General features: G+C 35.2%; 1 protein-coding gene across 1 annotated transcript; it reads right to left on the bottom strand.

The window, feature by feature from the left end:
* Window positions 1-37784: 37784 nt before the first annotated feature.
* LOC117090843 (liprin-alpha-2-like) lies at window positions 37785-127767 on the bottom strand. Its single transcript, XM_033223478.1, has 3 exons — window positions 127366-127767; window positions 122867-123117; window positions 37785-37847 (listed from the first exon to the last, which is right to left on the bottom strand). The coding sequence occupies exons 2-3, from the start codon at window positions 123113-123115 to the stop codon at window positions 37785-37787; spliced, it is 312 nt and encodes a 103-aa protein (XP_033079369.1). The 5' UTR covers window positions 123116-123117; window positions 127366-127767.
* Between the last annotated feature and the right edge of the window lie 16412 nt (window positions 127768-144179).

The raw sequence follows: 144179 nt of genomic DNA, 5'->3' as shown, positions 1-144179 counted from the left end.
CGGGGTTATTCAGTGGTCTCAATGCAATCACAAAGATTCTTATAAGAGAGAGGCAGGAGTTCAAGGGTGAGAGAGTGATTTGAAGATGCTTATCCTGCTGGTTTGTGGCAGAAGGGGCCATAAACCAAGGAATGCAGGAAGACTCTTGCACTTGGAAAAGGCAAATAAATAGATTCTTCCTTAGAGTCTCCAGTGGAATGCAGCCTGGCTAACACTATGATTTTAGCACAGTAAGACCAATTTCAAGTTTCTGACCTGCAGATAAGTAAGATAATAAAGTTATATAGTTTTAAACTATAAAATTATAGTAATTTGCTGTAGTTGCAAGAGGAAACACATACAACTGCCCATGCAGATGCTTCTTTGATCACCAGCTTATTTATTTTATTTTATTTTATTTATTTATATTTTTGAGACGGAGTCTCGCTCTGCCGCCCAGGCTGGAGTGCAGAGGCCGGATCTCAGCTCACTGCAAGCTCCGCCTCCCGGGTTTACGCCATTCTCCTGCCTCAGCCTCCCGAGTAGCTGGGACTACAGGCGCCCGCCACGTCGCCCGGCTAGTTTTTTGTATTTTTTAGTAGAGACGGGGTTTCACCGTGTTAGCCAGGATGGTCTCGATCTCCTGACCTCGTGATCCGCCCGTCTCGGCCTCCCAAAGTGCTGGGATTACAGGCTTGAGCCACCGCGCCCGGCCTGATCACCAGCTTTCAATTCCAGTCCTTATTGGGTGCATCAGACTTGCCAGGCCCAAAAGATGCAGCTACTCCCTAACTACAAGAAAGTATGGAAAAGCCAGTATTTTTGTAGCTTCTATAGAACATAGAGGTTACACTTCCCCTAAGAAGTATATGATGAAGAATTCCCTGAGGATACAGAAGGTATTGAGAAGCCCCTCAAAAGGACAAATATCTCCTCTTATCACACTTTCTTCTTATTACTCTTTGAACTCTGCTATAATCAGCTTTTGGAAGCCTGATAGTCTAGTTCTGATGACTCTGATAAACTATTTCCATTCATTCCCAGATGAATACTTTCAGCAGCTCAAAGCAGGATCAGAAATCTTCAGAAACTAAGACTTTTGATTTAACTCTCAGAGATAAAGGTTAATTTCTATGGTAGCTCAAACTAGATCTATTTCAAACATAATATAAAAAGAAAAATAAATCTTTTCTATATAACTTCATAATGCTTTATTTAAAAAGAACTGTGCTTCCAGGCCCTGTAATATTTTTACGTAGAGATTATGGAAATGCTATCTTTTTTTTTCTTTTTTTATTTTATTTTATTTTTTTTTTCCCCAGACAGATTCTAGCTCTGTTGCCCAGGCTGGAGTGCAGTGGAGCAATCTCTGCTCACTACACACAACCTCTGCCTCCCAGGCTCGCCATCCTCCTCCCCTCAGTCTCCCAAGTAGCTGGGACTACAGGTGCTTGCTACCATGCCCGGCTCATTTTTGTATTTTTTGTAGAGATGGAGTTTAGGCGTGTTGCCCAGGCTGGTCTCAAACTCCTGGACTCAAGTGATTCACCTGCCTATTTCCCAAAGTGCTGGGATTACAGGCGTGAGCCACAGTGCTTGGCTGGAAAGGCTATCAAATTTTTTAACCTGATTTCTATTATTAGATATTGATTTTAATGCTACTAGCAATGTTATACTAACAGCACATTTACAGTTATTACAGTGAATATAATATCTGGATTATGGAATTGAATTTGTCAGTGCTGTCTGATGAAAAAAAAAAAAAAAAAAGTACTGCTCGAGAGTCAGGACCTAAATTCTGGAACATTGAATGAATGACTGGCCTTGTGAAAATTATTTTTTTCTGAGTCTAGTTATTTTTGTTAATCCTCTGCCTTACCTAACCCCAAGATCTGGTGATATACTAAAAGGAAGGAAAAACAATTTAAAAGGTTATATAAAATTATAAATTCTTATATAAAAATACCGAGAGCAAAGGAAAGTTCAAAGTATAAGTTTTTCATCCCATTAAAACATTTCTTCTGTTGATACATGTGAATCTAACTCAAGAATTCTAGAACTTTAAAATTGGAAGATACCATTTCAACCAAGTTGCAACATAATTTCCACAATGTCTATTATTCAGTGTTCATGCTTCTGTAAGCGAGTTCATCATTTGCAAATATATCCAATAGCAAGACTGGTTCTGACCTATTGGACTTACCATCGCCAAACACCTTGCCTGAAGTATAAAGTGATAGTAATCATCATAGTTTCCTCATGGGTTAGTAATGTGTGATGTAGTGGCATGACATAATGCTTTTAGTGACTTGGCATTGCATCTGGCACACAATAACTATTTAGTACATCTTAGCTATTAATGTCAATAATGTTAAGGACAAATTAAATATGTATTAAGTGTATAGAATTTGTGTCAGTTCTTGGGGAAATATACTATGTTCACTTATTCCATGCATTTTACTTTTATAAATCATTAACATATACAAATGGCAGGTATTTTAAAATAGATTTCTTATCAAAATACAATTCTAGAAAATATTCGTTAACAGAAAATGAAGAAGTGAGAACTTGGTTTGTGTTTTATAATTTTAAGTATTTTGTAGACCATGAAATACTCTCAATATAAAAGGAAGGTAAAGCAATCAACCGCCTCATAAACTACAGTTGTCTATTTTTTTTTATTATAGTAATCACAGACATCACCCCAAATCATTCTATAAATATTTGGCAATGCTAGTTTTGTTACTCCATCAGATGAAATTATTCAATTTGCCTTAAAAATCATCCTTACATAATTTAAAAAATATATAATGAATCCCACTATAGATGTATATGTATAAATATATATATGTTGTAGATATTGATAGACACAAAATATAATTTATCTAGAAATTTTCAAGTGTTCATTGCATTAAAATTCTTAAAACGCAAAAGTAGTTTGCAAAGAGATCAATACAAGTCAATACACAAATGTAATAGTTTGAATGAAGGATAAACTCTATATTGAGCTGAAATTCTTTGCTGCTTCATTCTTGTCCTCTTTGCCTTTCAAATTCCCTTGCTTTATAATTACCTTTCTTTAACTCCTGGTAGGAATTACACAGTATGTTTAAATTCTCACCTCTGTCAGGAATAAGAAAGGAAATATGCAAGCTACAAATGCAGTCGCCTTTTTAGTATCTGAGCCAAAAAAGCAAACCAGGATGTGGATAAGGGGTTCCGTTTTAACTGGCAAAGGCAATCTGTGTCCTGAGGGGATTTACATGTCCATGGGTACTCTGAGCTGCTGTACTCTTCTGTTCCCTGCCGTGTGGACCCTGGCATTCTGATAGGACTCTAGTATAGTTCTCGGTATACTGATTTTCAGTGGCATTGGAGCCCAAACTGCAATCTCAGCTTAGTTGCTGCCTGACTGGGAAAAGTAATGATTACTGTCTATTGAATCACTCTGCATTATATCCAGTTGGATTATCACATTTAATATTCACGCCCACTCTTTTGATGTGGTAAAAACTTGATCAGAATCATGTCTAGTAAATGATGAATGTGGCATTTGTGCTCAGGCTTCTGTCTGACTTCAAAATCTGTGACTATGGCTATTTTTATTACAATGTCCTTCCACCTTAATGGAGCTATAGGAAAAGGAAACATTTTACAATCTCGTACTCTTTGAATACATTTGAGATTTCTCTTTCTTATCCAAAAGATATAAGAGTAGCCTGCAGAAAGGCTTAGGGATGATTCAACAGAAAGAGTATTGAAATATTTAATAAACCACACGCTGGAGTCATGTGCTAGGTACGGGGTTGGGTCCTGGAGATTGGGGGATAAATTTTTTGTTGTCCCCACCATTTGGTTGCTGACAATATTCTTGAGAGGCCGACATGCAGACAATATGATACAACATATTCTGAAGTTCACCTGGGGACCCAGGCAAGAGAACTACACTATAATCATGGCTAGGTTAGGCAGGACAGCAAAAAAATACCCAAAGAGTCAACTTCTAAATTGGTTCTTCAAAATTAAAGAGGAGCTTGCCAGGCAGAGAAACATAAGTTAGATATAGGAATATAACATTTCAGGCAGGTGAAATTTTATGAGTAAAGGAAATAAACTAAGGATCATATTTATATAGTGAAAATTGTATAATTATATCTAAGTAGATAATGAGATTAAATGGAGAATATTTGACAAGATAGGAGAATATAAAGTTAGCCATAATTCCTTATTAGGATGGCATTTAAGGTAATTTTGTTTTTGTTTTGTGTTTGGGGCAGCCGGTAGAAGAAAGTGGGTAATAGAGAGGTTGCTTTTATTTATATTAACAGCTCAAGAAAATATATGCCCAAACTGAGAATACCAGGTACTTAAAACTCTGCCAGACAATGCTTTGGCAATGCTTGGAGGTGAACAGCTATTCAAAGGCACTCTCTTGTGTTAAAGTGGTGTTAACTTTGTAATGGCTTAAAATACAAGTTAAAATGTTACATTAATTTTTTCCAGTAATGCATTTTTTGTCTGCCTCACCCAATATAGATCCAAATAAAAGTACTTCTTGCATTTCCAGAAATGTCTGTACCACTGCAAGAGCAGTTTTGTTCTTATGGGCTGCTCTGTATAATTGGTTAGTTTGAAGGTTGGCATCTTTTTGTAGCATGCAATATGAATTTTGGAGCTAAGGGTTTAAAAATGTGGATAAGGCAAGAAGTCCCCTCCATTCTTTCTCGAAATGTTCCTGCTTCAAGTCACTAATCCTATTTTTTTAATAAAATGAGAATGATTTCTGTAAGTTTATTTTGTGGAATGAAAAAAATGTTTAAGCTTTTTCATTTTGTATTCTTTAAAGCACAGACCTGTTTCTGGCCTTTGGTTGAACTGATGAAGCATCCCAATCCAGTTGTAACTTTGCTATTCTGCAGAGTTGGAAAATCTGCCAATATCTTCCTGCAAGTGAGCTGTTTTCATGTCTTAAACATTAATTCTGTGTGGTTAAAATCAGTTCATCACATCAGAGGCTTCCGTATTGACCTCCTGTGAAAAGTGGAATACTTTATCTTGAAGGAACAATGCTGCATATTATAATACAAGTTTCAGAGGCATTACTTGAATTATCATAATTAGTTTTGAGAACCACATTAGGCACTGTGATCATTTGTGCTTCAACCATTAAACGTAATTCTGAAAATTTCAGAGGTGAAGAGAAGTCTATAACATTTACCCATATTTTACCCTTGCTTGTTTTTCCTTCTTTTCTGGTGTTCCAAATTTCCTTCTTTTGTTATTACCCAATAGTATGGGTAATGTGTCCTTTAAAATTTGCCCTACATATTGCTTCTATCAAATAACATTACATAATAGCTCTAACTTCCAAAATATCTTCATTGTCATTAATAGGTACTAGGAGACATTATTTTAAAATATCTTGCTTGCATTCTCAGAATGTGATACAACATTAGGATTTTATTGCTGCATGATTGGCTCAGATTTTCTGATGTAAGACAGTGGGAGCAACTATGAAAATGTTTGCATTTTATTCTAATAAATTTCCAATGGAAAATCTTTTGAAACGCCCCCTTTCCTTCTAGAATCTCTACCGCTCATCTGCCAAAAGTAAATAAAGATGGGCACACTTTAGAGTAAGAATCTCCTGAACCTTGGTAACTTTCTTTATAAGTCTCTTTGCATTTTAGGCAGTATATTTATTAAATTTGTTGTTTTGATTTCAAAAATAAATAAGAACTGTCACTCATCCATACACACATTATTCTATTAAAGGAATATATATATACATACTCACGGTTTCACTTACTATAATTATATTAAAAAGTGACAGAAAATAATAATTTTATTAGGTTTGTGGATTCTTTGGGTCAATAATTTTGATAGATCATAGTGGTGATGGCTTACCCTTGTACAAGGATGTCTGTAGCCTCAACCAGGAAATCATGAAATGACTTCACACCTGAGGTCTATAGCCTCCACCAGAAAGATATGAAATGACCTCAGACCTGGCAGCTGAAATCACCTGGAGGTGTCTTTATTCAGATGTGTGGTGGGTGGTGCTGGTTTTCATCTGGGACTCCAGCCCTGTTGTTAGCTGGAATAGCACTACACCTGACTTGTCCATGCAGCCTCTTTGTATGTGTTAGTTTGAGCTCCCTCACAGAAAAAAAAAAAAAACAAAAAACCACCACCAACAACAACAAAAAAAACAAGTGGAAGCTAGATTGCCTATAACCTAGCCTTGGAAGTCTCCTAGCATCATTTCCGCCATATCACAAACTCTCAGATCAAGTTGGAAGGAGTATCAAAGTCACATTTTAAGAAGAACATGTGGAATAAGAGATACTGCTATAGCCATTTTGGGAAAATGCAATCTCTTCTCTCTCTCTCTCTCTCTCTCTCACACACACACACACACACACACACACATACACGTGAAACATTTGAATTTTAGAAACAAAGATGTCTTGTATTAGTATTTATTTATGCAAAACATTTTACCATTAATCTTTACACCTACTGAGATTTCTGTTTTTTAATCTTTTGTTCTGTTTCTGCCAAAATTAACACTCACTGTTAAATGTGAAAGAATCTGCAAATATGTTACAAAATAATCTTTTCCTCGATCTGCTATAATAGCTTTTGATCCTATCTCATACCTCTGTTCTATCCTTCTAGACATTAATCTCTATTGTCACCAGTTAATAGTCCTTAAACATAAATCTGATTGTACCAATTATAACTCTCTGATATTTTTTTAAAAAAAAGTAAAGGAAAAGAGACAGCTCACAAGAGTATTTTCCAAATCCTTAGAATGAGATTTTGTTTTGTTTTGTTTTTTGTTTTGAGACAGGAGTCTTGTTCTGTAGCTCTGGCTGGAGTGCAGTGGCGCAAGCTTGGCTCACTGCAACCTCTGCCTCTCAGGTTCAAGTGATTCTTTTTTTTTTTTTTTTTTTTTTTTTTTTTTTTTTTTTTTTTTTTGAGACAGAGTCTTGCTCTGCCACCCAGGCTGGAGTGCAGTGGCCGGATCTCAGCTCACTACAAGCTCCGCCTCCCGGGTTTACGCCATTCTCCTGCCTCAGCCTCCCGAGTAGCTGGGACTACAGGCGCCCGCCTCCTCGCCCGGCTAGTTTTTTGTATTTTTAAGTAGAGATGGGGTTTCACCGTATTAGCCAGGATGGTCTCGATCTCCTGACCTCGTGATCCGCCCGTCTCGGCCTCCCAAAGTGCTGGGATTACAGGCTTGAGCCACCGCGCCCGGCCTCAAGTGATTCTTATGCCTCAGCCTCCTGAGTAGTTGGGATTACAGGCATGCACCACCACACCCAGCTAATTTTTGTATGTTTAGTAGAGATGGGGTTTCACTACGTTGGCCAGGCTGGTCTCAAAATCCTGACCTCAGGTGATCGGACTGCCTTGGCCTCCCAAAGTGCTGGGTAGAATGAAATTTATTAAGACACTTCAAAGTTGTCAAACTACTTTTGTTCCATTTTTCTTAAAATGGAACTCTCTCCCTCTAAACCTTCACTGTTGTATAACTTACTTCCTAAGGACACATCTTAGAATTTAATTACTCTATATCATTTTTTTTTTTTGAAATAAAGTTTTGCTCTTGTTGCCCTGTGCCATGGTTGCCATCTTGGCTCCTCCCAAAGTGCTGAGATTACAGGTATGAGCCACCGCGCCCAGCCAACAATTTCCTTTTTCTAGATTGGTCTTCCTTTTCCTAAACTGTATTTCCCTTTATCTACCTGTCAAATATTTGGATTCTTCCATACCTAGCTCAAGGTATGGCCATCTCTATCCCTAGCTCCCCTCACATGGAATCACTTTATACAAATAATCTTTCAGAACTTACAGCATTGTAGCATTTGCTTACCTCCGTGATTCCTCTGTTACACTGTGAACCTTACACGGATAAGAATCAAGTACTAGATAATAATATTTGTTCATCCATTTACATTGAGTATTTATATGCCATTAAAGATGTTTATTAACGGCAACTGAGATGCACTCGGTTCCAGTCACCTCAAAGCTTGTAGGATAATGCAGAAAAGAGACAAAAGTAGGCGTATTTCTTCTTTGTCCTGCACATGTATCATGTGCTATACACCATGGTTTACTCTTCCACAAAAAGACACAGTTTCAAATTATCTAGTTTTATTGAAAACAAAGAAAAAGGACATAAATATCTTTAAAAGGTATACATATAGATTTTAAACAAGATATAATGATAAAATGTTTACTCCCTTTCCACGAGCTATATACTATCTTTTGCTCAGTCACAAAAGAAGAAAACTTGCATTCTTTTTTCCCATTACCAAACTATTTTTCCTAGTTCTTGCTTTAAATGTCCTCTGTTTTGAAATTTATATCATCGTTATTTATTCCTCATTATTCTTCCTTCTTCTTGTCATCTCATCCTTTTCCCTCTCCTCCCTAGTCACTTATTGTCAATTACTATTGACTTTAACTCTAGGATAACTTCCTTATTTCAGCATCAATTCATATCATCACTCTTATGACTTGAAAATCTACTCAAGATCATCTGACTGGATGGTAGAAAAATTTACTAAAATACAGAATGTAGGAGAAAAATAAGAGTAGTAATGAATTTGTACTTCAAGGACTTACATGGCATCCAAGTAAATTGGATCTAGAGCTCAGAAAAAATGTAGCAAATAAATAATATAAATATTTATAGATAAAGAGATAAGTTTATCTTCCTAGTAATTGATAATTTTTATAGCTACAAATAGAGCCATAAGTTAGATGATTTTTATGAAGAGAGAAAAGTAGAGAGTTGAAGATGAATCTTAAAGCAATGTTTGATCAATATAAGATGACTGCAAGATGATCACTTTATAAATTTGGGATACGTACATAAGGATTTCTTAGGGTTCTATACCTAGTATGGTAAAATTGAGACTGTAATTTCAGATTTTTTTTTGTTTTGTCATAAATTTTCTTTCCCACTTTAATATACTTCAGAAATGTCTTTCTATATTTCTTCTCTAATGTCCTGTCACTTTTCTCTTCCTTCCTTTGAAGGAAGTACTTGTTATTAAGGGAATTGTCCAAAGTCTTTAGTATGTCAATTATGAAAGCTAACAATCTTGTTTATCACTTAGTATCTCTCTCATGGAGAAACAAAATAAAACTAGAAAAGCAATAACAACTACCAGATGAGTAGTGTAGGAGTATGCTTAACTAGTATCAATTTCCCCCTACTTTTTTTTCGTTTAAAACATGTTGCTCTGGATCAAATTTCCAAATACCATCTGCAAGAAAAACAACATTTAGCACATCTCTGACAAAAGAAAATAGAAACTACAATAGAACATTCACTCCCAAGCCTAGAAATATCCCCAACATATCAAAATGCCACCCACAGCCTAGAAAAATAAAACACAACCACCCACATTCCTTCCCACCTCAGCATGACTCAAACACACACATTCTTTTTAACCATAATTACAATTACAAAGAATATCTACTCTGTAAAAAAATATATATATAGTATTCCTAAAGTCAGCAATAAAATATAATGTATTATGCAGTTACAACAGGTGAAATGTATTTAGGATTTAAATAAAGAAAGCTGAGATGTATGTGTTTTATATAAAAGTTATAAATGTTTTCTTAATTGATAACCACTATCATCTTTCACATAATATATGCTAAATCCATGTCTTCTGAATGGGATGAAAATAACGATATATTTCCCTGTAGAATTCACACTGATATCACAATATTAAATTATATAAGTGAGGGCAAAGTTGTTGATAATCTAGACAACCTCTGCCCTATGGTGAGTCATACAGGAAAGAATCTCCATTGAAGAAGCAAAACACATCACCTTAATAAAATGAATGTAAGATTGCTTTTGAAGGCAGCAGATGATGCCAAAATGTCTCATATAAATTGAAATTATTATTATTTATACCTGCTAGTGCTAAGTGTATACTCACCTATGAGGAAGGAGTGTTAGTTTTTGAAACATTTGAAGTTTGGGAAAACTTAGATATATTTAATGACCCTCTAATATGAATACGATTATACATAAACATGTGTATATGTATCTAAATTTAATGTCTGTGTAATATTTGAAAGACTGTCATAAAATTTTGGAGTGATTTATATTATGAATCCTGCATCTTATTGATATTCAATTAAAATACTCCCTGAAGAGTTCTTTACCTATACGATACATTGGACTGAGATAATCAAATACAGAAAGCAGGGGATACAAAAGAAGTCTGTAGAGGAATAAGATTCTAACAGTTGGTAATGATATGAGTGGCTATAAATAGGATGAGCCAAAACACAGAATGACAAACAACAACAAAATATCATCTTATCCTACATATCTAATCACACTTGCCAATTAATCATAATTTAATCTTCAAAATTCCTCAATATTTAGTTTTGGCTGCTTGCTCTTTTCCTTGCACAGACTTTTGCTCCATAGTTTATTTATTCTCAACTTTTCAACTATCTTCTTGATATGGGGACCTTTATCTATGACTTCTATCTAAAACTCCCGTTTAAATTTTCTAGTATCCCATCATCCATTTCCATTCACAGTACGATTAAACTTTGTCCAAAACAGAATTAATTTCAAGTGAGTTTTTCCTTCTGAGATGTGCTTTCGTTATAACCAGGATACTATTTATAACACTATCAAGAAAATATAAATCCTAAAAATAATAAACTCATGCCATTTTGAGCCCCTGCCACATTAAGTACATAGTTATTCATTTTGCTTGCCTTATTTCATAATGTTCCTAATCATCCAAGGAGCTGGCAATGATCATTTACAGTTTTTTTGCAATTGAGGAAACACATGAGACTTTAAAAAAATTAAGTTGCTTGCATAAGGCCAGTTGTTAGGGAAGGGAATCGGTGATAAAATGAAATTGATTCTTTATTGATACATTATTGTACATATGTATAGGATACATGTGGTATTTTTATACATATACATAATGTGCAATGCTCAAATCAGGGTAATTAAGGATATTCATAATCTCAAACACTTTTCATTTCTTTGTGTTGGGAACATTTGAAATCTTCTCTTCCAGCTATTTTGAAATATATAACAGGTGTTAAATATAGTCTGGAATGAGTTTTAATCAAGGTCAACTTCACTGCAAATATTTAACCACATAAACTTTATTATTTCTCATTAACTAACTCACTTAGTTAAAATAACTAGACTTTTCTCCCTTTGTCACTTATTTCATAGATTCCAAATCCCATTGATTATTATCTCACAGTATGTAGCATTTCCACTTCCATGGCCACAATTCAGATTACAGCAGATTACAAAAGTGAGCACAGTTCTTTACTGATCTGCCCATTGCCAAGGTATGCACACCTTGAATCTGACCTGGCTGGTGATTGACTGTGGCCCAAAGAATGCCCCAGAAGTGAGTCTGTATAAGTACTGAATCTAAGCCTGTACAGATTTTCATGCCACTGTTCTCAGTCTTGAGTCACCGACCACTGCTACCTACTGAAGACACCTGGTCCAGCCTGTTGGAGGATGAAGGACCACACAATATGATGAGTCGTCTCAGCAGAACCATTTTAGAACAGTCAGGTTCCTTGACCTGACAACTGACCGAAGTCATATAAACAAGCCCAGCCAAGCTTACCTGAGCCTTGCCCACATCAGCAGGACTGCCCTGTAGAGCCAACCTCAAATTGCCACCCCACAGAATCATAGATGAAATGAACATTTACTATTTTAAAACACTAAGTATCTAAGGAGAACTAAGTGTCAGGGTGTCTTGTTATGCATCAAAATGTAGCTTATTCATTCAGGAAAACTCTGCTCTAGTCAAACTGAACTTCTTACTATTCTCCCACTTTTATACTTGCATACTATATTTCTTTTTTTTTTTTTTTTTTTTTTTTTTTTTGAGACGGAGTCTCGCTCTGTCGTCCAGGCTGGAGTGCAGTGGCCGGATCTCAGCTCACTGCAAGCTCCGCCTCCCGGGTTTACGCCATTCTCCTGCCTCAGCCTCCCGAGTAGCTGGGACTACAGGCGCCCGCCACCTCGCCCGGCTAGTTTTTTGTATTTTTTTTTTAGTAGAGACGGGGTTTCACCGTGTTAGCCAGGATGGTCTCGATCTCCTGACCTCGTGATCCGCCCGCCTCGGCCTCCGAAAGTGCTGGGATTACAGGCTTGAGCCACCGCGCCCGGCCTTCATACTATATTTCACAGTTTCATATTATCTTCTTGTATTGATGTCTTACTGATTAAATTCATTGAAATATGTTATCCTATCATATGACACAATTCTAATCATCCCAGGCTTGCAGTATCAAATAATGGAGATTATTTCAATGATTTATATCATTGATATATAGATAGATAGATAGATAGATAGATGATAGATAAATGTATTTATATTTCAGCTATATATGATTTCAATTATATATATTTTATCTCAAAGATCCTGTTATAACAAGACTTATACACACATATACACACAAAAGTTTACATAACTAAAAGTTAAAGAGGTAAAACAAAAAAAGTAGGAAATATAGCAGATTAGCTCCAGTGATAGAACAACTTCTATGCAGAGTTATGTAAGATTTTATGACGTTATTTTATCTATCTGGCCTCAGATTTTACATCTATCAGAAAACTTATCACCTTCGCATTTTTCTATTTGTTACAAAAAATTTTTCTGGGAATGTTAATAATAATGTTAATAAAAACTGAAAATATATGTAGTTCTTTCCATGTGCCAAATAGTGTACCAAAGAATGCTGTATGATGTCCTTAGTACAGTGTTATAATAAGGGGCAATGGATATAAAACAATCATTACCCCTTATTATAACAGTATAATAATATATGTAATATATATACACACACATAATAGATATTATATATCTATTATATACATATACTTCATATATGTATATATACGTAATACATACATATATCATATATTACATGTGTTGTAAGAATGAAATGAACATATTTATGTTATATATACACAAATGTAGAAAAGTGTATATATAATAGTATATGTAACATACACATAAATTATATATATTTTATGTGCATATATAATATATATTTTATATTGTCTGTATATCTGACATTATTACATGTTATATATACACATATATTTTACATATATGGGTTATGTGTGTATATATTACATAAATACATTCATTTTATTCTTACAACATACATATCCAAATTATTTAAAATATCATTATAAAAATAAAATACACTATCATTCAACACTCAATTTAGTTGGTTAAAAGTCAAAGGGATTATAATTTGAAATTAATTCAGAATAACTATCAAATATCATGTCTCTGAAGCATAGGTTTTCAATAGACATCGAGAAACTGAAAAATAAACACGAAAGACCCATCAATCACTAAAATACTTTTGCAGACACCTTCCCTAAAGCTTCTATTAATTATCCTGTATAATGATTTCTAGTAATTACACAAAGTCCAATAAGTCTACAGTTTCTAGTTCTTTAGACTCTGGAATATTTTCGTTAGATGCAACAAATTATGAAAGAAACTAAGTCGAAGTAGAATGTTTATTTGAATTACATTTGGTAATAAGAATAGAGAGATAAATGTTGTTATAACCAAACAATCCTGGTGGGCAGGATTATTTGAGTTACAGCTCTTAGGAAAAAATAGGGATATACAGGTTGGATGATGTGACAGTGAGATGGTTTCTTATCAGACTGAGTAACTGAATTTGGAGTCACCTGAAGGTAGATTACCAAAATCAGGTGGGAAAAGTCTGGCTCAACAAAATCCCATGTTTAAAACAATGTGTAATTTCATTATAAAATATTTTATTATTGTGTGATTTCGACGTAGAAGAGTGATATGACTTGATGTCTGCAAGTAGTAAGGTAATTTGGCATTCTAAAGCATAGAGTGATTTTGAAAGAGATAAAATCAATGTTCCTTTTCTGTTTGGGGAAGGGCTGCTTTCCAGGTCTGAGCTTCCCATTAAAAGAGGAATAGCAACAAACTTTTCCCCAGATTTTGAAAGCAAACTGAGATGAATTGATGTCAAATGGGAAACATTTAAAAGAACCATCACCTTGACCAGCAAAAATGTCATGGTTTTTTTTAATTAAATTCCATGAAATATTATGTGCATCAAACATATGCTGTTAAAAATACAGATAATATACCACAGAAAGGTTCTATAAAAAATAATCATTTTTAAGGATACAGTTGTGTGTTATATTATACCTTTTACATTGTAAAATTTACTTTTGCTAAATAATATGTTCCTCAGTATAGGTAAATGATGCATTACTATATTCTATTGTCTGAAAATCAATCAAGACTCACTCAGGCAAACAGAAGTGATGTTTACATGAATATATATATCTCATCGCTGGTTATATGTAAGTTGGTGAACACACTAAATACATCCCCTTAAGTTTGGGTTCCTTGTTTTTAAAATAAAGCTTTTCTGGAATAGGTCATATTAATAGTACCTGATCAGTCTGTTATTTTAAGCTAAATTTTAGTTCTAAGATAATTAATATTTATATAAAAGTACTCATTAGCAAGTACAATTTTGCAGAAGACTTTTATTGAGTCATAACATGAAAAACTGGCAAAATTTTCAAATTCTATTTTCTACCTTTTTAGTTTTTTTCTTCAGAAGTAGTATGGTGCTTTCTAAGCTAATTTAAAATAAATAAACTATAAGTAATTTAAAACATTATTATTCTGTTAATATTTGTTTTCCATTCTATGTAACATGGTTAAGCATGTGTTCCCACAAGGTGGTGCTCTTTATTTAAAAATTACAACAGGAAGCAGTTTTGTTCTATATAAGCATAGTGCTCAATCATGATACAGATTCAGCATGATTTTAAGTGGCTAAATGAGCAGTGAAAATACATTTATTACCGAAAACTTATTTTCATTTGACTTTTTTAAATGCTAAAAGTATAAAAATTTTGGTAGCAATTTCAGTTATTAAGAATTTAGAGGTTTTAAAAGTTCAGGGTTAAAACAGAATAGGAAGATACAGAGTAGCCATAAACAAAACCACAGAGAGAAGAACAGTAAAAATAAAATTTTGGCTGGAACAGAAATTCTTCTCTGGAAATAAAGGAAAGCTAGAATATAACACAGAAATACTATATTTAAACCTTCTAATATTAAGCTAAGTCAGAGGAGTCATATACTAAGTATACTTTACTAACCTGAATTCAAGTATTGGGAAGGAAAAGTAAATAAAGAAAGAGGGATAAAGGGAAAGAGGGAAGGAAGGAAGGAAGGAAGGAAGGAAGAAGGAAGGAAGGAAGGAAGGAAGGAAGGAAGGAAGGAAGGAAGGAAGGAGGGGAGAAAGAGAAGGAATTTTTAAAAAGAAATTGAATAGTGATATTAATTTTACTCATCATATTTTTCAAATATTGTATTTCCTGACTGTCTGTTCCCCCAATTCCTTCAAGACTCTTACAGTTTTATATCTCACCCTGCTGAGGCCCACCTTAATGTTCAAAATTTTACACGATTTGCTTACACCATCCCTCGGCATAAACCAAGTTATTTCTCTAGTAACCAACTAAAGGAAAAATAATACACACCAATACTGAAAAAAAAATTAGATGAGAGTTTTATTTCCACTTAGGATATAAGAAGTGTGAAGAGAATATTGACTCTAGGCTAAAAATGAGAAAGAGCTAGGTAATCTTGAAAAATATTATTTTTTTCTTAAACATTCTGAAAGCGGAGTACTTAAGACATCCCTCTGAGATGAACAAAATTTCAAAGGTTGACAAGCTCCTCTGAGGAAAGACAAGACACACAAACTGTTTAATTATCAGCAGAACACAGAGCCAAGTGAAAGCAGTCATAAATGTGGGTAGGAGGGAGGCAACTAACATTTAAAAAATTCTTAAGACCTAGCGTGGGCTATCATGAGAAGTCAGAATTCCTAAGGGCACCATTCCAAGGGGAGCCTGCACCTGCTTGGACACCAACTCTTTTACAAGATGGGCTCAGCTGCTCCTGGAGATAGGCAGGAAAAGAGAACAAGATCTGCTGCTAGGGGAAGGGCAAGATCCTGTCTAGCATCCAACATTTAGTCCCGCTTTGATAACCAAAGCCATCTGCCTGTAGGAGAGAGACAGGAAATCCTTCCATAAGACTCAGGCAAAGATTGGCTGCACTGGCAAAGAGACAAGGGACACTCTCACCCCTTCCTCCTAGGCTAAGGTCAGCTGCCATTAAGACAGGTATAGAAGTCTTACTCCTCCAACCAGCTCTTTACAGTAGGAAAACCCATCTGCTACTGAGGGAGGAGTAAGATACCAACTTAATCCCAGAATTCTACAATGATATGGTGTATTGCTATAGGGGAAAGGCAAGAAATCGGCCTGCAGAAACACCCAACCATTCAAGGCAGAGGTCAGCTGTCTTGGATGAGGGCTAGAAAACTTGATTGCACCCTAGACCCTCTACAGAACAGGAAGGGAAACGAAGAAAGATCCAGTGCTGAGGTTTGGTGCAGAGAGCCAGCATAAGACTGGGGATGGAGGAGAACTATGAAGTCCCAATCTCCCCTTTCCCTTGCTCCTACCATAAGACTTGCAATAAGTAGCAAGCCACAATAGACTATTACTATGGAAGGCACAGGAATGCAAAGAGAAAGCTCCAACTCCCCTTTGCAACACAGGCATGCAAAGTCTTCTGAAAGCTAAAAATGGAAAAGGAACATTTTGACAAACCCTCTGACATTCCAATACTCATACAAATTACAATATAGGCAGAGTCCATAAATGGAAGAATTTTAAGCCTGTGTTGCACTGAATGTGTCCATAGTGACACTAAAGCCCAAATCAAGCTCAACTGCTTTCTGCTAACTCAACCTCCAAGTTACTGGCCTGTGAGATAAAGGGGAGTGGATATTTAGGAATACAAATATTTACCTCAGTATCTTCTGTGTTTTTTGACCAATGCAATATTTGGTCTGGAAGGAAGGAGAGAAGGAATGAAAGAAGGAAGGGAGGGTGATGAAGTTTGGGGAAGGGAAGCTGGGAGAAAAGGAGGAAGGAAAAAAGTCCTAGTGTAAAGCAACAAAATAGCCCATAGAACCAGAAACAGAAAATCAAGATGATGACACTTTCAGGCAGAGATTTGAAATTAACAATTATGAATAATTTGAAGGAACTGGGGGGGGGGAAAAAAAGGCGGGGGGTAGAGTGTGTATAAACAAATGGGGAATTTCAACACAAATTTGGAAACTATAAATAGAATAATCAAATACAAATACTAGAAATTAAAAATTAATTGTCAGAGATTTAAACATTCCCTTAATTGGGCTTAGTAGCAGACTAGACATAGTACAGGAAAGAATCAGTGAACTTGAAAATAGGTTAAAAGAAGTTATCCACACTGAAACATATTGAGAAAATGGAAAAACAGAAAACAGAACATCAAAAAGCTGTAAGACAGTATCAAATGGTCTTATATGCAAATATATTTTCCAAAAATAATGAGAAAAAAAGATCATATATTCAAAAAGTTCAGAGAATTCTAAGAATAAGAGGAAAAGCATAACCAGGAAAATCATAGTAAAACCATTAATAACCAAATATGCCTGGACACGGTGGCTCACGCCTGTAATCCCAGCACTTCGGGAGGTCGAGGCGGGCAGATAACAAGGTCAGGAGATCGAGATCATCCTGGCTAACACGGTGAAACCCCGTCTCTACTAAAAATACAAAAAATTAGCTAAGCGTGGTAGCGAGCACCCGTAGTCCCAGCCACTCAGGAGGCTGAGGCAGGAACCCAGAAGGCGGAGCTTGCAGTGAGCCGAGATCGCACCACTACACTCCAGCCTGGGCGACAGAGCCAGACTCTGTCTCAAATATATATATATATATATATATATATAATATATATATATATACACACACATATATATACATATATATACATACATATACATGCATACATATACATATGTATATATATGTATGTATATATATGTATATATATGTGTATGTATATATATGTATATATATGTATGTATGTATATATATGTATGTATATATATATTCTTGAAGACGTCATCAAGAGAAAAAGAGGAACAATGATTACAAATTAAAGGATGCTTATTGTCAGAAGCATTGAAAGCTAGAAGACAAGGGAGCAACACTTAACCAAAAGAAAAAAAAAACAAAAAAAAACCTCTATCTAGAATTCTATAAATATAGAAAATACTTTTATCCAGAATTACACAAAAAGTATAATATCTCATGACCCATCATGTTTTAGTAAAGGAGTAAGGTTAGTTCAACAACTGAAATCATTTTATATAATTCACTGGAAAAGAAAAATCACATTATTTTCTCAATCAATACAAAGCCAGAAAGATAAATTAATACAATTAAAATCAATTCATGCACACACACAAAACAACCTTTTAGCAAATTAGGAATAGAAAAGAACTTGCTCTGTTTAAAGGCGGAAAATTATTGAAATGAAACACAACAAAGTATAAAATTTCACAGCTGACATGCATCTATGTAAAAAAAGCTATTAGAACTAATAAGTGTATACAGTAAGATTGCATGATACAAGGTTAATATAAAAAATCAATAGTAAGTCTACATACTATTAATAAAAATTGGAAATTAAAATATTAAAACAATTTTGAGAGAATTTTAAAAGACCTAAAGAAATGAGAGGATATTCCATATTCACGGATCAGGAAATTAAATATGGGTAAGATATCAATTCTCCCAAAATTGATTTATATATCCAATGTAATCTCAGAGACTCTCATGCAGGGTTTTTTCTTTTTTGTTCATGTAGAAATTGACAAGTGAATTCTAAAATTTACTCAGAACGTGAATGTCTTTATTAAGTATAACAATAAGGAAAAATAAGAACAAAATTGCATCTCTTTCAAGGATTAGTATAAAATTTCAGTAATCATGACTCTTTAGTATTGGCACAAAGATAGACTTACAGATCAATGGAAAAGATGAGAGTCCAAAACAGACCAAAACATATATGGTCACTTGATTTTGGCAGAAGTACTATGGTAATTTAAGGAAGAAATGATAGTTTTTTTAAAGAAATAGAACTAGAACAATTGGATAGCCATATGAGAAAAAATAAATATTTACATGACATACACAAAAATTAATCATTCACAGATCATAGGTGTAACTGTCAGAGCTAAATTCATAGATTCTAAAAGAAAAAGCAGGAAAAAATCTTTGTCACCTTTATTTAGAGAGAAATTTCTATATAGGCCTCAAAAACAAAGAAAAAAATAAATTGGACTTAATCAAAATTAAAACTGCTCTTTGAAAGGCATTATTAGAATAAATAAAAAGGCATGGAATAGGTTCAGATAAAATATTTGTAAAACACATATCTGTTAATGGATTTGTCCACTCACTATACAAAAAAACTCTGTAACCTCCATAACAAGAAGATTAAAACATAACTTTAATGGGCATATAGATAGCCAAAAAATGCATGACCACATGTTCAATGTCATTACCTAACAAGAAATGGAAAGTACAAACTAAATAAGATATGACATATCCACTGAAATGAATAAAATCAGGGGGGACAATACCAAGTGCTGATGAGGTTGTGGATCAATTTAGAATTCTCACACATTATTGTTGATGACGCCAAATGACATTCCACATTGGCAAACGGTATGCCATTTTCTTACAAAGTTAAATATACACTCATCGGAAAACATAGAACTACTTGTAGGTATCTGCTCAAGAGGTTTTAATATGTATTTGAATATTCAGAGCAGATTCGTTCATACTATCTGAAAATTAGAAATGGCCTTAATATCTATCAAAAGGCAACTGGATAAACAAACTGTGGTATATGTATATAATAGAAAACTATTCAACAATAAAAAGGAACTATTTTATACTCCTGATACATGCAAAACCATAGAAAAATCTTAAAAGCATTATGCTAAGTGAAATAAGTCATACTGTGTGATTCCTTTGATGTAAAATTCCAGAACTGTCAAAACCATCATGACAAAAAGTAGATCAATGGTTGCTATGGTGCTAGTGTCAGTATAGTCTGACTCAAAAGGGGCCCAGGGAAATCTTTAGGGCCATGGGAATGTTCCATATATTGATTGTTGTGGTGATTAAATTACTGTATACATTTTTCAAAACTAATCAAACTGTATTTTTTAAAATATGGATTGTATTCTTTCTCTATTGTACCTGAGTAAAAAAAAATTAAATATGTGGATAACTTGTACTATCAGTTTTTAGCATGCCTTCTTTCTAAAGGATTTTAAAAAATAATTTGACTATTTTTCATTTTTTTTCTTAAGGCTTTCAAATAAAATCCCTAATGCATAAGAGCAAATCTATCATGTATAGATTTATATCCTATAAGAAATAAGAGAGAGAGACTATTCTTGAGCAGGGGAATGAAATTAAATGTATAATTTAGGGAGGTAAAACTAGACTAGGTATTCAGAAATGATTGCTGAGGTTACAGGGTAGACAGGGGTTTAAGTTTAGAAACCTATGCAATATTTCTCAAATAAACAATTTTTTTCCTCTTTAATTCCAAGTGGAAGATTAAGAATCAAAAGAAACATTTGGTCTGAAGCCAGAGATTTTAGATTTAGCTACCTGCAGGGGAGGCTATGATTGTTCTTGACCACTGTAAAAATGTAGGTAGGAAGAGAGAGAAGCATACGGCCAAACACTGAATTTTAAGGCATGCTCACTGAATACAGTGGGAGAAAGGAGTCTCCAGGCAGAAACAGAACAGTTTTAAATGTTACAGAGAGGGCAAGAGAAGTGAAGAACGAAATTAGGCCACTGGATTCAATTATTACAGATACAGATATAATTTTCAAGCATTCTGTTTTAGATAGAGGTTAAAAATATTTTCACATAAAATGGAAGGAATCATAGTTGAGAGACTGTAGTAGGAGATATAATATACTACTTTGAGGAATCTGGTTATATAGTAAATCTGTAGACCCCAACTGGGAGGATAATACAGTTTCATAAAAGGATCTGCAGCATAGGGGACATTCCAAAGCAGAGAGAAGGGAGTTAATGGAAAGGAAGAGACTGCTGGAGGGAAAAGGAGTATCTGAAGGTTTAAGTTCCCCAAGGAGCTGGGAGAGAAATGAGAGCAGTGACATGGGTAAAAACCAAGAGAGATGGAAAAACTGTTTTAATCTATTAAGATATAAAACAGAGATTTATTCTCACTGCAGGCAGAAACATTAACAAAACATTTTTTTTTTTTCAAAAAAAAATTGAGTAAATAGTTGAAGGTCAATGTAGCTGTATTATATTACACTTAAATGACCAAAACTTAAACATGCTGTTTTCTTTTTGTCTTTTCTTTTCTTATTACACTCTCTTTCCCTCTACTTAACTCTCTCCCTCAAGGTCAGCTTCTGATGTAATGATTCAATACTGTGTTATTTCAGTGGTGTTATGACTGAAAGCTACAAGAGGCTTAAAGTCTTAATTATACTTACCAAAGGATTATCACAAATCCTCACGTAACAGTGAAATGAAAGTTTATTTTTACAGATGAGAAGACTGATGCTCTGTGAGAATAAGTGGATTGTCTAAAATCAAAGAGCTAATAAGTGATACAATTGGAATTAAACTCTTAGGTCATTTCTTAGGACTTCATTCCTATCTTACATAACCACAATATTCAAGAAATATTATCTGTTTTGTTCTTTCCCTTGGTATTATTGCCCTTTGAAGATGGCATCCCTTTGTGATTAATTCCAAAGAGGAGTTTCCACAGTTGACAGTTTTGACCAGTCAAAAGAAAACCAGTGATCTTAATTCCATTTCTGCCAATAACAAAATACGACCATAGGCAAGTTATTTGCTCTTTCTGAACCTTGATTTCTTTATTTGTAAAGTAAGGTATACAGTGACACAGTCTGTAAGGTCTTTTCTAGTTCTACACTTCTATGAGTCTAAAAGTGGGATGATGGTGAAAGACCAGCTCTACCTTGAGGATGAGCCAAATTTGAAATTGGCTATTTGTTTATAACCTTCTTTACTCTTCACTTGGATTTTACATATAAATCCTATTTTTAAAAAGTCATACTAGATAAAATGGCTACAAAATTTAAAACAGAATACCATTGAGGCTTTCAGCTTATGAAGCTATATAAAGCAGTGTGACCTAGAATTGTGGCCTTACAAAATTATCATTGGCAATTTGCTTCAGAATTACATTTCTATCTCATCTTACATAGTAAACAAACAAACAAACAAAAAACATAAAGACTAAAGACACAGAAATGTCAGAGTTACTCAAAATGTATTACTGAGGAAAATTATCCCTAAAATATTAGGTAAAAAGTCCTGAATGCAGTCATTTGACTAATGAATCCTCATTTACTTAAAAATAAATCAGTTATATCAATTACCATGGAGCAACAGAATGTGGTTCCCCACTTCCCCATCTTTCCTTCTATAATATAAGATTCATACATTTTCCTCCTGACAGCTACTTATTTAGTGTCCTTTGTTGCACATTTTTCCTCTAATTTGCTTCAATGTTAGTTTGGTCTTAGATTTCTCTCCTCCCCTCTTTCTACTCGCTCTCTGTAGATGGTTTCACTATTCCCGTATCGTTACATATTATTTACATACTATTATCCCTGAAATTTACATCTCAATTCATATGAAGAATTCACACACACCAAACTAAAGAACATTCCCCTTTTCTTCCCACTCCCAACCTCACCCAAATCTTATGTTCCCTGTTTTGGTAAATGTTATGAGCATCTATCCAGTAGTTCCCCAGACTTAGGAGCCATCTTTAATTTTCCTCAATATACAAATCCAATCCATCAGCAAGTCCTCAATTCTAACTTCACAATATATCTCAACCCAATTCACTTCCCTACTGCTATGACCCTAAACCAAACTCCCACCATTTCTTACCTGAACTCCTGTATTAGACTAGCCGTTTACAGGATTCTTTTTGCTTCAGTCCGTATTCTATTTCACTTAATTTTTTAAGAGCAACCAGAATAATATTTTTCAAACATAAATCTTGCCATGTAATTCCCTCACATAAAACTCTCATATCACTTTCCACAGTACTTGGAATAAAATCCAGACTCCTACAGGATCTAGCATGATTAGCTGTTACCTCTCCCTCCAATCCCATTTTATACCATTTTGCCTTTAGCTCACTACATTTCTGTCACAGTTAGATCCTTTGTTCCTTGTCTTAGTATCCTAGTGGTGCTGTAACAAATTACCACAAATTCCAGTACTGGATCCCAGAAGTCCAAAACCAAGTTGTCAGTAGGTTTGTTTCCTACTAAAAGCTCCAAAAGAGCATCTCTTCCATGTTTCTCTCCCAGGTTCTGGTGGTTGTTAGCAATCCTTGGCATTCCATAGATTGTAGAGGTGTCATTCCAATTTTGTCTCCATTTCAGATGGTGTTCTCCCGCACCAGTCATTAGATTTAGGGCCCAACCTAAATCCAGGATGATTTCAAGATCTTTAACTAATTGCATCTATAAAAACCATATTACCAAATAAGGTCACATTCTGAGGTTCTAGGTGGATATACATTTTGAGGGGACAATATTTAACTCACTGCACTTCTTCTATTTCATCTCCCTGATCTTCAGATGGTTCATCTTCTGAAAATCACTTCCTCAGAGAAGTCTTCCTTGATTTCCTCCCTTTCTTAATAATAGCTCCCTGTTGTTTCCTTCACAATGTCAGCCAAACGTGTATCATTTCAGTGGCATAGTTTGTATATACGTATATGTGAATACATACTAAATATAGATATAGATATGAGCAAACATATAAATATAGTAATATGTGTGTATAAGTGTATATACCTTGTGTTATCATCTAAGAATATGGGAACATTTCTTAATTTAACTGTCATGGCATATACTCAAAAAAAGCTAGTAAGAAACAACTGGAGTATTCAAGGAATGGAAAAAAATAAAAATCATCTGTAGAATAAACAGTACTAGCGAATAAGAAAAAAATTTTTAAAAACCTGTGAATTTAAAAATAAAATATGAGAAAATAATGTAAATGTAAAGGAAAGATACAGAGTGATAACACCTTGTATTATATAAGATGTTGAAAAAAATCTATTTTATACTGATTTTTTTCCCTTAGGCTGAGAGATAGTAGTCCCAATATTAACAAATGTAAAAAAAAAAACATAATTATAAGTAAAAACTTTGAGACACTTAATCAATATTTTAAAAGCCTACTAACAGAAAATCCTAACTAATTACCATCAATAATGTATGGATCTCGGTGATTTGTTTATAGAATTAAATTTCTGCACAGAAGAACAAAACAAAAAGAATTGCTTCTTAAGTCTTCCTCCTAGCGTGTTTTTCTGGCTATACAATGAGTATATAGACTTAGCATTTATGGAATAAACCCAACTATCTCCTGAGGTCATCTTCTGTGCATTGCTTAATTTAATTAACTAATTATAAAATAAACATGAGCTCAGAAGGAGACCCTAAGCTCCCGATCAGAAAGCAGCCACACCAGTACCTTAATTGCAGTCCACTAGACACTAAGCAGAGGATTCATCTAAGATGTTCCCAGACTTCTGACTCCCAGAAACTTAGATTGTTATTTTAAGTCATTAAGGTGTGACAATTTGTTACACAGCAATAGAAAACTAATACACCTAATAAAACAACTTGGGAAGCTCTTCTTCTTTTTAATTGTCTGTTAGAACTTTTAATAGGTGGTATAGTTCCTTCCTTAAATGATTGTAGAATTCACTGGTGAAGACATCTGATCCTGGAGTTTTCTTTGTGAGAGAAGATTTTTAATTGAGGATTTTCTTTCTTTTATGTGAAGTATCACCTGAAGTTTTTATTTCTTGAATTAACTTGGTTGAAGTGTGTTTTTCTAAGAATTTGTCCATTTCATCTATAATATTAGATTCATCAGTATAAATTCTGTTCAAAATATCATCTTGTTTTTGATTGTCTGTAGGACCTATAGGGATATACTCTTACTGAGTTCTGCTATTGTTCATCTGCACCTTCTCACTTGTTTATTTGACCAATCCGCCAGAGTTGTCAATGTTAATTCCCTCCCCTCCGGCCCCCTGCAAATCAACTTTTGGCTTTGTGTATCTTCTATATCAAATATTCCGATATATTTTATTTCTGCTACTAACACCATTATTTTATTTTCTATATACTTTAGGTTTTATTTGCTCTTTTTTCCCCCTAGGTTCTTAAGTTAAATGCTTATAAAATTGATTTTTAGCCTTTATTTTTTCTAATATATATTTTTAAAGCTATAAATTTCTAAGTTGGGCTTTAACTGCCTTCCACATGTGTCAATATGTAGTATCTCAAAATGAATCCAAAATTTTTTTCTTACTTTTACTTGAATTATTTTTTGGCGAACGGGTTAATTAGAAGTGTCTGTCTTGTTTTCCAAAAACTTTAGCACTTTTTTATTTTTTAAATTTTCATTTGTAGTATTAACTTCTAGCTGAACTCTGCTGTTAAAAGAAAATGTATTCTGTATGATTTCAATTCTTTGACAATTATTGTGTTTTTCTGTATATGGCCTTCATTTGGTCAATCTGGGGAAATAAAGTAAGTGCTCTATATGTACACCGAAGCCAAGCTTATTTATCACATTGCTCAGATTATTATCTTTACAGACTTTATCTTCTAGTCCAATCAGAGCTGGGGAGAAGTAAGATAAAACGTTCTACCATGATTAAGATGTTTCTGTTCTCCTTTTGATTCTGCTGATTTTTGTATTTATATTTTAAATGTATGTTGTTAGATGCACAAACATTAAAAATTTTTCTACCTACCTAGTACACCAACTTCAGTATTGAAAGTGCTCTTTTCATATTTATTATTTTTTAAAAGACCATGTTTATTGACAGTAATGTAGCTATGCAGGCTTATTTTAGTTAGTTTTTTATGACATACTTTTTCTATCATTTTAGTTTCAACCTTTATTTAATTCTCATATTTGTTCTCTCTTATCTGTTATTGTCTGTAGGATCTAGCTGTCTGTAGAGTCATATATCAGAATTTTTTTTTTTTGTAAATACATAGATTCAAAAACATTCTTGAATTTTATCTTGAATGACCATTTTTCTACTTATATTTAATGCAATTTCTCACATGCTTTTGTTTAAAAGTTAGAATGATGATGTTGGTTGTAATCAGCTTTTATTTAAATTCTTGAACTGTTAGAGAATGGTGATTTAAATTAGGTGAAATCCGGTATTTCTGGATAGGTGTTTGAGGAATATTTATCCAGACTTCACCACTGCATAATATGGCCATGTAACAAAGCTGCATTTGTAACCCCTAAACCTATAACTCAAGAAAATAAATAAAAATAATTTTTGCAGGAGGAGTTGACAATAGAAGAAAAATAGTCATTCATGTAGATTAGTCATTGTAATCTGTGATAAAGGAAAGAAAAATTTTTTAAACTAGGATTTTCTATAAAAGTTCTTACCATGCTTCAATCAAAATATAAAGTTTTTATGAGTAAAATATGAGTATCTAGAGAATTTGTTATATAAATGATTTAGTTACTTTCAGAGAACCTTGGTGAACTCTTTTGGTAAAATATTAAATATTTAATATATATACTTTTAACTCTTCTTCTCTTCCTATAATACTTATAAATCTTCTAAACGTATTTCAATAGCTTCAAATATCTCTTTGAAAAATAATTTAATAGCCTATCATAAAATCTTTAGGGCATATTCCTGTTATGTGGTATTCTTGAATCAACATAGATTTTAACTGTAAGTAATAATTCTGCAGAATCTCAACTTTAATTTATTATGAATATACAATCAGATCTGTTTTTAAAGAGTCTGTAGTGGTTATAATTAATGTTAAGTAAAAAAATGCATAATTCTCACGTTTTGCTGATTAATGTTTCCCTGACTGTAAACATTTGAAAAGACTGTCTAGTTACAGAAGAAAAGCTAGAACAAGTTTATTTTCGTTCCAGATGAGTGGTCCTTAACACAGAGACACAGCTTCCCTGGGAAGGTTAATGCTGCCGCCAATCTTCTGGAGACCCAGGGAGGGGAAAGGGAAGAATCTCAAGCCAAAGATGTTTGCAATTTCCTACAAAGCCAAAGTTTAATGAATACTAGTGACAGAACAGGGTTGGATCCTTGGAAAACTAGCTCATTTCTTATCTTGCCAAGAGAGATAGCATGCAGTACCAACTTATTGGGGTCCCTGGAAAAGCAACAGAAGTTACCCTGGACCTATACATGTCCTGTTGCCTTGGGCTATCCTGGAGATTGGCCTTCAGACTCACATTCTTAGAGAGCCATCTTCATTCTTTCTGGAATGACTAGGCAAGCATCAAACCTAATCTAATTGAGATTGAACAGGCTATTAGACTACATAGTCACAGGGAGGATGTTTGGGGTTCCATAGAAAAAGTAAATAATTTTGAAAAAGGTTTCAAAGAATCAATTTTAATTTTATATTCTAAATAAATTTGACAACTAAATGCAAACTGATGTACCTTAAAGAAGTTGTAGTAGCAGCTTTTGTAGTTGCAAAGGTCTGTAGAATTGAAATACTTTTGGACTAAGAAAAGAAAGATCCTTGATTTACTTCCATTCATAATGAAGATCTTAATTTAATGCAAATTAGTTCTTTAAGACCTGGTTTAACATTTACCTCTCAAAACAAGTCTTCTAAAAATATAAAAATACCCCACAAACCCAAATTACCATGATTATTTCCATGTAATGCAAAATTAATCATTTATTTATGTACTCATTTTTACACTTGCTAATCATGTGTTAAAAAGAAATGATTGCTGGCCATGTGTGGTGGCTCACACCTGTAATCCCAGGGAGTGGGAGGCTGAGGCGGGTGGGTAACCTGAGGTCAGGAGTTCGAGACCAGTCTGACCAACATGGAGAAACCCCATCTCTACTAAAAATACAAAATTAGCTGGACATGGTGGCATATGCCTGTAGTCCCAGCTACTTGGGAGGCTGAGGCAGGAGAGTCTCTTGAACCCAGGAGGCGGAGGTTGTGGTGAGCCTAGATCACACCATTGCACTCCAGCCTGCGCAACAAGAGCGAAACTCCATCTCAAAAAAAAAGAAAAGAAAGAAAAGAAAAAAGAAATGATTGCTAACCAGTAAAGGGTCAGTATTTTTTATTTTCATAAAGTGCTAAGAATAGTACTAAGTATACAACAGGCATTACTAATATGCTTTCTCTATAAGCCTTTATCTTTACTTCATACTTTTCACATTTTAATGAGTAATTATATGTATAAAACTGTATTCATCCATCTGTTTTTTTTTCAGAAAAACATCTATCTTTGATTTAAAAAGTAAAAATAGTTTCACTTTATTGTGTTAAATGAGAACAGTCTAATTAGAAACCAGTCTCTTGTTCAGTTAAGAACTTAAGAGATCAAGAAATCTGTTCTATTTTCTGTAGAAGAATATACATATATATGTGTGTGTATACGTGCCTACATATACATATATGATATATAAAAATAAGTTACATATGTTTTATATATGTTTAAGGGTTGTATATAAATGCCTTCCAATTTATATACAAATAAACAAATATATGTCTAATAAACATAAATAGAAAAGGAAGGGAGAAAAAAAGAACAAAATACAAATATTTGCAATTTCTGCGGTTAAAATGATATTTCCATTTTGGACAAAACAATGGTATTTTGGGGAGCAAAAATACTTGAAGTAAAATAATTTATATTGCACTTGAATTTAACCAGGAAATTGAATATACATTAATATTTATTTTGTATATTTTGCCCTATTTCATTAACATTGATTTTACTTCACAAGTCTTTTTTAAATACCTTTTTCTGTATAGATTAATTATAAATTAACAGTACATCAAAAGGAAGACTTTATTTCTAACCAAGAGTTGTTTCATTACCCAGAGGTTCTCAAACAATTTGACAGATACAGCAAAAAAATTATTTCTAAAATGTTTTCTATCACATTAGTCATCAGAATGATAAAACAATATGTTAAGATATTTCCACAATGCTTCCCACATTTTTAACACATAACACTCAATGTTATCATAAACTTAACTTTCAGGTCTTTCAGGTATTAGTCTGAAAGTTTCTATTTATTTGCTCATTTCTATATTTAACGTAATTAAAATTTTTGATTACAGAAAACTACATTTGCATGTGCCCTCTAAGTAGTTTGATTGTGTTGAAATATAGATGCTTAAGTAGTTCTAAATCATAGCAGTTACAGTGGTAAACATTTAGAGAGGACTTGCATTTGCCAGGCAGGTTTGGAGCACTCTACATTGCTGGCTCATTAAATAGAACCACCATGTAAAAGATCCTGTTTTCATCATAATCACACGGCTTAAGAAATAAAGACACAAAGAAGAAAGCTAGTTTGCTCAAGGTTACAAACAGCTATCAAAAGGTGGAGTCAAAAATCAAATTGAGGCTGACTTTCCTGAGTCCACACTCTACGCCACTACCTCTTACGCTGTTTTGCATGGATTACAAAATAATGAAATCAAAGGTTTATATAAAATATGGTTTGCACACAATAGTGTATACTTTCTATAATTTTATTGACTTTTAATAAATTGTAGTCTGAGCTGACTCTATGTGTACACTGACACTAATTATTTTGGAAATTTTCCTAGCAGTTATCCTTTATCATCTTTGGGGGACATGAAAAATGTTAACTGTTCTACTTCACCACGCCTCTCCAGCATGTTTATCCTAGTGTTCTGTGTTTTTTCTCTTTTATCTACTTTCTACTATATATTCCCCTCAGACTTTTTACTGTGCCTTTGAAACTCCTATTTTACAGAAAACAATCTTTCCTATTTTATCACTTTATTGAAGGAGCCTGTCATCACTTTACCGTAACGAAAATAGATTTAAATGGCTTCATAGGTTGCACCAATAGGATGCTTTTCCGAATTCCTCAGCTCACTTAACTTCAGAAAGTAGTGCTAGCACCTTTCTTGAAAACCATTAGAATTTCCAACCCTTACTTCTCCATTCTAAAGTAGAACCATCTCTACTTTGGTGCTTACACCATCTGACTATTCCTCTTGTTACTCTTCCCCATGATTAATAACTGAAAATGGCATGGTCTTTTTAACATGTAAATGAGGTTAGCTAATGAAATGACTTCAATTCAAACAAGCAACTACAAACAAGCAACAAATCTCAAATAAGCAACACCTTCATTTTTCATCAATCTTATCATTAAACATGCTTTGTCATATATTCCCTCTACGTGTCTGGACTTCAGCTTGAGCAGATTCATAACTTTCCAGTCACTTAGAGTTGCAAGAATAATTCTCAACGTGGATATCCAGACCATTTTCGAGTTCAGAATGCCCAGTACAGCCCACCACCAAAATTTAAGTTACGTGTTTAACACAGAGCTTTTCTGATCACTCCACCTTGAACTATTGGAAAAGTGGAAGATGATCCACTTTTTCACCTGTGTTCTGTCTGATTCGTAGGTCTTTCTTCTAGATTGAGGCAGGGATATGAAAGTGGGTTACAGAAAAAAAGGCAAAGTTTTATAAGACTGGTGACTTCTATGTTCCAGGTGCCAAAATACTGGACTTCTAAATTGGGAATCATTAGAGGATTCTTTGGAGGTCCTCCCATGGGGATAGCCCATGCTACACAGATCATTGACATAGGCAATTGCTATTTGCTTTCTGACTAACCATTTGCCTCCCACCACCTCCTCACACTTCAGTTTATATTCTTGGCAGAATAGCTGACATCCTATTAATTCTTAATACTGGATCCCATTACCCTAGTAGGCAGTCATCATATAAAGGGTTCTATTATCCTTCTACTTCATCAGTCTGGCCCATGGGAAGCTCATGTACCTCTGACACACCAAATTCTTGTTGTAAAGACCACTCTTACTGCTATTCTTTCTCACTGGCCTAATTTAGATTAGCTTAACCAGAATTCTATCTCCCAAATTTACTGGAGAAGTAGCAAACATCAGATTCAGTGGCCATACATGTCTGCACACTCCAAGGAATGCACATTCATTTATTTCTTCCCTTACCTTACATCTAACCCATGGAAGTACTTGATGATATACTGCTGAAAAAATATCAAAATACAAAAATACCACTGCCTCTTTCTATGAGTCATTGCCTTGGGTCCACCCTCATTTGGCTCAGGAGAAGCACACACTTCTCTCCACAGAGTAAAAACCCTGCAGTACTCCCTACCAGCTGACAGCTCTCTGCTAATGAGTCATCTGGTCTTCTCTAAGAGAGGATAATGGTGGTGATTCATAGTGGCAGGACTGATGCTGCCATTATTACAAGTCTGTGGTGAGTATGTCTAACACATTTCCGAAGAATGCGGGGATACTTATCATCAATGGCACTATGTTTTGGGACTTTAAGGAAAACTTTGATTCAACAATGGAAATCTCATTTCACATTTTTTAACTCCTACATTTTTTGAAGTTTTCAATTATTGGTTCACACTATTACAGTCTGAGACCTGTTATCATCATAATTCTTGTTTAATTTATGTTTATTAAATATTTATTGAAGGCATACTATGCGCCAGCATTGGTGGTCCAGCAGTAAACCAGACAGACAATTCTGTTCTCACAGGGTTTCTATTCCAATGATGTGAAACAATGTAACTAAGGCATATGGCATTCTAAATATGTCCCTTTGATTTTCTTTACTATTATTTCTTCCAGTGGCCAAAACTTAAAGGTTTCTTTGGGTCCTATTTCTTTCCCTACCATAAAATTCTATTAATACTGGTTTTGTACATTTTTTTCATTTGCTATTGTCATTCTTACTACCACTACTATAGTCTGAAGTTCATCTTTGTAATTTTATTCTGGAATTATTATAATAACCTCAATCTCTTTTCCCATGCGGTATGCTGCTAGAGTTACCTTTGTGAGCACACAAATATGTCCATGTAAATCGTGTGCTCATGAACATTTGTTCTAATTCATTCATTCAACCAATAGTTATTGAGGAACTCATATGCCTAGTATTATAAATCTTTATTCTATAATAGTGAAAGAAAGAGACAAAGCCTGTAACTATGTAAAGTTTATATTCTAGTAGAAAAATATAAACAATAATCCTATAGGGTCAGGAAAAATAATATTGGGTGTTCATGGAAAACTCTGTTAAAGTGACAATGAAACAAAGACCTAAAGAAAGTGAGGCAGTAAAGCCATGAGGATATCTGAGGTGAGAGCATGGCACAAAGAAGGAAAAATGGCAAGTGTAATGTCCCTTACCAGTAATAAACTTGCCTGGGTAAAGGGACAGCAAAATGGCTAGTGCAGCCTAAGTGGATGAGCTATGGAGAAAAAGGTAGAAGGTGAGTTCCTAGAATTATCGTAAGGGAAGGAAGTAATTAGGAGTCTCGGAAACCACTCCATGGGCTTTAGGAATTTTATTGTGATGGGAAGTTAACACAGCTTTAAGGCTAAATGTAACATGCCTTTCTTTGCTTTAGTCTTTTCTCTAATTCACTCTCCAACAGGTAACAATAAAATATTTCTAAAGGGAAGATATCATTGACTCTTCTGTTTAAAGACTTTACTGCTTCCCTTTGGTCTTTAGGATAAAGTACAAATTCCTTGCATGTAATTTATCATATTCTTGCCCAGGCTTAATTTTCTAGCTTTCTGTCTCACCTTTATCTGCCATGCCCAGGTTATTTTATTCTTTACTACATGATGTTATTTTCTCATTTTTTACCTATGCAGATGCTGTTTCCTCTGCTTAATATACCATTGTCCCCCCAACACTTGGCAAACTTCAACTCATCCTATAATTGGCAAGAAAGAAATGATTTTCTTCTATTTGCCTTGCTTGTTTCTCTAGTCCCTTTCTATTCCCATCAAAGGGATTATGTGATACTCTTACTTGCCTTCATCTCATCCTGTGCTTACATGGTATTATAATTGGTTTTTGCCAAACTATCCATTCAAGTGTAATGTAAAATTCTGAAATCACTGTGTATTGTTTATCAGTGTCTCCAAAACCTAACCAAATGCTATAGTATAGCCTAGCACATGGTGTATACTCAAATATACATTGAATTTGAAATAAACAAACAGGAAAATGAAAGGAAGTAATATAACAATATAAGGTTCAAGTTGAAAGAATTTAAATTAGGACACAATTCAGATTAATATTATTTTATTATCTTATCTGAAGTAAATGAGTAGAACATTGTCACTTTTGAATAATCAAATTAAAATCAGTTTTGTAGATGTCTAAATTCTAAGACCATTTACAATTTAAAATATGTATAACTTGGTCTAAACAGCACCCTCAGAAAATTGAAATTGTTTTAAATTCTGTGGTGTGTTTATCTAAACTGCTAAGGACCATCAGGAAGACAATTAAAATGAGAACAGAAAGTACAATTCTGTTTCCTCAGTGGGGGAAAAAATAACCTAATAGAGCTTAAGAATGTTCAGGACAGTGTGTATATTAAACCCAAGTATATGAATTAGATGGGTAATCACTTATTCACCACACTCTAGAAATAAAGAGAACCATTAGCATTTAGGAAAAAAAAACTTAGAATATTTAAAAGTATTAAGTTCTGTAGGGAACAAAATGTATAGATCTTATTATTCCAAAGTAATAAATAGAAGGAAAACAAGGAAGAAACTGAATACCTTCAGTGGTATTCTTGCTATAATTACTACATGAGGCAATGAAGTACATTTAATTTAAATCCTGATAATAACATTTTGTAAAATGAAACATCTTCACATTTGACAAATGTATGTTACAATGAAACATGCTCTGGAATGTCTCATGTAGTCTCTTTATTAGATTTTTGTCAATATCAACCCTTAAAAGACATCAGAAATAATAAGAAAGTAAATAGCTACTTAACAATCAAAATAGTTTCCTAAACCAAATTTCAAAGAGAAACACCTCTCATTGTGTATATACAGACTCTGCTTGAGTCTGTTACTACTAAACTTAACTCGTATGGCCAAGCTGATCCACTAAATCCTATCTGTTGACTTACACCTAGTCCACAGTCTACAAAGAATTCTGACACCAGGGCAGGGGTTGTCTTAAAAATTACACCTCTCTCCTACTGGCTCATGGGTTCAACACAGGAAGAGATCCTTCACACTGCTGGTTACACACTGACCTGCACATCCACAGGCTCCAGATAGCAGGTTCATGCTTTACAGATATATAACAGAGTTTATGCATTGCACCCCAGTACTTCAGTATCCAAAGTCCTCTTGGCCATCTGTAGCAGAGATGGATATATTTACCCTGGCCTTACCAGGGGTTGGCTGACAATGTGGGGCACTTTGAGTCTCTACAATTCCCAGGTTTTTTAAATTTTAATATTGCTTATATTTAAAACACAAAGTGGTATATTTACAAAGTACTATTTAATTTAATAACGAATTTTACACTTTCAATTTTGATTATCTACTTTCTTTTCCTTTGTACTTCTATGTAAATGAATTATATGCCTTTACACTAGAGGTTAATCTGCGATCCAGTTTTTATGAATGGGAAACATATGCCATAATATAGAATATCTTTTGATGTAATTTTCAAAGACAGTTTTAAGTTAATATTTAACAGACACTATTTTTTCTCCAATGATAAAAGCATTTATTATCTAAGATAATTACGTGATTTGGAAAAATCTGCAAGTTGTGTTTGCTGCTACAATTCATTTCCAGTTTCTGAATTAAAATCCTTCTCAGAAACAGGCCAGTGTAAAATTTTGAATCACCCTTGAAAATCATGAATGAGTAGTTTTCTTTTTCTTTATTAACATTAAAACTGAGACTACCTGAATTTTCAATAAAATCTATTTAACACTTATTGTTAAAAATATTAATGCAAAATTCTCCTGGAGTTCTTAAATTTATTCTTACCAGATATGCAAATTTACTTATAATGACATTTGCAAATTTAACACAACCTTCTATATATGCCTTACCATTTGAAATAACAAACTCCACTCTGTTTTCTACCACTTCGGAAATAACATTTGTGTGGACCCACAGCAAAATTTGCAATTTTAAATATACCATTAACATTTCAAGATACCTCTGAGATTTCTATTACACTGGCAAAGAAATTACTCAACAGCTATGCATCCTTATGAGAGATCATTCACTCAGTACTTGATGTATTCTGTTCAATAAATGAAAAAATAAAAGACTTTGAATTTCTTACCAATGAAAACATCACCATAGAATGGTTTCTACAAAAAGCATAGCTTTTGAAGTAGACAATAGTATTTTGATGATCTACTAAAATGACATTTTTTAAAGAAAGGAAAAAATATACTTTGGGAGGCCGAGGCAGGCAGATCACTTGAAGTCAGGAGTTTGAGACCAGCCTGACCAACATGGTGAAACCCTGTATCTACTAGAAATACAAAAATTAGTCAGACATGGTGACGCAGCTACTCGCTAGGCTGAGGCAGGAGAATCCTTTGAAGCCAAAAGGCAGAGGCTGCAGTGAGTCGAGATCATGCCACTGTACTCCCATCTGGATGACAGACAGAATGAGACTCTGTCTCAAAAATTTTTTTTTAATTTTAAAAAGGAAAAAATAATTTTAAAAACTTGAAATTGATTTAGATTATGTATAATTTAGTCTGATTATCAGTTTTCTAACTTGGAGGCAAAAACAATAGCTTCATTCATAGCTTTACTCTTAAATGATGGAAGTAACCCTACTATTTGACCCTACTATTGGGCCAAATACCTAGATACCTTAGATATTTAGGGCTAAAGAAAACGACTGTTACATAGGTCCCGGCAGTATGTTCCAGATAGCTCCTTAACAATGGGAGACACTAAATTAATGTGTACTAATGAACCCCTAGATTGCCTAAGCCCTTATGTACTCTGAAATTTTCATAATGTTTTCCACTCTACAAAATGTTATAAAATAAGCACAATCATTGAAACTTCAGAAAACTTAAGTATAAAATAATCATCATGGTATAGCACAGCCAAGAAAGAACTCCTATCTTCTTCACAATATTATAAGTTGTTTTAAAAGAAAAAAAAAATCTATCTATCTATCTATCTATCTATCTATCTATCTAAGTAAACATATAGATATACAGATTGATATACTATACATATATATATAGAGAGAGAGAGAGAGAGATAAAGTTGTATAAGTCATGCCTATTCACTTTTATTTATTGGGAATGACATTGATGTGTTTTCCCTTCAGGATACCATTTTTCCTTTCTGTGACCTTTATTTTCTCCCTGCAAAAGGATTCTTTCAACAACCAGGCCACATACTCATTCAATCTTTCATGTTTAGAAACATGCTTTCTTAGAGGGTGTGACAAACTAATTTATTTTACCATGTAAATAATGGATAAGATCTTTATCCGTACTTGCAGAAGACAGATATTTCATTTCGCTTTGAACAAGGGACAAATCCTTTGAAAATCGACTAATCTCTTAACTGTAGAATTCTTCCAGGAATCAGTGAACAGTTGAGGGAAGTATTTTGAAGGTAGTAGATCTACTTTTCTGATGTAAGTTGAATTCTATGGACAAGCACCGTGCAAGGCAGAAGGGTAAAATTACATCACCTAAGCTCTCACCTACAATACTTAAGCAAAAGACTGGCTATTAATCCTGTCAATATACTTTCCAGGTTGACTTATATTAAATCTTGCCTTACATTGTAATGTAATAGGTCCAGGGGATAAATATAAACAGCTGTCTGCAGCCAATACATTTTTCCACATAAATACTTAAAATAAAAATAAAAAGGAAAAGGACTATAATATGTTTTTTAGCCATATTTTAGGAGCAACTTGATGAAAATTATATAACACCATGAGACACATGAGAGTGAGACAGTAGAGAAAGAGCTACAACTGAAAGTTATCTCTTTAACAACTCACTGGCGTTTTAATGGAGTTAAAGTACTTCACCTACATGCCTATGTGAAGAATAGCTAAAAAAATGATAATACTGAGTTCTGTATGTTCCTCATTAAATTTCACTTTGCTAAATAAAAAACAAGTAATGATAAAAAGTATTCATTGACTGTTTGTTGATATAAGTTGAATTTGGCTTATTACTTTACATATACTCTTTAAATTTATTTTGGATCTCAAGCATGAAGTCACAGGGATGTCATCTATATCAGTGTTTTCTGAAATCAGACATCACAGAAAGGACTAAGATGTTCCAATAATAGAACATCAAGCTTTTGTTACTGCTTATAAATTATAATTCATAGAAACTTTAGAACACTTTATAAACTTTAATTTCCTGGAAGCTTCCTGAATTAAGTAGAAAAGAACAATATCGAGTCAATACTATTTATCACATGGACATAATTTTTCTCAGTAACTAGAAAAGATATTACAATCCAAATATCATACTCATATTTAGAATAATAAACTCTCCAATTAGTGTAGCCTATTAGTAGAACATAAATTACTGAGATATTCTAATAAAGATTTTATTCCTATTTTTAAAACCAATAAATTGAGATAAACTTTTATGAGTTGTTAAAACTTTTTAAAACACCAGACCACACCTCAAAGCAATTTCGTACTTCTGTTATTAGTTACTATAACAGCTATATTTCTAAAAAGTACCTGTGTATGACAAATAATATACAAGCAATCGACTGATAATCTGGTGTGTACACAATTCAATTCATCAACGGTTAAATTTAATGAAGAATCTAACTTACCGGTGGATCAGCCCCCTTAGAACCAGCCAGCCCTCCTGTTAAGGATTCGATATCCTGAAAAGGGGAGAGGTGTTGATTGTAAAATGCTACTCAACAGCATGAAGAATCCCCCAATCCCACAGTGTAATAATTTATTTAGCTGCAAAGTTAGGGCACGTCAGCTAATTTTTTTTTTTTTTTTTGCAATCTTGGACACTGTAATACTATACAAATAGTCTACATCTAAAGATCTAGATATTCTCTCCAACTCTGAACAGTCTATAAAAAGAAAAACATATAAACAGATATTTTTGAAATATGCAGATGTTTCATCTTTGAAGAGCTGAAGTGACAGCAGAAAAAAGAAAATTTAAGAAAACTTCAGTATAAAGTATTATTTTCAAAAATATTAAGCCCATGAAAAATGTTTAACCTAAAAATATTAAAAATATTTTCTTTTATTTTTTATGAATACATAATAATTGTACATATTTAGGACATACTTATGATATTTTGATGCAAGTATTTGATGTCTAATAATCAAACTTAGGTCCATCGCTTCAAACATTTATCATTTCATTGTTTTGGAAACATTCCAAACATACTCTTCTAGCTATTGTGAATTACACAATAAATTACTGTTAACAATAGTCACCCGATTGTGCTACTGAACATTAGATCTTATTCATTTTATCTAACTGTAGATAACAATATTAACCAAATCTTATTTTTTCACCCCCTCCCGACTAGCCTTCCCAGTCTGTGGTAACCACCGTTCTATTCACCACCTCCATGAGACCTTTTTTTTATAACTCTCACATATGAGTAAGAACAAGTGACATTTATCTTTCTGTGCCTGACTGATTTTACCTAATATTCTCCAGGATCATCCATGTTGTTGCAAATTTTAAAAATTATAACTATGGTCTAGTCTATTTCTACACATAGAATATAAAAATATAAAGAGATCGATTTTTAATTTCTAATAGGTAACCAGAGAAGGTCATGCTTGAGTAATGACTATAGCTGTTAAATTTATAAATGGAGAAATAGGGGACAGTGTGATAAGCTGTAGAGGCTGTGACCTGTTAATAGGAACAATTAAAACTCAGCCTTATCAGTTCTATGGCTTTGGTTCCAGGGTTATTAATGATTATATGATTTATTCAAAAGAAGTTGCAATTCTAGGTTTTAAAGTAAAATCACCTAGGTTTTTAGTGTTTGCAACTGATTTAAGTTGTAAACCGTCCCTCATCCCTCCCAAATGACAAAACACAACTCTCTGCTAAAAGGATGTTGGAAAGGAGTTTTGGGTTAAATTGAATGGTTACATTTTTTGGCTAAAGATGTTCTTTCTTATGACTCTGATCACCTCTTATCTGTTTGCATCTAGTTGGAAAGACAGGGATGAAGAAGGGGGAAATATAGTTGCATTAAGAAAGCAAAGAAGAAGGATAATTAAGTCCTGAATGAAGTGACAGAAATTTAAATGCCTATGATGAGGAAAAAGGCCAATACTTGGATATCATTAAGAGGACTTATGCTACTAATTCACTTAGGACTTAATCAAATGATTTTCCCCTTATATTGAAAAAGTGAGGACTCTTAATAATACAATATGGGGCTCGGATGAGCATGTGATGGAAACATCCAAGGAAGGGGACAGGGAAGTATAATGTTATAACTGTTTCTATCTTGTTAACTTTGAACAGGAACATAATGGGTAATGAATTTATTCATGCATAGTCTATTAAAGGTCACAAATGACAAGGAGTACTTACCAAGAAAATTATTAAATGGTCTCCTTTCTAATGGATATGTATATATATTTTTTCTCTACCCAGAATCCTTTTGAGGAACTACTCGTTCCCCACTCCCATTTTAGCTACAAAAGAGGCTAAAAAATTTGCTTCAAATATTGTAGGGAGCTGCCAGAGAATTAAGGCAATATAGAATCTGAAAAGCATAATGGTAGAGTTTAAGTCCTTGATTGTATCATTTGAGGAATGTTTGAAATTAGATGTTATCTCTGCCTGCAATTCAGCTTAAGATAGGTTTCTGGTTCTGAAAAGTAAAAATGTCCAAATTATATCTGCATTTTTGACTCTATTTGTAAAAGGCCCACCCTCCCCATCCTGTTGAAATGCTTTATTCCAACATCATGCCCAACATAAAAAAATCAATTCACCTAAATTATCTGATCTTACATGTTCTTTATCATTCTTATTGTCACTTAAGTAAATTTTGTCCTTGTATAATTAAAACAAAGCATCAAACATATGTATAAATTGGCAAGGAACATTAACATCCTTATCAAATCCAAAGATAAAACATAACTTAAAATTGTCTTAAAATCTCAGGAATGAACAACATTAGGTAGTAAAATGATTAAATATTAGATTTACAGATAATAAAACACACAGCTTACACTGTTGGATATTTCTGCTATGACCATAATAAAAACAAGTTTCTGTTCATGTAAAATGTTTTTTCCAACTATATTTAAAATTAAAAAAAAGATATCAAGTGAATTTGGAGTTAATACAAATCTTTCTTCGCAGAAAGGCATATAAGTTATATTAATGATGTAATTTTTTTTTTTTTTTTTTTTTTGAGACGGAGTCTCGCTCTGTAGCCCAGGTTGGAGTGCAGTGGCGCGATCTTGGCTCACTGCAAGCTCCGCCTCCCGGGTTCCTACCATTCTCCTGCCTCAGCCTCCCGAGTAGCTGGGACTACAGGCGCCCGCCATCTCGCCCGGCTAGTTTTTTTTGTATTTTTTAGTAGAGGCGGGGTTTCACCGTGTAGACCAGGATGGTCTCAATCTACTGACCTCGTGATCCACCCGTCTCGGCCTCCCAAAGTGCTGGGATTACAGGCTTGAGCCACCGCGCCCGGCCACAATGATGTAATTTTTAATGGAGCTATCAGAGGGATAATAGAGAAAATGATTTGGATAACAATTATTTTAGCAATTTACTCAATGCATTTTCTCATATTTTGTAAAGTTTGTTCATTAAGATTTCTTACCAAAGATAAATTGTGCCAATTTTCAGATTTTTAAAATTTTAAGCTATTTGTGATAGTCATGTCTTGAGAAAAAATGAGAAACCAGAATGTAGAAGATGAATGAAAAAGGCACTAAAATTTGTAGTTTTTAACACATTGAATTTAGAAGCAAATTATGAATTAATGGCTCTAAATAGTATACAGATGTGTATTATTATCCTCTAAATGGGTATATTGTAAATTGAACGTAAATCATTCAATTGTAAAAAAGTGTTTGAGCTCATGTTCTACTGTATAATTTGAAAAAGAGTGTCCTACTTGGGTAGAGGTCCAAGTTAAACATGGCTTATCAGTTCATACAAAAGGAATTTTCTCAGGTGTGAGTAATGAACATAAGTATGCATGGTTGCATTTATGTTGTAAAATTAGTAGGTAAAACAAATACTTTGAGGAACTCTGAACATATGATTACTACATAGCTTTCAAATGATAACTAAAAGTGAGTCAAAAATAGATGGTTGTTGAATATTTTATCTGCCAAGTATAAGTAAAATCTTTGACAAATGTGTCTATTTTGTTATTTCAATATATTTTATATAGATAACAACAAAAGGGGACATCAAATAGTATAAACATTGACTTCCTAGAAAGTTTTTTGACTTACTATTGTAACAATATTGTTTGTTTGATTAAAACACTCAAAACATGCTTTTATTTTTAACTAGGCTACAGAATTTATTTAACCATATTGTATACCATGTTGAGGTCATCATTTGTATCTAATAGCTAATAAAATAGCTACTACTCAGTGAACAGTTGGTATGTGCCAGGTACTCTTATAAATGCTTTGTAGACCTTAATGCCATAATAAACTTATGTTAGTTAATTATTTTCTCACTTAAAAGGTTAGATAGTTTACATAACTCACACAGTAGCATAGAGCTATTAAGAAATGGATTATAAAACATATAGGACTCCAAACCTGTATTTTTTAAATTACCAGTCCTAGTGAACAGTTTCACCCTGGTACCCTGGTGACACTGCACATATCTATGTTGGCGATGCAGGCAAGGCTAAACCATAGGCTGGTAAATCTTGGTGGAATATCCCATGGCCCTCCCAGAACATGGCAAAGGAAGCCGACTTATGAGGAGCTTCTACGTAGCTATTTCTTATTTGCATCCCTCACACCAGTGAGGCATGGGACTTTCCACCTCGCACCTCCCTACACCAGGTCCATCTTCAGGCTATCAAACCACTTTGGTGCAGTATGGAATTGGCTCCTCCCTAGCAGTGCAGCCCACTTCTCTTGTTGCCTATCATTTGACCCATCTGGTTCAGTGTTGTCCAGTGGAAATTGGGACCAGGACCAGAATTAGAGCGAGGTAAGTGAGGTACCTATGGTGCAAAATTTAAGTAGGAGCTCATTCTTCGGGTCATACAACTGCTGACCTGCACTTGTATAATCTTGATAGTGAGTACCTTATTAAATGTTGTGCCCTAAGCACCTCACTTGTCTCATCTGAGTCCTGGCCTTTCTAGGGACCTTAGGAGCTGAAACAGTGGTGGTCTTCCTTATGCTGACTGTGTAAGTAACAAACACAAATCCATTTGGATTCTCTTTGTCACTTGAATCTGTAGAAGTGTAGCAAGCACCTACCCCATGTTGTTGCTCAGGGACTGCATGCTGCTTCACACTGGTATCCTCAATCATATGACTTTTTATCGTCAATGCTGAATGAAATAAACTAGGATCTATTAATTATATAAAAAACTTCATTTCTTAAAAATCATTTCAGATAATGAAAGACTCATTTTCCTCTCCAAGGTATGAAAAACCTAAGTGGGGTTATTAGCCAGTCTTTAACACAGCTTTGCAGATTTAGTTTTTCAACATTGAAAAGTTCTGGTCCTGGCACGAAAACCTAGTAAACCAAGGATGGCCAGTGAATCAGAATTCTTAAAGCTTGGGAAGGCTGAGCTCCAGGAAGAGTGAGGTGATCAGTGTCAGAGCTCTAAGTAGAGTGAGACTTAGGGCATTCTCAGACTTGAGGAATCTACATTGCAATGCATTGGTACTACTGGTTGTTTGACTGCACCTTTGCTCCCTGGACCCATGCTCCAAGAATTGGCATATTTTTCCCTTGACAAACACTTTGAATGATGGAGCTATAGAGATTAATCATGTGGCTTTCAGTGTAAGCCATCAAGTTCAGATACTGTAAGTCTTGCTTCCTTTGTGTGCAGGTGAAAAAAAAAAATAAAAGAATATTAGGATTTCAGGTCTTTCTCAGAGTTGTTGCTGGATTCTTATTTTTATCCCTGAAGAACAGGATCAGCCAATTATGTTAAAGAAAAATATGATAAAATAGTTTGGCTATTGAATACAGTAAGAATGAACAAAATAAAATTCTAAAGAGTTAGTTGATTCTAGCATCACATATGCCACAAGACCCAAGATATCTTCAAACCTGATCATAACATTTAAAGTTAATATCAGGTTCTAAGCTTTCACTTGTTCAAAAAGTCACTTAATGTAATATGGAAATACTTAAAACATAATAATTGTCAATTATGGGCATTTTAAAATTTCAGATTTATGCATTGCTATAGGTTAAATTATGTTCCCTGAAAATTCAAATGTTGAAGTATTAACCCTCAGTACCTAAGAATGTGACTGTGTTTGAATGTAAGGTCTTTAATGAGGTGATTAAGGTGACTGATCCAATATGACTGGTGTCTTTATAAGAAGCAGAAGAATCAGGGATGTGTGCACACTAAGCGAATGCCATATGAGAACATAAGAAGAAGGCAGCAATTTCTAAGCCAAGGAGAATGGCCTCAGAAGAAACAAAATCTGCAAACACCTTTATCTTGGAATTCTAGTCCCAGAACTGTGAGAAAATACATTTACATTGTTTAAGTCACTCAGTCTGTGCTATTTTGTTATAGGAGCCCTAGCAAACTAATGCATGCATAATTGTAATTTGGGAATAGTTTACAGATTCTTTGGGAAAAGTTATAATATTTCCATATAGAGTACATAAGAGTTCATTGAGCAGTCTATAAAAAAGTCAGTATCAGTGAGATCAATGTGAAATAGTAAAACAACCATTTCTATCAAATGGTTATATTTAAAATTATTTCAAGTCTTTAAAATACGTAATGAAGTATTATAAATATGTTAAAACTTTACAAAATTTATTGTATTCAAAATATTGAAAGTAAGCATTTCTCTCATCTCCTTTATGGAAAAATTCCTCAAAATTCCCCCCCACCACATTCTGTTGATATGCCCTGTTGCGCCCACATCACTGCAACTCCTCTTATCAAGGTTGCCAATAACATCCTATCGTTCAAATTTAATTTTTCATGTTCTGTCATCATATTTTTGATCGCTAAGCTTCAGTCGACACAGCTGACTACTCCATCTTTATTGAAATACTTTTCCCTTTTGGCTTTCATTTATTTTCACCCGCTACATGATTTTATTTAGTACTGTGGCTCTAAATATAATGCATGCTGATAAATTTTGAATTTCTATCTTTAGCTTCAACTTATCCTCTGAGATCCATACTGCCACTTCAATCTCCAGTTAGATGTATTATAGCCATGTAAAATGCAATAATGCAAAATTAAACTACTGATTTCATAACAACTCTTCCCTTAAATTAGGTTCCCATCCCAGTGATTGCCATCTTACGAAATGACATCACCGTTCACCCAGTTCCTCAGGTCCAAATCCATCAGCAAACACTACTAAGTCTACTGTAAAAATACTACTTGAATTTGACTACATCTCACTACCTTCATTCCTGTCATACTAATCCTTTGGACTACATCAATAATATCTATCACATAAAATGAAAAAAATAATATATATATAGCTTTCTAACTGTTGTCCATGAATTTCTTCTTATCTCCCTCTCCCCTATATATTCTCCACAGAGTAGCTGAACTATCCATTTAAATTGTAAGTTGGATCACATTGCTGTCTTGGCCAAAACCCCTCAATAGTTTCCCATCAATCTTAGAACAAAACACAAACTTATTGTTATGCTCTGCCATGCCCTGTATGATCTGGCTCTTGGCTATCTCTCTGCCAATATATTTTGCCATTCTCCCTCCATGCTGCCCTCTCAGATACAATGGCCTCATTACTATTCCAAAACAAATTCAAAATTTGGCTTCTATCTCAGGGCCTTTGCACATGCTTTTCCTGCTTCTTGGGGTGCTCATTTCTAGATGTCCTAGTCCATTTTGTGTTGCTATAAGGGATGACCTGAGGCTGGGTAATAAAAAATACAGAAAGAAAAAAGGTTTATTTGGTGCAGAATTCTGAGGCCAGGAAGTTCAAGATTGGACTTCTGCATCTGAACAGGGCCTCAGGCTGCCCCCACCTGTGGCAGAAGGCCAAGGGGAGCCAGCTGTGTGAAAAAGTGAGGAGGTGCCAGGCTCTTTGCAACAACCAGCTCTCATGGGAACTAATAAAAAGAGAACCTACTCACCCCCAAGGGAGGGCATTAATCTATTCATGAGGGATGACCCAAACACCTCACAGTAGGCACCACTTCCAACATTAGGTGTCAAATTTCAACATGGGGTTTGAAGGGGACAAACATTAAAACCATAGTAGTAGATACCCTCCTATTTAACTCACCCACTTCATTCAGATCTTAGCTTACATACTAAAACTCTGAATGACCTTCCCTAACCAATTGTCTAAATCAGTCAAGGTTTCACCTGAAAAAAACTGATAAACTCAGAGACTATACAGAAAAGCATTTAACAAAGGGATGATTTATAGAGGTATGGATAGTTTGCATGGTCCAGAGGAATGGTGGTGCACACGGACTAGCAACAGCTAAACATTGTAACTACCCTTAAACCTAAAGAAGTAAGGTACAAGAACAGTGTGGTCAAGAGTCCAGCAAGAGGTGACTACCTATCATCAGCTTATAGAAGAGCTTGCCACACAGTGGAGACTCAGTAAATGCTTATTGAATAATACAATTACTGAATGAATGAATAAAGTATGTGATACTATTTTACATATATAAAAAGCTGACTCTCAGAGTACATATGGTGAAGTGTGTCTTATTTTTGTATAACTGTATCACTTTGAAAGCATGGCTCAAAGCAATAATGTTTGCACAATAAATCTTTATAAAATGCCTGAGTGAATAAACTAATAAATGACTTGCCCCAAATCACACAGCTGGTGAATGCAGGAAAAAAGCTTTGAAATCCCAAGCGTTATAACGCCAAGCTCAGTGTATTTTCTGTTCCATCATACATCACTAATGAGACATCTTCCTAAAGGAAAAATCCCTCAACTCTATATTTTCTCATCTCTTAAGGTACTACGTTTCTATACATTATATGGTTTCTAGTACATCAGAAGGAAAAATACAAAATTTATTTAATTTAATAGTCAACAAACAATACATTAAATTCATCCTCTGGTTAAATACTGCCAATGCTTCCAATTAAAGGTCTGACACCTTAATCGTTGTACAATCAATAAATCAGTGGTTGAAAATTTGACCTAACATGTGTGGCTGGCATTAATAAATGGTTCAAATATGTTAAACTAAAAATCAATAATGTTTATTTTTATGTAACATCTCATAGTGTGTCAGTTCACAGCACTGGGAATAAGTAACAGAAGATAAAATTTATGTTAAACAAATCATTCACTTTTTCACACAAGGCTTAATGGAAACAATCTTTCATCACTGATTAGCAGCTCCTTAAGGCAAGCATCCAAATAATGAAGCTGAGTTTGTTAATGAGGCATCTTCCTCCTCAACCAGACTTAAGCGGTTAGTGTTTCCTTGGCAACATTACAGGGTAAATTTCCTGGGAGGCAGAAAATAAGCAGGAAATACACAGACCAGTTTTATAAATCTTTCCTATGTAATCCAAAAGGTGTCCTATTTAATTATTCTTTAAAATAAAAAAAGGGGAAATATCTATTTATTTGAGCATAGGCCAGCCCGAAACTGAATTTTCCTTAAGCCACACAATTAATTCCTTCAAAAAAGAGCAATTGAGCAAATTTTGTAGTTGAGGCATTGTGCTCTTCCTGGGAGGACATGAGGAGGAGTAAATCAAGGTCACAGGTTTCATAGCATTCAGAGTCATGACATGCTTTCTGACTTTAAGGATTTTTCAGTCTAAAAGCACATAAATCTGCAGAACAACATTAGCAAGAATTTTGAGAAATGTAGTGTTAAAATTATAACAGACAAGGGTTGTGGTGCTAAATGTTATAGTGTGACAATTAGCTTGGGTATTTCATATTGCCAGATTACACTTTATTTTTGAATGCATACCAGGTAAGTCTCCAGGAACTGGTTGAGTAACATAATAATTAACACTTATTAAGCATTGACTGAAACAGACACCACACCAAGAGCCCTACTGTCTCATTAGGTAACATTGTAACTTTCTTAGCCATTATTATTTCCACCATTTCAAGACGATGAAACTGGGTCTTTCAGAGTTTAAATGACTCAACAAAGGTCACATAGCTAATAAGTGTTCTAACTAAAGAGGCTGATTCCAGAGGCAATGATTTTTAACAACGATGCTCTCTTAAATGAATTGAGATGTGAGAAAAGAATAGGGAGGACTTCTTGGCATGCATATGGTGACTTGCAAGAAAACATAAATACTTGTTCACTGTCTGAAGAAGAAATGCAACAAATTGCGGGCAGAATAATTCTGAGGTGGCTGATATCCTCTGATGGGAGAATGATTATCCTTGATTGACCTGTAAATGTAAGAGCTGATAACACTAGATTTAAGAAAAAAGTAAAATTCCCAAAATCTTGGCTATATATTTCTAATTTCAAAGTCTTCTATCTGAATTCAAACCTAACTAGGGAATATAATGTGTATCAAAGACACAAGTGTTTCAATAGCGCATAGAATAGGGCTTTCTGAAGAAAGTGCCAGAGATTCAGATTCTATATTTTCCAGTTTATAAATTTTGTGTGTCGCGTTTTCTTTTCTTCTTTTTTTTTTTTTTTGCTGGAGTGCAGTGGCCGGATCTCAGCTCACTGCAAGCTCCGCCTCCTGGGTTTACGCCATTCTCCTGCCGCAGCCTCCCGAGTTGCTGGGACTACAGGCGCCCGCCACCTCGCCAGGCTAGTTTTTTGTATTTTTTAGTAGAGACGGGGTTTCACTGTGTTAGCCAGGATGGTCTCCATCTCCTGACCTCGTGATCTGCCCGTCTCAGCCTCCCAAAGTGCTGGGATTACAGGCTCGAGCCACCACGCCCGGCCTTGTGTGTCGCGTTTTCTTGTCCATTCCTTTCCATATGACTGAGGCAATAAAGGGAATGTTTTGCTAATTCCTGACTCAGTCTCAATCAACTTCTCTTTACCACCTTTTCCACATTGATGTATCCTTGCTATCTCAAACTCACCATATCCAAAGAAGACATCATCTTCTTTACTAGCCATTACTATGACCAACTGCCAATTTCCTATTCCTGTTGATGTTTTCAATAAGCAGTTAGCTATCCAATCTAGATTTATGGATGTCAATAGAATTTTCCCTCACTCTGGTATCCATATACCAATCCTGTCTAGTTTTCCTTGTCAATATCTGCTTAGTTGATTGCCTCCTTTCATTAACCACTGCATTTACTAGCTTAGTTCAAAACCTCACAAAACCTCATTTTATTTAAACCTACCCCTGCCTTTTTCCAAAATAGTGTCTTTGTTGAGTTCCTTTTTCCACGCTCACTTTCATATCATCTTTTCTTCAAATCAGTTCCCAAAGTGTGGCCTGAGGACCACCACCACCAGCAGCAGCAGCAGCAACATCACCCAGGAACTCATAAGACACACAATTTCTTGGGCCCTACCTGAGTTTGGCTGCATCTGAAACTGTTTAACAAACCCTCCAAGTGATTCTGATGCAGGCTAAGTTCGGAGAACCATTACCCCAGAGTGACGTATTTTAAATGCAAATATAGACAGGTTACTTCTGTACTCAAAATACTTAAGTAAGGTCCCCATGTCTAGGAAGGAAGAATAATCAAACCTCTGTACATGTGGTTTTCCATCATCATCATATGTTTCTGAACTACTTTCTCACTTCACTTTTTACCACTTTCCAAAAAAGAAACCTTACACTCCCTTAACTACACTCCCTTAATGTGACAAGTGTGTGTGTGTTTTTTTTTTTTTTTATGTTTCGGCACCACAGATTATTATGTCTAGAAAGCCACCCCTACCTTGTGGGTGAATGTAATTCATCCTTTGAAACTCAGTCTAGGCACCATCTCCTCTGGGGAGGCTTTCCTGAGTCCCTCAGACTGAGGGGAGGGTTCTACTCTAGCACAACAGAGGTATTGTCCCAAGAAACTTTGCCTGAGGGGTAGTCAACAGCTCTCCAATTTTACTTCAAGCCTGCAAAATGTAAGACACATGCAAAAACAGACAGCTTAGTGATCAAGAGAACAGGTTCAAGTCTGGCTATACTACTTACTATCTGTGTGACCTTAGGCTAATTCCTTTATGTTCTTTACATAAAATAAAGCAATCTATGTCCTAGTACCCAAGTTAGAAAGGTTTGGAATATTTATTAAACTAATTAATATTAATTTTTGATAATTCATGGAAAGGTACATATTGATAACTTATAGTAAACACTATTATTATCCATACATAATAATGTATATGTAATAATACATAGGCACAGTCTAGTTACATATATATAAAATAAAGATAGGCCATGGATACAGATTACATAAAGATATATGTTAAAACAGATAAGCATTAGAATACAGGTTTAGACCTGTATAGAATAAGCATTAGAATAAGATCCAAGTAGAGACTAATCTTAGGTATAAATCTCCATTAGATTTCTAGAGATTATTTTGCCTGAAAGGAAGGAACCCTAAGATCCATTTTATTTCCCCACATAGTCTTATAACTTTTATGCATTTCTATGTCTTTGGTTATTATACATTTTTCACCAATGTCATATTAAAACATATTATTTCCATTCTTCCTAATAAAAAAATGAGCAATCTTTTTGCTGTACAGTAAAAACTATTTATTGGGTAACATGTATACCATAAACCCGTACAAATTTATTCCTCTTTAAATGTGTTATTTGATATCACATGTTTATATACCATGATGTGGGAAGCTTTAAGTATGTTAGAAATGTGCTATAGCCACTGAGAAGAAGAATTCAACATTTAAATGAGAATATCAATATTATAATCCTAGATACACATAACTCATGGGACACTCACTTTTGCTTAGTGAATCACAGGCTCAATTACTGTAATTCTAATTTACAATTAAGTCTTCAATTACATGATGCTTAGATCTTCTCCTATGTGACACAAAATACAAGCAAGTAACTAGAAAAATATAATACCATATACTTTAATTTTGAAAACCAGGTTTTATAGTAGCCTAAAATACTGGGTTTAAAAAGAGAAAAACTTGGAGATTAGCCTATCTGAAGTGATTTTTGTAAGAGGAAAGAATAAAACACTGTCTTTTCCAACTGTTAATAACTGCAGTTCCACTGACTGTGGTACCTTATGGCAATTTATCAATCTGATTCATAAATAACCACAAGGCAGAATTTTTTGTGAACTGAAAGCAGAAACAGGGCAAGCGGTTTACAAAATATCTATATGTATCTATCTGTTTTTAAAATAGATACTTCTAATAATAGATATTTCTAATACGTATTTATTTAACCATATCTCTCCCTTACTAGAATTTAGGTATTAAGTCAATTAATATAAACAGTTTTAAGGTAATCATAATAAGCTGGCAAGAAAACAGATGATCTATATTCAAATTCAAGTTCACACTTCTAGAAAAAATTGGCATAGGATTTTTAGCTGAATATTAAGTATTTTATGTGCACACATTAATTTTGGAAATAAGCCATAGAGGAATTGGATTGAGCTGGGGGAGAGATGAGATCTTAAATTAAAAAAAAAAAAAAAAAAAAAAAAACAGCAATTAGCAACACTATCCAAAATCAGATATGCAAAATTTTTGAAAGGAAGTCTAATTTGGAATCTAAGAAATATGCAGAAAAATTCCCTTTGCATTGCTGTTTTCTTTGGGAAAGAAAATCATCAAGTTCTAAATCATAAGTGAATTTCACATTTATTTTTCATTTTTTAGTTCAGTTTTTGAAATAAGTGATGATCATGTTAACAAGAAATAGCAAAAGACCATATGATTTATCTATTTTTCTTCTGGACAGCTCCATTTCCATCGATGCTACCAGGATTCTATTATGAATAAATGTTTACACTACCAAATAATACTATTGAATGGAAATGTAATTGACTGAAATCAGAGCATAAAATGCATTGATGTTATGCTATTCAAATAATTGAGACTACAGTATAATGTAGGAGTCATAGAACACAGCATAAAGCTGGAGATTTAGAGTCGATGATAGAACGTTCTAAAGTCATTATATGCTCTACAGACAGTCTTGTTCTCCTTTTCATCCAATCAAGCTCCCTCCCCCAAAAATACAACTAAAATAAAGCTTTAAAGTTTATAATATTCTTTAATTTACTGGGATCAATTTAGAATATTTTATATATTTATCTCCCCTTTCTTTAATATGTCTAGGACATATTTTTCATTACTTATACTTCCTCCCAAATGTAACTGACAGCATTCAAATGAGCCATATCACCAGGTAAGAATTTCAAAGTGCATACAATGCTAAGTTCCTTGGGGTTAGTGCAGTGGCAAAGTTCAGATATTTCTTTTGCTTGACAGCAATCAAAACAGACAATACAAACAGTCCTTACTTAGCGCAATACAGTGTTAACTGTCTTTACCTTGCATGGCTCCATGAAATCAGTTACAGTAAAGCAGGGACATGACTTCCCTGGTTCTGACATGTCCGGGTTTCAGTAAACCCAGTACAGTACCACTCAAAGCAAGAATATAGTGACATTTTAATGGTAGATAAGTCTTCATTCCTTTGCCTCCAGCATCCCTTAAACTGGATTGTGAATCTTGAATGCATAGTGAAGTGGCTATGTAGTATAATATTAAAATTGGAATCTTTTTCAATTTTAGCTTTGGTCCAAAGGCCAAAAATAATGTGGTGATGACCAGTGTTTCCATATCCTTAAGCAAGGAGCTACATTAAGCCATGTGAAAATATTGTAAAGCAGATTCTGCCAGAATTGATAAGCATTGTCTCTTAATGAGAGCATTATTGGCATATTAGGGAGGAAATTTCTTCATGGAAAGTAAACTAAATTTGCATGTCAGGATTTTTGGCATCTTTACACTTAGGCTCCAAAGCCTATTCCTGTCTCTCATTCCTCGCCCTCCCACTCCTCCTCCCCCAGCACACAGAGTTGTATATTCCTGAGGACCAGATTTGAGCTGCACAGTGGGCGGTGCATCTTAAAGTGCTTGACCTAACAGGAGTGTCTAGAAAAGTAAAGCAATATGGCCCATGGGTAAACGACTAAATTCCATCCCATGTGAAGAGTATATTAATTTCCTATTGCTTCTGAAATGAATTTTCACAAATTAGTGACTTAAAATAACACACATTTATTCTTTTACAGATTTGAAGGTTAGAATCTAAAAATCAAGGTGTTGGCAGGGGCTGTGTTCCTTCTGGAAACTTCAGAGGAGAATCCATTTCCTTGCCTTATCCAGCTTTTAAAGGCTTCATGCATTTTTTGGCTTATGGCCTCTTCCTCCATCTTCAAAGAGCATTATTTCAATCTCTAGTTCTATCTTCACATCTCTTTTTCTAACACTAACCCTTTTGCCTCCGTCTTATAAGGACTCTTATATTGGATGCACCTAGCTAATTCAGAATTATCTCTCAAGATTCTTAACCTAATGTCCTCACACCCACAATTTCCCAAAGGTAACATAATCACATGTCTTGGGATATAAGATGCAGACATTTTAGGGGTTCCTTATTCAGTCTATCACAAGGGGGAATTAGAAATATAAGCCAGAACAAGCTTGGCCTGAATGTAAGAATACCTTGGATTCAAACCAAATGAAACTTTCTTGACCAGCCCAGTCAGGATTGACCTCTCCATTCACTTAACTTCCATTATACTTATTTTCATGTATATATTGCCTTATATTATCATTCTATGTGCTTTCTTTCCATATAAATTCTAACCCTCTTAGAAGAGGTTTATCCATACAGCTCTATATTCTGTAATCTTTCAATAAATATGTTGATTCAAGAAAAATAAATGGAAAGACAGTTTCAGTGGGCAGTTTCCTGTGTGTGGGAGGACTCTGCCTTAAAGTATCCTATTTCAGTACCTGAAATTCTTTTTATTCTATACTATTTTCTGTTCTGTGGCATTGAATGCTCAGGCACAATGACAAGATAATACCTTATTGGAATTAGTCACCAATACTAAGTGAATCATTTCAACAGATTTTGCCTGATGTTATGAACCTCCACTGCAAACTCATAAGGAGAAAGTACATTAAGTTAGTTATTCTTTTATTGTCCAGATTGCATTTGCCAAGTGTCTTTCACATAAGATTAATTCAACAAGGGCCTATTAATGGATAATAGTTAGCTAAAAGCAAACTTTAATTAGCTGTGGAAAGGAGATAAATAACTTTTGACCAGGGGAAATAAGGAAGAAATGGCCAAAAGAGAGAGAAGAAAAAGATACATTTTATTTTATAATATTCTTTAGAATATCTTTGGAAATTATGATAGGAAGACTCTAAAATTGTTCCCAGTGATTCTTACCTCCTGGTATTCACACCCTTGTGTAATCCCCCTCTCTTAAGTGTAGATGTTTAGACGTAGTAAAAATATGGTCAAGTATTGGGATGTCTTCTTGCCACTTCTGAGATTAGGTTACTATAGACTGACTTTCTCTCTCTCTTTCTCTCTCTCTTTCTCACACACACACACACACACCACACACACACACACACACACACCTGTCTGGGGGAAGCTGCCACACTGTATAGCTTATGGGAAGATCAAAGTAGCAAGAAATTGATGTCTCATGCCAACCACTAGCCAGGAACTAAAGCTTGCCAAGCTCAAGTTAAGTGAATTCAGAAGTTGCTCCTCCCACAGTTTGAGCCTGAGCTGATGTCAGCCCTAGCTGATACTTTGATTGCAGCCTTGTGAGAGATCTGGAGTCTGAGGATCCAGTTAAATTATGCCAAATTCCTATCCACAGATATTATGAAATAATATACATTGTTTTAAGCCAGTAAGTGTTTAGGTAATTATTTACACAGGAATAAATAACTAATTTTAGAGTCAATATTCATACATTTCTAATCTGTCATTGAGTTTTCCGTGTTCACCATACAAGTGCTCACTATAAAATAAAAATATTTTACAGGATGAATCTTTTTAGACCAATGAATCCATAAAAGAAATAAGCAATTTTCTTGCTCTGGATTTTATGGTCTGGTATTATAATTCTAATTACACTTCTAAAAGCAAAGCAGTGTTAGAAAAGCAACACTAAATGATGAATCGATTGATGTTGACACTTATCAATATGAATCATAAAATTGTACACATAACTTGTACTGTATCTGCTTCCACACATATTTTCATAGTATTGGTTAATTTTGAATGTATAAGAATCATTACATTTCTAAGAAAAACATTTTTGTGATGATGAATTCTAGGCAGAGTTTTGATACCTTAAAGCCATGTAACTATCAATAAAGATGTAAAATTCTATGATGAAAAAGCAGTTATTTTTAATTATTTATAAATAGCTTGACCAAATTGACAATGTTTAAAAAGCAACTAATTTTTAGTTGCTGAATACACCATCACAGCAGATGATTCATACTTCTTTAAACCTGAAATACTTTCTAACATAAATACTCCTTAGTCAATATCTGACCACATCATCAAAATATCTATCCAACTCATTTTTACCTAGTATTTTGGAATAAATGAGGCAGTTGAAGTCTCTTTTTCAGGAAGCACTATAAAGCATATAAGATATAATATGATACAGTCTTATATATCATAAGGTTAGATGTTTGTACCCACCCAAATCTCATGTTGAATTGTAATCCCCAATGTTGGAGGTGGGGTCTGGTGGCTGTTGTTTGGATCACACGGGCAGATCCCTCATGACTTGGTGATGCTTGGTAATAGTGAGTTCTCATGAGATCCACTCATTAAAGAGTGTGTGGAAACTCCCTTCGCATTTTCTCTCTTTTGCTTGCTCCTGCTTTCGCCATGTGATGTCCCTGTTCCCCTTCACTTCCCACCATGACTGAAAGCTCTCTGAGGCTTCTGCAGAAGCCAAGCAGATGCCCACACCATGCTTCTTGTAAAGCCTGCAGAACTGTAAGCCAACTAAACCTCTTTTCTTTTAAAGTTTCCCAGTCTCATATATTTCTTTGTAGCAATGAAAGAATGGCCTAGTACAGAAAATTGGCACCAGGAGTTTGGGGCACTGCTATGAAAATACCTAAAAATGTGGAAGTGACTGTGTAACTGGGTAACGGGCAGAGGTTGGAAGAGTTTGGAGGGCTCAGAAGAATACAAGGGGATAAGAGAAAGTTTGGAACTTCTTAGAGACTAGTTAAATGGCTGTGACTAAAATACTAATAGTAATATGGACAGTAAGATCTACGTGTCAAGGTCTTAGATGGAAATGAGGAACTTATAGGAACTGAAGCAAAGTTCACACATGTTATGCCTTAGCAAAGATCTTGGCTGCATTCTGTTCCAACTGTAGGGATCTGTGGAAGTTTAAACTAAAGAGTGATGATTAGGGTATTTGATGAAAGAAATTTCTAATTAACAAAGTAACAAAGTGTTCAAGATATGGTATGGCTGCTTTTAACAGCCTATGTTCAGATGCAGGGGCATGACCTAAGATTGGAATTTATGTTTAAAAAAAAACAGTGCATAAAAGTTTGGAAAATCTGCACCCTGGCCATGTGATAGAGAAAGAAAAGGGTTTTTATTTTTCCAGGAGAGGAATTCAAGCAGGCTGCACAGCAACCACTTGATAGAGAAATTTGCATTACTAAAAGGGACCCAAGTGCTGATAGCCAAGACAATGGAAAAAGGCCTCAAAAGCATTTCAGAACACTTTGTGGCATCCCCTCATATCCATCACAGGCCTGGAGACCTAGGAAGAAAGAATGGTTTCATGGGCCAGACCTGGGGACACCACTGTCCTGTGCAGCCTTCTTGGCATCCCTGCTCCAGCCTTTGGTCAAAGGGTTCCAGATACTGCTAGTGCTGCTACTCCAGAGAGCACAAACCACTGGAGCCTTGGTGGCTTCCATGTGGTGTTAAGCCTACAGGTGTACAGAGTACAAGAGTGAATGAGGTTTGGTGCTGTCTGCCTTGATTGCAGAGGATGTATTGAATAGCCTCAGTGCCAAGGCAGAAGCCTGCTGCAGGGGTAAAGCCCACACAGAGAGCCTTTATTAGGGAAGCTCCAATGGGAAAAGTTGGATTGGAGCCCCCACTCAGGTTCCCCATGAGGGCACTGCATAGCGAAGCTGTGAGGGAGAGGCTACCACCCTCCAGATCAGAGAACTGTAGATCCACCAGCAGCTTGCACCCTGTGCCTGGAGAAGCCACAGGCATTCAACAACCTGTGAGAGCAGCCTGGTGCTTAACCTTGCAAAGCCACAGAAGCGGAGCTTTCCAAGGCCTTAGGAGTCCACCCGTTGCACCAGTTTGCCCTGGATGTGGGATATGGAATAATAGGAGGTTATTTGGGAGCTTTAAAATTTAATGACTATCCTCTTTGGTTTCATAATTTCATGAGGTCTACAGCCCCTTTCTTTTGGCCAGTTTCTCCTTATCGGAGTATGTTTGTCCAATTGCCTATACCTGCATTGAATTTTGGAAGTAACTAATATTTTTTTTTTTTTATTTTTCAGGCTCATAGGTAGAAGGGAATTGCTTTATCTCTGCTGAGACTTTGAACTTTTGAGTTTACATTGGAATTAGTTAAAAATTTGAGGGACTTTTGAGAAGGCATGATTGCATTTTGCAATGTGAGAAGGACAGGAGATTTGTGAGGGGCCAGTAGTAAAATGATATAGTTTGAATATTTGTCCCCACCCTAACTTTATGTGGAATTGTAGTCCCAGTGCTAAAGATGGGGCCTGGTGGAAGGTGTCTGGATCATAGAAGTATATCCTTCATGGCTTGATGGTGTGTCTTTGTGGTAGTGAGCTCTTGTGAGATCTGGTCATTTACAAGTGTGGCACCTCCCTAACCCCTCTTGCTTGCTCCTACTTTTGCCATGTGATGTGCCTGTTTCCCCTTTGCCTTCTGCCATGATTGAAAGCTCCCTGAGGCTTCTCCAGAAGTCAAGCAAATGCCAGCACCATGCTTCCTGTAAAACCTACAAAACTGTGAGCCAATTAAACATTTTTTATTTATAAATTACCCAGTCAGGCATTTCTTTGCAGCAATGCAAAAATGGCCTAATACAAGATACTTTTTAAAAAATCCATATAAATTTTTCCTGTTTCATAAGCATTTGCAAATGATTCAGCCTTACTCTGTTCAGCAAAACATCAGCCAAAAAATAAAAATATATGTTCATTAGCAAACTTTTCTGCTCAAATGATCATCTCTATACACCGATTGGTTTTCGCTTCTTCTGAATGTTTTTGCATTTTATATTTCCCAACTCTGGTTTCCTTTGGCAATTCCCTGACCTCATTTCTTAATTCTCAGTGCTATGTTATATAATTGTCTGAATAAGCAGCATCCCCCTAAAATGAGACAAATTTATCCAGAATTTTGCAATCAGAAAATCAGCAAAGAGGCTAATTTAATATCAACATATTGTGATTTTTGTGTTGTATAATTTAGTGTTGGTATTAATACATGAACTTTAGGCCTAGGATGCCTGGATTTGAATACTGGCTCAGACGCTGTATAGATGTGTATGTAACCTTGGGCTAGTTACTTAAGAGTTTGTGCTTTAATTTCCCACATATAAAACTTATATAACAGTAGTACCTAACTCTGATGATTGTTGGGAAGGTAAATGTGTACACACAGCAAATACAAATAAGGGTTAAGTGGCAGTAGCACGAATAGCAATCGTAGCAACAGTAGTAGACAGTGCAATACTGACTTGATGTGCTTTGTTTAAATTTTTTATTTGCATATTGGCAGGAGGAAAAATCTGGGTTTGTCAATTCCTCTACTGGGACCGTGGCAGCAGGCTCTTAACTCTCATCACCCAGTCATGAAGAATGTGGTAGCATAATTTCATCAGGAGGTATTGGGACCAAGTGAAGGGTAATGAAAAAGACTGACATATTGCATATTTGCGTATTTAAACCTTGCATATTTAATTTACACACTACGAAGCAACCTAGTCTTGCTTATGAAGCAAAGACATAAGCCAAGTTTAACAAATCTGACAATATTTTTACAGATTGAATAGGGACCTCATTGAACAGGGTCTCTTGTACTCGTCCTGTGCATAATGGCCTCAGCAAAACTTTTTCTTCATTGAACATATTGCTATGTTTTCAGTTGTTCATATTTTGCTTTTGACTGAGCAGTTTCTTAAGATACGTGATGAATTCTTCACCCAGTAAAGGAATTAAAGATTTTTTGACACTTTCTTGGTGATAGACAGAAAATAAGTTAACCTATTAAAATGCAATCCAATTAATCTTGACCTATATGATCCTCTGCTACATTTTTCTCTACTAGATGAAAAGATATTCTCTGATCCTTAAACCTTATGCACTTGAAAAGAAATAGAGTCCTACCTTTTGATCTTCAGTCTTTTCTCTGGAAAAATAGGTTTCTTTTTTTTTTTTTTTTGACATGTGAAGTTAGAGAATATTAATGTCAGGTTTGTTAGGAATCTAGCAGCTTCTTTGTCATTGTTGAAATGAATCATAGACAGACAATGCCTAATGAGAGAAATGGCAGGATTACTAGAAAATGTAGAGCTCCCTGAATTTCTAAATTTTGCTTAATATGTTTTAAATGTGTAATGAATTAAGCATAAAAAGTAAAACATCTTTCCCATTCTCTTTCAATTGAAAGGGATTATCAGAAAGTATATACACTCCAAGTGACATATTTCTCAGTAAATCTTTTTTAGGCCCTTTGGGGTATTCTGATTCATTAAATGTCACATAGTATGAGAAGTTACACAAATTTATGATACATTATTTAAAAACTTCTTTAGAGAATAAAATTATGTATTTTATTTGTAATTCTTTTCCTTTGCAATAACTATCAGCTCAGACGGAGAAGTATATCTAATCTATTTGAAGAAGGAAAGGGGAAAAAGACAGGGAAATTAAATAAGTCATATTTAAAATTATGAAAGTTTTATAAGCCACTTCAGCTAAAAAATCTACACAGTAATATGTCTAACTATTTTATTTAGATTTACATTATTCAGAGCAGGGCAATTTAAATTCTTTAGTAATAACATTCATCCAGAAACTGTAAGATAGCATAGTTTTCCTTAGTAAACGGAAAATCAATCAGTAGAAAAACTTTTCCAAAATGTTACAAATGTTCTCATATGTCTGTCTCCTTCACTATTTAGACCATTTCTTCTAGGCCAAGACTTTGCTTTGTTCACTGGTCTATTTCCAGGCACCTGGATCAATCAGCGTCTGCATAGGCTCAAGTCAGGCTAGAATGATCAATCAAGGAAATATCCAACATTAATTTTTTAAAAACCAATTAGATATCATGTTTGGAACCTGAATGCAGTAATACTACGGCCAATGTGATAAGAATAATCCTATACAGACACATTTGTTGAGCAATATTTTTAAAGAAGCCATTTAAAATGTAGTAATATAAATGTCACCATGGATATAAGTATTCAAGAACAGAAACATTAAGGCGACAAAAGTAAAGATTCCAAGACTTTGAGAATTTCTGATTTAGTAGGCCAGGAGTTGAAAAAGTTTGTTTCTAAGAAAGAAGATTTATTCATGTAGAATTGCTATGAGGTGAACGTCCCCTCCAACATTACATGTTGAAATGTAATTACCATTGTGATGGTATTAAGAGGTGGGACCCTTATGAGGTAGTAAAACCATGAGGGTTTTATCCTCATAAATGAATTAGTGCTATTATTGCAGGAGCAAGTTTCTGATAAAAGTGAGTTTAGCCCCCTCATGCTCTCACTCTTAAACATGCTTTCTTGTCCTTCTACCTTCCACCATGAGATGACACAGCAAGAAGGCCCTAGTCAGATGAGGACCCCTTGACTTTGGATTTCCTAGCCTCCAGAACTGTAAAAAATAAATTTCCCTTAATTATAAGTTAGCCTGTGTTATGCTGTTATCACAGCACAAAATGAACTTAAGAGAAGAATGGTTGTGAGTAAAGAGCAAGAGGAAAGAAGATGAAGAATTAGAAGCCTCAGGAAATAAATATTTTGTTTATAATTTGAAGTAAACCCTTTGCTGCAAATGAATTTGCATATATTTTGGCCATTTCCTATGCCTGTGGAAGGGTACGTATGAGATGCACAATTTAGCAGTGTTACTAATTTAAACCTATCTAGTCCTTTATACACACACACATACACACATACACACATACACACCACAAACACACACATCTAGTGGAAACAAAACGATTCATTGATTTTCTCCTTTAAAGTAGTGGTTTTGAGTAGACTGAATATGAATTATCTATTGTATGTTCCATGACAATTAACATATGTTGTAATAAAATGCATTTGAGCACAACAGACTTTATTATAAGCATCAGTAGAGCTAAGATATTTACTATCTATGAGTAGCTTTGAAAGCAGACATTTCTACTAACTCAGAACAGCCTTAGATCACATATTTCACTATCAAGAAATATGCAGAATTAGGCCATGCATCTATTATGAAACCACAGAACAGTTTTAGAAATGAAACATTATAGGATTAAAGAAATTGTAAGAAGTTATTAAAGGAGATATAGAGAGTATAACATGTTTCATGTGATCTACTCATGTCCTCAAACATTAGTAAAAGATAAAACAAGATCACTTTAATGGTGACTTAAAATTGATTTGTTTCTATAAGAGTTTAAAAATTTGAGTGTTGAGTAAAAACTTTACTCTGGTAAACATTATGTCAAATTATTTTGCTAAATATATTAATACATCAAAAGCATTTTTAAATTTTCATGATTTTAATATTGTATAAACATGACTTTTTGAAGAGATATTTGCTTCTTAATATAAAGGTTTTTTTTTACCATTTATCATAAAAATTTTATGTAACCAAAATTACGTAGTGGTAAAACTGCTTCCTTCACAGACATAGTAATATTATAAGCTCTTATTGAAGACATGTAAACATAAAATAATAATATCCTCTCTAAAACAAAAAAAAGCTTCTTTCTTGACTAGTGAAATTATATTTAGGTTAGTTAAGTATAATCTAAATGAAAGAAAAAACAAATTATTGCATTCTAAGATTATGCCATAAACCTAAATGTCTGCTTTTAGTGTATTTCATCACCATGGTTGATCTCTGTCTTATAATATTAAGCAATGTCAATTATTGTCTCTGAATACACATTTCTTAACCCTGAATCATCCTCCAAGTATCTTCCTATCTCTCTATGTATCTCTAGTCCATGTAGAACTAAAAGAGTAATATACATTTATTTTTCTCCATATCTAAACTTATTCAATTCATAACCTGTCTCTGCATCCACCATTCTATTGAATCTTATTCTGCCAAGAGAAAAATAACCTTAATACATTGCAAATAAAATTATTGGAGGGGCGGAGCAAGACGGCCGAATAGGAACAGCTCCAGTCTCCAGCTCCCAGTGCGAGTGACACAGAAGACGGGTGATTTCTGCATTTTCAACTGAGGTACCAGGTTCATCTCACTAGGGAGTGCCGGACAATCGGTGCTGGTCAGCTGCTGCAGCCTGACCAGCGAGAGCTGAAGCAGGGCAAGGCATCGCCTCACCTGGGAAGTGCAAGGGGGAAGGGAATCCCTTTTCTAGCCGGAGGAACTGAGACACACAACACCTGGAAAATTGGGTAACTCCCACGCCAATAATGCACTTTACCAAGGGTCTTAGCAAACGGCACACCAGGAGATTATATCTCACACCTGGCTGGGAGGGTCCCACAATCTAACGGCAAGGCAGCAATGAGGCTGGGGGAGGGGCAACCGCCATTGCTGAGACTTAAGTATGTAAACAAAGCCCCTGGGAAGCTCTAACTGGGTGGAGCCCACAGCAGCTCAAGGAGGCCTGCCTATCTCTGTAGACTCCACCTCTGGGGACAGGGCACAGCTAAAAAAAAAAAAAAAAAAAAAAAAAAAAAACAGCAGCAGAAACTTCGGCAGATGCAAACGACCCTGTCTGACAGCTTTGAAGAGAGCAGTGGATCTCCCAACACGGAGGTTGAGATCTGAGAACGGACAGACTGCCAGCTCAAGTGGGTCCCTGACTCCTGAGTAGCCTAACTGGGAGACATCCCCCACTAGGGGCAGACTGACACCCTACACCTCACACGGCGGGGTACACCCCTGAGGCGAATCTTCCAAAGCAAGAGTCAGACAGGTATACTCGCTGTTCAGCAATATTCTATCTTCTGCAGCCTCAGGGTCTGGAGTGGACCTCAAGCAATCTCCAACAGACCTACAGTTGAGGGTCCTGACTGTCAGAAGGAAAACTAACAAACAGGAAGGACACCCACACCAAAACCCCATCAGTACATCCCCATTATCAAAGACCAAAGGCAGATAAAACCACAAAGATGGGGAAAAAGCAGGGCAGAAAAGCTGGAAATTCAAAAAATAAGAGCACATCTCCCCCTCCAAAGGAACGCAGCTCATCGTCAGCAATGGATCAAAGCTGGACGGAGAATGACTTTGATGAGTTGAGAGAAGAAGGCTTCAGTCCATCAAATTTCTCAGAGCTAAAGGAGGAATTACGTACCCAGCACAAAGAAACTAAAAATCTTGAAACAAGAATGGAAGAATGGATAACTAGAATAATCAATGCAGAGAAGGCCATAAATGAACTGACAGAGATAAAAACCATGACACAAGAAATACATGACAAATGCACAAGCTTCAGTAACCAACTCAATCAACTGGAAGAAAGTATCAGCGATTGAGGATCAAATGAATGAAATGAAGCGAGAAGAGAAGTCTAAAGAAAAAGAGGAAAAAGAAATGAACAAAGCCTGCAAGAAGTATGGGATTATGTGAAAAGACCAAATCTACGTCTGATTGGGGTGCCTGAAAGTGAGGGGGAAAATGGAACCAACTTGGAAAACACTCTTCAGGATATCATCCAGGAGAACTTCCCCAACCTAGTAGGGCAGGCCAACATTCAAATTCAGGAAATACAGAGAACGCCACAATGATACTCCTCAAAAAGAGCAACTCCAAGACATATAATTGTCAGATTCGCCAAAGTTGAAATGAAGGAAAAACTGTTAAGGGCAGCCAAAGAGAAAGGTCGGGTTACCCACAAAGGGAAGCCCATCAGACTAATAGCAGATCTCTCGGCAGAAACTCTACAAGCCAGAAGAGAGTGGGGGCCAATATTCAACATTCTTAAAGAAAAGAATTTTAAACCCAGAATTTCATATCCAGCCAAACTAAGTTTCATAAGTGAAGGAGAAATAAAATCCTTTACAGATAAGCAAATGCTTAGAGATTTTGTCAACACCAGGCCTGCCTTACAAAAGACCCTGAAGGAAGCACTAAACATGGAAAGGAACAACCGGTACCAGCCATTGCAAAAACATGCCAAAATGTAAAGACCATGGAGGCTAGGAAGAAACTGCATCAACTAATGAGCAAAATAACCAGTTAATATCATAATGACAGGATCAAGTTCACACATAACAATATTAACCTTAAATGTAAATGGACTAAATGGTCCAATTAAAAGACACAGACTGACAAACTGGATAAAGAGTCAAGATCCATCAGTGTGCTGTATTCAGGAGACTCATCTCACATGCAGAGACATACATAGGCTCAAAATAAAGGGATGGAGGAAGATCTACCAAGCAAATGGAGAACCAAAAAAAGCAGGGGTTGCAATGCCAGTCTCTGATGAAACAGACTTTAAACCCTCAAAGATCAAAAGAGACAAAGAAGGACATTACATAATGGTAAAGGGATCAATTCAACAGGAAGAGCTAACTATCCTAAATATATATGCACCCAATACAGGAGCACCCAGATTCATCAAGCAAGTCCTTAGAGACTTACAAAGAGACTTAGACTCCCATACAATAATAATGGGAGACTTCAACACTCCACTGTCAACATTAGACAGATCAACGAGACAGAAAGTTAACAAGGATATCCAGGAATTGAACTCATCTCTGCACCAAGGGGACCTAATAGACATCTACAGAACTCTCCACCCCAAATCAACAAAATATACATTCTTCTCAGCACCACATCACACTTATTCCAAAACTGACCACATAATTGGAAGTAAAGCAATCCTCAGCAAATGTACAAGAACAGAAATTATAACAAACTGTCTCTCAGACCACAGTGCAATCAAATTAGAACTCAGGACTAAGAAACTCAATCAAAACCACTCAACTACAAGGAAACTGAACAACCTGCTCCTGAATGACTACTGGGTACATAATGAAATGAAGGCAGAAATAAAGATGTTCTTTGAAACGAATGAGAACAAAGATACAACTTACCAGAATCTCTGGGACACATTTAAAGCAGTGTGTAGAGGGAAATTTATAGCACTAAATGCCCACAAGAGAAAGCTGGAAAGATCTAAAATTGACACTCTAACATCACAATTAAAAGAACTAGAGAAGCAAGAGCAAACACATTCAAAAGCTAGCAGAAGGCAAGAAATAACTAAGATCAGAGCAGAACTGAAGGAGATAGAGTCACAAAAAACCCTCCAAAAAAATCAATGAATCCAGGAGTTGGTTTTTTGAAAAGATCAACAAAATTGATAGACTGCTAGCAAGACTAATAAAGAAGAAAAGAGAGAAGAATCAAATAGATGCAATAAAAAATGATAAAGGGGATATCACCACCGACCCCACAGAAATACAAACTACCATCAGAGAATACTATAAACACCTCTACGCAAATCAACTAGAAAACCTAGAAGAAATGGATAATTTCCTGGATACTTACACTCTCCCAAGACTAAACCAGGAAGAAGCTGAATCCCTGAATAGACCAATAGCAGGCTCTGAAATTGAGGCAATAATTAATAGCCGACCAACCAAAAAAAGTCCAGGACCAGATGGATTCACAGCTGAATTCTACCAGAGGTACAAGGAGGAGCTGGTACCATTCCTTCTGAAACTATTCCAATCAATAGAAAAAGAGGGACTCCTCCCGAACTCATTTTATGAGGCCAACATCATCCTGATACCAAAGCCTGGCAGAGAAACAACAAAAAAAGAGAATTTTAGACCAATATCCCTGATGAACATCGATGCAAAAATCCTCAATAAAATACTGGCAAACCGAATCCAGCAGCACATCAAAAAGCTTATCCACCATGATCAAGTGGGCTTCATCCCTGGGATGCAAGGCTGGTTCAACATATGCAAATCAATAAACATAATCCAGCATATAAACAGAACCAAAGACAAGAACCACATGATTATCTCAATAGATGCAGAAAAGGCCTTTGACAAAATTCAACAGCCCTTCATGCTAAAAACGCTCATTAAATTCGGTATTGATGGAATGTACCTCAAAATAATAAGAGCTATTTATGACAAACCCATAGCCAATATCATACTGAATGGGCAAAAACTGGAAGCATTCTCCTTGTAAACTGGCACAAGACAGGGATGTCCTCTCTCACCACTCCTATTCGACATAGTGTTAGAAGTTCTGGCTAGGGCAATCAGGCAAGAGAAAGAAATCAAGGGTATTCAGTTAAGAAAAGAGGAAGTCAAATTGTCTCTGTTTGCAGATGACATGATTGTATGTTTAGAAAACCCCATCATCTCAGCCCAAAATCTCCTTAAGCTGATAAGCAACTTCAGCAAAGTCTCAGGATACAAAATTAATGTGCAAAAATCACAAGCATTCTTATACACCAGTAACAGACAAACAGAGAGCCAAATCAGGAATGAACTCTCATTCACAATTGCTTCAAAGAGAATAAAATACCTCGGAATACAACTTATAAGGGATGTAAAAGACCTCTTCAAGGAAAACTACAAACCACTGCTCAGCGAAATAAAAGAGGACACAAACAAATGGAAGAACATACCATGCTCATGGATAGGAAGAATCAATATTGTGAAAATGGCCATACTGCCCAAGGTTATTTATAGATTCAATGCCATCCCCATCAAGCTACCAATGACTTTCTTCACAGAATTGGAAAAAACTGCTTAAAGTTCATATGGAATCAAAGAGCCCGCATTGCCAAGACAATCCTAAGTCAAAAGGACAAAGCTAGAGGCATCCCACTACCTGACTTCAAATTATACCACAAGGCTACAGTAACCAAAACAGCATGGTACTGGTACCAAAACAGAGATATAGACCAATGGAATAGAACAGAGCCCTCAGAAAAAATACCACATATCTACAGCCATCTGATCTTTGACAAACCTGAGAGAAACAAGAAATGGGGAAAGGATTCCCTATTTAATAAATGGTGCTGGGAAAATTGGCTAGCCATAAGTAGAAAGCTGAAACTGGATCTTCTCCTTACTCCTTATACGAAAATTAATTCAAGATGGATTAGAGACTTAAATGTTAGACCTAATACCATAAAAACCCTAGAAGAAAACCTAGGTAATACCATTCAGGACATAGGCATGGGCAAGGACTTCAAGTCTAAAACACCAAAAGCAATGGCAACAAAAGTCAAAATTAACAAATGGGATCTAATTAAACTAAAGAGCTTCTGCACAGCAAATAAAACTACCATCAGAGTGAACAGGTAACCTACAGAATGGGAGAAAATTTTTGAAATCTACTCTTCTGACAAAGGGCAAATATCCAGAATCTACAAAGAACTCAAGTAAATTTACAAGAAAAAAAAAAATCAAAAAGTGGGCAAAGAATATAAACAGACATTTCTCAAAAGAAGACATTTATACAGCCAACAGACACATGAAAAAATTCTCGTCATCACTGGCCATCAGAGAAATGCAAATCAAAACAACAATGAGATACCATCTCACACCAGTTAGAATGGCAATCATTAAAAAGTCAGGAAACAACAGGTGCTGGAGAAGATGTGGAGAAATAGGAACAATTTTACACTGTTGGTGGGATTGTAAACTAGTTCAACCATTATGGAAAACAGTATGGTGATTCCTCAAGGATCTAGAACTAGAAGTACCATATGACCCGGCCATCCCATTACTGGGTACATACCCAAAGGATTATAAATCATGCTGCTATAAAGACACATGCACACGTATGTTTATTGCAGCACTATTCACAATAGCAAAGACTTGGAATCAACCCAAATGTCCATCTGTGACAGACTGGATTAAGAAAATGTGGCACATACACACCATGGAATACTATGCAGCCATCAAAAAGGATGAGTTTGCGTCCTTTGTAGGGACATGGATGCAGCTGGAAACCATCATTCTCAGCAAACTGCCACAAGAGCAGAAAACCAAACACCGCATGTTCTCACTCATAGGTGGGAACTGAACAATGAGATCACTTGGACTCGGGAAGGGGAACATCACACACCGGGGCCTATCATGGGGAGGGGGGAGGGGGGAGGGAGTGCATTGGGAGTTATACCTGATGTAAATGACGAGTTGATGGGTTCTTATGAGTTGATGGGTGCAGCACACCAACATGGCACAAGTATACATGTGTAACAAACCTGCACGTTATGCCCATGTACCCTAGAACTTAAAGTATAATAATAATAAAAAAAATAAAAAAATAAAAAAATTCTTATTGGATGTTCATAGTACATAATATAGTTGACTCTTCAATCGTTTAAATTTTAACCCATGAAACTTGTCTTCATCTTTCATGAAAATATTGGACTTTCCCATATCCTACGACCATTTGTTTTCATAGTACTTCATGGATGCCTCTTCATCTGAGCTTCCCTGAAATGGTGGCATTCTTCAGAGTTTAATCCTTGACCATGCATCTTCATACTCTATAATCCTCTCGGATGACCTTATCCATTCGTAGAGGCCTAATCACTAGCAATGATACATACTGATGATGCCCAAACCTTCATCTCTTCTAGTGTTTATTTCTACTGAGACACCTCAAATATAATGTTATATATAAAATACATAGATGAAAATATTTTTAAATTAGTTGCTAATCAAATACAAAGTTCCACAACTGTATGTCTACAGCTTTCAAAAAAAAAAAAAAAAAAAAAAACTTAAAATTTCTGTTCTCATGCTTTACAAAGATTTTTTTCTACTAAATATAACATCGGTCATAGCATGCAGAAAATTAAATGATGAATTATAAGAATAAAATATGGAACCTGGAAACCCTCTCTGACCAGAATAGGTTTGGTTTTTTGTTTTGACAAATTCCAAAGCATATGGTTCTGGGAAATGTGTTTCCAAACAGTTTTCTAGCATTATTTAAAGATTACTAGTTCTACTTCTGGCATTGTGCACTATGTCTGAATTTATACATCGACTGCATACAGTGTTTAGAAGGATAAAACAGTAAAATGAAAACCAAGAATTATCACAGAAATATTCCAGAGAACAATTACGATGAAAGACTATGGAGAAAACAAAAAAACAAAATAACTAATTAACATCAGTTGGATATAAATATTGATTAGTTGGATAGAAATAAATCAGTTGGTTATAAAAATTTAGTGAAAATAAAAATTTTGTGTGGAGATAAACTTTACTAAGAATGCTCATAGTTGAAATTTCTCATATTTATATACTATAATTTTTTCTTTTAATGTCACTGACAAGTTGCACCCAAATTTGGATTAAAAGGTTTGGAAGATAAAGAAGAAACAAACCATGGAGAAGTGAGTAAATTCTATGAGAACTTTGAACAAGTAAAGGTATACAAGGTTTTAAGAATGACAGCTTGGGTTCCAGAGTGAAATGGCTTCCTTCTGCATGTGCAGGTTATTTGGCAAATTACTCAGCCTCTGTGAACTGCATTTTCTCATCTGTGAGATGCAGGCCATCATGGTGCACACTACAAAGTTTGTTGGAAAGACTAAATGAAAAGCTACAGTGCTTGACATTTAGTCAGCATTCAGCAAATGTCACCTATAACTAAGTGTAGCTGCTATAACTGCCACTATTACTGCTCATTACAAGTGGGAGATTGACCTGGTACCTCCATATTAGGACTGGGGTCAAACTGATTCATGCATTTAGAGGGAGTTAGGAGGGTACCATCTTGAAGAAACCATGCAATGTTGGAACACTGTCAATACATTCATCCACATAATTTTGATCCCTGAGACAAGAAGAATTTATGGGCTTACAGACAGTAGAATTCAGGATTCAGGGGTTAGATCCTGGGCTTTATGTCAGGCTACTCGGACTCAAATCATGGCTCTGAAACTTTCTAAATGCATTATCTTAAGTTATGTAACCTCTTTATTTATCTGTAAAATGAAGATAAAAATTATAACTGACTAAATGGGTTGTGAAATTTAAATAGCACTTTTTATATAAATCACTAGTTTATGAGACATAGTGCTCAATAAATAAATATCAATCAGTGCCTAATATTCTACTATTCTTTCTGTCAGTATGTTGTAAAAACTAGTAATACAGTTCTCTATTAAAACTATCCAAATAAAAAAGCTTATTACTTATGCTTCATTTCATCAGTCACATAACTGTTCTGATGAACCCCGAACCGAACTCTTTATCTCATTTAAATCAACCCGTAAGAGTAAACTACACACTTTATGGGAAGACAAAAAAAAGTAAGACAAAAGTGGCTGCAACTTAGATTTACAAGAATTAAGTAAGTGAGGAAAGAGAAAGAGAAACAACAGCAGACTGAAGACTGGAGAAAGTGAGAGAAAACGTGGGTTGTAAGCTGGCATTTCTTATCACTTACTCCTAGCAGCTGGCTGCTAGAGAGGAGTAAGAAAAACAGGGCAGCCAGCAAACACCCAGGGCATAAGTTATCCTTCTGAGCCCCGCCCTCCACCACCAATGACACTGTGGCTGCTTGTGTCTAGTGCCACAGCACAGATTATGCTGATATAGTTCCACACATGCATCCCTTCAATATACAAATTTGTTGTAGCACTTCCCAGCCTAAATGTGTCTTTTCTTGGTCCCTTTTCTTTCCCCAGTTACTATAAATTTTTCTATTGCCATTGACTGCCAAATTTTTAATGTTGTCTTCACTAGTTTCTCCACTATATTACCCACTTCACTCTGACCTAGCTTCATATACCATCACTCCAGTGAAATCAATCTTGTCTATATCACCAAATTATTTTGATCCATTTTATTAAATGTCAACAGCAATTACTGAAGTTGTCCACACTCTATTTTTCAAAACAGTGAGGTTGATGATCACAGTAAGGATTCTGGGTTTTAATTAAAATGTACAGAAAGCCACTGAAAGGATTTTGGCAGGGGAAGGCTCCAATGACACTAGGCTCTCTGGGCTTTATTCTTACTTCTCTGGTTTCTCCTTGTCAAACAAAAGTCTAAATTCCAGTTGTTATAGATTAAATGCTGTGTGCACTAAAAATTCATATTTTGAACCCCTACACCCCAATGTGATCATATTAGGAGACAGAGTGTTTTGGAGGTAATTAGGTTTAGATATGGTTACGAGGGTGAAGCCCCTATTACCAAACTAGTGCCCATACAAAACAAGAAAGGGGCACTGGAGCTTTTTCCCTTACCCGTGCGAGGACACAGCAAGAAGGCAGCTATCTGCAAGCCAGAAAGAGAGCCTTTAACTAATAACAAATCTGCCAGCCTTTAATCATGGACTTCTCAGCCTCTAGAATTATGAAAAATAAATGTCTTTTGTTTAAGCCACCTGGTCTGTGGTATTTTGTTACAGCAGCACAACTAGACTAAGATGCTGGTGTTCCCCAGAGTTCAGTCCACAGACCTCTTCTCTTCCTTCTCTACACTTCTTCTCAAGGGGTTTCTATCCAGTTTCATAAACTTAAAGGCTATTTACTGTCAATGAGTTTCACATTTGTACTTTTGCAAATTCTCCTCTGAGCTCCAGATTTTTATAGCAATCTGTTTAGCGAACATCTTATTAGGCATCTCATAGACACCTCATACTAAATAAGTTGAAAAATTCTTTTTTTTTTTTTTTTTTTACACCCCTGATGGTTTCTCTTTCTTGGACTTCCCTATCTGAAAAGCAAAAATACTGCTAGTAAAGGCAGAATACTGCTAGTCATCCTTGATTTTTATTCTTCCTCAATCCCCAAGTCCTATCCCCTAAGTAGTCCTATCCATCCAATGTATAGCATCCAATGTATAGCATCTTCTTTTCATCATTACTGCTGCTCAACTGTCCCAATCCACTAACTTGTATCACAGAAACTAAAATATGTCCCTCATTGTTATTACATTCACCCTCTTGCCCTCCTTCTCCATTTGCTTCAGCAGACTTCTCTGCTAGTATGGATCATGCCCTTCATTCCTCCATACTTTTGAAATAATGCCCAATTTCCTTATTGTGGCCTAAAAATCCCAACATAATCCCGTGCCTTGGCTACACCTCCCCTCCACCTTCATTTCATGGCTCTCACCAGCTCACTGAGTCCCTAGATGTACCAAGCATCTTCCTAATGCCACTGGGTACCAAGCTGTGTCTTACACACGATACTCTTTCTCTCTGGAATGCTCTTTCTTCTGCTCTTCATAAGGCAATCGTTTATTAATCCTTCAGACCTCAGCTTAAATGTTGCCTACTCACAGAGTCCTTGTTCACTTCAAGTCTCTTGACTTGCCTTATTATTCTATTCCTCAACCATTTGTTCCTTCATTGAATTAAGATAAAATTATTTTATATCTATTTGTTGTTTACCTGTTTGTTGTTTGTACTTCTGCTAACACAAATAACAGAGGCACAGGATCTTGTCTCTTGTATTCACTAAGGGATGCTTAGTTCTAGTACATTTCCTGGACGTTGTAGCACTCAATATGTGAAATGAATGAACTCAAGAATGAAAGAGACATTCAATGTACACTTAAATAGTGAAGTAAGGTGTGTAAATTATAACATTAAACAGGTTAAACTGTGTTGCTGTGTAGTAAAGTTTCAATATTAAACATAATTGTCATGCACAAATATTATAGGTTAATTAACAAGTATTTATTGAACCCAGTACCTATTCTGTGCCCAAAATACTGCCTGGTGTTATGAGGAAGGTTGAGTGAAAAATAAAATGGTCATTGATTTTAAAGGTTATAATATTTTAGAGGAGCTAAAGTACAAACACACAAAACAACTTGAAAAGGATATATAAAATGACTCCATGATGAGAAAAACACCTGTGAAATATGTAATAAAACTTAATGATTGTAAATGAAACTTGTATTTGATGGGAGTGACCTCAAACATCCAAGGCCCTTCAGAAAGTGAGCATCAATGGGAACAGATAAAATAAAAGACAAGTGCAGACTTCACTAAAATAGGAAAATTAAATTACCCATATATGTGCACATACAAGGTTTATTTGCCTTGGGAAGTTTTAATACCCACAATTCTGAACTTTTCTCTAAGTTATATTCAAAAAGCCAAGAGACATTACTTCAGGACAGCAACTTAAATATATAAATATTTATTAAGAACTGTCTTGTGGGCTGGGTGCGGTAGCTCACACCTGTAATCCCAACACTTTGGGAGGCCGAGGCAGGCGGATCACCTGAGGTCAGGAGTTCGAGACCAGCCTGAACAACATGGTGAAACCCTGTCTCTACTAAAAATACAAAAAGTAGCTGGGCATGGTGGCACACGCCTGTAATCCCAGCTACTTGGGAGGCTGAGGCAGGAGAGTCACTTGAACCTGGGGGGCAGAGGTTGCAGTGAACCAAAATTGTGCCATTGGACTCCAACCTGGGCAACAAGAGTGAAACTCTGTCTCAAAAAAAAAAAAAAAAAAAAAGAAACTTGTGTCCAGCCTCTATCTGGTGTATTGTTACAAAAATGAAAGATGATACAGTACCTACTCACAGAGTGTCCATACTTCAGGTGGAGGGAGAAGGAAGGCAGATAATCCTATGAACCCCAAATCAATATACATTGCAACAGGTGGTATGTAAAAGATATAAGCACAATATCTCAGTGAATTAATACAATAGATTCTTTGTGCATAAAAGATTTTGTCCACACAGAGCCAAAGACCCTTACTGAAAGGTAAAAATGCAAAAATTCAAACCAAACAAGGTGATTCAGTTGATTATTTTGTCATGATGCAAAACTGTCTCATCAGACAGTTGAATTTTCCACTGCAGTAATCATTTTTACTGAAAAATAGGTACTCTTTTGTAGAAACTATAGTTTATAGGAAAATCGATTGAGTCATACATTAAATCATGTTCTAAAGTTTCAGTGTCCAGTTCGGCAGCTGCTAGTCACAGATGGCTATTTAGCACTTGAAATGTGGCTATTTGCCACATGTTGAAATGATATTTTGGATATATTGATTTAAACAAAAATATACTATTAAAATTAATTTTTTCAATTTCTTTTTCTTATTTCAAAATGTGACTTTTCAAAAATTTGAAACTCCACGTGTATCCACATTGTATTTCTATTGGACAATGCTGCTCTAAAAAGTTTATGAAACAAGTTAATACTATTTTTTCAGGAATAGGATGGCACCAACTTAGAAGATGAGACATTGTCCAATATTGAGTTCACAAAATTCTTTCTAAAACAATATGTAATATAAGTAAGGAAGCACAAAAGTTTGACACTATGTACCACATAAGTATTGTGTTATACATGTGAGAAAGCACTGAGCACTTTTAAAAATGTGGTTCCATCTAGGGAGGCTATATTTCATATTTTCAATTAAATTTGAAATGCATTTACAGTATTGTGCTACTCTAGTGGAGAACTTCGTAACTACCTTTACTTTTATTTTTATGAAGCTATTTATTGTGTTACTTTTGTTGCTTCCACAACCTTAAAAATTATTATACAAAAACACATATTTTTGATTTATGTATAATACTTTCCATTTGAATTTATTGATTTCTAATAGAACTTTTGTATAAGTTAAAGCTAAAGAGAAAAGTCTAAATAAACATCAGGTCGAAATGTATAATAATAATATACATTGTGTTTTTTTATGTTTTTAATTTTAAGAAAAATTTTAAAAACAGAGGATGATATATAATTTAACACTAAATTGAAAATGGCTTCAGATGCTCAATATCTATTTGTAAACCAAACTAAAGATATGGAGACTCATCCACCAATTGTTGTAAAATTTTAAAGAATGAAATTAGAATTTACTTGTGAGTTAGTGAACCTCATGCAAAAAGTTTCTTTAAGTTATTTTGAAAAAATAAAAGTATTACTTGTAAAAGAATTATAATGGAGATTTATGTAGCTGAGTTAACATGAAGCAATAGTGACATGCAATAGTATTAAACTAATTGGATAGTTACACTAGTTCTGTGACGTGTCTTAGGTAATATCTGTTAATATAAGAGACTCAAGTTTACAGCCTTCTTCAAATGATTAGGAATAATATAGCTGTTAAAATGCATGATATTACACTGTAATAGCATTCTTTACCTAATAACAAATCAGGCCACAAATACTAATAAATATCACTGGGCCCTTAATCGAAGATTTCTGCTAATTTTGAAAGCTTCACCATTAGCTGTGATTCAATGAACCTGAATCCATGTTAAACTGTTGGGAAGACAAAACAGTGTTGTTTCAGGCAGGCAATGCTAAAGGTTCTATCTGAATTTTCTCAAGGCAAGGTAATTTTAAAGATAAAATTGCTTCTCTATTTTTGTTACTATTAAGTGAAGCCCTGCTTCATTTATAAGTTGTACTCGGATTGAAAACCTCCTTTTATTTTATTTTTTAAACTACTGACCTACCAGAGCCATCAGACGGCCAATGTTTCAGACCTTCTCTCTCATCTTTCTTGTTGTTCAGGTTCCTCACATAGGGCTTCTTTCTGCCCAGCTCTGCAAGCCTATTCCAGCCTTAGAACCCTTACCCTTGCTGTTCCCTCTTCCTAGAAGGCTCTGCTCCCTGCTCCTCTCATAAATACTTCCTTTTCATTTAAGTCTCAGTTCAAAGACATTATTCCAGAGTTCTCTTTTAAAGTGCTCACCTCTTCCCCTAATGTAGGAAAGGAATTATTCCTTTCTTTTTATCAGATCCATCATCAAATTTTGATTTATTTTGTTATTTGTTTTTTCTTGTTTATTGTTGGACTTTCCATTATGGAAACTACACTCCATGAGAGCATAAACCTTTATTTAGATGACTGCCATAAACAAACTACCATTAACAAATAGTTGGTACATACACACACACACACGCATGCATACCACACATACACACACACGCATGCATACCACACATACACACACACATAGATTCACAGATAAACATATTTGTAAATATATATTTTACAAAGTTAATTTTTTTTGCTATTTGCTAGCAAGTTTTTTCTATTAAAAATATATTCTGAACACTTTCCATGTCCATAAGCATATCCCTGTAGTAAATTTACAACAGCTCTAGGATGTTCCACTATTTCAGTATACTAGATTATCAAATCCCCTGTGCTGAATACTTACATTAGCACCACACCTTTTTACTACCACAAATAGTACTTTGTCTCTTATTTTTTTAAATGATATTTTTCGCTTGCTTGATTGTTTTCTCAGGACAAATCCCTGTAAATTAAATTGCTCAATAAATAAGAATATACATATTTTAAATTATGGCTCCTATTGCCATAATGTCTTCCAAAAATATTTTACCAGTTTCTTCTTAAATAAACATCGTTTAAATATTGGCCATATTGAAATTATCAATACTTGCCAATTCAATAGGAGATAATATATAATTTCTTTTTTAATAAATTATTTATGGCCTTTGCCTCCTCTTCTATTGAAAAGTTCATTTTTTGTTGATTTCTAAGATCTATTCACATATTAAGACTTTAATATCTATGGTAAAATTACCCTCGGTTATAAATATTTTTCCAATATTTATATGTATTTTATATATTTTGGGGCATATATCTTTAGTTGCTTTATAGTAAAATCTGTTTTCCCTTCAGGATATTTGAGTTTAGTATTAACTTTAAAAATGGGCACCTTCCACCCAAGACTATGAAAACTGTACACTTACACACACACACACACACACACACAATGTACATATACTTATCACACATGTACATGCTATATATTGTATTTATAAAATATTTTATATTTCCAAAAACTGTTGCAATGTTTTAGATTTAATCAAGAAGTTTTAAATTTTGTTTAATCAACATGTAATAATTACAGTGACATGTAAATAATGTACAGTATAATACATGCAGTTATAAATATAGTTTGAGTATTTCTTTTTTTTATTATTATACTTTAAGTTCTAGGGCACATGTGCACAACGTACAGGTTTGTTACATATGTATACATGTGCCATGTTGATGTGCTGCACCCATTAACTCGTCATTTACATTAGGTATATCTCCTAATGCTATACCTCCCCCGTCACCCCTCCCCACAATAGGACCCAGTGTGTGATGATCCCCTTCCTGTGTCCAAGTGGTCTCATTGTTCAATTCCCACCTATGAGTGAGAACATGTGGTGTTTGGTTTTCTGTTATTGTGATAGTTTGCTGAGAATGATGGTTTCCAGCTGCATCCATGTCCCTGCAAAAGACACAAACTCATCCTTTTTTATGGCTGCATAGTATTCCATGGTGTATATGTGCCACATTTTCTTTTTCTTTTTTTTTTTTTTTATTTTTATTATACTTCAAGTTCTAGGGTACATGTGCATAACGTGCAGGTTTGTTACATATGTATACTTGTGCCATGTTGGTGTGCTGCACCCATCAACTCGTCAGCACCCATCAATTCATCATTTATATCAGGTATAACTCCCAATGCAATCCCTCCCCCCTCCCCCCTCCCCATAATAGGCCCCAGTGTGTGATGTTCCCCTTCCCGAGTCCAAGTGATCTCATTGTTCAGTTCCCACCTATGAGTGAGAACATGCAGTGTTTGGTTTTCTGTTCTTGTGATAGTTTGCTGAGAATGATGGTTTCCAGCTGCATCCATGTCCCTACAAAGGACGCAAACTCATCCTTTTTTATGGCTACATAGTATTCCATGGTGTATATGTGCCACATTTTCTTAATCCAGTCTGTCACAGATGGACATTTGGGTTGATTCCAAGTCTTTGCTATTGTGAATAGTGCCGCAATAAACATACGTGTGCATATGTCTTTGTAGTAGAATAATTTATAATCCTTTGGGTATATACCCAGTAGTGGGATGGCTGGGTCATATGGTACATCTAGTTCTAGATCCCTGAGGAATTGCCATACTGTTTTCCATAATGGTTGAACTAGTTTACAATCCCACCAACAGTGTAAAAGTGTTCCTATTTCTCCACATCCTCTCCAACATCTGTTGTTTCCTGATTTTTTAATGATTGCCATTCTAACTGGTGTGAGATGGTATCTCATTGTGGTTTTGATTTGCATTTCTCTGATGGCGAGTGATGATGAGCATTTTTTCATGTGTCTGTTGGCTGTATGAATGCAATCAGGCAAGAGAAAGAAATCAAGGGTATTCAGTTAGGAAAAGAAGAAGTCAAATTGTCCCTGTTTGCAGATGACATGATTGTATATTTAGAAAACCCCATTGTCTCAGCCCAGAATCTCCTTAAGCTGATAAGCAACTTCAGCAAAGCCTCAGGATACAAAATTAATGTGCAAAAATCACAAGCATTCTTATACAACAGTAACAGACAAACAGAGAGCCAAATCAGGAATGAACTTCCATTCACAATTGCTTCAAAGAGAATAAAATACCTAGGAATCCAACTTACAAGGGATGTCAAGGACCTCTTCAAGGAGAAATACAAACCACTGCTCAGTGAAATCAAAGAGGACACAAACAAATGGAAGAACATACCATGCTCATGGATAGGAAGAATCAATATCGTGAAAATGGCCATACTGCCCAAGGTAATGTATAGATTCAATGCCATCCCCATCAAGCTACCAATGAGTTTCTTCACAGAATTGGTAAAAACTGCTTTAAAGTTCATACGGAACCAAAAAAGAGCCTACATTGCCAAGACAATCCTAAGTCAAAAGGACAAAGCTGGAGGCGTTACGCTACCTGACTTCAAACTATACTACAAGGCTACAGTAACCAAAACAGCATGGTACTGGTACCAAAACAGAGATATAGACCAATGGAACAGAACAGAGTCCTCAGAAATAATACCACACATCTACAGCCATCTGATCTTTGACAAACCTGAGGGAAACAAGAAATGGGGAAAGGATTCCCTATTTAATAAATGGTACTGGGAAAATTGGCTAGCCATAAGTAGAAAGCTGAAACTGGATCCTTTCCTTACTCCTTATACGAAGATTAATTCAAGATGGATTAGAGCCACATTTTCTTAATCCAGTCTGTCACTGATGGGCATTTTGGTTGATTCCAAGTCTTTTCTATTGTGAATAGTTTGAGTATTTCTTATCTGAGAATGCTTAAAATCGGGAGTGTTTGGGATTGTGTATTTCTTAGGATTTTTGAACATTTGTATATACATAATGAGATATCCGTGACCAGCACCCAAGTCTAAACACAAAATTCATTTATGCTTCATATACATCTTATGCACATAGAACTGAGATATTTTCATATAATATTTTAAATAATTTTATGCATGAAACAAAGTTTTGACTGTGTTATGACTGCAACCTGTCACGTGAGGTCATGTACGGAATTTTTCACTTGTGACATCAGTTAGCACTCAAAAAGTTTTGGGTGTTGGAGCATTTGGGATTTCAGAATTGTGCATTAGTGATGTTCAATCTATATGTATAGCCACTTGAATTTTCTTTAAACACTACTAAGGTTTTGCTACTTAGAAGTAAAATATTTGGTCAAGCACAGTGCCTCACACCTGAAATCCCAGCTCTTTGGGAGGCCGAGACAGGAGAACCACTTGATCCCAGGAGTTCAAGACCAGCTTGGTAACACAGAGAGAGCTCTTCACCATTAAAAATCAAAAATGTTAGCTGGGTGTGGTGCACATCTGTGGTCCCAGTTACTTGGGAGGCTGAGGTGGGAGGATTGCTTGCGCCCGGGAATTTGAGGCTTCAATAAGCCATGATTGCAACCACTGCACTCTACCTTGTACAACAGAGTGAGATTCTGTCTCAAAATAAATAAATAAATAAAAAGGATATGAAATATTAAACCAACATATAATTAATTAATTGTTATGGGAACTATAAATAGAAAGTATTATCTCTCTCAATTGGCTTTGATCATTATAAACACACATATACACATAGAAACACACACGTCCCTTTAACCCACGGAAATGAAATGCCAAGTTTTTCATGCATTGTAAATCCCCATATAAACTAACTTATATGAACTAATTATAGAATTCTATCATCTATCTATCTATCTATCTATCTATCTATCTATCTATGTAGTCATTTCTAGATTCTCTATTATCTTCTATTGTTTTTTCAGTTTATTCCAGTATAATTATTGTGCTATAGTAATAACACTTTCATACCTGGTGGTGGGCAATTCTACACTTACCACTCAGAATTGTCTCATTTCCACATAGTTTTTGTTTCTGAATGAATACAAACAAGAATGGTTTTCTACTTAAGACTTGCCTGTAAGTGCCAACATTAGCTTGACTCCACTTAAAGGCACACAAGTGTATCTTTCCATCTCTGTGGTGAAGCCTCTCTTTTGGGGTGGGCTATACTTACTTTTTTTTTTTAATTAGGAGGAATATTTACAAATATCCTTCAGCAAGCCAGTATGGCACCTTATCGGTGTCCCAATGCAAAGCTCTAAAGCAAACAAAGGAAAACTCTACTATAAGTGCTCAAATAACCATTTCTTATACTTCTGATACAATGAAAAAAAATAAAATTCTTCAGAATTTTTCAATTGCGTGAGAAAATAATAATTCAACATTTTGCAAAAGGAAAGAAGACTGTATTAGAATATTCTACAAAAGTCATTCTCGTACATTTTGTACTTATGGATATATATTTTATAAACTTATTATTTTAAAGGAGAATTAACATCAGTTATACTAATATGTTCAGTGTAAAATGACTTAGCACCACTTTTTTAAAAAGGCATTAATTCAATAACTACTATGCTGGTTGAAAGAAAAAGCAAAATCTGAGTTTCACATAACATTGGTCTCATTTTCATCCTTAATTTTAAACGAAAGTCTACAAACAAGATCAGATAAATCGTTTTATAAATTTGAATGTTGAGATTTAAATAAATATGCCATTATAAGAGTTTTGTACAAAGAACTTAATATTTTCTATTGATATGTTTCAAAGAGAACCTCACAAAGAATATTTTTTTTTTCTGTACGAGAGGAAAAATGCTAAAATCCCTTAAGTGCAAATGTGAATTTCCTAGCTGACATGAATTTCAGTTTATAAGGATGCAGATTAAAAGCAGGGTTGCCTAAACTCCTAAATATAAACTTAGAGTAAGAGTTTAGTTATAAGTTTCCGTTCTAGAGTCTATGTGTATAGGTCGCATTTTAGAATTGCTTGGTGTTTTTAGCCATGACTAATGAACAGCCCACTCTCAAATATATTCTGAAGGTAGATAGTTTGAAACATCGTGATTTAACAGGTGGCTCACTGGGTGACTCAGCCCCTTCACTCTGACTCTAACAATAACATAAAGGGATTTTTTTTTAAGTAGGACATCACTTCTTCTTCTTTTTTTTTTTTTTTTTTAACATCAACCACAAATAAAAGACTCATATGCTTTCAATTGTGCTGTCTTTAACTTGGATCATGGAACTGCCACCCTGTCAGTTCTCAAGCTCTCCTTAAATGTTCTGATATTTTCAACCACATCTCCAAGAGAAGTGACGGTGTGACTAGAGTCTCACTAAATAGTGAAAGCTTGCTTTATTTTATAAGTTAACTGTTCTAAAGGCAAGGGCTGGAACCTACATCTTAAAGTCTAAAACGTCACAATTAACTTTTTTCATTTTCTTTGTCTTCTTTGCTCATAATACAATTAAATATTATGCCAAATTTTTACCTGTGTGATACATAGCTGTGATTACTATTTTTGAAATGATTTTGATGATTCCTTTTAATACTTTAGTACAAAATTATTAGAAAATATGATAAAAAATAACACAGCTTTTTGGGGAGCTGATTGAATGCTCAGAACTTTAAGTGCATTAATTTAATTAAGCTTCAAAGCAAACTTATGAGGCTAGTACTATTTGTATTCCTCTTTGACATATGAGAAAATTAAGACCCTTGCCCCAGGCCACCCAGCTAAGAGTAATCAAGTTGGGACTCAAAGCTAGGAAGACTGCTTCTACTATATACTCTGGAAGAGTATGATCTCTAGTTAGATACAAAGTGCTTAATAATTTCTATTGATAGGTCTCAAAGAGAATCTTACAAATAATGTTGTTTCTGTATATGAAAAAATGCTTTATTATCTTTCATATAACTATTACTCTTCTACAGCTTCCATAGTCTGCAATTATAGCAGGGTCATAATGAAAATAAAAGAGACACCATTTCCTTTACCCAGCAATGCCAATTTCTACAGTTATACAGCAATCCCAATTCAATCACTCCTAGTTCTGGAAGTCCCAATGTGCTAGTGGTATCTCATAGGTTTGCTAATGTAGTTATCCTATAGCATATTGTTCAGGTCACTGCCATGAAGTTTCTTGCTGTCTACTTTTACTATTGGGTTAACCTGATTCATTTACTCATAAAAAAAAAAAAAAATCGATTGTGTCTGTAACTATTCCCGCCACTGAGAAAGTAGCAGAGAACAAACTAAATCCTTGTTCTTATAAAGCTTACATCTAGAGAAATGTGAAGAGTGACAATTTGTCTGTTAGTAATAAATGCCGTTGATGAAAAAGTCGAAGATAGAGGATTTCATTTTATGTAGAATGATAGGGGTAGGCCTCACTAGTAAGATGACATTTGGAACAAAGACCTTAATGAAATGAAGGAACGATCTGTGAAGATCGCTGGAAGAAGACTATTTTAGGAAGAGTTCTGAAGACCATCCAGGGGACCAGTGTAATTGGAGAAAAGAAAACAAAGAGGTGAGTAGTATGTGGTCAGAGAAAGAGAGGTGGTCAGAGCAAATGATAAATATGTATAGAAGCATAAAAATGTCCTTATTTACATATAATAAGTATATACATTCATACACACTCTCATGCATTCAATTCTATGTATTGAAAGTAAAGCAAAGATGATTAAGTGCTGGTTGATATATTTTGGGGGAGAAAGAAAATTAAATCTAGGATGACTTTGAACTTTTGACTTGAGCAACTGAAAGAACGGGGTCTATTACAAAGGTATGAAAGGCAGCTGAGTGAGCAATTTCTTAGAAGGTGAATGAGAATTAAGTATTCAAGTTATAAATATTTCATGCTTGATATTCCTATTTAATGTCAAAGGAACATATTAAACAACCAGTTGCTGATGTGAGTCTTCCTTGAGGAAGCATAAATCATCTGGAGTTGCCACATTGTGAATTATATTGAATGCCCTGGATGGATAAGCACACCCTCAGAGTGGTTATAGAATGAAAAGGCAGAAGACCAGCCTTGGTTATGTCAATATTTTGAAGCTGGGAAGATATCAAAGTGGTTATTTTGTTAGACTCTGAAGAAATAGAGGGTCTGAGTATCCTTCAGACAATATCCTATAATATGTTTTGCAAAAACAGTTTTCACAAAACATATGTGGTTGATTTCATGGAGATATTGTATTTTAATTACAACTGTGGTAAGACCCTTTGACTTTAGCAATGAACCAAAATGAATATAAGGGGTATTCTTTTATGCAAATAAAAGCTCTATGTATGAGGACATATATGTTAATGCTTAATATGGAATTGCACTAGCAGCACATGTCAGCACTTAACATTTTGAGGAAGCAGTGGTAGAGGATTTGATATATAATTATCTGTAAATAGTCAATGGATGTTAATGAAGTGGAAAGTTTGTTCCAAACTCCCTCAGTCATTCTTCTTCATATTAAACTGGAAGACAAGAGGAAGTCAAATTGTTAAAGAAATAGATGTACTCCTTGGTCCTAATTTTACAAGATGGCACAAGAACCCTGGAACATATATTCAAATTTCTCAACATACAGAGCACAAAATAGAAATGACATAATTTGTACATAGGATTCTAGTCCTAGGAATACTCTTTGTACATTTGGTAAGACTGTGAACTGTTTATTTTCATTCACTTCTTTTCCCATTTATTAATCTCAAGAGAATTTAATTGTATCAATAGCTGAATCTACTACATGTTAATACTTATGTATTAATAGCTAAATGGGTATGTGTTCTTAAATTTGTGCTTGTGCTCTATGATTTGTATACAGAACACTTTATTTATTTTTTAAGTAGGAGATTACAAATAAAATTACATTTTCTCAGATGGTATCAGGTTAAGCCTCAGGTGAAGAAAAGCTATTGGAAATGGGCAGGTTAGGATATGGTCAAGCTTTATGTGCTTTTTCTCAGCTTTTTCCCCCTAATAAGATTAAGGTGAGGTCCATAACAATGGTTAGAGAAATACATTTGCTCTCAGTTTCCATGAATATAAACTTTAATGCTTGGGTGAATGAGAAATATTTGTAATTTTAGAATGTTTTACAAGCTGGATGTATAAAACTTAGTCAAGGACATCTGTATCACATAAAACATTATACAATTACTGATAAAAGTATATTCCCATAAAATTTAGAAAAGTTAATGGCATATGCTCCCTTGATTTCATATTATCTTGTCTTTTTTACTATTAAAAATTAAATACTTAAAATCAAATTTAGACTATTATTGTCAACACAATTATAGTTTCTTACAAATGACTGACCTTAATATAAAACAACTTTTAAAAATTTTAACTCACAGTTCAATTAAAAACTTCAGTGAGAACTGGAATAAATTTCTGTATTTTCTTTAACAAATATTTAATATATTTATCGAGTAAATAAAGTATAACATGTAATAGTGATATAGTTTCAGAAATACTTTGTTTTAATATTAATAGGTAAGGTCATAACTAGTAATAATGGCTAATTATTCATTTATTACCACTAAGTTTATATTTATCTAAATATAATATAGAATAACAATTTTTATAAATATTGAATTATAATCTAAATACATAAAGTTTGTTCTAGAATGTGAACCAAAGCTGCAAAATTAATTTTACTGATTTTATCCACTGTATTGCCTTATTTTCTATGTGAACAAAGAGCTGTATCAGCAAAACATTTGGATGAATTGTAGTTTATGTTGCCAAAGAAGAACATAGAGCTAACTAGCCTATATAGGAAATAAGCTCATGCTTTTCTACTCATTAGAACTATAGTCTAAATACTAACTGAGATAGTAAAACTGCAAAACAGTACATAAAATTTTCATGACATTTATTTAAAATATCGAGTATAATCTTGAGATTCTATTTCTCACCTAAAAGTTCTTCAACAAGATAGTAAAATACTTGGAAAGTACCAACACATACACATACACACACACACACACACACACACACACACACACATCAGCACACACATAGGGCATTCTCTTCTCTTCATACTGTCAGTGGAAGACATGAAAGCAAAAATAAATGCCTAAAAATGCATGTTAGAAGTAATGCTTTAAAAGTAGTTTTGTTACTGGACTTACAACTGTGAAGTCAGAAAGACTTCTGCGAGGCTTTTGGTACATTTTCATGTATTTCACTTTTTAAAATTATTATTTCTTTAGCAGATTTGTGCTAAATACGTCTTCCTAGGTAAGACAGAAAATGTGCTCAGAAAGAGGTGTGAATGCTTTGGATAAATAAATGTTACCAGCTAGACAAGCGGCAGCTGGTAACCAGAAAAAAGAAGGAAGCTCCCACCAGGAAAGAAAAAAGATTTTTCTGAATGGAGTAAGTCAGAAAAGAAAAAAAAAAAATGACAAGGTATGGCACCATAGGCCTTGTTGCACTAAACACATTTCATGATCTGAAGTGATGTGATTGTAAGAATCTGAGAGATGGTGGGAAAACATGGGAGTTTAATCTGGGGTCAGCAAACTTTTTCTGTAGTGGGCCAGATAGCAAATATTTTAGTCTATGCAGGCTACATAGTCTCTGTTGCAACTATTCAAATTTGCTTTTGTACCAAGAAAGCAATCACACACATTATATAAATGAATGATTATGGCTGAGTTCCAATACAACTTTATGGATGCTAAAATTTTCATTTCATATAATTTTTATGTGACATGAAACAGTATTCTTCTTTTGTTCTTTTCAACCCTTTAAAAATGTAACAAGTGTTCTTATCTTCTGGGTGATTTGGCCCATATATCATAGTTTGCTAACTTCAGGCCTAAATCATCATAGAACTGCAGGAAATCTAACACTGGATAATAATAGTACATTTATATTAATGAGCATCTTTTTAATTGAATTGTAAGATGTTTGCAAGTGAAGAGGGTAAAGCTGCTGGATGTACTTATTTTCCTTTGTTATTTGTTTATATGACTATCTTCACCCAGATGCACAATGAGAGTTCAAATAAACCAGTGTGCTGCTCTTCCTAAAATAGTTAGGGCCTTCAAAACTAATACAGTCATTCAAAATTACTTAATTGAGTACCAATATACGCCAGGCACTGTCCTGGATGCTAGGAAGATGGTACAGAATGAAAGAGACAAATTGACCTCAAGAAGCTTACCTTTCAGGATTGTGTCTTAGTACAATTTCCATGTAAGGAGAATCTGAGATGTGGATTCCTGTACATGTGATTCAATGGCAAAGTGCTCTCAGGAGGAGAGGAAGGGGGAAGCAGGACAAGGCAGAAGACAAAAAAAAAAAAAAAAAAAAACTAAGCAAGAATATGGATTTAGCTTCAGACTATTGTCAAACTGATCCCATGGAGAAAATCTGAAGCAGAAACTGTACCACAGTTAGCTGTACTTTGAGGCAAGGGCGCTGGACTTTTGTACTCCTGTCCCTTGCTGGGGAGGCACCTCCTATTTGGCCTGAGGGTAATTCTCCCAAGACAGGGAGACAGGAACATTCCTGAGTGGTCATTAGAGAGATTTGGGCATAAAACTAACATCATCCACTACAGAAGAGTGACAAATAACAAATATAGATATTAAACATTTTTAATATATCAGGTGGTGGCATGGCTTTGTGGCTAGAGGAAGATAAAGATATAGGTAGAGGGATTGATTACTCTTTTACATCAAGTGATCAAGGAAGTCCTCTGTGATAATGTGAAATTTCAGAAGATGCCTGAGGAAACTGAGTCCCAGTCATTCAGTTATCTGAGGGAAAATTAGCTTTAAATCAAGAGAGAACTAGTCTTAGACTGTTCTAGAGTGTGTGAGAAGTGGGATGCGGCTGAAGTGTTAAAGATGAGAGGCAGAAACTGAAGCTGGATGAAAGTGGTCATGACAGATTATATAGGGCCTTGAAGAGCATTGTAATGTGTTCAGCTCTTACCTTAAGAAACAAAAGCACCAAGTGCTACAAGTATGTGCATTATACTTGTAGAACCCAGACGGGCGCTCAAAAACCATCTGGTCTAACTTCTCAATTTTAGAGATTTGTAGAGTGGAAAATCTCTTTGAAGATAAAAGACAAGGATAGAGTTCTAAAATGTATGGAAAGTGACTTCCCATTTAATACATTTGAAGAAAATGCTGCTATAAATATTTGAACAGTTTCTACATATTATGTTCATTTGTTTAAATCCTGAATCTTAATGTCATCCCATCAATGGCAAAACTGTGAGAGGATGAGAGACAGCTGGCTGATGCACGGAGGATGCATGCTTACTGTCTGACGTTGGCTTGGCATTTATTCTAGCTGTAGCTTCAGCACGCTGGGAAAGGGAAATAGTGATAATAATTTCAAGCGAGTGAGCCATATTTTCTTTAAATGCAGTGGTCCACTACTGCCAAGATGACTATAGCTCCATAAATTGTTATTCCCACCAAATCAAAGCAAACTATTTTGTGTTTAAATTGACAAATAAAGAACAAAAGACTATTCTTGACAGATAATCATTAAGTAGTTATAAAGCAATTTAAAAATAACATTGCACATGAATTCTCATTAACAGTATTGGTATCTTGTGACTTCTATTAGTTTGAAAGAAATATTCTACTTCATGTTAGTACTGGACTTCATAGAAATATTTATTAGTGGGTTCAGCCCTCTGTTGTTGGTGTTGTTGAATGTATAGTAACTATACCCAATGTTGCTAATAATTCAAAAATATTTTTATGCTCCAATGCAAAGCCATATCTTGTTTTCTTGAAAGAGAATTTCTTACATTTCCAGCTCTACCTGAAATGGTCCATATCTTAGCTCTGTTGTCAATTCTCCTATATGTAAGTTCTGATCTTAATTCTGCTTCCTGATTCTTTGCTATTAAAAAGTTCTCATTGTGGTGATTAACCCTGACTGAGATGTCTTTGAAACGGAAGCCTAATTTTCATCTCCTGTATCATACTTCTTATTCTTCCTCTTTTTAAATATGTTGAGCTACCAATGACATCAAAAAGAAATTTAAGCCAAAGTGAAGCATTTGGAGGAATTAAAAAGTTTTAACTGAACATCTTTATATATCTTAGTTTAATTAAATCTATAATTAAAACAGCATTGAAGCATACATCTTAAAAAGATCACAGATGAAGAATTCAGTTCTTTCCTGAAATTTCAATAATATATACATATTCTAATATCTAGGTGAAACAAAGGTATTTCAAAATGTGTTGTTTAAGTTTCCTGACCTTAAACAAAGTAACATACTGCTGATAAATAACATCATGACATACTTAGCTTAATTGACATAAATACCTTTTTAAAAACATATAGAATATTTCAGTGTAAAGGAACATTTATTCCATTTGCTTACAGTTAAAGGGTTATGTCTGTCTTATTAGTAAATTATATCCATTCTATCTGTATTTAGAGGTAGTAAATTTAAAAATATATATAATTTAAACATAGTCTGGCAGTCTCTAACTTAAGAGATCAAGTGTGATTCTTGTGAAATAACCTGTAAAATTGTATCCATTCTATCTGTGTTTAGAGTTAGTAAATTAAATTTTTTAAAAAATGTAATTTAAACATAGTCTGACATTCCCTACCTTAAGAGGTCAAGTGTAATTCTTGTGAAATAACCTGTAATATCATTGGTGAGGAAGCATGGCCTACATCTGCCTAGGTTTTAGATTTCAAATAGAATAGACTCCCTAATTGTTACTCTCTTCTGTGCAACACTTGCTCTCAACAGGATTCTTTAATTAGGAAAAGAAATGTTTCTGTAAAAGGCTCTTACTGATTATACAGTAAAATGCTTTGGGGGGAAAATTGCTTTAAATTACTGGCACTAAATACATTTGGATCTGCATGTCAAATGCACATACTAACTTCATTCTTGCATAGCCAAGAGTTACACACATAAGTGGACCTAAAATGGATAGAATGCAAACCTTCAGTCAGAATGTCATCTGTCACTTTCCCTGGTTTCCCTGAACAGCACTTATTTGCCCCTTTTGGTAAAAAGACCTCCACTTCTTTGGGATGCTACCTGTCTTCATCACACACAATAGGACCACCAATTAAAGAATTGCACCCTTCTAGTCAATGTATGACCCTGTGACTCAAATTAGGCTGCCTCAATTCTCTGACCTGTGGGTAAATTTTGAACAGAGTTCCATGAAGGTGGAAAACAATTAGAGGTAATTTATCTTATGTACAAACACCTCATCAATTGTCCCTTAGTTCCTGTTCCATCCTTGATACCCATTTTTTTCTGGAATATAACTATTGGGTTTCCTTTTTGTAACTGAGCTGACTTGCATACACTTAATAAATTCTTTTTTTTTTTTTTTTTTTGGCTTTAGTTAGCCAGAATCAACTTTTGTTACTTACAACCAAAGATCCCTAACTAATGAAAGCTCACAAAAATGATTAAATATTCCATGTTCAGAAGCATGTAAATTGAAATGTTTGAAATGTTTCTAATACCAAATAAATGAAAATTGGCACATAAGATGAACCATAAGTCTTAAGTTGGGAAGCACAGCAACACACAGGTAAGTTATTATGAATGGATCAATGATAACATCCCAGAAAAAAAAAGGGGGGGGCAGTTTTTATTGTCTAGCTGCAGCTATCAGAAATTACATTAATATTATAAAAAAAGGAGAAGTGTAAGGTCTCTAGTGAAATGAAGAAAGGTGTGCAGAAAGGACCAAGTTTGGAGAATCTTTCATGTTGATCCCAGAGGTTTTCCTAGAAAAATTTCCCTGATCAATTTTCTTTAATGATGGTTCCACTCCCTAGGACTACATATCTCGCTATGCATGTGTTCTAAGCTTATTGCACTTCTCAATGCATTTATAAACTCCGACTGGGAAGGGATTATGGTTACTGTGTTTTCTATATCTGGTAATGTGATTGTTCAGAAATTGTATTCCATTAACACCGAATACACACACACACACAAACACCCACACACACACATATGCACACATCTACTGGCAATTTTATCTCTACAACTTCCCTCAGTGATTAGCTATCTGCTATTAAAACATGATTTCAAAAGAATTGGGGAGTCTCACAAAGCATAAAGCATATCCCCCCTCATCCCCGTTCTACCACCTAGACATACTAATTCAACCTGAGAGTGACTAAAAGTTTACGATGATAAAAATATTATTTTTACTACAAGCCTTTTATAAAAGCAACTCAACCTTTTTCTGTCATAATTTCATGACAGAGCACTGATACCATAGCATCCACACATTTTTTAGTCACATAAAATTGGCTTCATCTTTAACTGTTTGTTTGATCTGGGATATAACAAGCATTCTCTCTAAACTTCATCTAGAAAAAACAAGGTAATAACAACATCAACCTCATAAGGGTTTAGCGAGGATTTCAGTGAGATATAACAGTGTCTGATATAGTATAAGCACATAATAGATATTATTATTATTATTTAAAACAATGTGCTGTAAAATCATAATATATCTGCAGTGGTAGTATAGGACGTTAGTTTAGATATCTGATTTCTAATTGTTATTAGTGTCCAAGAAAAAAATTCAGTGTTTCATAGGACACTTTCTTCAGGGCATTTAGATCTAAAATAATATTTTATTTTTTATTGTACAACTTCATACAGATGATGCAATATACAAAGTAGATATAACCTAGGAGTATTCAATGTGACTCATTCCTCACTCTCTTCTCCAAGCCCCACATTTCTCCCAGCCAAGATTAATCTTAACCAAAAAATCAAGTAGTCATGTACCTTGCCATAATATTAGAAGATAGTGTATGACAATCATCATTAAGAACTTGATGGCAAATATATCAACTTGTCTCTGACATAGATTTTTCTCTAAATGAGATTTACTGTCCATCAAGTCATATATTTATGAGTTTAAATGTATTTATTACTAGTGTCTTATCCCCAAATCTAAATAGGCCAGATCTGACATTGACCTTTCTATTATTAAAATTACAGGTAGTTATGCTTTTGTACTTTCTTCCTAAAATTTAAAAAGTAATTTCTCCTTAATCAACAAAGGTTTGTCTGACATCTTAGAATCCCAGGAGAGATAGGAGATAGGAAACCTATCTCAATTCCATATTAAGCTTCAGTTTCCCACAGCAAAATCCTTTGAGGAATACTTCTTGTATTTTCCTCCCTTTGCCTTCTGGAATGCAAATCAGGACACTACCTCAGGCAGGTTCCAGTTGCTACAAAGGAAGCTTTACATTATCAAAATATTAAATTTACGTTCCAAATCACCTCACTCATTTCAACCCTCCTAAGGACAACTCCTCTTCTGAAAAAAAAAAAAAAAAAAAACAGTTCAAGGGATGTTTATCTAAGCAGGTTGTGCTGCCTTCATACAATATGATTTTTATTCAAAATTTCTCTTCTGAAGGTTCATGAGGATGCATTTTGCAAAGTATAAAAGATATTAATTACCTCTTCCACTTGCCAGGTTCAGAAAACACATGAATAACACATCGATTAGCAACATGTAACACCAAAGAACAGGACATAGCCTAAGAATTTAACCTCCTATGACCTGCCTACCTTCAATTTAAAGTCTAAAGGCACAAGTGCACATATTAAAGCGTATAAGCAAATATATTCAGAAACCTAGCGTTAAGAATAGTCTGTGTTTTTACCTTGCTGCTTCATACTTCTCTGCTCTATTAACTGCATGCAAACCCTTTAAAACCTATAATTAACATCTCAAAATGCTAACTAGTTCACTGCACTCTTCCTGCCTGTATTTAAATATAAAAGATAAAGGGGACACGGTTTACCAGTCTACAGAAAATGCACAGTCAACCTGCACAAGCTGTCACACAATTTATGGTGAGGATTAAATGAAATGATATATGACACATACACAATTAATTCAGACACAGACAGCTGAAAGAATGTTAATAAATCGAAAGTCAATGAACTTTCTTAAGATTCATGAAAACAATGACCAAATATATCACTCTGTAAAAACTGTTCATACTGTGGTTTTGGGGGAAATAAATGAAATACATTCTTAGCTGTCATTACAGTCACCTATTCTGTCATTGGTATTTTAATTCTAACACACGTCCCAGGTGACTATGAAAAGAATTACACTTCTTTCATAAAAAACGATGTCATCACTTTATAGAACACAATTATCTATACACGTTGAAAAGCTTCCAGTTGAGTTCATTAAATTCTTGCAAACACATCTATTGTAATGCAAATTATAGAATATAAAGATACTCTAGAATTTCTGTCTACAAAGCAAGCTCACTGAGAAACTCTGCATATTATAATGGAATAATTCCCCTTTAAGGTGCTTTATATCTGAAAGCATAAATTAGAGGGTAAAATTAAGAGACATTTCTCCTTCATGATTGTAAATAAAATAAATTATAAATGATATTATCTGTTAATTTTATCTAAATTATCAACTGAAATGTTTGAGATTGAAGTACATTTTGGGATATTTCAAAATATTATTATGTCACTCATTTCAAATAATCGAGCTATCTACAAATATAAGAAAAGTAAAACAGGGAAATAAAATTGTTTCAAAAGAGAATATTCCCAATCATCTTTTGGCTTGGTTACAATTCTCTATCTCTAAATTTGAATAATCTTAATATTAAAAGATTTATAGGATATCTTCTTTTAAAAGGTTGTATTTGACATTGTTAATAGTGATTGTTAATCGTTCTACATAAAGTTTCCAAATAACATTGTGTTATGCCTGACTGATAACATAAAAGCTCTACAATTATAAGCAGTGACAAGATGTTATTAAATTGCTTATGTAATTTTGAGCCTTTTATTTATTTATTTATCTATCATTTTTATAAATTTAGGGGGTACAAATGCAGTTTTGTTACATGAATATATTATTTCATGGTGAAGTCTGGGCTTTTAGTGTAACCACAACCCAAATAATGCACATTGAACACATTAGGTAACTTTTCATCCCTCAACCCCCTCCCACTCTTCTCTCATCTTTCTGAGTCTCCAGTGTCTATTATTTCACTCTCTTATGTCCACATATATGCATTACTTAGGTCCCAATTATAATTAAGAACATCTGACTTTCCTTTTTTTGAGTTATTTCACCTAATTTAAGATAATGGCCTCCAGTTCTATCCTTGTTCCTGCAAAAGACATGATTTCATCCTTTTTTATGGCTAAGCAGTATCCCATGATATGTATATATACCACATTTTCTTTACCCAATCATCTATTGATGGGCACTTAGATTCATTCCATATCTTTGCTATTGTGAATAGTGTGCTGCAATAAACATAAGGGAGAAGGTGTTTTTTGATATAATGATTTCTGTTCCTTTGGGTAGATAGCCAGTGGTGGGATTGCTGGATCCAATGGTAGTTCTATTTTTAGTTCTTTTAGCAATTTACAAGATGTTTTGCATAGAAATTGTACTAATTTACATTCCCATGAACAGTGTTTAATAGGTCCTTTTTCTCCACATCCTCATCAACAGCTGTTATTTTTTTACTTTTAATCATAGACATTCTAACTGGTGTAAGGTGGTATCTCATTGTGATTTTAATTTGCATTTCTTTGATGATTAGTGATGTTGAACATTTTTTCACACACATGTTGCAAATTGCCTATATAATTAATTCAGTTTTTTCTCAGCTATGTCAGATCAAGGGAACAAAAATAAAATAATAATTTAGAAAAACTTACATAATAAGATTAGGTCTACATAATCCATATATTAAATTTTATACAATGAGTAAGTTTTTTTCCCCAAACTCCCTTAGAAAATACATACATTTTACCATAATAGAAGACACATTAAGAAACAATTTAAAAATTGGACCCAGTAGAGACCACAATTTCTGATCACAGTGCATTAAAGAAAACATTAATAAATTTAGAAAAGAAACAAAAAATATTCCCATCAGTTAGAAATGAAAAACAGTTAATCAATTATTTAGATCTTTTAAACTGTGGAATACTAATACACTGCCTATCTGGACCTATTGGAAGGAAACCTAAGAGTTCTCAGAAAAAAATTAGGGCCCTAAAATCCATACTAATGAAGAAGAAAAATTTAAAATAAATGAGTTAAACATCTAACCCATAAAGTTACAAAAAAAAAATAAACTTAGAGAAAATGGAATAAAGTATTTTAAAATGATAAAAATATAAATTGATAAATAAGAAAACAAACATTGTAGAGATGATAAAGGAAATAAAAGTAAGTTGAAAGAAACAAGCATAGACAACCCTTTGAATAATCAAGAAATAAGGGGGAGGAGAAAGGATGGATGCACAAAGTAAAAAAGAAAAATTATAATAGGTAAATAATAGACACTATAAAAACCTTAAGAGGACCTAGAGTGCTTTCCAGTAATCAATACTATAAAAAACCTTATGAGGACTTAGAGTGCTTTCCAGTAATCATACTCTATACCTTAATCATATTTTCTTTCACTCTCTTAGGAAACTATTTTACCTGCTCTAGACTCAAACTTCTAAGTCCTCTCTCATATTCACTTTCAATGGATGCCCTTGCTCCCTACTTCACTGAAGAAATTGAGGCAATCAGAAGAGAATTTCCACCAATTCCCCAGTCACATTTTCCCACCTATTACCATCTCTACTGATATCCTATAACATCTCATTAACTATCAGAGAAAAAATAATGTATTTTTCTACTAAAGCCATTCTATACCTTTCCTCTAAAACTACTCAAAGACATTACTTCAGGAAGTCTCATCCCTCTCTCATAAATCACAAATAGATTATTTCTATCAGCATGTGTCCTTGAAAACATCCTGATATTCTGTCTGGAGGAAAAGAAAACTTTCTCTTAACCCCACTTTACTTATCAGATACCACCTCTTCCCATTTTTAGTAAAATTCCTTGAAACAACACTTTATACTTGAAATCTTTTCTCCTACTGCTCTTCTTTTAAAGTCACTGAAACCTGGATTTTGTCCATTCTGAGTTACTGAAAACTTGTAGAAAGAGGGTAATATGCTAGACACTGTACAAGTTTGGGAATGTTCATAGTTGAGTCAGACACGAGCTTTGCTTCTGAGAAGTTTCCAATGTAAAACAGTAATCACTTTCCCTAGAATTACAAACAATGCACGTCAACAGAGAAAGTACCACTAAGTACCAAAACAAAACAAAACAACCCACAGATAGCCCATGTACTGCTATTCACTCAAAAAAGATTATATGGCCTGCCTCTTATTGTGTGAACTATAGTATCTGCATTTGGGGTAAGTGAACTTTCCACACCACTGCCTTTAAGCTTAGCTTTGGCCAATAGAATGTAAGTAGAAGTACTGCCGTGATGCAACAAAATCCCTGAGAACCATTGAACGACTTGCCAATTGCTCTTTTTAGTTCCTACTGCTTCAAGAATGGCATGTCTCTGATTGAAGCTACTTTTTAGCTGGGTCTTAGAATAAAGAAGACATGTGAAACAGAGTCAAAGCCAAGGTGGCCAATACGGTGCAAAAAGGAGAAACAAATCTTTGTTGTTGCAAACCACAGAGATTTGGCTTTTGTTGTTATGGCAACGTATTCTAGCAAAAGCTAATTGATGTAGCCCAATTTAATGGTGCCTGAAAAGTATTAGGCCAAGGAATTCTGGGTTCCTTCCATACACTTCAGACCATGTCATATCAAATCAAAATAATGTTGTTTTTCTCTGTCACAAGCTTATTTATATAACTAAAGGTTCATGAGCACCTTCTGAATTAATAGTACTAGGAGTCAGAAATAAATTATTTTCAATTGTATTTAACTTCCTATTGGCTTATTTATCTCTTCTATTCACTACTTCTTGGCTGTTTTGAACATTAATTTATATAAGACAGTTTTTCACTAACCACCAAAAGAAGAAAACTTAGAATGATAGAAAAGTAATATAATTTAATTGCCATGTAATCCTATTAACATAGTTCAAGTATTTCTCCTTGTTTCTATGCTGTTTCTTTGGGGATCTCTGCTTTGCTACTCAAATAGTCAAATAGAGGCATCTGAGAGCTTGTTAAAAATGAAGGTTCTAGGGTCCCACCCCAGACGTACTGAAACAGAATCTACATTTTAACAAAGTCTCCAGCTGACATGCACATTAAAATGTGAGAGGCTGTGGTTTATAAAAGAACAAGTTCTCCTTTTTACTAGCTGTTCTTTTTCATAGATCTGGAGTAGTTACAGCCAGGGTAATTTTTTGTTTTTATGAAACTTTCAGATGATTCTATGTAAGAGATTTATATAATATATTTTGAGAAAAATCAATTTAGGCCTAGCTGAGTATGTCTGAATCTCCAGTTTTGACACTTAGTACTAGTTGTATGGCTCTGTGAAAACTACTTCTCCAAACTTCAATTCTTCCATCCATGGTGAAGTTACTACCTATTTCTATTTCACAGATTTATGAGGTTGTATCAGATAGTGTACAAAATATCTCACTGTTAACTGCAAAGGAGACTAAAACAAATGCAAAGTTGAAACACATTAGGAGCATAATAAAATTTGTTGATTAATATGATGAATGTGTAAATGAATACTATTCAACTCTAATCCAATAAGAAGAAATAACATAAAGGAATGATATTAGGTTATGGGAAAATATTGCCAAAGCCTGACACAGCTTTCTGCTGGTTTGGACTATTGCCTTCACTTTTGGTTGTTTGTTGTTTGTATTTTATATTTCTCCACCAAGTCCAAGAGCAAAAAGGCTAAGAATGGTTAAGAGTACCTTTTATTATAGGGCTATTTAAAATAATCATGACTTTCAATCATATAAACATAATATTAAAAATGTCAATGGCACAAAATAATACAATATAAACACAAAGTAAAAATCTTCCCTCCCCAAGCATCTTTATGCTCAGTCTCATTCCCCACTTTCAATCATTTATGTTTCCAGGTTTTCTGTTATTTTCCACTACCGCATAATTTTAAACAGTGCAAGATGAGAAAATTAGTACAACTATACTTCCTTCTACCTGCTATCCCCCTCTCCTTCTCTCAGCTTCTATTCTCTAAATTTTAATAAAAACTATAGTTTGTTCTGTAACTATATCTAGATTTTCCTTGTATTTCCTATAGATTACAATTTTAAAAAAATGAGATCATTTAAAATGCTACAAAATTAATGTTGTTTTGCAAAACCAAGAAAAAATATTGAGCAAATGCACAAGACAGATTTCCTTGCCATTAAAACTGCTTTTTAGTAAAGCAGTTGAATTTGATAACCCAGAAAAAGAATTGTAAGGTGACTACCAGAAAAAGAGTAAACTGATTTCAAAACATGCTGACCTATTTAACAAAATTCATCAATGTGATAGATGGTATTGAGAGATAGGTGGACAGAAGGGTAAATGGGATGGAGGAAGAAAGAAAGGACATTTTTAAGGAAATTCTCAACTTATCTATCTGTAGTCAACTCTGAAAAGATAATAAAACCACATAATATTTATACCAGAAGAATGTACAATTATGGGCTACATATATGTAAACATCAAGACACTTTCATTACGAAATATCAAAATTGTTTTAGACCCTTGACCAAAAAAACTGTTAATAATTTGATTAACTTAAATATGTATTACAATAAAAAATTAGGAAGAGAAACAAAAAAGTCTTTACAAGATCTATTATTTTTACAGTGTCCAAATAGTTATATCTACATTTTTAGAATGACTACATTAGCATTTTCATCACTGAACTTGAATAAATAGACTCATTTAAATAATTAGCACTTAGAAGGCACACTAACCATGGTCATACAGGAAAATTTCATAAATGGTAAAACATTCAAGAAATCTGGATTTATTTTTAGAGAAAGTCCTGTGGATATTTTTGAAATGTATCAAGCCCTAGTGACAAGGTTGGACATACTGAAAACAATTGTCTTTCTGTATACTACATTGTAGTTTGCAGTGAGTTCCTGACTTTGATATTGTGAATAGTTTCAGATATGCAGCACATACTTTATTATTGGAGATATTTTTAAAAGTAGCCTCAAGTGCGGTAAACAGAACAGTCCCCCAAGGATATCTACTCAGTAATCTCTGGAACCTGTGAGTATGTTACATACATAGTAAATGAAACTTTGCAAATATAATTAAGGTTATGGAATTTAAAATAGGAAGAATATCCTGGATTATGGGTCTAATCACCTGAGCCCTTAAAAGTAGCAACATTTCTCCAGCTGGAGTCTCAGAGCTGCAGCAGAAGAAAAAGTAAGGAGATCTGAAGCAAGGGAAGGAATTGATCAGACCATTGTTGGTTTGAAGACAAATGGGAAAAAATTAGGGTGAATGCAGTCCAATTAAGGTACTGAGAAGTTGACCATGATAGGCAGTAAGAAAGTCGGGATTTCAGTCCTACAACCACAAGGATTGAATTCGGCAACCAACTGGAATGAGCTTGGAGAGGGATTTGTACCCAGAACTGTCAGAAAAGAATGTAGCCTTTGCTGACACCCTGATTTTGACTCTGTGAGAGTCTAAGCAAAAGACCCAGTTGACTTAAGGTGTACCTGAACTTTTGAACCACAGAATTGTGAGATAATAAATGTGTTAAGCCACTAAATTTGTGATTTTGTGTTACAGCAGCAAAAGGAAAACTAATACAATATGTTCCTTTCCTCCTTTGCATAGAAAAAATTTTATACAATATGTTCCTATTTTATACCCATTTTCCATGATAATTTGAGCCTGGCTAAATTAAATGAATATTAATAACTATTTCAATCCAAGTTTATTAGTCTGCTGTCATACTGATATGAAGAAATATCTAAGTCTGCGTAATTTATAAAGGAAAGAGGCTTAAATGACTCACAGTTCCACATTGCTGGGGAGACCTCAGGAAATTTACAATCATGGTGGAAGGCAAAAGAGAAGCATTCAACTTCTTCACAGGGTGGCAGGATGGAGTGAGGGCAAGCAGGGGAAATGTCAGACGTTTATGAAACCATCAGATCTCCTGATAACTCTCTCATTATGACAAGAACAGCATAGGGGAAACCACTCCCATGATCCAATTACCTCAACCTGATCCTGCCCTTGACATGTGGGAATTATGAGGATTATAATTTGAGGTGAGATTTGGGTGGGGACACAGAGCTATTATTTTTGGTTTCACAAAACAAACACTTGGACCAGAATTTACTCTGTCCTCAAACGGAAAAGCAACTAACCTTGATATGACCTCTATATGTTAGATAATAAATTAGGAGATTTGTAAATAATATTTTGTGTAAAGGTCACCATGTTTCAAGTAAATGTTATTACCCCAAACCTGAGTTAATCTAACTAACAGGTAACAGTTGTTTCCATGAGAATTAGTCTGGAAGGCACCAAAAGAGACATATAAATGAGTCCTTGTTACGACCAAAAAAACTAGAAATTTCTGAGTTAGGTGCATTAGTACCCTTTATAGAGAATGGAGAATCTCTATTTTTAAAAGTAGTAGTTTTTGCTTAAAACTATTACATCTCTGTTGCTCCTGCCATCCTGGTGCTGCTGCTCTTATTGCAACTGTCAGAGCTTCCACACACTAACATCACTTCTACTACTACGCACTACCCTACTATAAAGCTCAGTTGAAACTCAGTCTTGGTCTTCAGAAGTCCTGTTTTGGATGCTGTTCTATGTGTCCTACGCTGGCTGCTCAAAATGCTTTGTTCTCTTTCATCCCATTTTCATCTTTTCTTATCTGAACTCAGCAGTAAAAGGAAGGCTATATCTCGTCTGTCTGGAGAGATTGAGATGGAAATGTAACTTTCCAGTGTGTTTTTCCATTTCTGCACATAACAATGTGAAATACCTGAATCTGAAGTTTCAGCACACTTTTCGTAATTTCTCTTGGCTCTGAATGTGGATCTCATTTACTTTTCAAAAATGAAGATTTGAGACACAGGGAAGTTCAGTGGTTTGACATAACTTGAAACCCAAACTGCAAACATTGTGAGCAAATGCATTTTCTGTCTCAAGCTTCACAAAATAGCCTTATTGTGCTTATATCTCACCATAAAAAATCTAAACATTTGCTTTTAAAAACACTTGAGTTAATTAAAAATATATAAGGTTGAAATAGTATTAAAAGTGATATATCCGTATATGAGTATATCCATTTAGAGTGCTGGTTAATGTGAGGGTTCAGAAAACAGACTACCTTGATTAGAACTGGAACTCTGCCATATACTATCTTTGCAACCTAGAGAAGGTGAGTTAATCCCTCTATGTCAGTTTCCTTACCTGTAAAAGGAGAATAATAATAGTACCTCTAGTCATAGAAAGGTAGTTCAGATTAAGTTTGTTATATATGTAAAGTCCTTAGAACTATGCCTGGAGTTCAGCAAGGTCTTAAACATGAGCTATCAATTCTGGTTCTGATTCTAGTCACTAAAGAGTCAGCGGTGCAGGGGTGGGTGGGGAGTTCTAAATAATTGTGGTAAAGAAAGCATGATGAAAATTAATTCTGAAAACCTATGTCACAGGATGATATGAGAAATACAGGTGACTATAACATGGAATGTGACAATATACAAAGTCAATAGAAAATGTCATATGTGTCAGGGCTCAGCAAATGTATCACCACTCAAATATCTTTCTTAAAATGCTTACCTAGAAATACATTCCTTCAGTCAAAGTGATGAAATCAAATGTAAAATATAAAAATGGACAAATGGTGACTACAGGAATGATAGAATCATTCGAATTAAACATTATTAAATAGCATTTAAATAATTGCTAATAATTTAATTTCAAATCCGAGTGCAACGTTAGACTAGATTTTGCAGTAAAAATATTGTATAAAAGTTTTTAATAATAAATAATACTTTATATTAATACAAATTGGAAAGTTCAGTGTGGGGCAAAGAGCAAGGATAGAGAAGTATTCAATTTTTCCTCTTTATTTGTTGGACAAGAAAATGGAACAATTACTTTCCTGATTATACCAAATGAAGAAATATGGATGATGTTTTTAAAAACACACACACACACAACAGGTTCCATTAGTTTAGTTACAAATAATGTGTATTTCTTACATATACTGCAGAAGAAAAAAGGCAACAAAACCCATTTTAACAGCGAAAGCAAAAAAGCAATACAATATCAAGGAAGGAAAAAAAGGAAAAAAATTAATGACAAAAATAATTGCTCATGATATGTTAAATGAAAAATGCAGTGTATAAAATTACATATAGTATGCTTCTAATTTTGAGAATAGCATCTTTCTCTTAGTGTAAAAGATGATAAAGACCATCGACCTAAATTGAACTTTAAGTGATTATAGATGTAGAAGCTTGAATATTTTCTACAAAGCACACAAAAAAAGCAGTACAAGGAAACAACTCCAAGAACAGACCCAAAATTAAACACAGTAAATATGTAATTGGAAAGTAGAAAATCACCAAAATAAGTGTCATAACTGTGTTGAAAATTAACTTAGAGCAGACCAGTAAAAAGCAAACAACTGTCTTAGTTACGCCTGGTCTTGTGTTTTTGATGACTTTATTACTGAAATATTTTATGAATTAATATAACAATCTTCCATTGTCTCTATATAGTAGAATTATATATCTTATGTTTAAGTTTATGATGGTAAAGTACATAAAATTCCAGTTTTAAAGTGTGAGACATAGTTCTTAAGAATATCTCTCCTTTTAGGTTTTGGGTTAAATAACTTCTCCAGAAATATAAAACAACTAGTACACATCAAAGGTTTTTTTTTGTTGTTGTTGTTGAGACGAGGTCTCGCTCTGTGGCCGGATCTCAGCTCACTGCAAGCTCCGCCTCCCGAGTTTACGCCATTCTCCTGCCTCAGCCTCCCATCAAATGTTTAATCCTTCCTCTTGACCTTCTTTGACTCTAAAATCTTAAATGCTTTAAGGAATATTGCATTTTAAAAGTGCAATGGCTATAAATTTTCAGTTATGCAATATGAATAAGTTCAAGAGATCTGCTGTACACTATTGTGCCTATAGTTATTACTGTATTGTGCACTTAAAATTTAGTTAAGAGGGTAGATCTCATGGTAAGTATTCTTACCACAATAAAAAATAATAAAATAAAGTGAGGGAATCTTAAATTTAAATCTTGCCTCTGACAGTTACCAGTAATGTGAGAATAGGAAACATACTTTTCTGAGATTTTATCTACATATAAAATGGAATTAAAGAGATTGCTTTTACAACTTTTATGAAGATAAAATAAAATATTTAAAGATGGCAATGAATATATTGATCAACAGATGCTTCTTCCTATTCTACTACACTAGTTCTTTGCTCTTATTCATTTTCTGTCATACTTCTATCATTGTCATATTTCTATCACATAGTGTGTAAATATTGGTTTAATCATCGGTCTCCTCAAATAAGCTAAGCATTCCTGAAAGAGAGAAGCATTTTTCATCTGTCTTTTTTGTTTCTATAAGCCATCAGGATAGGCTACATTTTATCCTGTAACCTACATGTTACATTGCCACCAGGATAACCTACATGTCTATCTTTTGTATTCTCATAAACTAGATAACGTGCCTGCTACATACATATTTTATTTAAAACTTCTGATTTGAGGGCCGTGTCTTCTGAAAATGTGTAAGAGCGATGAGCACAGGAATGCATAAAATAATCAGTACATGTCCCAGATAATCATGGTCTCATGTTACCACTGTTTCCTATTTCAGGGTGCATACTGTGCCCAAATCTGAGAATGCTGTGGTGAAAGTGATAGGTGCTGTGGAGTTCACAGTTGGAGTTTGTCTCTAACCTCGGGTGAACCTCTTCAAACACCTAACAGTTGTTAAGTCTAGATAAAGGCTCACACAACACTGTGTTAGTAGTTTAGGAAGATATGCACATATAAGGAAACATCTCTTTGCTCTGAGAGATTACATTGCATTTGGAGAACAAAAATGCATATAATGACACTAAGTAAGCCATCATTAATAACCAGTTTAGACTTGTATTTTAAGTTATGAGACAGAATAGAAGAATATAAAGGGGGAGAGAGGCAGATTAGAGGTCAGGCTTGAAGACATAGTAAGAAGCTTAATCATTTATGTTCCAGATTAGCATTTTACAAATGTAATTCTGTGAATTATCTAAGGTGATTGTTAAAAGTATGAAATCAAAATTTCCAGAGAAGATGTCATCGTCAACAAGCACTGTGAGTAATTCTCATTTACAGTCAAGCTTGTGAAAACTTCTCTAGGTGACTGGGAGCCATGGAAAGTTATTTTTTAACAGCTTAATTGAAAAATAATTTACATATCACAAAATTGCTTTGTGTTTAGTGTAGAATGCTATTATTTTAATAAATGTATAGAGGTATGTAATCATCACTACAATCCCACTTTTAAGACATTACTATCTCCCCGAAAAAGATCCCTACCTATTTGCTGTCCCTTCCTATGCCCACCTCCAGCCTCAGGCAAACTTTAATCTCCTTTCCATCTTATAGCTCTGACTTTTCTGGATATTCCATGAATAAGGAATCATATAATATGTAATCTTTTATGATGGGCTTCCTTCACTTAGCAAGATGATTTTTAAAGTTTCATTCCTATTGTAGTGCTGATAGTTTGTTACTTATTGCTGAATAGCATTTCATTGCATGAATACACAATATTTTATTTACCACCTGAGGATATTTGTTATTATGAATAATGCTGCTATGAACATTTGTGAACAGGATATACGTGAACATATGTTTTCATTTCCTTTGGTTAGATTTCTAGGAGTAAATTTTTTAAAATTAAATAAATGACTAGATTATTTTTATGGTAGTTGTACCTTATTACATGCCAATTAGCAATGTATGAAAGTTATTGATTCACCATAATGTCACTAATCTGGGTATTATCTTTTGATTATAAAAATTCTAGGCCGGGCGCGGTGGCTCAAGCCTGTAATCCCAGCACTTTGGGAGGCCGAGGCGGGCGGATCACGAGGTCAGGAGATCGAGACCATCCTGGCTAACACGGTGAAACCCCGTCTCTACTAAAAAAATACAAAAACTAGCCGGGCGAGGTGGCGGGCGCCTGTAGTCCCAGCTACTCGGAGGCTGAGGCAGGAGAATGGCGGTAAACCCGGGAGGCGGAGCTTGCAGTGAGCTGAGATCCGGCCACTGCACTCCAGCCCGGGCGACAGAGCGAGACTCCGTCTCAAAAAAAAAAAAAAAAAAAAAAAAATTCTAGATGGTGTGAAATGTGGTTTTAATTTGAAATTCCTAATGACTACAGAGATTGAGCATATCTTCATCTGCTTATTGACATCTATTTACCATCACTGGTGAAATGTCTATGCAAATTGTTTACCCATTTTTTAATTGGGTTTTCCTCTTCTTATCGACTTGTGAGAGTTCTTTATAAATTCAAAATATAAGACCTTTATCAGAGATAAGTTTTGAAAATATTTTCTCCTAGTTATGTTAGTATTTTTATTTTCTTACTAATGTATTTTAAAGTAGAATTTTTTTTTATTGTGATGAAGTTCAATTTATTATTTTTTTTGTGGATTGTACTTTTAGTGCCATGTTTAAGAAATCTTTGCCTAATCCAAGGTTTCAGCAATGTTTTCCTATTATTTTCTTCTGAAGAGTGTATCATTTTGCTCTTACATATTGGTCTATGGGCCACTTTGAGTCAATTTTTGTGTATGATCTTTGGTAAGGTTCTAAATTAGTCTTTGTGCATTTGAATAGCCAATCACCCTTGCCTAATTTGTTGAAAAGACTATCTTCTCCACATTGAATTGGTGTATTTGTTGAAAATCAATTGACCATAAATCTAAGGGGTTATTCTTGTACTCTCTCTCATTTTACATTGCTCTATATGTCTATCCTTAAACTAGCCTGATTACTGTCCTTTTAGAGTAAGTTTTGAAATCAGTAAATGTTAAATTATCCAATTTTGTTAATGTTTTTCACGATTGTTTTAATTATCCTTGGTCCTTTGCCTTTCTATATAAATATTAAAATCACCTTATCCTCTCCTGTATAAAAGCCTGCTGACATTTTAATAGAACTGTGTTGAATTTATAGACAAATTTGGTCATATGTGACATCTTAATAGTACTGAATCTTTTAAAACATGAATGGCTCTCCATTTGTTTAGATATTTTTACATTTCTCTTAATAGTGTTTCATAGTCTTCCCTATACAACTCTTGTATGTATTGTGTTTAATTTACTCTTAAGTATTTCATTACTTTTGATACTATTAAAGATGGAGTAGTTTTAACTTCATTTTTGATCATTCTTTGATACTGTACCAAAGTACAATTTATTTTTGTATGTTTATCTTTTATCCTGTGACCTTGCTGAATTTGGTTTATTCATTCTGTTGGGGTTTCTTTGTGGACATAGAAGTATTTTAATAAAGGCAGTAGCACAGTCAGATTTGTATTTTAAACAGATAACTCTGCAGCTGTGAAGGTGATGCATTTGAAGGAGGAAATGCTGGAGGAAGGAAGACTTTTTCAACACTGTTGGAACAATTACTGACATCTAGGATACTCACAGGAATATATAGCAAGACTAGTAGTACACCAGAAGAAAAAAACTTGAAAACTGCTTATTTTGTCATAGAAATGGACATGTTTAGGAAAATCATTTTAAGCTATCTTTTCTTTGTTCTTCAGACAAAGTCTCGTTTTGTCACCCAGGTTGGAGTGCAGTGGGGGGGGATCAATTCACTGTAACCTCAAACTCCTGGACTCAAGGGCTTCTCTTGCCTCTGCCTCCCCAGCAGCTGGGACTACAGATATGTACCACCACACTTGGCTCATTTGAAAAACAATTTTGTAGAGAAGGGCGCCTCACTTTGTTACCCACACTGGTATCAGGTTAGTATATTTATTGTGCTTATTAAAGTTGCGGCCTTCTTCCAGTAATGGCAGACTGTGTAATTAGGACCACTTCTATTGATAAGAACGACTAGAAAAATTGGATAATTTTTAAAACAAATTTTAATTCACTTTTGAACTAAGACAGCAAAAAAGACAGTGAAGATTTTAGAGTTTGGAATCTAAGGAAAACTAAGCCCTCGGGCATTTGGACCTGCTTTTTCCCTAGTTGTGGCAAAAGAAAAGGCTGGCTCAGTGCATTTGGCAACTTCACAAGGCTGAAGAGATGGGAATTCAAGATGCAGTGGCCTTGGTGAATCTTCCTCGCTTGGAGGTGAGATTCCTAAGAACTGTACCATAGAAGAAATAATCTCTGGATGATAGATCTTCCCAGGGATTATCTGGATTGAGGTAATTAAGATCGCTATTTTCCAGATATCTGGCCAAAACAAATAAATATTCCCTCTAGATGAAGATAATATTCTCCTATAACTAAATTGACTTCCACTGATTATTTTACAAATAAGATGACTGTCACACGGTCAAAAATAACAATGTACACAAGATAACCAGACAATAAAAATGAACAATAATTCACCAAAAGACAAATAAAACAGATAAAAGGAACTCCTTATATTCAAGTTATCAGAAAGACTTAAAATGACCATGTTTAAAATGTTAAATAAAATTAAAAACAAAACAAATGCAAAAGAATTTTAAAAGATAGTAATCACAACAAAGGATAAAATATATAGATTCAACAGCGAATTAGAAACAGCAGAGAAAATTAGTGAACTAAAATGTCAGTACAAAAATAAAATTCCAAATGAATCACAGAGCAACAAGGGGATGGAAAATATAGAAGAGTAAGAGGAATAGAAAATAAAGTGAGAACTAGCATATAGGAAGTGGCATTTCAAAATTGGGGGGAAATAGAACGTGATGAGGCAGTATTTAATGAAGCAAAGTAAATATTTTTCCAAACCAATAAATGACAGTAAGTCACAATGTTAATAATCTCTATGAACACTAAGAACGAAAAAATGGAAAATAAAAAGAAATACATTTTAAGTACATTACAGTAAAACTTATTCTAAAAAAAACTCTTCCTTCTGTATGAACACTAAGAAGGAAAAAATGGAAAATAAAAAGAAATACATTTTAAGTACATTACAGTAAAACTTCTTCTAAAAACAACTCTCTAAAGCAGCCAAAATGATAAACAAAAAAAGTACAGTTTACTCTCAAACAGGCAACAATTAAATTGACAACTGCCTTCTCAACAGCAACAATGAAAGTCAGAATAAAATAATATGTCTTAGTGCCAAGCGAAAATAACCACTAACATAAAATTCTATCTCCGGTAGAAATACCCTTCAAGAATAAAGGTGAAGTAAAGATTTTTTTCTGCAAAACTTAAACCAGGAAAGTTATTCATCTGCAGAGGTACACTAAAAGAAATATTCAAGTTTGTTTTTCAAGTAGAAGAAAAATGATCCCAGATGAAAAACCAGAAAGAATGAGATCCAGAAAGAATAATTGGTAACATAAATGGTATACGCGTGAATAAATCTAAAGGTATATTGCCTGATAAAAATATAATCACACATGGAAGTATAAGGCAGGAAAAGTATACATTAACATTATACTTTGCTGAGGATGCACATTGCAATTTGTAGGTTAACAAAAGAATAGCAAGAGTGTAAAACTTCTAGAGTAACAGAGAAATAAATGCAATTCAAATGGTGGCATGAAAGGTTGCTTAAAAAAAAAATACAGAGAATAGATAGGAAAAATAGAAATCCCTTAGTAAAATAGTAGACTAAATACAAATATACAAGTATTTACAGTAATTATAAAGATACCAAAAAATTTAAAGAGAAAGATTATCAGTCTGCATACAAATAAAATTGAGAAACTGTTCATTATTTGTGGGAAACGTATATAAGAACACAGACACATTGAAAGTAGAAATATAGAAATGGCACACAATGCAAACATTAACAGAAAAGAAATCTGCTATAATACTATTACTACTAGTAATAAAATCAGATTAAATAGAATTCAAGGGAAAACAGCAGTCCAGAAATAAATGGGTCACTTCATGATGATAAAAGGCTCAACTGGCCATGAAGTTATAAAAATGATACAGTCAAATAAAACTAATAGCAGCCTCAAAATATATGCTAAAAATAAAAGAATTGCAAGAAGTAGAAACTCTATAATTATTGTGAGAGACAATAAAACGTGTGTTATTCTAACACAGAACTTATGATGTGGAAATGCAAAATGAAGTTACTTTTTTTTTTTTTTTTTTTTTTTGAGGCAGAGTCTCACTCTGTCGCCCTGGCTGGAGTGCAGTGGTGCAATCTCGGCTCACTGCAAGCTCTGCATCCTGGATTCATGCTATTCTCCTGCCTCAGCCTCCTGAGTAGCTGGGACTACAGGCGCCCACCACCATGCCAGGCTAATTTTTTGTATTTTTAGTAGAGACGGGGGTTTCACCGTGTTAGCCAGGATGGTCTCCGTCTCCTGACCTCGTGATCCGCCTGCCTGGCCTCCCAAAGTGCTGGGATAACAGGCGTGAGCCACCGCGCCCGGCAGCATTTTAAAATAAACTTTTCTATATACAAAATTAACAAAGATAATATACTTTTTATATTATTTAGAACTGATTTTATCTTCTTTATCTTAGAAATAGATCATGAAGGCCGAGCGCGGTGGCTCAAGCCTGTAATCCCAGCACTTTGGGAGGCTGAGACGGGCAGATCACGAGGTTGGGAGATCGAGACCATCCTGGCTAACACGGTGAAACCCCGTCTCTACTAAAAAATACAAAAAGCTAGCCGGGCGAGGTGGTGGGCGCCTGTAGTCCCAGCTACTCCAGAGGCTGAGGCAGGAGAATGGCGTAAACCCGGGAGGCGGAGCTTGCAGTGAGCTGAGATCCGGCCACTGCACCACTCCAGCCTGGGCAACTGAGCGAGACTCCATCTCAAAAAAAAAAAGAAAAAAAAAAAGAAAAAAAAAAGAGAAAAGAAATAGATCATGAAGTAATATTCTTATCATGGAAAACTTTCAAATTAATTATGCATTTTTTAAAAAAATTTGTTCAATTAATCTATTATCGATTAGCAACATATCAATGCATCTTATAAACTCTCACAAGAATTAATAAAAAAATCGAACTATAATATCACATACCTTAATTGAAGCAGATTACACTAAAAGTGGACATAAAAAGAGAAAATCATAGGTAAGAATAATCCATGAAAATTAATTTACTGTAGAACAATGTAATGTCAAATTCTAATCACATCAGTTCCTAAGCAATTTATTCTACTTAACATCAAGATTAACATGGGCTTATAGATTTAAAAAAAGAAAGAAAAAACAAAAACAAACAAACAAACAAAAAACAAACAAATACCTCTTCAAAACAGAAACCTTTTTCTGGCAAATATCTGAGGAATAACTATTAGTCCTTATACTCGCTTGGAAGACAACCTGAAGCCTCTTGACCTAGGAGGGAAAGCAGAGCCAGGAGCCAAGAGCAATGAGATTTCATTTTCTTGCTGTAACACCTATTCCCAGTTCCAGGGCCAACAACCTCACTTTTTGAAAAGCAAAAATGATTAAAAATATTCATTTTGGAGGAAATTTGTCCTAATTTAAGGCCCAAGGAAGAAACTGCCAGTTATTCAGAATCTTAATAAATTCAATCATATTTGAGAGAAATTAGTAGAGCCTTATTATTAGTATTTTTTAAATTATTGGTGTCACAAATAAAACTCTGATTGCAGTACAAATTGTAACTTAAAATTCAAACCCCATGTACCTTTGGCCTATGAATCTTCTCTTAAATAACTTAATTTTTATGACTCTTAAGTAAACAAACAACAAGTATTGAGGGTTTACTAAGGGCCAGGCAGCCTTAGCTAATTCAGAGATACTATTTTGTAAACTAATTTAATTGCAGAGGTCAATGCAAAGGTGTGTGATCTACTTAGAGTGTGATAGTGATGTTTTAAAAGAAGATGTCCACAATCATAGTTCTAAACTCTCTTTTTCACAAACTGAGGAATCGTGATGGTGGTTGCTACCTTACCCTCGAGCTGTAAAGCTCTGAAGTGAACTATTCAGGAATAGTAAATAGTGTGAATTTCAATGTTTCTGTTACTGCATATAGAATTTCTCATCAAAGATTTGTAAAAATAAATGAATCATAAATGTGCTAATATTAAGTACAACAAATTAGACTATACATTTTAGGGAAAAATCTCAGGTTAGATAGAAACTCATCTTGATAATACTAATGACTTTTCTGTTGGTATCCTTCCCTCTGATTGAATAACAATAAGAGCAGGCCAAAAAAAAAAGAGAATAATTTAAATATAAACTATTCCAAAGCAAAAAACTAATCAAAATATTCTACTGTTAGTTTTGTCCTTCCACAAACTGAAAGTCAGATATAGATAATATAAATAGTGGTAATAGTATTGTAATGTCATATAACTATTAATACACTTTTTTGTGTGTGAAAAGTGGCTTAGTTTAATAAATTCCTTAGTGAAAAAAACATGAAGAATGTGAAAAAATGGAATTTGAAATGTACAGAAATTGTATCACTATCTCTTAAAAATTCCTTCAAAGCAAATCATATACATTCTGACCTCAGTGCTATGACTGTAACATATTCAAAATGTCACCACCACCTCTTGATATAAAATCCACTTCATTCTAGAAGGGGATTTGAGGTGCAGCGTTAATGCTGGTCTCACACACAATGACACTCGTGTTGTAGACACTTTAGCCATAAGGCTCCACGAATTATATTTGTTTTCTTGTGTTCATTAAGATTTTTAATATATGGTAGTTTTTTTTTTTTTTATGATTGCATGATTTGCTAAATAACCATAGAATAGATATGGAGAATGTATACAACAAGAAAAAGAATAATCTTTATTTTCATTTATTTAGTAGTTTTTTAAACTCCAACTAAATGCTAGATATTACAGGCAGAAAATACAGCTGTGAACCAAATATAAAAGAATCCTCTGACTCAAACTTGTCCAACCTGGGGCCCATGGGTCACACGTGGCTCAGGATGGCTCTGAATGAGGCCCAACATAAATTCGTAAACTTTCTTAAACCATTATGAGATAGTTTTGGTGATTTATTTTTTTTTAGCTCATCAGCTATCATTAGTGTTTTTGCATTTTATGTGTGGCCCAAGACAATTCATCCTTCCAATGTGGCCCAGGAAAGCCAAAAGACTGGACACCCCTGCCTGACCTCAGAGAGCATAGAGCCCAATGGAGGAAAAAAGAGATAAGTAAGATAAAGAAATGAAATATACACTATACTAGGTGGTTATAAATGCTTTGGAGGAAAAGTAGAGAAGAGGGGTTGGGTGTATTAGGAAGAGGGATGTAATAATTTCATAAATTTAAGCAGGGTGATCAGGCATGGCCTTACTAAGTAAATATTTAAGTAAAGACCTGGAAAGGTGAAGAAAGCAAGCTATATGGTTATTTAGGGGACAACTTTTCCAAGCCTACAGAGCAGCCACAGCAGTCCCTAAGGCAGTTAAATCCCTGACACGTTGGACAGCAAGAACACCAGGATGGTGGGATAGAATGAGTGAGCTGGAAAACAGTAAGATACGTTATCAGATAGGTAAAGGGGAATTGCAAATGTTAACACTGTAGGACTGGTTAAAGACCTAGGCTTTTCCACTAAGATGGGAAGTTATTTCAGAGAGTTGAGCAGATATGAAACAAACTCTGACTTACTTTTAATCCAAATCAGAATCTCTTTTATTGCTCTGAATTATATCGATGAGCTACAAGGACACAAGCAAGGAGAACAGTTAGGAAAATTTCATCTAATTTGGGTAAGAGATAGTGATTCTGACTAGGACGGAGTTGCAGAGGTGCTTATGGTTCAATTCTGCTATGCTTTGAAGGAAACACTGAGAGACTGCTGATAGATTGCACAGAGAATGTGGAAGAAATAAAACACTGAAGTTTTGGGCCTAAGCCAATGGAAGATTGATGTTGCTATTAATTGAGATGAAAGTAGAAGGAATGTCTGGAGAAGACATGAAAATTTTGGAGTCATCAACATTTAGATGATATTTAAATGGAGTAAATGGATGACATTATCAATGGTGTCAATAGAGATGGAAAAAGACAAAGTTAGGATCTGGGCCCTGGAGTAATCAAGCATTAAGATACCAGAAAGATGACAAGTGAATGATAATAAAGACTGAAAAGTGGCCAAAAACAAAGGAGGAAAACGAGGCAAGTGGGCTATCCTAATGCCAAATGAGGTAAGTGTCTCAAGAAAGAAGGGGAGATCCACTGTGTCTAAAGATGCTGATAAAGTAAGCATAAATAAAGACTAAGGAATGGCCACTGCATTTAGCAATATGGGGAATATTGCTAATCTTCACAGAGCAGTTTAGATGAAGTTGATCTAAATTCATGTTTTCTTAAATCCACTCCAGTCAGGGTGAATTCAAGCTGAATGCCTAAATCCAGGAGTAGATTCAGGAGAAAATTTGGGGAGAGAAATAAGAACAGATATAGGCAATTAAAAAAAACAAACAAGGCTGGGCACAGTGGTTCATGTCTATAATCCCAGAACTTTGGGAGGCCAAGGGGGGTGGATCACGAGGTCAGGAGATGGAGATCATCCTGGCTAACATGGTGAAACCCCGTCTCTACTAAAAATACAAAAATTAGCTGGGCACGGTGGCACATGCCTGTTGCTCCAGCTACTGGGGAGGCTGAGGCAGAAGAATCATTTGAATCTGGGAGGCAGAGGTTGCAGTGAGCCGAGATTGCACCACTGCACTCCAGCCCAGGTGACAGAGACAAAAAACAAAAAAAAGCAAAAATCTTTTGCTGTAAAGGGAAAGATAAATGGTGGGGTGGTATCTTGGTAGTGTGGTGGTGGGGGGGGAGGGTGTTAATAGCTTTAAAAAAATTAAGAGAAATGTAAGAACATATTTTAATATTTCAGTTATAATTATTAGAGATGGACCGATTCATAATGTAGGAAAAAGAATGCAAAAGTTTTGTGCAGGAATAGCAAGGGGGGATGAGATCTAGAACAAAAGGGAAAAAGTTGACCTTTTCTAGGAACATGTACAGTTCATCACAGTAAAGGATAAAAGGCAATAAGATCACTAAAAATAACAGCCAGTTTCACTGAATTTACAAATACATGTGACAGTCAGCAGAATTTAGGCAATGCCTTCTTATTTGCCATTAAATATTCCTAGAAACCATAATTGACCAAAGACGAGATTAAATAAAATGTAGATAGCAACACTATGCCATAAGCATAGAAGCTTACACAGAACAGGCCCTAAAGTATCTGCTGAATAAATAGTAACTATTCATGAAATAGTCACGATTAAACTAATACAGCTAAAATGTTTGCCCTTTATAATGATTAGCAAAATTATACGACAGATTAGAGAGACTATAATTCTTTTGTATTTAAGACAATAGAAAATAGTAAATTCTTTTGTATGTAAGTAAATAGAAATCTCAGAAGTTCACTGGTTTTCCAATGTCACAGGGTTGATTTAGCAAAAGTTGAAACTGAAATCCAAGTGTTCTACTTTCTAGTTAAATACCTTTTCATGTAACCTATACTTTCTAGCTGATAAAAAGGATCTTATAAAGTATGCTCAATGCATAAAAAGGAAAATGTATAGTATTATAAATATCAGACTGGGGATCCTTGAGTAATTAAATTCAGTATAATTATATGAATTCTAATAATCATTTCAAATTTCATTAATAATAATTTGTTTGCCTTAGAAGTAGTCATGATAAATGCTTCCTTTTTTTTTTTTTTTTTTTTTAGACAGAGTTTCGCTCTTGTCACCCAGACTGAAGTGCAATGGCATGATCTCAGCTCACTGCAACCTCCGACTCCTGGGTTCAAGCAATTCTCCTACTTCAGCCTCCCAAGCAGCTGGGATTACAGGTGCCTGGCGCTATGCCCAGCTAAATTTTTTTTGTATTTTTATTAGGGATGGGGTTTCACTGTGTTGGCCAGGCTGGTCTCAAACTCCCAACCTTAGGTGATCTACCCACCTTGGCCTCCCAAAGTGCTGGGATGATAAGCAAGAGCCACTGCACCTGGCCACAAGAAATGCTTTCTATTGTCCATGTCTCTTAAACAGGGTTTCCAGAGTACTTTAATATTTCTTTTAATCTAGATGAACATAACAAGATGAAGAAGAGGGCTCAGGGTAAAAACAAAAGTATGTCATTAATGGGATCCTGGTGAATACCACTTACAAATTGTGTAGTACTGAAGAAGTTACCAAATCTCTCTGTGCCTTGGTTCATTATCTGTAAAATGGGAATAGTAATAATAATGGCGTCATTGGAATGTTTAGAATCTTAATTGAGATGATTCCTCTACCCAGTTTAATGAATAAGCTGAATTTAGTAACCATTTTATCTCCTCTAATTCTCTCAGGTTAAGAAATTAATATGAAACAAAATTTCAGACAGCCATCCTAGCTGGTATGATTAGACAATAAATTATTATCTTTTGTTTTATAATGAAAAAGTCTAGTCTAGACTAATGATTTTATAATTTTGATTTGATATAGGATTATAAAATAGACACAGCCCTAAGGTCCCATCTAACCTAAAGTTTCTCCCCTCACACTTGGTTCAGGCTTACTTCAAGCCCTGAAGTCTGCATTGGAGGGTAGGTGTCTGGTGGTCTCTCTTTACTCTCACGTCACCCACTCACAGCAACTGTTTCTGACCACTTCAGACTCAGGGCCTGTGAAAAAAACTTGGAGGGGAAAGACCACAGTTACATGTGGCTGACCCTTGTATCACCACTGTCTGGGATTTCTGGAATGGCAAATGTGGAAGCAATGACCTTTTTTTCTTCTTCTTCTGGAGTGCATCTGTGGCATTCTCAAAGAACCCCTCTGTCAGTTCTCCTCTCTTGGAATCAATCTTCCAAATTTGTTGCTCATAATTCACCACATTGGAACCTTGGAACCTGGGCTTCTGCGAGTCTACTCACCTATGGGCTTAAGATAACCCTAAGCAAGCTCCCCTTGTGAGGATCGCGGTTGCTCTTCAAACATTGCCAACCTTCTTCTTGACCATGGAGAACCAAGAGGACTTGCTTGCCTTGCCAGTCCTTCATCTGCTACATGGCTGCTTTTAGATTTCAGACTCTATATCCTTTACTCTCTAGAGGAAACCTGTTAGGCTCTCTGAATGTTTTCCTGAAGCTCATCTCACTTGGCTAAGGTGAGCAAGAATTGCTCTCATTTCTCATACATGGAGTGGTAGACTATGTACAACAAACCAACAGCTCTCCAAAACAATTGTACTTCTCTTCTAGCTTTTCCAACTCAATCTTTGTAGAGTTGCAATGTGGAGTTTCAGTTAAGACTAAACTTAACGGGTTGGACTATATCTTAGCATCTCCTGCAAATAAAGTCTTGTGCCTCACTTAATTAGCTTTATCTCCAACAGAGAGAGAGGGAAACACTCCCGTTTTAATATCTAGGTGCTTAAATAAAACACTGAATGGCATAGTGGTAGTGTTCAGAAATGTTAGCTGTTACAATTAATCTTATCTTTATTATTGAACATTTAAGAAGTAACTACATAAGGAAATGCCCACAAGAAAAAAATTGAGAGGAATAAAACAAAATATTTAAGAATTAAGACAGTATGGCATCATGAAAGTTAAAGGGATAAGATTAATTTATCTAGGTTTTGGAGAAGGGTGGTGTCAAATAAAACAAACCTACTACAATTATTAATTGGTTATTGGTGACAGTGAACATTCTGAACAGGGAGTTAGAGTAAAAATCAGACTGCAGTATAGAAGTCGAAAAAATTGAGACAGTGAAAGCAAGTCTGGAGGATAAACTTGGAGAATAAGTTTACAGAAGAAGAAAAAATAAGTTGAAAACTAAGGGGAAACAGAGTCAAGGGACTTTTTTGTTGTCAATTGTACTTGTCATCATTTTAATTTTAAGAAATCTATTTGAACATCTTGCAAAATAGCCAGCTTAGAAAAAAAGTAATTGAAGATACTAGAGACAGAGGGAATAAACAATCAAGAGAGGAGGTAAAAAGGAGTGTTCAAGGATTTAGAGATAAGTATTCATATACTAGAAGGGCAATGCTCAAGATTGGAGAATGTAAGTAAATGAAGACAAGTATGGGTATAGATAAGTGTGTGGGAGGAAAATAATGAGCACTGAAGGACAACATATCTACTAGCCTAGAAAGGGAATGTTATGGAGAATGAAGAGCATGGGAATTTCAACATGAAATAATTAATAGCATGGCTTAACACAAATAATTCAAGGGACATGAAGAATATGAAAGCATCACTAGATTTGCAAAATATTGGTGGCATATACAAGTGTACTTTATTTTAGGAAAACAATGATGATAGAAGCTTGATTGTAAGGGTTTAAAAGGAAAAAGAAGCAATGAGCAATATAGACCATAAGCAGATATCATTTTATTTGGCCAGAAGAAAAAATAACTAGAAGAGAGAAATACACATTAAGAAAATAGGATGGCTATAACAGGAGGTAAAAGATGGAACATCTTTCTCTTTGACAGGTAAGGGATAAAACAATATGCTGGTATTAGGTTTCACAGAACACAAAGGAGCTCAATTCAGTTATAATCTCAGCACAATAGGAAGGGATGTTGTTTGATGTAATCAAGGGACATATGTGACTGGCCATGGTGGAAGTGGAAAATTTAGGAAAATGTAGTTAAGAACTTTTTAAAAAGATAAATCAAAAGACCATTAAAATTTGATAAAGATTAAAGAGAATAAGGATTTTTAGTGCTCTCAATTTGTGCTACTGTTCATTATTACCCAGTAAAATTGTGCAGTTAAGGTTGGCTAAAGATAATGATGATAATATCTACAATGATAATATCAGCAACAATAGCTACATTTAACATTTATTGAGCATGTACTACCTGTGAGGCATTGAATTGACCATTTGACATGTTCCAACTCATTTGTTTCTTATAACAATCTTATGAGGCAGTTTTTATCATTATTTGAAGTAAGCACTTTGACCAAGGTTATTGAGCTAGTAAGTAGCAAGTCCAATTCTACCTAGGTAGTATGCATTCAGAATAAAAGTGCCGTCAGGGCAGAATCTGTTGCTCTCTATAAGATTTACTCAAATAGTTTGAATTTTAGAATGTCAAAAGATATATATGTCCTCCATAAGTAGCCTCTTTTAATTTCTTGTCAAGATGTACACCAACACATCCCAAATTATACATATAAAAAACTGGCATTTTAAAATCCTCAGGGTTTCTGAAGCACATACTCATACCTCTTTTCAATCACTCCTAAGGGTAGATGTCATTTACTCTTTTCAATTAAGGAAAGAGAGTTTGAGACAAATCAAGTGACTTTCCAGTGGTCCTCCAGCTAACAAAGGAAGGAACCCCAATTCAAATTCAGGTCCTCTGACTCAAGTCCAAAGCCTTAGCCATTCAGGACATTACCCATCCCTGACCATTCTTTCTCTTCAATAGTCTTTACATTTCAATTATCTTTTCTAGTTTTCTGGTCACATTTTTATTTCAAATCTCCACACTTCACCAGAAAGTTATCACAATAAGCTTTCTCTAACATGAAAATGACCCAAATGACTCTTTTAGTGACATTTGTGGTAGGTCAGTTGCACTAATAGTCCCAGTGTTTCACTTATAGCCATACCCTTTGCCATGTAATTCTGTTCTGCTTTCCACTCTCTCTGGGTTTGGCCAAGTGACATTGCCAAAAATGACTTATGCAGAAGTTTAATAAGCATCTGCTTATATCCATTGGCTCTTACTCCTCTTCCATGATCATGAGAACCTGCCAGGGCTAGCCCATTGCAAGATTAGACACATGGCATAGAAGTGAATGGCCCCAGTAGACTCAGCCAAGGCCATCCTGGATCAGAATCAGACAACAACCAACTGACATAAAGCTGACACAGCCAACCTTCAGCTAGCCAGTGACATAAAGTTAGTCCAGCCAAGATCAGCCAATTCAAGATCAGCTGAATTCCACAAACCCATATTTTTGTATGTTATTGAGGTTTTTGTGTTGTTATATAGCATTATTTAAGCAATAGATAACTGATAAATATCATGTAATCCATCCAAAATCAAGATTGTAGAATATTTTTTATTCATGATCTGATCATCAGTTCACCCAAAATTCTACAGATTATCCTACAAGGAAATTCCTGTCTTTATTTTGCACCACACATAATAACAGTCTACACTCCACAGCCACCATATAGAACTTTACTTTCATCCCATAACATTTCATCAAACAAATCTTTTTTCATTATTGATTGCCACTTAATTTTTTAAAACAAAACAAACAAGAATCCCCAAAGAGTCTTCTTTGTGCAAAGTAAGGACCCTAAGCCTAGCCTAAGAAGTAGAGCATATGCTGAATTTTGGTTTCCCATATGTCCTTCAGCAAAGTTCTATCTGCGCAACTTTACTACCCCACATGGAATACCTCAGAATCTTTACCAATCTTTTCTCAAAAATACCTCTTTAATATCACTTTCCACATGAAACTTTTTGTAGTGAATCACATATCAACTTCATAATTCAAATACTTTCAGTACTTCTATAATCTTCCAGTGCTATATTTATTTGGGCCCATTTATGTATTTTTTTCCAAGCAACTCTACTCCCTAAACTGTCGAAGAGCCAAACTGTTTTCCCCATCAGCTTTACAAACATACGTAACTATTTAATAATGCACAGTGGACCCTCGATATATGCTAAAAAAAGGTGATGAAAACAAATTTTAAACTTTTACATACGATATTCTGCAATAGGAAGCACATTCCCTTTACCTCTCCTCTAAACATTCTTAACAAGTGCATTAATAATTGACTATTATTCCCCTTGTTCTCAAAAATGTGTAGGATTTTGTCAATACCTAGTAAATTATTCTAATTATCCTAACGATTATTCACATACATGTATAGAAATGATCATCTTTTGGCATTCTGGATAAAACAAATGCAAGCAATTCTATATTTAATGCCTTATACATTAATTAGTTTTTATGTGTCTCATTTTCTTCAATCATCACAAGTTACCCTATAAGCTGTTAGTATTAAACACTTTCTGTAGCATGGAAATCTGAAGTTCTGTCTCAAACTGGTGATGTGCAGTTGGGTCACAGTACAAACCTGATCTTCCTATTTCAAGTTTATTGTTCTTTCTACATCAAAATGCACATATATTTAGTTCTGCATTTACTTTAAAAGCCTTTTTTATGAGTCTAGTACTTTGGCAGTTCGGGGGTTTTGCACTATTGAGATCTCGTTTTCTCAAGGAGCTTACAGTTTAGGTTGGGGAACAGGCACATAAACAGATAATTTGATTACAATATGATAAATGATAAGAATAAGGCACACAGAATGGATGTACTTAGGGTTCAGAAAAGAGTTCCTGAAAGAGATAAACTTTTGGCTAAGATGGGAAATTAACCAGACAAAGACATTGAGGAAGAACATTATAGGTAGAGAGATGAACAAGCATGAAGGAAAAAGAATGGAGTTTGCTGGGACACACCAAACAGTGTCGTATTATTCAAGCATATAATTTGATATATTTACAACACTAGAAATGTTAGGAGATGTAGCAAAGAATTTCAGAGTCAGGTGTCAAGAAAAACAGAAGAGTAGAGAGATCTGAGAATTATTTAAGAGGTACAAAAAGTATGGCCCACTGAAGACTGAATTTAGAGGAGGAAGAAAGCACCAACTATAAGGACTCTTAAGCTGTGTAGGTAAGGAGTTAGAGCACACTTAGGTTGTGAGTTGGAGGTAGATGATAACTGGGTTTGGAGCATGTTGAATCTGAGGTTCTGTGGAACGTTAAAATGGATCTGTGCATTAATAAGTTAGACCATTGAGGGCATAGCTTAGAAACTTCAGGCCTGGAGATGTGGAATGATGTGGAATTATCAGCACCCTTTAAACAGATATACCCAAAGACACAATGAAAAACTAAACAACATGGCTATAAAATAATTTACATGGTTAAAATTGTTAAAAGTTATTGTTGCATTCTTTTATAAAGAAAAAAATGGGAGAGAAAGTGACTAAAGTAAAGCTCCAATCACCAAGACCTAATAGCACTGAATAGGCAATTTAAGACATCTCTGTCATAAGTTTATCTCTGCTTTCAATTCTACCCTGTGTTTGCTGAAATAATTTTCATTTTTCTGTTACTCTAGTGGTTTTCAATTTTACATGTCTTATTTCTGCCTCAAAACTCACATTTATGGTTGTCATTTTCACCTTCCATCTAAATGTCAAATGCAGTGCCACCAAATAATGACACATTATTTATAAAATATTCATAAACTTTCAACGATAGCAATTAATGAAGAATATTCCTCTATTAGTTATAGAAAACTTACAGCCCTAAAGATACAGATTAGGTTATTAAACGCTTTCTTTAAAAAAAAAAAAAGAGGATTATCGCTATCTGAGGACCTGTGGATTTCTAGGGGTACTCAGATATTTATAATAGCAACATACAAATTGATATTGAAAAATATATCCTTAAAGTATTTTTAATTTAGAATAGAACTATAGCCATCTAAATGTATAGGCTCATAATCCCTAATCTATAATTCTAAAATCCACACACTCTGAAATGGATACTTTATTTGTAAACATGTAATGAATTTGATGGGTGGGAAAATCAGACCTATACTTATCATGAGACTATTTATAGTCTTTATTTTTTCAATGCAGTAGGGATATTCATAGAATTCTCTTCAGAAAAATTTCAGAAATATTCAGAAATATGGGTGCTGCCCACAGTCCTTCAGGAATAGTGTTCTATAATATGTTACACACACACAGAAAGAGAGAGAGAGAGAGAGAGAGAGAGAGAATGAGAGAAGAAACTGAGAACAAGAGACAAAGAGAGAGAGAGAATCAGAAAACTTGTGAGCTCCAAAATACAACTGGCCCCAAGGGATTTAGATAAAAGGCTGGGCAGTATATTTAAAAATTAAAACTTAACATTTTAAAGGCAATCATAATTTAGATACTCAATACAACTGAAGAGCTAGAAATAAAACATTTTTTTCTTATACTTTTACAAAGAGATTTACCTCCACAATCAGTTATACAAAGAGATTCACCTCTACAATCAGTTATGTATAAAAATATTTTTCAGTTTTCTCCTTTCTTTCCTAAAGTATCTTGTTCTAGTGCTTTATTTTCACAACATTTTTAAGTAAAATAGTCACCTTTTTTTACAGAAGGGGAAAATTTAAAAATCCAAATTACTTTTAGATGCATTTTGATAAGATTAGGGTTTAAACTGAAAACTTCAAGTTTGAATAAAATATAGATAGACAAATGTAAGCGGGATAAATGCAGAGTCTTACATATAGGATTAGAATCAACTTCCAAGAAGAGTGGAGGGGAAATGGGAACACACTGCAGCATCTATGTAAGTCAATTAGAAACTTCAGTTGACTGCTGCTCCAGTACACATTGAAGGTATGTTGAACTTGTCTCTAAATATCATACTAGTCTAAGCTAATGAAACACTGTATCCAGAAGAAGAAATGATTGCCCCATTTTCCACTTGTCACAGTAGATGAGGAAGAGTGTGACTGGTTCTTGGACCACTTTAACAAGAGAATTAACCAACTCAAATAATCCTCCAAGAGATTAAGTATGATGATGATAGGTCTCGAAATCACCTTATGAAGAGCAATTGCAAAGACTAAAATATCTTCCTTAAAAATATATAATATTTGGTGTAGCTATCATAGCTGCCTTTTGAAATGAGTCAAAACATTTTGTGTGATGACATAAACCATGGTACCAAGAAGTGAGAGTTATTAAAAACATTATTTCATCTCAGCACAAGATAAATTGACTGAAAATGAAAAGGACTGGAACGGCAGTTATTCACATAGGGTTATGGGATTACCTAATCAGGATGCAACAGGGGATTCTTAGTGATCCTTTCCATTTTGAGAGTCATAAATATGTCTATGAGTTAACAGTACAGATAGCTTTAGAATTTTATCAATTTTGAATATATAGTTTTCAATATTTATAAAGATATCTTTGCTACAAGCCATAACTTTGTGAAGAGAATTCAACTCTTTCACATTTAGTGTATTGTTATTTAAGGAGAGGGCCAATCAACCTTGTATTTAAAAGAAAGTTTTAGTTTAATGGGGGTGACTGTTAAAAATCCCATTCATTTTTATGTTTCTTCTCATACCTAAAAGAGGCACAATTATATTATGCTTTTTTCTTTTTTTTTTTGGAGATGGAATCTTGTTCTGTCCCAGGCTGGAGTGCGGTGGCGTGATCTCGGCTCACTGTAACCTCTGCCTCCCCAGGTTCAAGCAATTCTCCTGTCTCAGCCTCCCGAGTAACTGGGACTACAGGCACACGCCACCACGCCCACCTAATTTTTTGTATTTTACTAGAGATGGGGTTTCACCATGTTGCCCAGGCTGGTCTCGAACTCCCGAGCTCAGGCAATCCACCCACCTTGGCCTCCCAAAGTGCTAGGATTACAAGCCTGAGCCACTGCGCCCAGCCTATGCGTTTCTTAAATAAGTAAATTGACTTTAATCATTAACTTTGTATATAAATAGGCTGGCAGTTCTTAAAATATCTTAGATTTTTTTTTTTTTCTGTAAAATACAAAGATTGACAGAAATGTATTTAAACATAGCTAATCTAACAATGTTAAGTTAGTGAGGCTTAACTTTTTTTTTCCCGTTCACCAATCTTCAGAATGTTTTAAAAATAAAAAGAAACCAGTTAAAGTGTTTTTTTTTTTTTTCAAGGGAGAGGATAATATATTAGTAATTTTAGTAATTCCAAGAATTTTAAAGCAGATATTAGGCATTAAAAAAAAAAAGACAAAACAATAGTTGGACACGAGGCTTCCAAAGTACGGTCAAAGACAGACCATACAACTGAAAATGAAAAACACATATTTCCAAATGTCAATCTTATGTTTAAAAGGTAAGAAAGATAAAACGATCTCCACATTCTGGTCATTAAAAGCTGATCAACAAGTGGTTTTCTACCCCACTAAGACACATAAATACAACTTTTAAGAAAGACCGGGTAAGAACTCTTGCTTCTCACACAAGCCTCCAACCACCATTAATAGTCCATGATTTTGTTTGAGGCAAGTTTTCAAGTGAACTAATCATGTATTCCTAAGTTGTTCTCAACAAAATGTGCATATCACTTATGTTAAGTGGAAAAGTAACATTAAGAATGGGAGTAAAGTGAATTTTATTTAAATCTTTTCGAATTTTCAATTACAATAGGAGAAACAAAGGCTACCAGGAAGCATACCTGTGGCAGGGCTGAATTGAGCTGTCTCTGGAGTGAGTCTCGGTCATAGATGACATCCTGAAGTCTCTGTTGGGCAAGTGAGAGGCTTTCCTGGGTCTCCCGAAGGGTGTCTAGAAGACGATCCCTTTCATCTAGCATATTCACCATCAGCTGCTCAAAATGAGAGTCTGAGTCCGAGCCACTGCTTTGGGACCCCCTTTGGCTCATTGGGGTGTCCTCATTAATCGTGGGCATCACTTCACACATCATTGCTTAAAGAAAGTAAGTGGGAAGGAGTCTTAGTAAAGAAATGATTTCCAATAATGTCATTTGGACATCAATTCACTAAATATTTTTCAGCTTATTAGCCTATTTGTCTCTATTTCCCCTACCTGTTGCCCCAAATCCAACCAAGCAAAATGTTTTGACCTCAATGAAATATGATTCATTTACTTCCTTCAGCCTAAGTGCTTTCTCTTTCCATGACATCACATTTGTTCCACCTCCCATATGCAACTTTGTTTCACCTGTTTCTCAAAGTTCATGTTCATGATTTATCCCACCTAATTCAATTTAAATAAACATGTTATTTCCATTATTATTTCATCACCTTTCCTATCTGCAAGTTTACAAATCTCTTAGAGAGAATACCTTTTATGTTACCCTTATTTGTTACTACTGTATATTGTTCATGGCAAGCACAGTGTCTGGCACTTAACGGGTAGGAAGTAAATGACTTTTGAATGACTTAGGTAATTCAATGAATTAATGTTTACTCTTTCTTGTAGAAAATCTACAAATCATTGAGTATTTATTTTATATAATAATCAGCTTTTACTTTGTTTTTTAGTCAACAGTTTTTTTTTTTCAAATTGACTAGTTTTAAGCTTTTTGACATTACATTTTCCATTTTATTACTTTTATATGCTCTCTCCCTGAATTCCTATGTGGTCTACCCAGAGCAGATAAGTAATACTGACTGAATTAGACAAAAATGTTATGAAATAAACTGAGGTATATAAATTTGTTTAGAGTATTATACTCATTATCACACTTAATATTCCTTTTTTCCTGTTAACTGCATAGTGTGGTTTTCATCCAAACAATACAAATTAACACTCTTTCAAATATTCTGCAAAACAGATGTCGTAAATTATATTAGCTAATGTAGTAACTTCACATCTCAGCTGCCAATCACAAGTTCTCCGTCATGAAATAAATGAACTGCTTTCAGAATATTTTAAAATTTGATTTAAAATAGACAAAACACACTTAGGTGCATGGTTGAACAATTATGTGGCATCTTAAAAATCAGAAATTATCTCATTTTCTCTTTCATCCTCTAGCTAATGTTTCAAAGAAAAGTCAAACTCATCTCAGTTTTGGTGGTTGTACTATGGCCAGCAGCTATTAATTAGATGGCTTGGTTTTGCAAAAGGCTAATGTGAAGAAAGGCAGGTTTAGTTGTTGATCCTGAAGCATTTTTTGGTTTTACAATGCAAGGTCAATTAATTTTTCTGCCTACACATTCCTGTCCTTGGGGAAAATATTTCTGGTGATATTTTCAAATAGAATGTCAAGATTTAACAGCTCAATATTTAATTACTTTTTATGTGAGTCTTCATATAAATTGGGCTATTGAGGAGCAAAATTCAATTATCTGTGAATGATCTGGTCAGGGAATCCTGAAAACTAAGAGAAACTTTAAAAAAGTATGTAAGTAATAAAGTATTTTGTGAATGATAACCTATATTAAAAAATTAAGGGGGTCAGTGAATATTAGGAAAATTTTAAATGCTTTGAAGTTTTGCTGATTGCTCATAACACTGAGCTACCTGAAGGCAGGAATTTAATTTGTTCAATTTTGTATGCACACTAAAATATGTAACAGAGTACACACATAAAATGAATATAAGCACACACACCTCAATACCCACACTTGATACTACTTTTACACACTTAATGGATAAAACTGTTTCTTGCATTTGTCTCAATTTGATTTTCATTCAAAGACTATCACAAAGATGGAAAATGCAAACTCTTTTTAACTGCTTCAAACTTTCCTTATATTAATTGAAAAGGAAGTGGAAAACAACAAAAAGTGTTCCAACACATTTGATTATTTAAAACAATTAGTTAGCAGGTCATGCATGAAATATACACACTGAGCAGCTATGTCATTCTGAGAAATAATCACCAGGAGCCAATGTGTTTACTTTTGACATTTAAGGTTAAAACAAAGTACTGGGAGAGCAAATCATAGCAGTGCGACAATTTGTGCCCACTCACAAGATTTAAATTTTAGAGTTACCTAAACCCTAAAAGGTTTAAATTTTAGGGTTACCTGTAGATTTAAATTCTTAAATCTATATTTTAAATTCTTAAATCTATACTTTAAACTATGTCATTCTTGAATGAAAGTTATTAATTCCTTTCCACCCTGAATTACTTAGAACAATTTTAAATTCCAAGGCAAAGCATAACAGCAGTGAATACCCCAGTATAATTTTCACCTGAATATAATATCCTAACAATCCCTCGTTGCTATCATGAGATACTAAACATTCACAAACTTTAGGGTCTTAAATCAACATTAAAGGTAGTCTTAGATTTAGTCAAAAGATGCTATGATTAAAAGTGGCTTAGGGACTTAGAAAGTCTATTAAATCTACACTCAAAAGAACTTGATTTGATTCCACTCCTAAGGCACGTGAACCAGGACAAGTTACTTTACATGTTAAAACTTTAGTTATCTCTTTCATGAAAGAGGGCCAATAAGCTATGCTTAGGAAAGAAAAGAAAAGATCTAATAGGTAATCTGACTGAGAACACACAGCAAAACATATAAAGGGCAATTACAAATGTAAGTATTTATTTCTATTATAAAGTGATCAACATTAATCTTTGTAGAAACAGTATTTTACCTGTATGACTCATTCTGCTGCTCTGTCTAAAGGTTTAATTCTAGTAGATACTTTTGAACTCTTCAAATCCAATTTATAAAAATCAAATTATGCAAAATTTACTTAGGATATAAGATGAATATATGTTGCTTATACCTTATAGTCAATCCAAATGAGTATATCCAAAGTCTTCTTATCAAAATTAGAAAAAAATAGTCTATAAAAAAATAAGGCCACTTTCATGAGCTAGCTTAGTTTATTTCATTAGAATTCAGATTATAACATAAATTACAAAATATTTGAATAATCCTTAAAATGCAGTCTAACATTTCTTAAATGCACATTTTGCACATTTTAAGTATTAAAAGCAATTAAAGATACATATTCAATGTAAGAGTTAAACACCCTTTTAAAGAATGGATGACATCTGAAGCAACTTGCACAGTCCAGAAGGCTATGGTCATTCAATGTCTAGTGCATTTCACCCAGATATATCACTTTTAACTTTTATAATCAGTTTCAACACTAAAAACTGCATTCATCACATAATTTCTGAAAAGCCAAAAAGGGCATCCTAACAATTTGCCTTGATATTTGCCTTTTCATCATTCCCCCCTCCAAGTCAATTCGGTATATAAATTATGTTATCTTCATCTAGATATTGAAGCTTTCCTCCTTAAATTGCTGAAGGTTTTGAAACCTAGACAGAGACATTGTTAATTTTGTTGATAAACAAAAAAGTAATAATAAACCTGATTGGCTTAATTATCCCAGTGCTTAAATTTAGCTGGCAAAATTTTATATCAGGAAAATCAACTCCTTTATTCTTAGCACATAACCTTGACTGTCTTTTAAATTTCTCAGATTTCAAAATAAAAGTTTGAATGCCCACTGGAGTCCTCACTCAAAGGCTCTCAAAATCCAATGTGTTCTTTAGCAATGTATACCATCCAAGCAGTACGTCTTCAGATATGAGAATGCTACAAAAAGCATTTTTTCTTTTTGCTATCAACAAATGACTTTATTTAATCATATCACTAAGATTTCGGCCCTACTAGAGGTAAGAATGTAATTATTCTCTATAGTGCGTTTCTTCTGAAAATATTTAGTCTTAAGAACCATCTCAGCTCCACCTCAGTTAACCCACAAGGAGTAATTCAGTGAGAGAAATCCTAGCTATTGTCTGATTACATTACATGAATATTCTCCCTCCTATTTAACTCTTTGAAAGCCTCTGTCCTCGGGAAATATGATTATCACCTTTAATGGACACATTTTACACTTTCTTTACCCTAGTGCATTTACAGACAGCCAAAGAGCCAGCTTACCCCACACTACTGGACAGTTATCTCTCAGCCACACCCCCCACCACCTTGAAGAAGTTGACTTCATCATTTCCATACTAAAATTGTTCATCCTGCCCAACAGGACACAGTCAAGTAGGCAGGAGGTAGAGAGATAGGAGACGGAGAGGATGAGGTGAAAGCAAAAGACATCTAACAGTAATCAACAAGGAGGAATTTGCATCTCATCTTCCCTGGGGGCGGGGTGGGGCCAGGGAGGTGGTCAAAAAATACAGCGAAAGGAGACAGTAAAACTCAAAGACAGTTTCTGTACCTAATGTCTGTGATTTCGGGTCCTTGCTTCTTCAATTGATCAATGACAACCGCAGTCTCCGGCTTGAGGAGAAGGGAGGCTCACACCCAGCACTCCTGGACCATTTCCCTAGCAACGGGAGGAGAAAGGTAGCTCAGACACACGCGTGCCCCGGCGCCCTCCCGGAACGTGCCCCGGCCGGGTGGCGTGGCAGGAGTTCGGCATCTTCCCGTGGCTCCGTCAGCAGCCAAAAGGAGAAGCGTCCATCGGAAAAATGGCATATTACAAATTTTGCTTTGGGAAGCAGAGCTCGGTTCAGACCATTGTCAAAGGAGGAAAGGGGGAGGCGGCTCTTAAAGCAGCCGCGGCCCCTTTGCCAGAGCAGCCGCAGCTCCCCGCGTGCAGCTGGAGCCCCGGGGCGGAGACCGGGGACCGGAGACTGGGTTTGACTTTCAGAAACTTAACCAAGCGGCGCCGCTCCCTCTCCGCGCCCGGGCCACCCGGGGTGTGTGGGGCGTCCCTCCAAAAGAGATCTTGGAGAAAAGGCGTGAGAAGTATCTGGGAGAGAAGTTCTCCACCCAGTCGTCCCTCCTGGAGCCCCTCTGGAGTTTAAGGCTAACCCTAGGAGTTAGAAACCTAAAGGAAAACGAGTCCCTAGGGATGCAAAAAGCAGGACAGGTCTCCTCCTGGCCTCCAGCCTGTTTCCGCGCTCCTGCGTCTCATTTCACTTAAAGGAGGCGCTTTTTCTCCGGAAAGGCAAGCATCACCCCCCGCCGCCCCCCTCCCTCCGCACTGCTCCCCCCCTCCCCACCACCACCACACACACACCCATTTTTCTCCTCCCAGCCTTTTTGCAAGCCTCTTTGCTCGCTTCAGTTGGCCGGGAGAACCAACCTGCTGGGAGCCGGTGAGGACGCTACAGCATCTTCTCTCCTCACTTGCCTCGTGCGGTGGTTGCTACTCCTCCTCCTCAGTCTCCTCCCCTCCTCCTCCTTGGCAGCCACCACCTCCTCTTCCTCTGGAACAAGGGCTTCCCCTGGAAGCTGCTGCAGTGGTTTCCACCGGCCCTTAAATAAATTCTGAAGTAATCACGTCTTTGCTCTCCTCCTCACGCACACGCGCCCGCGGATACACTCGTCTCCCCCAGAGCCGCTCCCGGGCTGCCGAGGCTCGCTCTGCTCCCAGTGCCCCCTGCGAAGGCAAGGGCCAGGGATGGGCAAAGTAGGAAGGGGGCAGACTCTACCCCGCCTGGGCTTCTTTCACACAATGGGTTCTACAGCCTTCGCTCGTGTCAGTCTGAGCTGGTGGGGATGGGAACGGACTTGGGCACCTTTTGGCTCCCCGGTCTTCTGTGCTTGTCATTTCTTTAAGCAGTTTTCTTCCCACTGGGCCAGGACATGGTAGTCATGGTTGTAGGGACCTAAGCCAATCTAGGGTGTGGCGGCATCTGTCATTTCTCATTACCTCTTCAGTTCTTCTTCATTCATATTGTTTTGGTAATGAGAATTGTATGTTAAGTATTCCGTGACCCGGTAAATTTTAGCTTTGAGCAGAGTCTGGTCTCTCCATCGCGCTCCAGTCCCCCTTGTATCTCCACCTCCCTTTACCTACCCTCTTTTCTTTCTGCTGCTGCTGTCCATTCATACAGACTGAGGAAGCAGGAGACAAAATCAGTACCTACTCTGAGCAGAAAGGGAACGTTTCTGTGAGGGAGAGTCACGAATCCTGGGTTTCGTGAAAATAAAGAGGACATGCGTGAAGGAATTGGAGAAGGATTAAACACTGAATATAATTTGGGGGTTAGTGAAAATATTCTGAGTGTACTACAGCAAATCCAAAAGGCATGTTTTACTTTTGTATAAAGCCAAGAGTCCAAAGTTAACAAAGAACTAGTATGTCAATAACTGTTCACTTAAAATTAACTACAATATCCAAGAAACAATCTTTTTTTCTGGGGGAAGTATTTAATTCAGTTAGCGACTTTAAAGTAGAAAGTGGGGTTAAGCTCATGTATTTACCCCACTTCTAGACTGTTATTTAAATTTTGCAACACAACATAATCCTATAAAAAGTATAAAAATAATATGAAAATTCATTAGATGTCAACTGGAGCACTATTTCTCAGACATAACGTGTATACAGATCATTCATGGATCTTGGTAAATTGTAGATACTGATTCACCAGGAATGGGGTGAAACCTGAAATTCTACCCTTTTAATGACTCCCAGATGATACTACACTTTGAGGAGGAAGGGTCTAGACCACCCAATCAACCCATAATTTGATGTGGCTTAAATACCCCTAACTACAGGAAACTCTTCACCTCACACAATAGCCTAGTCTGTTTTCAGACAAACTTCATATTGTAATAGCTTCAACATACTAATCAGATATCAGTACTCATAAATTTCAGTCTCTAGAACTCTACACAAAATATAAAAATTCCTTATACATGAGAGATATTCTTATTTTTAAATATAGCTATTATATTTATTTGTACAAGAATTCCTCCCTTATTAAACCTTGGTTTGAATTTCCTTGGCAGTCAACATTTGTTAATTACTGACTCAGATGTTCTTACTGTTTCCAAGAAGAGTTTTGATTTCCTTGAGTCTCATTCGTATATCAAATACAAGTTTTAATTGTAAGTATAATCCCCACATACAGTTGGCACAACATAGTTAAAGGCTAACCCATGGTAGTTATCACAGAAAGAAAAACTTTGATAATGGGAGGCAGAAAAAATCAGAAGTTAAAGGATATTTTGGTGAGAAGATGCAGCCTTCATAGTAAATTTCAGCTGAGAAACTCTACATTATCACTGTTAACTTCACTGCAAAGGGTGTAAATAATATATTAAAACTGAGAAAGACTATTTAAAGTAGCAATTTTGCAGAAGGCATTAGGTGAGCCAATTCACCTGAGAGGAGTCACCACCTGCACCAGTTCCTCTTAGTGGCCCTTAAATTTATCATATGAGAGAATCTCCAGAAGGGCTTGTTACAACACAGATTGCTGGGCCCTATTCTTTGAGTTTCTGATTCACTACATCTGATTCATTACATTTCTAATAAGCTCCCACGTGGTACTAATACTGTTAGGTCAGGGATCCCACTCTGAGAACCACTGTGTGGATACGTCTGGAGAATTTTGGGAACAAAAGAAGCACAGAGCAAAAAAAAAAAAAAAAAAGAACTGGTAAATATTTTGTATTAAAAAAAAAATCTCCTATACCAATATAAATCTGACTCTGTTGTTTTTGATGCCCAATCAATTATTAAGATGAGATATGCTTGTCTCCTGAATAGTTAACCAGATTTAAGTAGAAGTAGTGAAAGCCATTATTTGTCTTAGTGCCTAATATCAATCAAAGTAGTCCACACCAGCATATAATATTATAGTAGCCACATGTACTGATGCTTCTTGTTAACACGTTATTTTAAATACGAGTTTTTTTGTCTATACACTCCTGTGGTGGTTAATACTAAAGGTCAACTTGATTGGATTGAAGGATGCAAAGTATTGATGCTGGGTGTGTCTGTGAGGGTGTTGCCAAAGGAGATTAACATTAGAGTCAGTGGACTGGGACAGTAAGCCCCACCCTTAATCTGGATGGGCACCGCATAATCAGCTGATAGTGTAGCTAGAATATAAAGCAGGCAGAAAAATGTGAAAAGACTGGACTGGCCTAGCTTCCAGCCTACGTCTTCTCTTGTGCTGGATGCTTCCTGCCCTCGAACATCGGATGCTAAATTCTTCAGTTCTTGGACTGGCTCACCTTAGTCCTCAGTTTGCAGACAGTCTATTGTGGGACCTTGTGATCATGTGAATGAATAATTCATATATACATATATATATATATATATATATATCCTATTACTTCTGTCCCACTACAGAACCCTGACTAATACAGATTTTGGTACTAAGAGGGGTTCTAGAGGAACAAAATATTAAGAATGGAGTTATTTTATTGGTTTTGGAGCTTCTGGAGTTGGCTGCTTAATATGATTAGATCCAAAAATGCTAAGGACTCTACTTATAATAGTATGGAGAACACTGATAGTCTTGGCATGAATTGTTTAGAGAGTTATGCAAAATAAATGCATTTGACACTCCTGACTCACGGCTCATGAGAGGCAAGGAGTTTAGTGACTCTATACATAATATCTTTGACCACATGTGGAGAATCAAGGAACAAAATGAAACTGGTTGGTTGCTCATAAGTTCAGGGGGTGAAGTGATAAGAGAAAATGATGAACTCAGGATTCTAACTCCCGGCTTCAGAAGCAGATTCTGAGACTCAAATCTGCTAAGATTGCCATGAGTGAGAGTCTTTTCTCTTCTGCAGGAAAAAGCTGAAATTGTTAAAAAGCAGACACAACCTCTCATCATGCAAGTGGCTCACCTGCAAAGAAAGGTGCATGCACAGCCTTGCCAGGTGTCTACTGTTAAAGTGATGGCATTGATTGGAAAAGAATGGGACCGTTCAACTTGGAATGGGCAGATGTGGAAGGACCCCGATAAAGCTGGGCACACTGAGTTTGTGAACTCTGATGAAACTTTTTTTTGCCAGAAAAACAGCTTCTCCACCCCCAGTAGTGGCGACATCCACTCCCTGACCCATGCTGCCATCAGCCTTTCCACCTTTGTCTGAGGAGATAAACCCTGCACTGCCTGAGACAACAGTGATGGCCTCCCCTGAGGCAGCTTCCAGGCAAGATAATGTTGATTTTCCTCAGGAACCACCCCCAACACCCCTGTTTGCTTCTAGATGTATACCTGTACTAAAGCCCCAGGGGGCCCCAGAGGTGAGGTTGAGAGCATGACCCATAAGGAAGTGTGCTACACTCGAAAACAACTGCCTGAGTTTTCTAATTTATGTAAGCAGAAATCTGGAGAACAGGCATGGGAATGGATATTAAGGGTGTGGGATAATGGTGGAAAGAACACAGAGTTGGATCAGGCTGAATTTATTGATTTGGGCTCACTAAGTAGGGACTCTGAATTTATTGTTGCAACTCGGGGAGTTAAAAAAGTTCTAATAGTTTATTTGCTTGGTTAGCTGAAATATGGATTAAAAGATGGCCCACTGTGAGTGAGTTGGAAATGCCCGATCTCCCTTGGTTTAATGTAGAGGAAGGGATCCAAAGCCTTAGGGAGATTGGGATGGTGGAGTAGATTAGTCACTTTAGACCTACTCATCCCAGCTGGGAGGTCCAGAAAATATACCCTTGACAAATGCTTTGTGAAATAGATTTGTGAGGGCAACATCTGCATCTTCGAAGAGCTCTGTAATTGCTCTTCTCTATATGTCAGATCTAACAGTGGGAACTGTAGTCACTCAACTACAAAATTTAAATACAGTGGGAATAATTGGATCCTAAAGAGGGGCCAAGTGGTGGCATTCAACCATCAAAGGCAAGGTGGGCCTGGCTACCATAATGGACAGCAGAGGCAAAGCAGCAATCAGAAGAGTCTGACTTGTGTAAGGCTCTGACATTGGCTAACTAATCGTGGTGTTCCTAGAAGTGAAATTGATAGGAAGCCTACTGCATTCCTACTTAATTTATACAAGTATAAAACTTCTAGGTCAAATGTACAAAAGACTAATTTGAATTATAAAAACAGAGAATCATAGCCCTTCTATCAATTTCCAGATTTCAGCCAGTTTACAGATCCAGAACCCCTTGAATGGAGGGGAGTCTGGGTCCCCTTGAGGAAAGACCCCACTACACAACTGACAATTTATGCTGTTAATCTTTCTCCCATCCTCCCCTAGGGAAACCTCTGGCCTTTTACCAGAGTAACTGTACAATGGGAAAAGGGAAATGATTAGACATTTCGGGGACCACTGAAGACTAGCTTGGGCTGACATTGATTCCAGGGGACCCAAAATCTCATTGTGGTCCTTCAGTTAAAGTAGGGGCTTATGGAGGTCAGGTAATTATAGGAGTTTTAGCTCAGGTCCAACTTACAGTGGGTCCAGTGGGTCCAGGGACTTATCCTGTGGTCATTTCCCCAGTGCCAGAATGCATAATTGGCATAGACATACTTAGCAGCTGGTATAACCCGCACACTGGCTCTGTGACTGGTAGGGTGACAGCTATTATGTTGGGAAAGACCAAATGAAAGGCATTAGAGCTGCCTCTACCAAGAAAAATAGTACATCAAAAATAATATTGCATCTCTGCAGGAATTGTGGAGATTAGTGCCACCATCAAGGAGCTGAAAGACGCAGAGGTGGTGATTCCCTCCACGTCCCTGTTCAACTCTCCTATTTGGCCTGTGCAGAAGACAGATGGACCTTGGAGAATGACAGTGGATTATCGTAAGCTCAACGAAGTGGTGACTCCAATTGCAGCTGCTGTACCAGATGTGGCTTCGTTGCTTAAGCTAATTAACACATCTCCTGGTACCTGCTATGCATCAGCCATTGACTTGACAAATGCCTTTTTCTCCATTCCTGTCCATAGGGCCCATCAGAGGCCATTTGCCTTCAACCGGAAAGATGAACAATATACCTTTATTGTCCTACCTCAGGGGTATATCAATTGTCCAGCTTTGTGTCATAATCTTATTATTGGAAGAGAACTTGATTGCTTTTCGCTACCACTAGGTATCACATTGGTCCATTACATTGATGACATTATGTTGACTGGATCCTGTGAGCAAGAAGTAGCACTGGACTTATTGGTGAGACATTTGCTTGCCAGAGTATGGGAAATAAATTTAACTAAAATTCAGGAACCTTCTACCTCGGTAAAATTTCTAGGGGTCCAGTGGTGTGAGACTTTTAAAGTAAAGAATAAGTTGCTGCATTTGGTCCCTCCTATACCAAGAAAGAGGCACAATGCCTAGAGGACCTATTTGGATTTTGGAGGAACATGTTCCTCATTTGGGTGTGTCACTGTGGCCCATTTATTGAGTGACCTGAAAGGCCACCAGTTTTGAGTGGGGTCCAGAACAAAAGAAGGGTCTCCAACAGGTTCAGGCTGCTGTGCAAGTTGCTCTGCCACTTGGGTCCTATGACCAAGCTGATCCAATAGTGCTTGAGGTGTCAGCAGTAGAAAGGGATGCTGTCTGAAGCCTTTAGCAGGCCCCCAGAGGTGAACCACAGTGGAGGACTCTAGGATTTTGGTACAAGACCCTGCCATATTCTGCAGATAACTACTCTCCTTTTGAGAGACAGCTCTTGGCCTGTTACTTTACTGGGCTTTGGTGGAAACTGAAGGTTTGACTATGGGTCATCAAGTCACCATGTAACCTGAACTGCCTATCATGAACATGGTGCTTTCTGACCCATCTAGGCATAAAGTGGGTCATGAACAGCAGCATCCCATCATCAAATGGAAGTGACATATACATGATCGGGCTCGAGCAGGTCCCGAAGGCACAAGTCAGTTACATGAGGAAGCGGCTCAAATGCCCATGGTATCCACTCCTGCCATCCTGCCTTCTCTCCCCCAGCCTGCGCCAATGGCCTCATGGTGAGTTCCCTATGATCAGTTGACAGAGGAAGAGAAGACTAGGGCCTGGTTTACAGATGGTTCTGCATGATATGCAGGTACCACCCAAAAGTGGACAGCTGCAGCATTGCAACCCCTTTCTAGGACATCCCTGAAGGACACTAGTGAAGGGAAATCTTCCCAGTGGGCAGAACTTTGAGAAGTGCACCTGGTTGTGCACTTTGCATGGAAGGAGAAATGGCCAGATGTGCAATTGTATACTGATTTATGGGCTATAGCCAATGGTTTGGCTGGATGGTCAGGGACTTGGAAGAAGCATGATTGGAAATTGGTGACAGAGAAATGTGGGGAAAAGGTATGTGGATGGATCTGTCTGAATTGTCAAAAGCTGTGAAGATATTTGTATGCCATGTGAGTGCTCACTAACAGGTGACCTCAGCAAAGGATTCTAATAATGAAGTGGATAGGATGACCCATTCTGTGGACACCAGACTCTTTCCCCAGTTACCCCTGTCATTGCCCAATGGGCCAATGAACAAAGTGTCCATGGTGGCAGGGATAGAGGTTATACATGGGCTCAGCAACAGGGACTTCCACTCACCAAGGCTGCTGACTACAGCCAATGCCTAGTGCCCAATGTGCCAGCAGCAGAAACAAACACTGAGCCCTCAGTATGGCACAATTCCTTAGCGTGATCAGCCAGCTACCTGGTGGCATGTTGGTTATATTGGACCTCTTCCATTAGAGAAAGGTCAGAGGTTTGTCCTCACTGTGATAGACACTTACTCTGGATATGGGTTTACCTATCCTGTACTCAATGCTTCTGCCAAGAATACCATCTGTGGACTCATGGAATGCCTTATCCACTGTCATGGTATTCCATAAGGCATTGCCTCTGACCAAGGCACTTACTTTACTGCTAAATAAGTGCAGCAGTGGGCTCATGCTCATGGAATTCACTGGTCTTACCATGTTCCCCATCATCCTAAAGCACCTGGATTGATAGAACGGTGGAAGTACCTTTTGAAGTCACAATTACAACACCAACTAGGTGTCAATACTTTTAAGGACTGGGGCAAAGTTCTCCAGAAGGCGGTGTATGCTCTGAATCAGAGTCCAATATATGGTACTGTTTCTCCCATAGCCAGGATTTAAGGATCCAGGAATCAAGGAGTGGAAGTTGAAGTGGCACCACTCACCATCACCTCTAGTGATCCACTAGCAAAATTTTTGCTTCCTGTTCTTGCGACATTCTATTCTGCTGGCCTAGTGGTCTTAGTTCCAGAGGGAGGAACTCTGCCACCAGGAGATACAACAACGATTCCATTAAACTGGAAGTTAAGATTGCCACCTGCACACTTTGGGCTCCTCCTACCTTTAAGGTAACAGGCTATGAAGGAAGTTACAGTGCTGACTGGGGTGATTGACCTGGACTATCAAGATGAAATCAGTCTACTATTCCACAATAGAGATAAGGAAAAGTATGCATGGAATACAGGAGATCATTAGGGTGTGTTTTAGTATTACCATGCCCTTTGATTAAGGTCAATAGGAAACTACAACAGCCCAATCCAGGCAGGACTAGAAATGTCCTAGACCCTTCAGGAATGAAGGTTTGGGTCACTCCACCAGGAAAAGAAAACCATGACCTCCTGATGTGCTTGCTGAAGGCAAGGTGAATACAGAATGAATAGTAGAAGAAGGTAGTCATCAATACCAGCTATGACCACGTGACAAGCTGCAAGGAAGGGGGACTGTAACTGTCATGAGTATTTCTTCCTTATGTTGTTAAAAACATGTTTGTGCATGTTTTCTTGTACTAATAATATATCTTCATTTTATTTCCTTTTTCCTTTATCATGTGAAGTAAGATTTATTGACTTTATATCAGCATTTAAATATTGTTAACTTTATGTAATAGTATTTTGGGTGGGGAATTCATCCATTTCTGGTTGTATGAAGGATATTTGCATTATGTTTGGCATAATTATGACCTTATTGTCTTTACTTGAAGATCATGTATGATCTCAGGAGATCTGTATGTGTTCAGATTGACAAGGGATTGACTTGTGACGGTTAATAGAGAGTGGCAACTTGATTGGATTGAAGGATGCAATGTATTGATCCTGGGTGTGTCTGTGAGGTGTGAGATTGTTGCCAGAGGTGATTAACATTTGAGTCAGTGGGTTGGGAAAGGCAGAACACCCCCTTAATCTTGGTGGGCACCATCTAATCAGCTGCCAGCGTGGCTAGAACATAAAGCAGGCAGAAAACTGTGAAAAAACTAGACTGGCCTAGCCTCCCAGCCTACAACTTCTCCCATACTGGATGCTTCCTGGCCTCTAACATCAGACTCCAAGTTCTTCAACTTTGGGAATCGGACTGGCTTCCTTGCTCCTCAGCTTGCAGACGGCCTATTGTGGGACCTCGTAATCATGTGAGTTAATACTTAATAAGCTCCCCTTTACATACATATATGTGTGTATATATATATACACACACATATATGTATATATATGCACACACATATATATATAGAAAGAGCTTCATATACATATGGATCTTCCCCTTTATATATATAAAGGGGAAGTATTAAGTTATATATATATATATATGTATATACACACACACATATCTCCAATTAGGTCTGTCCCTCTAGACAACCCTGACTAATACAACTCCTTAAATGGAATCTGTTATACAACTTATTTTTACTATGGTAATCCTTTCCTCCCACCCCTTTAGATAGTCTGAATATCACATGGTATATTAATAATATAATAATATACAAATATAATAATGATCACTTGTTTTTATTTAAATCAAGGGTGGATTTATTTGTAAAGATGAAGTTTAATGGTATCAGGCACCAAAAAAAATGGGTAATTAAAATGGGCCATTAAAATAACAAAAATTTAGTAAATAGCAATAATTTACCTTTTAAGTACAAGAATAATTTTCATGCAAATAGAATGCAAATAATGTTAGTTGTAAAAGACATTTTGATCTCAATATTACACCATTTCAACCATATAGTTACCTATTTACCAAAATATTTTTCCTATAGTGAAAATAATTTATTAACATTATTAAAAACAAATAAATTACATTTTCTATATTTATGCTTAAAGTTGAACTTAAAATTTAAGATGGATTTATATACAGATAGTAGAAGAAAGTATCATAATACACTTTATATATAATAGTCTTGTGAGAACACAAACTGTATTTCCATTAAAAATAAAGTCATATGGTATTTTCACACTGTATTATTAGGGTGGGCTACAAAACAATCCCAAATATTTAATATGTCAAACTCAAATGAAGTTTATTCTTTACTTTCTCAGTATCCCTGAGGATAGAATTGATCCTCAATTCTATCCTCAATTCTACCTCAAAGGTAGAATTGATCAGTGGACTGCTTTCTCCTTTAGAGTAATTCAGACTCATTTCTTGTCTGTGCCTTGTCATCCTCTTGGGTTTTGCCAGGCAGTGGGAGGGGAAAGAGGGTGGAGGCAGCATACTCACTTCATAAAAAACCTTGGCCCACACATGACCAGACTTTTTTCAAGTTCCACTGGTAAGAACAACTCACATGGCAACATCTAATTACAAAAGAAACTGGGAAAGTAGTCTAGACTTAAGTACAGAAAAAAATTAAAAGGTTTTGATTAAAACTTAGCCAGTTTCTCCCATACATTGTTTGTGAAAATAATAATGGAAATGAAAGGTATGTTAGAAAATGTTATATTTTAACTTTCTGTGATGCGTAAATTTAAGAAACATATTAAACTCAATTAGTTGAAAACAAGGACAAAAATTAAACACCCAATTCTTTTTATTACAAAGGATAAGCATTGTTTATTGTAAGTTTAGCATGTTTCTTGTGATGTTTATGCTATATGTTATTCTTCCTACCTGTCTAAAAAAACAAACTGCAGAATATTAAAGCTATGCTAAGCACATCGTTACTGACTCTTGTTCCTCCACGCAAATTTATAAGCATCACTTCTCACAAGATAAATTTTTGTGAAAGGCTATATTAGTCAGCTTTTATCTATGCATTTATATGAGATTACTGTAAACTCTAGCAACTTGACAAATATTTACTGACATTTCAATTCATAAACAAGGATATCTTAGTGTTCTCAAAAAGCAAAAACTGTTATATTTTGAAGTCAAAGTATGGTAAGGGAAGACAAGTTTCAGGGAATTTTGTTTTGCATCACTCAATACTTTCTGACATTAAATCTAAGAGCACTAGGAGAGAAAAAACAAGCAATAAAAAATGGCAATGCCTTCTAAAATATTTTCTCTTTTTTAAAGGAAAATAAAATTTCATAGGAAAAAATCTTTCATGTCCATCTTCAGACTTGGTGACCATACACTTATAAAAAGTCTGATAAAAAGGGAAGAGAAATGATGTAAATACAATTAACAGTTGTTTTTAAATAGAAAGAATATTTATTCTAACATGAAGCTTATAATAAAGATTTTCATTTTTCACTCTACTCCAATTTAGAGACCCTCACTTTGTAATTAAAAATGTTTTATACCGACAAAACTAGTCTAATTTCAATCTCACAAATTAGTAAAATAAAAACTCAGTAGTATAAATTCCTGAATTTTCCACCTCAACTACCTGAAGAAGCTAGACAGGTACTGCATGACTTATAATACCTACTTTTTAACTTCTATCAAATATAAATCATCCAGCTATGACTCAAACTGATTTATGATTACCAAATTACTTTGACTATTGGCATTGCTGATGCCTAGTGAACATTTTACTTGATTAACCAGCAACACGAATAAACTGTATGAAGTTGAGATCAGTGAGTGTTACTGTTCTTTAGATGAGAAATCATTGGGAAAAGGTCACTAACATGACAATGACCCCTTACTATTTACCATTCAAAGACATGTGCAAGCAGTCATGGACAGTAAATTAAACCACAAGAATAACTGATATGAGTAATCCTCACTTTGGATATAGTTTGAAGATTCATTGAACAATGAAGAATGCAAATGCATGCTTTACAAAGACAGTAAAGAGAAGTCAGCAACTTCAATCCCAAATTAGTACTAATTTGAAGAAGTGCTAGACAGTTGAAATTATGTAGAAAAATTTCTCCAAAATAACAGTTTATATAATTTATTGAGCAATTGATTCTTATCTTCTTCTCCACCATAAATAGGGTGAACTTAAGTTCATATATTATGAATATTAAGGCATAAGATATAGAAGATAGGTCAAGACCAGGTAGGAAAACGACAGATACACTACCGATGCATTACTGAGTAAAAAATCATGCCAAAACTTAGTAATTTAAAACAACAATCACTTTATTCTTAATCATAGTATAAATGGGTCAGAGCTCACCTAAGTAGTTCTGGCTTGGAATCTCTTATGCACATACAGTCAGACAGTGACTAAACTGGAAAATGTCAGGGTGGGAGTCAACTAAAGTAGTGGGGGCTGTCCAGGAATCTCTCTTTTCCTCTGTGTATGTGTGTCATCATATGGATTCCCTACGTTTTATTGCAAAATGGGATAGCTCAGGCTTCCTCACAATTATGGCAGCCCAAGGATAGTCAGACATGACCAGATAAATCTCCAAGAGCAAGTAGTGAGCAAGGCAGGAGAGCAAGTAGTGAACAAGGTCACAAGCAGTGACTTAAGCTTTAGAAGTCACATGTAATTTTTAAGCTTAAGTGACTTAAGCTTTAGAAGTCACATGTAATACTCGTATTATGAGACAGCCATCACAACCCACCTGGTTTCAAGGGGAAGAAAAATAAATCCCTTTCTCTTAATGAGAGTAGCACTAAATCACATGGTAAAAAGTATTATTGCTGCCAATTTTAGAAAATAAAGTCAGACACAGCAGGCTATCTTTGTGAAATGTGCATTTGCTATTTCAAATATTCAATTTTCTTAGATAAATTTGTAGTTTGTAAAAGATGTGCCAAGTCTTTTATGTTTCAAGAACGGATAAGTAGTTAGTAAGCCAAATGTTTGTTAGACATAGGCAGAATTCATGGGAATTGTAAAGTATAAAATAAATATCAGAGCTTGTGTATGTTAAACATAGAAAAGCACAGAAAGACTAGAGATATCCAATATTCATGACACATGTGAGTAGTACATATTTGTGTATGTATTTGTGTTCATTATATATGAGTATACTTGATAACAAATACACAGGAGATTCTAAGTATTTAGGATACACTAGATATACCTGAAAAACCAACATTCAAGAGGTCTTTGTTTGGCCATCCATAGGTGACACTAATTATAACCATGTATATCTTCTGCCCAAGTAACACAAATAAAACCCATCACTATTCATCCGGCTAATTAGAGAGCTACATCTCCCAGCCAGATGTATTTGTCCCTGCATCTTTCTAATAGAGTGTGTGCCATTGACCCAGGATGCCTTCTGCCCTTTTGACCCCTAGCAGGTGTTTCAAGTCCCATCAATTATGGGCCTTGTAACCACACCATTCATGTGGAAGGCTAATGGGACAGAGAGAGGAACAAGACATAAAAACATGGTGGATCCCAGAGTTTAGGTAGTATGGTTTCTCCACACTGTTTGTGCCCTATCCTACAAGTGATAACCAACTCCATCTCTTTTCCTTTGTTTCTACGTGTTTTCAGTAGACTTGAGAAAATGGATCATTTGATCATTTTCATTTGTTCTGTGTGCCTTTCTATTCTGTGACCTCTGGGATCTACTTGCTGGTAATTAACATGGAGGCCTCCATGGTATCAAGGTGATGTCCCACATGACACTTTATTTTGGGAAGTGGTAGTGGAAAACTTGGGTTCTTATGACCCAAAATACGTTCTCAGATCTCCCTGAATTAGTCCGAAAACAAATACAAACAAACAAAAAGAAAAGAAAAGGTTGGGTGCGGTGGCTTACGACTATAATTCTTGTACCTTGGGAGGCTAAAATGGGGGGATCGCTTGAGCCCAGGTGTTAAAGACCAGCCTGGGCAACATAGCAAAACCTCATCTCTATAAAATAATAATAAAACATAATAATTAATTGGGTGTGGTGATGTGTGCCTGTACTCCTAGCTATTTGAGTGGCCAGGGTGGGAGAATTGCTTGAGCCTGGGAGGTTGAGGCTGCAGTGAGCCATGATCATGCCACTGCAATCCAGCCTGGGTGACAAAGTGAGAAACTGTCACAAACAAATGAAACAAAACGAAAAAACGCAAAGCAGGTACTAATCAAACATGTCAGCCAATTTCCTGGCATATCTGAAGCCCTATTCAGCCAAAGAACCCCAAATCATCTCAGAGATATGTAAGTTGTGGCACACTACTACCACAAAATAATGCCAAACTGCAACTGTGTCCAGTGTAGATTTGGATAGAGGGAGCTTGGGACTCCTGGCAAGCTAGCAATAAAATCTCATTATGGTCCTTTAATTAATCTTGAAATTATGCAAACTCACATTTTATGTAATTAAATTTTAGTGATCATTTTACCATAATTAGCAAATATTTGTTACAGCATACATTTGTGTTTCTGCTTTATTTTCTCTTTATTTACCATACCAATTAATTTTTTGAGTTTTGGGATTATAAAATGTGTCTTGGGTATTGAGACTTACTTGATAATATAAATAATGTATTGATTTATAGTTTTTGGTTTCCTTGCATCATGTGGGAACCAGATACATAGGGAGTCAGGAGTCCCACATTGTGATAAAAAATATAAGGGAGGTAATATATTTAATCAATTTGTGGAAGATCAGAAATTAGGATGAAAATGTGTTACCAAGGAAATTTGTGGATGAATGACACGAAAGGGTAAAAGTGAGGACAAATAACTAGAGGCAGATAAACTATGGCTTGCATAAGGAATGGTGGATGGTGCCAAGTTGGCTATAGCAGAGTGGTAAGGGAGGCTTTGACTGAAAGAAAAGAATAAAAATCTAAGCAAGACATGCAAATATTGTTAAAGTGTTTTAAGATGTATCCTGTGGATAACAGGGAGCCTATTAAAGTTTTAAAGCAAGGGCATGTGGTGTATAGTTTGCAAGAGGCAGGATAAAAATTGAGAGATAAGAAAGGATAGGTGATATAAATATTGAACCTCCTTTCAATGGGATATGAAATAGAGATGAGTATATTTGGGTTGAAGCAAAATGAATTCACCTTTGATCATGTTAAGGGTTATTATCTGACCGTGAGCCATCTAATTAGAGATATTCAAAAGCAGTTGAAATACCAGTCTATCAAAGAGAAATCTGGGCTGATAAGAAGTGTTTGAAAATCATTACTGGCGTTTGAAATGATAGAAGAGAGGAACATTGATAATTAAGAGGGTGTAGAATCAGATAATATGAGGAAATGATGACAGGACCTCAATGACCACTAATACTTAGGAAATGCTTCTAACAAGAAGTAGGCAGAGATGAGGAAGGGAAGAAAGGAAAGAGTGCAATCATGGCAAGAAGTAGGGAGTGGTGATGAGTGTGAAATACTCCTGAGAAATCAAGTAAGATAAAAATTGGAAAACATAATTTGGATTTAGCAAGAACATATTATATTTATTAAGGGAGGTTTCAGTAAAACGATGATTGCAGAATATAAATCATAATGGCTTAAGGAGATTACAGGAGATGCATAAATGGAAATAGTGGCTGTTCAATACATTTAGATGCTAGTGGTGTCAAAGAGATGGAGTCAAGTTGAAAAGAGATAATAGAGGTTTTCCTCTTGAGAGTCAATAGAGCTCTCTGCGATCCTTAGGTAGGCTTTAGAAAGTTCCAAACTCTCCTGAATTTGTATAGAGATTTTTCCATGTATTTGCATAAGTGCATCTCTTTGAGATGCATATTTATGATATGAGATTTTTAAGTCAATCAAGGATCAAATACATTAATAACCATAGTTGCATGTCATATATTTAATACACGTTAGTATTCCATACTATATATATGAAATGTTAAACTTGTATAGAGCTTAATTTTTACATAATAACAATGAATTATTAGAACTAGTTTTGTTCATAACAGAAAATAAAATATCTTGTTACTTCATTATAATGTATATTTTGGTATATTTTACTATGTCCTATTATTCACAATCCTCCCTAAAGAAGAGTATAAGCCACCACCTGTTGCCATGTTCATTGCGCTACCTTCTGTGGATGGATTAGGCTTCCCTTCTGTATTGATATACGTATGGTCATGTTACCCGTCTCTGTTCATGGAAAGTAAGCAGAAGTGACCATGCCATGTCTTAGCAGAAATGTAAAAAATCATTACAGTTTTGCCACGACTCCTTTCCCTTTGCCACAGATCTGAGATAGTGGTTGTATCTGAAACCTGAAAAATACATAA

The sequence above is a fragment of the Trachypithecus francoisi genome, unplaced genomic scaffold, assembly GCF_009764315.1.
Source record: "Trachypithecus francoisi isolate TF-2019V2 unplaced genomic scaffold, Tfra_2.0 Lachesis_group11, whole genome shotgun sequence".
Lineage (NCBI taxonomy): Eukaryota > Metazoa > Chordata > Mammalia > Primates > Cercopithecidae > Trachypithecus > Trachypithecus francoisi.
This window is presented reverse-complemented; position numbering and strand designations above follow the sequence as displayed.

Coding starts and splice junctions, on each gene's coding strand:
- LOC117090843 (XM_033223478.1), bottom strand. CDS start 123,115: ATGATGTGTGAAGTGATGCCCACGATTAATGAGGACACCCCAATGAGC. Junction 37,848..122,866: donor TCAATTCAGCCCTGCCACAG/GTATGCTTCCTG, acceptor TCCCCTTTTCAG/GATATCGAATCCTTAACAGG.